General features: G+C 54.0%; 4 protein-coding genes and 1 pseudogene across 7 annotated transcripts; 3 read left to right on the plus strand and 2 right to left on the minus strand.

Annotated features, from left to right (window-relative positions):
- Positions 1–15,287: 15,287 nt before the first annotated feature.
- Positions 15,288–18,606, plus strand: SPHK1 (sphingosine kinase 1). 2 transcript variants are annotated; one of them, XM_045525745.1, is made up of 6 exons: positions 15,288–16,008; positions 16,313–16,516; positions 16,840–16,992; positions 17,070–17,164; positions 17,239–17,354; positions 17,573–18,606. In XM_045525745.1, exons 1-6 carry the CDS (start codon positions 15,945–15,947, stop codon positions 18,375–18,377), a joined length of 1,437 nt encoding a protein of 478 aa, XP_045381701.1. In that variant the 5' UTR covers positions 15,288–15,944; the 3' UTR covers positions 18,378–18,606. The 2 variants fall into 2 exon arrangements, with proteins under 2 accessions (XP_045381701.1, XP_045381702.1); XM_045525746.1 differs by having other exon boundaries at positions 15,294–15,660.
- Positions 18,607–19,535: 929 nt separating this feature from the next.
- Positions 19,536–72,981, minus strand: UBE2O (ubiquitin conjugating enzyme E2 O). Of its 2 annotated transcripts, none has more exons than XM_045525749.1 (18): positions 72,469–72,981; positions 32,991–33,050; positions 32,682–32,792; positions 30,872–30,969; positions 30,333–30,396; positions 29,552–29,695; positions 29,120–29,229; positions 28,902–28,977; positions 28,127–28,599; positions 27,535–27,689; positions 27,126–27,238; positions 26,908–27,036; positions 26,365–26,454; positions 24,707–25,403; positions 24,280–24,416; positions 22,076–22,279; positions 21,901–21,958; positions 19,536–21,760 (listed from the first exon to the last, which is right to left on the minus strand). In XM_045525749.1, exons 1-18 carry the CDS (start codon positions 72,883–72,885, stop codon positions 21,090–21,092), a joined length of 3,807 nt encoding a protein of 1,268 aa, XP_045381705.1. In that variant the 5' UTR covers positions 72,886–72,981; the 3' UTR covers positions 19,536–21,089. The 2 variants fall into 2 exon arrangements, with proteins under 2 accessions (XP_045381705.1, XP_045381704.1); XM_045525748.1 differs by having other exon boundaries at positions 28,827–28,977.
- Positions 72,982–75,248: 2,267 nt separating this feature from the next.
- On the plus strand, positions 75,249–75,340 carry LOC123621429 (annotated as a pseudogene).
- A 4,640-nt stretch (positions 75,341–79,980) lies between these two features.
- On the plus strand, positions 79,981–82,457 carry AANAT (aralkylamine N-acetyltransferase). The gene is made up of 4 exons (XM_045525751.1): positions 79,981–80,313; positions 81,188–81,387; positions 81,561–81,715; positions 82,062–82,457. Exons 2-4 carry the CDS (start codon positions 81,225–81,227, stop codon positions 82,365–82,367), a joined length of 624 nt encoding a protein of 207 aa, XP_045381707.1. The 5' UTR covers positions 79,981–80,313; positions 81,188–81,224; the 3' UTR covers positions 82,368–82,457.
- A 798-nt stretch (positions 82,458–83,255) lies between these two features.
- On the minus strand, positions 83,256–106,953 carry RHBDF2 (rhomboid 5 homolog 2). 2 transcript variants are annotated; one of them, XM_045525753.1, is made up of 20 exons: positions 106,868–106,953; positions 105,299–105,398; positions 95,253–95,425; positions 92,277–92,447; positions 91,349–91,476; positions 90,650–90,845; positions 90,362–90,565; positions 89,326–89,454; positions 88,841–88,959; positions 88,524–88,718; positions 87,524–87,635; positions 87,216–87,290; positions 86,884–87,045; positions 86,461–86,570; positions 86,285–86,348; positions 86,086–86,180; positions 85,756–85,831; positions 85,474–85,574; positions 85,147–85,300; positions 83,256–84,437 (listed from the first exon to the last, which is right to left on the minus strand). In XM_045525753.1, exons 4-20 carry the CDS (start codon positions 92,424–92,426, stop codon positions 84,018–84,020), a joined length of 2,490 nt encoding a protein of 829 aa, XP_045381709.1. In that variant the 5' UTR covers positions 92,427–92,447; positions 95,253–95,425; positions 105,299–105,398; positions 106,868–106,953; the 3' UTR covers positions 83,256–84,017. The 2 variants fall into 2 exon arrangements, with proteins under 2 accessions (XP_045381709.1, XP_045381708.1); XM_045525752.1 differs by lacking the exon at positions 105,299–105,398 and having other exon boundaries at positions 106,868–106,935.
- Positions 106,954–120,803: the final 13,850 nt, after the last annotated feature.

The raw sequence follows: 120,803 nt of genomic DNA on the forward strand, positions 1-120,803 counted from the left end.
GAAGTCACAAGGTTTTTGGCTCAAGTGTGCCAAATTTGTCGGGTTCAAGGGATCCATGTCCGTAACAGCTAAAACTCCAAACACCGCAAATGACCACGGATAGCCATGATCCATCCATAAACTGGAACACCACGTGGTCACTTACTGCCATCAGGGCCACTCCATGAAGCCGCAGGTGGAAAGGTCTCAGCGCTGCCTCTGGAGCCAGACTGCAGGAGCCCACGTGTGACCCGGGGCCAGCAGTGACGCGGCCTCGGCCTCAGACGGCTCCGCTGCAGAGGGAGACGTTGTGACACTAACTCCTGCCTCACGGGGCTGCGCGAGGGTCAGTGAGCCAGGCTGGTAGGCGAGGGGAGAGGGGAAATATTTACACTTATTTATTAGTCAGGAGCCAATCAAGAACACAGAAGCCACGCCCGTTATGTTCGCCAGTAATTCAGTACAGGGGACTGCGGTGCCGCAGGACGGAAGTGGCAGAGGGTGAGAGGGCGAGAGCGTAACAGCCGCGCCGCCGCCTGGGGCGGGGAGGACAGGGAGGAGGGGGTCGGGGTTATCATTAGAGACGCCCGGGGATGTCCTACGGGGCTGGGACTCAAACTCGGAGGAGGGGACACTGCCCAGCTGACGCCGGCAGCTGTGGGGCACAAGAGCCTGGTTCTGGGAGTGCAGGGAAGCTGGCACCAGATGTCCCCCATTGCCGGGACGCGCTCCGGAGACCCGCGAGCCCGCAGGAGCAGCGGGGCCTCTCGCCTCCTCCAGCCTCGCGCGTCCTTCTGGCGCCCCCTGTTGGCCGCGCCTGGCAGGGCGCAGCCGAGTCCCCGCCGCGTCGCAGGACCCGGCGTAAGGAAGAACAATCTTTTTCTCAGCGTTGACAGCTTTTTAGCTGGAAGGGCCCCTGTAACAGAAAGACAGATTAACAAGAGAAAAACAGACGTTTGTCGGCATGTACTTTTCCTAGGTACACAGGAGACACCCAGGGACAGCGTCTTTCTGAAAGAGGTGGCTTTGAATTCCAGCGTATGTCGCATCTTCAAAACGAACAGTAAACGTTTACAGAGGTCACAAGACAAAGGAAAAGGACTCTGAGTCTCCAGGGCAGCAGCTCAGGGGAAGGCAAATCGCTGGCAGATAAGGGCTGGTTAGGAAAGCTTGTCCGTGTGGACCCCTGTGGCACTGTCCCCAGGCCCTTAAAGATCCAAGTTGTCCCCAGTGGTGACCTCTGATCTCCCTGCTAGACAGGGGAGCAGGGAGGCCTCCTGCCTTTGTCAACTATGTCCCGATTTTAGACAAATACAGGGAGGGCAGAGCTTTCCTGTTCCTGCTGCTTCTTAATTGCCTTCAGCTCAACCATCCTTCATATTTTGGGTGGCACGTTCTGGGCTCCCAGAGTATGGTCTGCACTCTAGACGGTGTCCTCTTCCCTCACAGCTTCAGGACAGAGGATTGGAGCAGGAGCAGGACAGTGGGGTGTGCAGGGCCAGAGGAACGAGACCCTCAGAGTCGGTTTAAAGGCCAGGCCTTGGCCGGGCGCGGTGGCTCATGCCTGTAATTCCAGCACTCTGGGATGCCTAGACAGGAGGATAGCTTGAGCTCAAGAGTTCAAGACCAGCCTGAGCAAGAGTGAGACCCCCATCTCTACTAAAAATAGAAAAATTTGCCAGGCGTGGTGACACATGCCTGTAGTCCCAGCTACTCAGGAGGCTGAGGCAAGAGGATGTCTTGAGCCCAGGAGTTAGAGGTTGCTTTGAGCTAGGCTGATGCCACAGCACTCTAGCCTGGGCAAGAGTGAGACTGTGTCTAAAAAAAAAAAAAAAAAGAAAAGAAAAGCCAGGCCTGAATTACATTGGTGGCCAGAGAAAGGAGGAAACAGGACAGGCCCGAAAACTGGCGTTCAGCTTTTCAGAAGTGGTGTGGTGGTGCGGTCCTGCTGTGGCCACAAGAATGGGGGCTGAGGTCAGATGTGGAGAAAGACTGTCTAAATCGGGGACAGATGGTGGCAGGGGGCCAGCTCTCAGATACCAAGGTCCTACAAGTTCTCAGAGGGAGTTGTAGCCAAGAAGATTGTGATCCTGAGGCCAGAGACCTCAGCAGATGAGGAGTGGCGGGTGGCAGGAGGGAGGGTCCAGAGTGGTGGGGGCCCCACAGCAGGGGTGTCATAGTGGGGAAGGCTTCGAGGGAAGAAGCGTGGTGGTTTGGAGGCCTCATGGGGAGCTAATGGGATGTGGCTGCTCTGTCACTGGTGGGCACAGGCAGGACTCCCTGAGGGACAGCTCTGGAGCCAGAGACAGCTGGGCTCAGGCTGGGCTCTGAGGTTCACCTGGGGCAGGGACTGGGCCGCAGCCTCCTGGAGGGTTGCCGTGAGAACTAAATGAGAGGACGTATGTATGACAAGGTGGCGTGAGGTGCCCACTGGGATCTTTACTGTTTTCCAAGAATTGTCAGAGCCCACTGCCGAGAATACAATGCGCCCCACATTCTCAGTGAATCTCAGCCAGCTGGGGGGGGGTGGCCGGGAGATGCCTCTCAGCCCTGACACCACAAACCCTGTGTGTAACTAAGAATGTGCTGGCCTCCGTCCCCAGTTGCTGGAAGGTCACCTCTAAATCCTTGGAATTTCCTGAGTGATAGTTGTGTCTTTATTACTCAGAGGCCACCTGGCAGACCACACCTGATAGTTTATGCTAATGACTCAGGATGGTGGCTGGTCACACCAGAAAAAACAACCATGAGATTAGAGGGTTGGGGCTTTGAGCCACTGATAACAGCCTGACCTTGTGTCAGAAGTCCTTGCACCTGCCCTGAAAGAAAGAGGGAGGGTGGAGGGGAGAGAGGCCCCCTTTTGGGGAAAGCACGAGCCTGAGACAAAAGGCCTCACTCCTCCATGTGGATGTGACTGTTTTTTCTTGAAAGCAGATAAGAGGGGGTTGGAGACACAGTGGAACCATTGTCAAGTGTGTGGGAAGGTAGAGAAAAACACCTTGTGCCTCACGTGCCTGTCCCCGGGGTGATGCACTGGCTGATCTGCCCTGAGGCTCCTGAAGTTTCGCAAGTACCCAGAGAACCAAGGGCTGGGACCACCCATCCCCTCAGAAGATGGATCCTGCACCCCCGGGCCCCAGCGTCAGGATCTAGAGCATGGATGGAAGTGCAGATTCCAGGATTGGGGTTGGGGGATCCCCTCAGAGCAATACGGCATGAAGCCACCTCCTAGCGTCAGCAAGAATGTGTGACCCAGGGGAGCCCCGGGACACAGCCCTGCTCAGCAGGCCTGCGAGGCCCTCACTGTCCGCACCAGGTCTGTAGCCCAGTGGTTCTCAGTCAGCGGTAAGTTTGGCAGGGACATCTGGCAAGGTCTGGAGACATTTTTGGTTGTCACAACTTGGGGGCTGCTACTGGCATCTAGTGGGTAGAAGCCAGTAAGCACAGAACAGGCCCCCACAGAGGAGGATCCAGCCCCAAACGCCAGAGCTGCTGAGGCTGAGAAGCCCTGTCCTCAGGAATGAGCTACATCAGCAAGAGGACCCACAGCAAGGAAGCAGCAACGCCACTGCCGCCGCCCAGCCACCGCAGGAAGCACATCTGTTTTCCATTTCTCTCCTTCCTGCCTCAACCTCACAGAAGTCAGCACATAGGAGGGGCCAGCACTGAGATACAGACATATTGTGTCCCTTACTCCAGTGTCGGAGCCTCAGGCCTGGCCCCAGCTGGGAAAGGATGCGGTAATGTGAGACAGGTTGGACTTTCCTTTTCTTTTTTTTTCTTTTTTTTTTGAGACAGAGTCTCGCTGTGTTGCCCGGGCTAGAGTGAGTGCCGTGACATCAGCCTAGCTCACAGCAACCTCAAACTCCTGGGCTTAAACGATCCTACTGCCTCAGCCTTCCGAGTAGCTGGGACTATAGGCATGTGCCACCATGCCCGGCTAATTTTTTCTATATATATATTTTAGTTGGCTAGATAATTTCTTTCTATTTTTAGTAGAGACGGGGTCTCACTCTTGCTCAGGCTGGTCTCGAACTCCTGAGCTCAAGCAATCCACCTGCCTCGGCCTCCCAGAGTGCTAGGATTACAGGCGTGAGCCACCGCGCCCGGCCTCTTTTTTTTTTTTTGAGACAGGGTCTCTGCTACCCAGGTTGGAGTGCAGTGGTGTCATCATAGCTCACTGCAGCCTCAAACTCCTGGGCTTAAGCGATCCTCCTGCCTCAGCCTCCCAAGTACCTGGGACTACAGGTGCCACCATGATGCCCAGCTAATTTTTCTATTTCTTATAGAGACAAGGTCTCACTGTTGCCCACGCTAGTCCTGAACTCCTGGCCTCAAGCGATCCTCCCACTTCAGCCTCCCAAAATGCTGGGATTATAGGCATGAGTCACCACACTCAGCCAACAGCCTTGACTTTGTAAATGGACAAGTATTCAACACCTGAGTGAGGCCGCCTTAATAACTGAAAATGACTGGAAAGTGTGGAATCAGACTGACATGCCCTCGTTGGGAGCCTTCTGCCTGGTAGGAAACGGGGGTCTTGACCGAGCACAACTAGTGGTACTTACTGGAAAAAATGAAATCTCCTCCTAATGTGCACTTCAGTAGGACTCGCATCCTTCATGAAGCTGGCAACATACATGCACTGCTTAGCCCAGTGGGGCACAAAGCAAGAGCTCAACAAATGTCAGCCGCACGTGTCACACGCGTTATGAGGGAAGCGGAGGATCAGCAGCCTGCGGGGAGAGAGAGGGCTTAAGGAGAAATCTTGTCATGTAGGGACAGGCAGTTTCAGTTACAACACACGACAAAGCAGCTGGAGGATTGATCACCCAGGCCCCGGGGGTTCCTAAAACACATTTGAAGGAGTCTACTCTTCAGCTACAAACCAGTTCCCTAAAGTTGTCCCAATTCTTACTTCCTGAGGTAGAAATTCCAAAGGTGGCCACCAGGAATTCCTTCTCTCTGAATGCTATGTTTCTCCTTGCAAGGTGTGTGTGTGGGGGTGTCGAATTCCAATCCCTGGAATCTGGGCTGGTCTTAGTGACTTGCTTGACCATGGAGTGTGGCAGAGGTGATATCTGAGGCTAGGTAGGGCACAAGAAGTCTTGCCGCTTCAGCCTGGGTCTCTTGGAGTGACTGCTCATGGGACATTCCCTCTTTGAACCCAGCCTCCATGTCACACAAAAAGGACTCACCCTGGCTGATATCCAGCACCTAGTATGGCCATCTCAGATGTTCAGCCCCACTGACATTGCCGCTGCAGGAGACCCCAGGTGAGAACCACCCGGCTGAGCCCCGTCAACCCGCAGCCCACGGTAGGAGATGATAAATTATTGCTTCAGCCCACTACATGACTCAGAAACGGATAATCTGAACATGTCCCTAGGGAGTCAAGCACTTTCGGAAACATATGCTCCTTTCTTGGAAGAAAAATCGTCTTTCTAGTGATGATCCAGGAAGGGTTCACACAGGTGGAATATCAGGGCTAGCAGAAAGATACAAGTCAAATACCACTCTGAGCCCAAGTTCCAGTTTGCGCCTAGCACCAAGCCCCAAGCCAGGCAGGCCCTGAAAGGACAGCATCCCGGCCCCCAAGTCCCCTCTCCCACCTGCCCGTTCCTTCCTCCCTCCCATTTGCCTCTTCCCATTGATCCTCTCCCGTTTCTTCACAAATTTCAAATTTCTGTTCCAAAACAACCACCATAGAAACACGGTCAGGTTCTTAGAAATCTGACCCATATTGGGAAATACAGTGTGGAGAGAGGTGGAGGAGGGAGCGTGGAAGTTCAAGGCTAACAGCTTAGCCGGCCACCGCGGTGAGGTCTCTAAGTCCTCACGGTGGGAAGGTAAGTTCATCTTCATTTTACACACAAGGGAAAACAGAATCCCCTAGTAATTAAATACCAATTAGCCATTAAGAAAAAAAGCATTTCCAAAATTGTATTTCCATTCGACAGGGAAATAGGATTTAATTTAGCTTTTTTAATTCACAAGAGCTCCTGCTCTGACACCACCTAGTGGCAGCCACTGTGAGAACGGCAGAACCGGGCCTGGCCCCCCTTTTCTGGGGGCCTGGGTGGCAGCCAGCTTTGTCACCATTCCCACATCCCCATGCCAGCATCCGGGGGACGTGAGGAGAGATTGTAATAGCATGTGTCATTTCTGCTCTACGCCTGACTCATTTCCAGACACGAAATAGTCACCAGACCATCACAGTTCCCGATGCCCTTCAAGAAGTTTGCTGTGGCCATTACAGAAATCGCTGCAAGTCATTGTGTAGTTTGCCCACCCGCTTGGAAAACAGGCTTCCTTTGACGCTAAGTCAGTGGTTCCCAAACTTGTCTGCACATTAGAATCACTGAGGATCTTTGAAAAATTCCAGACCAGTTAAGTCACAGTCTCTGGCGGTAGGACCCAGACTCGGCAGGTGATTCCATGGGGCTGCCTGGTTTGGGAGCCACCATGCTAAATGACCCAGGCAGTGCCTAGCCAGGCACCTTGCACTGTCTCCTTGCGGGAGAGCAGCTTTCCTTAAGGGACAGCCCAAGGCCAAACTCACTTAGCGTCTGAGCCATTTGGTAAAACCTTCACAAAGAAAAAAGGCGTTTTAAAATTTCCATTTCTAATGCATTTTTACTTTGATTAACTTTTTATTTTTATTTCTGGAAGGAAGGAATGATTAACTTTTAATTCTTTTTTTCCCAACTACAATAATATGTCACATGAGTGGTTTCCCTTGGGGGAAGGAGGAGTAACTGGAACAGTGAGAGAGGTTTCTAGGATGCATTATTGTTCTTCATTATTATTATTACTAATGCAAGTGTGTTGGTTCATAAATGCAGAGTTTATGTTCTGTGTCCTTTTCTGTATGTACTTCAATAAAAAACCCAGACATTTTGTCTATCGGGGTAAATACAGGAAAGTAAAAGGAAGAAAACAACACTGACAGCACCAATCTGCTGTCTCTCTAAAGTTGCTTATTCTGGACATTTCACAAAAATGGACTCACACAATAGATGGACTCTTGCATCTGGAATCTTTCACTTAGCATAATGTTTTTGAGGTTTGTCCACGCTGTGGCATGTGTCAGGACTTCATCCCTTTTTATGGACCAATAATATTCCATTGTATGGAAATGCCACATGTGCTTCATCCATTCACCCTCTGATGGGCATTTGGATTGTTTCCACCTCTTGGCTATTGTCAATAAAGCTACTATGAATGTTTGTGTACAAGTTTTTGTGTGGACACGTTTTCATTGCTCTTGGGTACAGGCCAGACCTCGAAGAGGAATTGCTGGGTCATGTGGCAATTCTATGTTTAATTTTTTAAGGAACCTCAAGTCTTTCATTCTGAAAAACCTTGTTCTCAAGGGCAGGTTGGTAAGCCTAGCTTCATTTTCCACATGTCGAGACCATTTTCACGGTTGACATGCCAGCCTTTGTTGAGCACTCAAAACATGCAGGTTCTGGGTTTAGAATTAGAATTAGGCTCTTGCTGTCCCACGCGGGGTCCTAGGCTTATCCGACATGGCTGAGGCCCCAGACACAAGCGTGCCGCCTTCAGTGTCCTGGGCTCTGCCGTGGCTCCCCTAGGCAGTGTGGCTCCTGCACCACTGAAGGCTGCACAGTGAGCTGACAGATCCACTTGAGAGGACTCAGCACGCCTCTCCCAGTAGGAAGAACGCTGTGCCTGCCAAGCGCTGGGAGGAGGAAGATCCGATCCCGCGCTAATCATCCTTTGCAGTCACTGAGTGTTTTCTGTCCTTAGGAGCTCAAGGTTCTCAATCTGAAAAACAAGTAGTTGCAGATACTTGTCACATGGCAACCAGAACTCTGCCTAAAATGGTTTGTGCTTGTTCGAAACGCCAAGTTCTGATGCTATAGATTTTTCTAGGTCATGCAGAGTCAGGAAGGCTGATGTGTCTTTTTAACTCTACATCGGGACCATCTGTCCCTCCCGGGACACATCACGCTGCCATGCCCAGCCAGGAGGAGGCGGGGTGCCCTTCCTGGGCTCGCCATCTCTGCAGTGGCACCTGACGTCCAAGTGCAGCTCCTCCCCTGGGTGCTCTGCCGCACCTGCCAGAGGGACTCGGGTGGGTGAGGTCAGCCCGAGAGCCTTTCTTGGGGACTTTCGTGTGCAGAACTTGCTGACTGCAGTTCTAGGGAGGAAACAAAAAGAGAAAGGAAATGTTCTCCAGCTGCCTATACGCCCCTCACTGCTCAGGAGTGCTTTCCAGGTCTTCTCTGTTTTTTTTTTTTTGAGACAGAGTCTCACTTTGTTGCCCGGGCCAGAGTGAGTGCCGTGGCATCAGCCTAGCTCACAGCAACCTCAAACTCCTGGGCTTAAGCGATCCTACTGCCTCAGCCTCCCGAGTAGCTGGGACTACAGGCATGCGCCACCATGCCCAGCTAATTTTTTTTTTTTCTATATATATTTTAGTTGGCCAGATAATTTATTTCTATTTTTAGTAGAGACGGGGTCTCACTCAGGCTGGTCTCGAACTCCTGACCTCGAGCGATCCACCCGCCTCGGCCTCCCAGAGTGCTAGGATTACAGGCGTGAGCCACCGCGCCCGGCCTCTCTGTTTTGTTTTTTAAATAATTTCACTAATCAGTCTGTAAGCCTTGAAATACCAGACATTCAAAATCAAACTCTCCAGCACCTAGACAGGTTATCACTCAGTTACCCCTTCATATTTGAAACAGTGAACAGTGAGTTTCAGAGGCTGCTGGGATCATCTGATGGTGCCTTGAAGGAGAAATGACATCTTAACTCATTCTCAAGATGCTGGTCACGTTGAGGTGATCAGGACTTTAGGGCAATGAGCAAAGAGAACGAGGGACTCTGCCTCGGGAAACGGCTCTCCTGTAGGATCCGCCCAGCATCAGCCCTGCTGCCACACAAAGGCTCAGGGGCACCCAGGTGGAATTGGCGTCCCTTGGTCCACCCCGGCCCCAGCTGTCCAGCCCAAGCTGTATAATCATTACTTAAATTACCAGGGTTGTGTCTGGAAAGAATCGAAGGGTTTGACCTTCTGGAGATGCGCCTCCAGGGAAGGGGAATTTCTATTTTTGGCATGTGGATAATGAGCACAGGCAGCGGGCAAGCCCCGCTCCAGGCTCCGTGTCTTTCTCCAGCCTGATGAAATAGTACGTCCACACCCATCCTTTGCCCCTATGCCCCCCCACTAATTGGCTTCAATCAGGGGAGCCTGAGCGGCTGCTTGTTTGGGTAAAAGAGGAGAGGGGTGCACCCCTGGGCAGCCACCAGAGGCCGCAAGGCACCTCAACAGGGGTCCCCAAAGGCGTTTGTGCTTGTTTGGGACCAGGGTGAGAAGCGACTTCACCATCCCTCAGTGCAGATGAGTGTCCACCCGCAGGTGGGTGGAAACAGCCCCAGACCATCAGTGCAAACGCCTGGCTTGGGCCACGGCCAGGCCACTGTCTGTTTACTTTGGGAACGACCCAAGGACACATTTTAGCTTTAGAGAAATGTGAAAGTGGAAAACATTGCAAAACAAAAAGCCCCCGGAAAACTGTGCACACACCCATCCCCTCAGCCTGAAGCTCGGCTGCTAAGGGATAAAAGCAGCTCTGCTTTCCTGCTCCCTGATCGCAGAGGTGCCAGGTCCTGCTTCCTGGTTTCCCTTTTGGGAACTGGCCGAGGTGGTTTGGCACACAGCTGTTGGCTTCTCTTCCCTTGGATGGGAACATGTACCAGTTGCTGGGAGGTGTCTGAACCAGGACACACGAGCAAGTGTGCACACAGCAGAGCAGGTGGAGTGGGAGGCCGGCTGCAGCCTCAGCAGAAGGGGAACAGCGCTCCGCTCACAAGTATCCGGGATGTGGGACTGGATATTGGATTCCAGGCCAGAGCCCCCTCTGGGCCCAAGTGGGAGCTATGGAATGTTCCCAGTGAGCGGCTTTTCCCTCTGGCCTTGGTTTTCAGTGTGCCTGGCCTGGTCCAGCCTTGCCACAGAGGAGTAGAAGCAGCTGGACTGTCAGGTCACTTGACAGGAGCTGGGAGGGCCACACACTTCCGTTTGGTGCCCAGGGGGCCTGTGCTGGGTGGCAGGCCCTTCCTGCAAAGCAGTGTGGGTTACACTGCTGGCCAAAGATGGATGGGCTGGTCTGCTTCCACTCCCTTTCTCAGGTGCATAGTTGGGGTTTTGCAATCCTATAATTATTATGTTTTTAGCAAAGATGCCAATTTCTCCTTCTGGGGTAATTTTCAAAAATGGAAACCAATTTTCTTTGTATAGGCCCCTGATGGATGAGCCAAAGACCACAAAGTCTATAGAATCACATCTCCATCCCAGCAAGAGTGTGTTCAGCTCCACTCACAAAAGCAAGCTCTTGTTTGTGTGCACTTGGGAAGAGCTTAGGGCAGGAGGAGGAGTTGGAAAAGCAGGTTCTGGAGCCCAAAAGGACACCGTGCCCCGAAAACTTCCCTATTCATCTATGATTTGCAAAACAATGGCCCCTCAAAGATGTCCCTGGGAACCTGTGAAAGAATATTACCTTATATGGCAAAAGGGATTTTGCCGATGTGATTAAGGAATTTGAGAAGGGGAGATAATCCCGGGTCATCTGGGTGGGGCCAATGTAATCCTAGGGTCTTTATAGGAGGGAGGTAGGAAGTTCAGAGCTGGAGCAGGAGCGGTGACAACAGAAGCAGAGGTCACACAGAGGTAGATTTGGAGATGCTCTATTGCTGGCTTTGGAGGCAAAGGAAGGGGCCCTGAGCCAAGGATGCAGGTGGCCTCTAGGGACTAGAAAGTCCGAGGGAACACCACCCTACTGGTCTATTTTAGACTTCTGACCTCCAGAAATGTAAGGTAATAAATTTGTGTTGCTTTAAATTTGTGTAGCAATAGGAGCCTAATATACCATACAGCACAAAGCTTAGCTTTGTTCTTCCGAGGACTGGGGAAGAAACCCATCTGCTCAGGAAGCTGAAGATGCCATAAACCAAGGTGTAAGGTAACATCTGAAAGTCAAGGGAGCTGGAGCAGGGAGAGCCTGGGTATGTGAGGTCTGGCTGCCAGCAGACACAAACAACTCCTCCCAGCAGATCGCACCCTGGCTACGCTGGAGGGTAAGCCTGGCTGCCAGACACACCTTTCCTCCTACACCCACGGGAGCATGGACTAATTCTCTCTTTCAAGACACCTATTCATATTATTATTATTTAAAGATGGGGTCTTGTTCTGTTGCCCAGGGTGGTCTCGAACTCCTGGGCTCAAGCGATCCTCCTGCTCAGCCTCCTTAGTAGCTGGGACTACAAGTGTGCACCACCACACCTGGCTAGGATGCCTACTATTGGTACATCTTTTTATCTTATTTTATATTTTTATTCTTTTTTTGAGACAGAGTCTCGCTCTATTGCCCAGGCTAGAGTGCGTGGTGTCAGGCTAGCTCACAGAACCTCAGACTCCTGGGCTCCAGTGATCCTCCTGCCTCAGCCTGCCAGTAGCTTGGACTGCAGGTGTATGCCATGATGCCCAGCTAATTTTTCTATTTTTTGTAGAGACAGGGTGTCAGGCTGGTCTCAAACTCCTGAGCTCAAGTGATCTGCCTGCCTTGGCCTCCCAGAGTGCTAGGATTACAGGCATGAGCCACCGCGCCTGGCAGTATATCTTTTTTTTATTAAAAACATGAAACACTGCTTCATACTAAGGTCCTAATAACTTATTGGTTTTCAGAGTCATTAGCGTTTGAAGACACAGAAGATGCCAGCAAAACACCAGAAGCCAGGAGAGAGACCTGGGACAGTCTCTCTCAGCCTCAGGAGGAACCAACCCTGCCAGCACCTTGATCTCAGACATCTAGCCTCCAAAACTGAGAGACAGTGAATTTCTGTTTAAGTCTCCAGGAAACTAATACAGATGCCTCCAGTCGCTGGGCAGGCACAGAGCTGAGTGGAGGGGCATGGCCTGCAGGCCTCCGCATTGGTTGGGCTCTGGAAGCTAATTACCCTGAGTTGCAGCAGAGGGTAGCAGGCCTGAAGGTGAGGGCATGGGAGGCAGAGCCCAGAGGCCCAGAAGAGACCTGGCTCCCAGCCCCCACAAGGATGCCCACAAGGACAAGAAGACCCCAACCCCAAGGGGTAGACCGAGGGTCACTCCCACACACACCGAGGGCAGTCAAACCACTGGAGCGAGATAGAAACTCAGGCCAGGTGCACACTGCCTGCAAGCAGCCAAGAATCCTACATGACCGGTCAGCTCCAGATCCACGTGGGGCACCTGGCACACCCACCCCCGCCCCGATGCCTGGCATGCTTGACCTGGAAACAGCATCTAGGAAACTCTTAGAATGGAGAGCCACATCAGGGGCGGTCCTAGAACACATGGCTAACGCAGAGTTTGCAGAGCTGGACACCTCTGGTCCCCTGCCCTTGCAATCTCTCGGGGCAGTAAAGTGCTGTAAAAAGGGACAGAAGTTGAGGTCAAGGGAAGCCTCGAGGCCATGCAATTAGGGAGCTGAGATCCCCCAGGGAAAGTAGCTTCAGGAAAGGGTGAGATGGCAGAATCCTCTCCTCACAAAATCCAGTAATTTGCCATCTGTCAGCTCTGACCCCAGGTTTCTGGAGTGGCTGCTTTCTTTCTCTGAAAAAAGAAAAATGGGGGTTCTCAGGTGCGTCTCCCTGGGGAGGCTGCCCACAGGAGGGGAAACTAGGGGAGACAGAAAGACAGTCCCTTTCACCTATGAGACAGGTATTACCTGCAAACCAAGTTTGGTGATCAAGACTTTGCCAGCCCAAGCCTGGTCCCAGGCCCACGGTGGGCCTTGCTGGGCGCAGTGGCTGCCAAGCTCTCCCGGGCTTCATTAACCAGGACCTGGAGGGCTTGGAGTTGCTCCCTCTTGCTCGTGGAGGCTGAGCAGCTGTGTGTGGCAAGCAATCACCAGGCCAACAGACACCTACACTTCAGGGAGAAGCCTGGGCGCTCTGGGTGGACCTGGCCCCCCAGGCTGGGGGTCGGGGCTCCGGGGTTTGCTTCTCAGCTCCCTTGGGAACTGGTCTGGGGGCTTGGGCAAGATCCTTTACTTTTCAGGGTTTCGGTTCCTCCATCTGTCAAAAGGGGAACAGCGTCTTGCTCTTGCCTGATCCTGTCTCTTGGGCCAGGGACGCAGATGGGTGCGTTTGGGGAGAGAGGATAAAGTTCTTGAGAAAGTGAAAGGGGTCTGTTGAAAGGCCGCCCGCCGGTGGGGGGAGTTGAATGAGAAGAATGAGGGGGACAGAGCAGAGGCCGTGGAGGTGAGGGGGGGGCGGGGGTGCGGTGCCAGGGAGGACAGAGGAGCCATTATGCGGACTGGAACCGGGGCCAGAGGGCTCTGCCCTTCGCCTTCCTCCCACTGGGCCTCCCAGAGCGGGAGGGGGGCTGGCCCCCAGGCTGCGGTGGAGCCCAGCGGGCGGCCCGTCTCCCCTCGCCAACTCAGTTCCCAGCCAGCCCCGCCCCCGCCCGCCTCGCGGACTCCAGGGGCTCCAGTCTGGGGCCCCCGGGGGAAAAAGGGGGGCCGCGTGCCAGGCGGGCTTAATCGCCACCACGAACTCACACAGACAGGTCTTCCCTTCCCCGTGCCTCAGTTTCTCCCCTTTAGGCTCTAAGGCTTTTCAGGCCAGATGGAAATATCCTTCCGAGCGGGGGCGGGGGGCAGAGGGCGCAGCAGCCCGGCGGGTTTCCGCAGCCAGCCCCCCGCAGGGCTGAGATCTCCGGGGCACAGGCTCGGCCTCCCGTCTTCCAGGCGCCAAAGCCCGGACCTGGACCCTAGCCCTCTCTGGGAGGAGAAGAGGGAAAGAAGGAAGAGGAGCGGAGGGGCGGGCGGATCTGGCCTCGGGCTCCCGCGCTGAGCCCCCTCTTCTCGCCGGGGCTCGAGTTCCCGCAGCGCGTGACCGCGTCACTGCGGCTACCGCGCTGCCCTCCCCCGCCGGCGCCGGATTCCTGAGGATGGGGGTGGGGATGCGGTGGGAGGCCCGGAGGTGCGGGACCCGACCTCCGCCGCCCCGCTGGGAGTGGGGGGATGACGCCCCTGCTCCCTCCCCTCCTCGCGTTCCTGTTTCTCGACCCTTGAGCTCGTCGCTGAGTCACCTTCCCGGAACGCGCCCGGGACGCTCAGGACCCAGCCGGGGCTTCCCGGGGACTGCGCAGGGCGGAGGCGCACATCGCCGGACCGCGCGTGTCAGCCGCGCCCTCAGTCCAGCCCGGGGGCCCCGGGGGCCCGCCCGCCTGGCCCCCCAGAGTTGCGAAGCGGGGCCGAGCCGCCCCGGGCCTCCCGCGGAGAAGATACGCGGAGGCGTGCCCGAGTTCGGGGCGCCGCCCGGCTTACTGGTTCCGCGCTCCTCCCGGACCTGCCTCTTCTCCACTTTAAGAAGCGATAGAGAGAGGTGTGTGGGGTCGGGCGGGACAGGTGTGGGCGCTTGAGCCTCTGCTGCCAGGGCCTGGGCCCTCTCCGCCCCCTACACGGGCTTGGCTTTTTTCTAACTCTGGCCCTACCTGGTCAGGTCACCAAGTGGGCCTTGCCAACTTCTTCCTCCCAATCTCCGCAGTAACCCCGCAGGGACATAACTTGAGTTGGTCGCGGACACGTTCAGGTCACTTGACGTGATGTGTATATCACTCACACACTGACACACGCGTCCCCGCTGGCCTCGACTTAAGTGACAACTTCTGAGCGGGCTTGCTTCTTCTAGCTGAAGGGGGGCGGGGGTGCAGGGACACGCCCCCTTAATTGGCTCTCCAATCCCGACAGGGACCCTTAGCCCTGTCTACACCGGCAAGCCTCCTCGCCTGCTCCCTCCTCCCGGCGGCTTATCCCGGCTCGAAGCCCCCGTTCCAGTCGCCTGCTTTGCCCGGTGCGGCGTGCCAGCCTCGGGCTTGGTGGCTCGGTGGCCGAGCTGCCGCGTCAGGGAGTTAAAAATAACCCTCCGCTGGAGAGTGGGCGAGGGAAAAAGAGAAGCCGCAGGAGGCCCCCGAGGCGCCCCGGCCCGGAGGAGGGTCACCGGGAGAAGTCCGGACCTCAGATTCCGCGAGGGAGGGGGCGAGGGGCGCCCATCCCAGGCGCGGACGTCGCGGGCAGTCCTGCGGCCGCACCGGGCGGCGAGGGGCGGCGTCGAGGTGAAGCCAAGCGTGAAGAGGAAGCCGAGGTGAAGCCGCGGGCGCCTGGCGCCCGCCCCGACGTCGGGCACTGAGACGGGTGCGCGCCGAGCCCGCGCTGCGCGCTCACCTCCGCGCGCCCGGGACTCCGCGCCCCGCCGCCCGCCCCCGCCACGGGCGCCGCCTTCTCGCCGGTCACCTGGCATGAGTGGCGGTGGCGCGCGGCCACGGCCCGGGACCCAGCCAAAAGGCTGCGCGTGGCCGAGCCGTGGGCTCGGGCGATGGAGGAGGCGGCTCGGAGAGGCCGCGCGGGCCCGGGCTGGAGCCGCGACCCGCACAGGTTCCACCCCCGCGAGGCGGAGCGTGGCCGGGCCGGCGCCCAGGCTCAGTGCCCTCCCCGCGCCACCGCGCTGGGCTGTGAAGTTGAGCGAAAAGTTTGAGGCCGGAAGGAGGGAGGCCAGGGAGTCAACGCCAGCCCGGCTCTCCCGTTGTCCCGCAGACGCGGGGCAGAGCCTGGGACGAGCCGCGTCCCAGGGAACGGCGATGGCGCCTCCCCAGCAAACCGGACCGACTGGGTAGGGCGGTCCGTCCTGCCCTCTCGTCGCTTGCGGCTTCTCGGCAGCCCCCCTTCGCGGGGCTCTGGGGAACTGGGCCGCGCACCGCGCGGCCTTCGCACTCACTTGTCTCTCGTGCGAGGACAGGCCGCGTCTGGTGTCGGGCTCCAGCTCGGCGCTCACGCCCCGGGGCGCTGCTCCCACGAGCGCGGCGCGCGTCCCGGGGGACCGGGCCCTTGGAGGGGCACGCGACGGCTCCGGCCACTCTGGTGTTCGGGGCAGGGGACACAGCGATCCGGGTCGCGATGTCCGCTCAAGTTCTGGGATTTTTACGCGACCGGGCTCCCCTCTCCCTGGCAGCCCCGCGAGGTGAGGAGCTAGTCCGTCGGAGGGAGCCACGGGCTCTGACTCATGCCTCGGCCGGAACCCGGGCCTCAGAGAGGAAAGCCTCCCAGGAGGACACCCTTCTCCTGGGGGTGGGGTTCAGTCCCATGACAGGGGCGCCCTTGGTGGCATCGGACCTCGGCTCTCTGGACCTCCCGGAAAACTAGGTCCCAGACCCACGGACTTGCCCGATGCAGGAGCGCGCGGCTCCTCGCGCGTGGTCCCAGGATCTGGCTGATCGCCCCCGCCTGTCCTGGACTCCGTCAGCGCGGTCTCTTCCTCTCCATAGATCCGGCCGCCGCAGGGAATGACGCGGGTGCCCCCACTGCCCCGGCTCCGGGCGGGGAGGGTGAGCCCCACAGCCGGCCCCGCGACGCCCGCCTGGGCAGCACCGATAAGGAGCTCAAGGCAGGAGCCGCAGCCACGGGCAGCGCCCTGACCGCGCCGGGGACTCCCAGGGAGCGGGAGCCGCGGGTCGCGGTTATGGATCCAGGTTTGTGAGGGCCCTGCTGGGAAGGGCTGCAGGGGGATCCCTGGCCAGGAACGAGGGAACGCTCGCCGGGACGACAGAGAGGGTGGGGACGCTCGAGAAACACTCCGCCACGAGGCCAGAAGCCGCTGGGCCCGAGCACAGGCAGGGGGTGTCAGGGGCGCCCCCACCCCGGAGCGCTCCGTCCGGCCTATTCCTCTGGCCACGTTCTGTCGGGTCAATTACCCGGGTGTTGCAGGCACGTTCCCACTCCAGGGCCCCTGTCGCTGTCCTCAGCCCCCTAGTGGCCGGTTGGGGACGCGGCCTTTTTGGGTTTGTTTTCCCAGCGGGCGGCCCCGGGCGCCTGCTCCCGCGGCCCTGCCGCGTGCTGGTGCTGCTGAACCCGCGTGGCGGCAAGGGCAAGGCCCTGCAACTCTTCCGGAGCCACGTGCAGCCCCTTCTAGCGGAGGCCGAAATCTCCTTCATGCTGACGCTCACCGGTGAGTGTCGCCCGGAGGCGGTTGGGGAGCATACCCTGCCAGGGGACCCCAGCCTTAATAGCTGCGTCTCCTGGCAGAGCGGCAGAACCACGCGCGGGAGCTGGTGCGGTCGGAGGAGCTGGGCCGCTGGGACGCCCTGGTGATCATGTCTGGAGACGGGCTGATGCATGAGGTGAGGCCTGCACCGTGAGGCTGGCCGGGGCTTGGCGCCATCCTTTCCAGGCTGAGGCCACACTGCCCCAACAGGTGGTGAATGGACTCATGGAGCGGCCTGACTGGGAGACTGCCATCCAGAAGCCTCTGTGTAGCCTCCCAGCGGGCTCTGCCAACGCACTGGCAGCTTCCTTGAACCATTATGCCGGGTGAGATCCCAGGGCCAGAGTGGGCCTTCCATTCCCTCTTCTGCCTCAGTCCTGGGGCCCCCTCCTTGTGCCCCCAGCTGGCTGCCTCCACCTGCTCCATCTGTCACGGTTCATTCCAGCTCCCTAGGGACCACATGTGGCTTTGCCTGTCCCAGGAGGAGGAAGGGGAGGATGCATGGGGGCTCCTGCCCTGCCCTATCTGACCTTTTCCCCTGCAGCTATGAGCAGGTTACTAATGAAGACCTCCTGACCAACTGCACACTGCTGCTGTGCCGCCGGCTACTGTCACCCATGAACCTGCTGTCACTGCACACGGCCTCCGGGCAGCGCCTCTTCTCTGTGCTCAGCTTGGCCTGGGGCTTCATTGCTGACGTGGACCTGGAGAGTGAGAGGTATCGGCGTCTAGGGGCGATGCGCTTCACCGTGGGCACCTTCCTGCGCCTGGCCGCCCTGCGCATCTACCGGGGCCGACTGGCCTACCTCCCCATAGGAAGAGCCACCTCCAAGACACCCACCTCCCCTGCTCTGGTCCAGCAGGGCCCTGTGGATGTGCACCTAGTGCCCCTGGAGGAGCCAGTGCCCTCTCACTGGACGGTGGTGCCCGACCAGGACTTTGTGCTGGTGCTGGCACTGCTGCACTCGCACCTGGGCAGCGAGATGTTTGCAGCACCCATGGGCCGCTGTGCGGCTGGCGTTATGCATCTGTTCTATGTGCGGGCAGGCGTGTCCCGGGCTGCACTGCTGCGCCTCTTCCTGGCCATGGAGAAAGGCAGGCACATGGAGTACAACTGCCCCCACTTGGTGTATGTACCTGTGGTCGCCTTCCGCCTGGAGCCCATGGATAGAAGGGGTGTGTTTGCAGTGGATGGGGAGTTGATGGTCAGTGAGGCTGTTCAGGGCCAGGTGCACCCAAATTACTTACAGGTGGTCAGTGGTGCCATGGAGCCCCCGTCAGGCCAGGAGCCCCAGCAGACACCACCTCCGGAAGAGCCCCGTGACCCCTTGGGCCTTGCTGTGCCTTAGCCTTTTACTTGGTCTACACAGAGCCCAGGACCCTTCCTCTTTCCCTCAGGACTGGAGGGCCTGTGCATAGCTCATGTGGGGTGGAGGGGGACTCTTCTGGAGAAGGGTGGGAAGGTGGAGGCTTTGGGAGCCCAGCTGGCTGGGCCCAGCTGCCTGTGGAAGGTACTCCCATTTTGTTCCGAGACCGCCACACCATGAACTAAATCAAATAAAGTGACATTCCCAGCCAGCTGGTCCTGTCCTGGGGATTGGGGAGGGACAGTGGTCTTGCTCCAGCCGGGACTGCAGAATGTAATGTTAATGACAGCCAGTGGTACCCCCAGGCATAGCCATTTTGGTGGTAGGCCCAGAACCAGAGCTTGTGCAGCTTCTTGTGCTACGTGTGGGACTGCCACATTGACAAGTACACACCTTCAGCCTGAAGAAGTCTCAGAGCTTGGCCAACTACCTGACCACACACAGGGTAAGACTGAGGTTCCGAGCTGGTATGTCTTCTGTAGAGCCACGTGGCCAGCTAGTCTCAGCAAATCTGGATGGAGCCCCATGTGGATTTAACAGGCAAACAATGAGTTAAGGGCATTAGAAGATCGTCGAAAAGCAAGAGATTTTAGAAGTCAAAATGGCAAGCAAGTGTTCCTTTTTTAAGAGGAATCTTTTTATCCCCCTCGTGAGGGGATTAGAGTTCCCCAGGCTCAATCAGCTGTTTCTGCCTGTCCTCACCTGTCCTTGTAGAGACGAGTGCCAGGCAGGAATTAAAAAGCAGCAGCAGGGAGGGGCAGACACCAGTCTCACAAAGTGGGCAACCATTTGGCTTAAAGCCCAGGAGGGTGACACCTGCTTACCGCCAGGTGCTATGGCATCAGCTCCCCCAGAGTCTGGAAGGAGCTGAACTGGTCAATCTGGCCTCTGGGGAGCACAGCTGCTGGGAGGCAGACATGCTATGAGGTGGCTCTCGAGGAATAAATACACCACCAGCCAGGAAGAGGCAAGAAGACTGACCCTAGGACAGGAAACACAAAGGCATTCAAGCAGGCTGGGTGGGGGAAGGTGCTGTCTGCAGTGGTCCCCCATCTGGCCAGGGAAGCCAGGACCCACGGCCACACACCTTCCCTGGCAGCAGGGGTGCTCCAGAGAGGAAGGAAGGCAACAGAGCCCAGATGAATGGCAGAGGCAGGTTTAATGGTGTCACCTTGTCTTGTTAATGAGCCAACCAAAAAAAAAAAAAAAATGCAAGTAAAAAAATTTAATCACACAGCACTTTATACAGTATTGTAAGCAACAGGCATTCACATCTCCACATGAACGATGCACTGGGAAGCACAGCCCCGCCAGTCACTCCAGGTGTTGCTCAAACAAGATACCGACTCTGGGCTCCGAAGGCCGCCGCGTGTGGTCGGCTCCATCCTCGTCCTCCCTGCAGCTCTGCGGCTCGGTGTCATGGCACAGCAGTGTGGAGCCCACTTAAGGCTGACAAGACGCATCATGCTTTGGCTTTTTTTGTTTTTTTGTCTTTTTTTCTAATAAGAGTTAATATCTTTGTTTTTGAGACTTTTTTCCAACCTTAAATATTACATACATACACCAAAAATTACATAGCTGCAATGTGCTCAACAGCATCCTCTTAACCTGGAGCTTCACATTATCAAAAGCTTAGAAAACTTGTAAACCTCTGGGCCTGTCCTCTGGGCAGCAGGAGAGCCCCGCCAGCAGCCACCCCCTCTGGATTGAACCTGCAGTTTGTAAGCAAAGGGCTGACAGGAGGCCACGCTCTAGTGCAAGAGGGCTGCTCGCTCTGTGTTCAGTGAGCTGCACGCCACGTCCCAGTGTGGCCATGTGGTGGAGCAGAGGCCCTAGCACTTGCCCTGGCCTTGTGTTGCTGCTCCTGCCTTCTCGGGCCAGAGACGAGGCTGAACAGGGAGCAGACACCTGCTGCAGCCCACACAGGCAGGGCCTGAAAGCCAGAGCTGCCGATGTCCCCAGCAGCCTGACAGGAAGAACAAGGCACCTACAGCCCTTCCCGGCAGCTCCCTGGTCCTCAACTCCATGTGTGAGAGCCACCACCTCTCCTGGGTGTCACCCTGCACCTACCCTCTTCCCAGCCCTCTCTTAGCAAGTTCAACAGGCCTGAGGGCTAGAATGTGGTAAACAGGCCAGCGTAGAGCCGGGAGTCAGTGACAGCAGCTACAACTCCCAAAGGACAGTGTCGCTGGGGCAATAGGGAGGATCTGGTGGTGGTGGCAGCGGGAGGGTCTGGGACACGGGGAGGCTAAAATTGAACTGAAGGGGTTAACAGGGACCAGGGGAATTATTGGAGCAACCCACACTTCATGCAAGGCCACCTGCAGGGCACCTGGCCCAAAGAGAGCTCAGCATCAGGCCCTAGAATACCCACCTCTGACCTGAGAAGGGGACAGCAAGGGAGCAAGTGCCAGGACATTCTGTCTGGGGTGACAAGTGTAAAATCAGCAACAGGGGTCTGATTTTCTTCGACACAGGGGATCCGCCTATTGAAAGATCGCTTCGGAATAGAAATGGCAGCATCTCAAGACACTTCTTGCACTTCAGCATCAAACTCACCTTGGGGACAAGAGGGTAGTGAGGGGCTTGCATGGGGGGGATGGGAGGGATGGGAAGAGGGGAGATTCCAGGAGGGAGTGAGCAGGCAGCAGCTGGCCTCTCCCACTGTGATGCTCCTTCCTCAAGGGCTGGCGGCTACTTGTCCTCTGTGCTCTCAGGCATGCCCGCCTCTAGCAGGGCAGCCCGGAACTGCGTCAGGACACCCCGGATGCTCTTGATGAAACCCTTAGAAAGCGGGAAGAGGGGGAAGCCGATGTCAGGGTAGCCACTCTTCTCAGGCAAGAAGCTCCGGTAGCTCTTTCTCCGCTTCTTTGGTTTGACACTGGGTGGTACCGATGCGTCTGCCGCAGTCTCCGAAGTCTGGTCCGTGTGGTCCCTGCTGGCTGAGGCTGGGCCCTGGGCACCGCCCTCTGAGTCTGAGCCCTGGGAGGCCTCTCCAGGGGCCAGCCCTCCATCCTCAGGTTCTTGTCTGCTGGAGTCTGAGAGCTCGGCTGCAGCTGGTGGCTCCGGTGAGCTGCTAGTCTTGGGGACCCCATTGGGCAGTGCCTGGGTTCTCTCCAGCAAGGTGTGGGTTTCCAGCCAGGACTCGATGCGGTTCACCAGCCGCCAGCCACCGGTGCTGAAATGCTGCCGTATCTCCTGCTCGAAGACCTCGGGGGGCCGCCGCACCAGCTGGGTCATGGACTGCACCACGCGGATCAGCGCCATCTCGTTGTAGCAGCGACTGTTCTCATAGCCTTCCTGCAGGCCCCGGTCGCTGTCGAAGCCGGCTTCGTTGTAGTATGGTTCATTCACCAGGATCAGACCTGCGGGGGAGGGACGCCTTTCCTCAGTGGGTGGGAGAAGCCCATGGGACAGGCCTGCCCTCGAACCCCCACAGGGCAGCCGGTCACTGTGCCCTGCGGTGGCCTTCCCTGTCACCACCCCCACCCCAGCCCAACAGTACCTTGGATGGAGATGAGCACCTGGAGAAGGCTGGACTTGCTCGTCCACCTCTCTGTCCCCTGCAACACACACACACACACACACACACACACATGGCACCGTCAGCGCTGTCCCAGACAGCCCTCACTCCCGCTGGCTCTCCCTGCATCCTGACTGGGGGCCGGTGCCGTGCTCACCTTTCCAATCCAGGTGCCCAGCAGGCTGACGCACACCTTCCCATTGTCATAGAGGTTGGGGTTCAGGCGGCCACTGCACTGGGAGAGGTAGCAAAAGTGGGGGGGCACAGCTGGGTAGATGTTGGGGAGCTGGATGTCAAACAGGTAGAGGCCGTCCTCATAAGGGGTTCGAGTGGGGCCCTTGATGAGAGCTGAGAAGAGGTCCTAGAGAAGGGAAGGAGGGTTGAGGTTTGGGGTGGGGTGGGGGCTCCTACACCTGGTATCTGGCTTTGCTCTTCTCCAGGGCACCATGCGGATCACGCGGGAGAACATCTGGGACCCCTGACATGGCCAGCAATGAGAAGCTGAGTGCACATCTCTCTGTGCAGACCCTCTCTGCATCTTTGAACCCTGGCATAAGGGGGCTTTTCCAAACTGGTTTGTATCTTACCAGGTTTTTTCCCTCATAAATCATTACTTTAAGGTTGTATTTCTCTGAATACCTGCTCTGACCCCTACCCCTACCCCACAAAAGACAGGCAACAATAAGCAGTTAGAAACTGAAAGAAAGTTCCAGGGTGGCGAGGCTGCACTTGCTTTTGAGAGGCTGGGAAGGGGGATGGTCTCATAACCAGAGGACAGTGGGGTCTGAACCCAGGGGAAATGTTGGGAGACCACCAGAGAACTCAGGTCACTGAGTCCTGAGAGTCGACGCAGACATCTGGAACCTGTGTGGCAGTGGAAACTGAAACAGCCAGGGCAGGGCACCAGCCGGGGCCAGGAATCCTCCTGCGTGTGTCCTCTGCGGGCTGCCCTGGGAGCCTCAAGACAATGCACCACTCTCCTTCCCAAGTGAGATTTGAAAAAACAGCAACAAAACAAGATATGCTGTTCCCTTGTCCCCCCAACAGAGCTGAGATAGGCTGGAGTTTTCAAAAGGAATTTTACTAACACCCAAGGAAAGCGTTACTAAGAACCTCAAGCAGCACCAGCCCCTCCCTGCCCTGCTCTGGAGCTTGGCCCTGTGGGCCCATCTGAACAGCTCCCTCCTCTCTGTGGCTCTCAGGACCCCTGCTCTTTCTCTGCTCCTTCCTTCTGGGACAGGGCCGGGGCTGGGGCCTCAGACTCAGGGTAAGTGTCTAGCACAGTACATGGCTCACAGCAGAGGCCCAGAAAGGGTTTGCTGAGTAAGTGGCAGGCCATTGCTGGACACCACGGAGGTGCCCACACTGCCTCAAGTCAACGTGACTCTGCTGGGCCCCGTCCACGAATGGGGAGTGGGAAAATGAATGTAACGTGGCCACATGCACGATACTATTCTCTATGTAAAAAGGAACAAACTAGATCATCACGAATCAACACAGGTTGGTCTCAAGAATGACCCTGTTAAGCAAAGAAAGCAAATTACAAATGATGTGTACAATGACATGCCACCTGTGTTAACAAATATACAAAATACTATGTGCTTATGGCGATACAGGAGAACGTAAAAATGTGAGAAAACACTGTTCATCTGGAAGGAGATCTGCCAAACTTCTAACAAGTCAGGAGCTCTGGGAGTGGGAAGAGGCCCAGGTTCTGGGGGAAAGGGAAGTAAGAAATAAGGGTCGGGAAAAGGCAACTTTAGCTCTTTTTGTAATCATCTTCTTCTTTTTGAAGAGACAGGATCTCACTCTGTCACTCGGGATGGATTGCAGTGGCCAGACCATAGCTCACTGCAGCTTCAAACTCCTGCGCTCACACAATCTTCCTGCCTCAGCCTCTAGTTGTGCGCCACCACACCCAGCTAATTTTTGTGTTTTTTGTAGAGACAGAGTCTCGCTATGTTGCCCAGGCTGGTCTCAAACTCCTGGCCTCAAGCCATCCTCTTGCCTCAGCCTTCCAAAGTACTAGGATTACCGGCATGAGCCACCTCACCCAGCCTCCTTCTGTAATGTTCTAATTTTTCAAAAAGTAGAGTAGACTCTACGATTCTACTACTAGTAATATCATTAAGTCCAAATTAACTTTAAAAAGGAGGGAAGAAGGAACGAGCTATCTGGTCTGGACACACGTGCGGGGCTCCTGCCAGCCCTGTGGGCCATGTGGCTGCTCGGCTCTGAGCCAGCCCCTCACCGGACTGAGCCTGTGACCACACCTGTAAAAGGTGGGCGGTGTCTCGGGCACTGGGTGCCCACACAGCACATCTATATCTGCCCATGCCAAGCCCACACCAGCCTACTTGCCATTCTGTCCTCAAAAGTCTTAACCATGATGCCATCAGGCAGCGAGGTAGCCAGCAGCGCCATCTCCTTCCGCACTGTGCTGAAGAACTTCTTGGCTTCTGGAGGCTGGAACTCAATTTTCTTAAAAGAGTGATTTGCTAGAGGGAGAAAGAGAGCAGTCAGTCCCTAACAGAGAGGCCCTGGGAGCTCCATCTGCAAACCTGGCCCGGAGGGAGCAGCTGCTCGACGTGCGCCCCAGACAGGAGCACAGACCCACGGGCTTCCCACCCACTGCTCCCGGCCTCAGGAACATGACCACACCAGGGAACTGGTGTTGCCCGGGTGGCAGCAGGGGCCGGGGGCAATAACAATCTGGTCCCAGATCTAGTAACACAAACAGGAGCTCGAGCAGGCAGGGAAGGTGACGACCAGGTGAGGGGTGACTCACAAGGTGCAAACTCCAGCACTGAGAAGACCTCGCCCTTGGCGCTAGTGAAGGTGACGCCGGGCTTGCCACCACACTGCTGGCAGAGCACCGGGGTCTCGCTGGGCCATTCGGCCTTCACAGGTGACTGCCCCTCAGGCTTGTCCTCCTTACGCTCTGCATCTGGCATTGCCTCCATCTTCTCTTCCTCTGCGATGGCCACATTGTCCAGGGTCTTCTTGAGGTTTTCCTGCAGCTTCTTGATGTCATCTAGAAACTTCTTCTCCCGAGTCGGCTTTTCTGGCTCCACTGTGGGGGAGGTGGGCGAGCCCGTCAGCAGCTGCTCCACAGTCATGTTCTTGAGGCTCTCCAGGATCTTGATGGCCTCTTTCAACTCCCGGAAGCTTTTGGGGGGCCCATCCTTGCCAGCCTTCTCCATCAGCCCAGCCATGGGGGTGGCCATGGCCACAGCACCTTGGACAGCGGCTGTGGCAGCTTCTTCGCTGATCACCACCCCTTTATCTTCCTCGGGGGCTGGCGGCTGCTCAGCAGGTGGGATGGGGGGCTCCTCTATCTTGGGGTGCTCGTCCTCCACCAGCCCATTGTCCGTCTCCCAGCTGTCACTATCATCTTCCCACTCATCTGAGGACGCCCCACTGGTGCTGCCTTCTACTGAATCGTAGTCCGACTCCTCGATCTCAGACTCGATGTTGTACAAGTGCTGGGGGCAAAAGGGAAGCTCGAGGGTAATTCAGACCGGAAGTCACCTCTCCACTTCACTGCTGGTGGTGACTGGGCTCCCTGAGGAGGCAATCCCATTCCCCTCTTCCCCCTCCTGCTCTGGACTTTGCAGATTCAGCCTCCTTGTGCTAGCTAGTCCCTAGGTTTCTGGAAGAGGTCTTTCTCACGTCCTACCCCCAGCAGGACCCAAAGCCCCAGCCAATAGCTTGTTTCAGCCTCCCGTCCCCCTATGCATGTGGCCAGCATCTGCCCAATGGGCTGAGGGGAAACCTTGGCAAACCCAGCCCTACCCCTAGAGGACTCAGATCCGCACAGCCTATGTGGGTCTGCACTGGGAGCTGGGAACTCATGTAGGAGGGAGAGGAGTGGGAGAGCTGGCCCGTGTCATCCCTGCTGCCTTCCCTGGAATGGCCGTTGAGATGATGGGGCGAGCCCTTCCCTCCCCCGCCCCTGTGTGGGCACCAGGAGGAGGGCTGGGCCATGTGGATTGGCTCAAATCAGGCAGGAAGAGAACAGGAACCAGAACAGCCCTCTTGCTCAGAACCCCACAGCAGGGGCTGGACCCGGGCCAGTTCTCTTCTCTTCCTTATCTGGTAGAGGTTTCCTAGAAACGGTGGTGGGCAAGTCTTTATCTCCTTTTAGGAAAAAACTTGCATTTTCTTAGCACAGTGAGCTGAGAATCCAGAAAAATCCTGGAGTCTTGTGAAAATCTACAGGTACCTGGCAACTGATGAGGAAGGGCTGCCAGGGAGGTGAGACTGGTGGGCCAACGATGGGCTGCCCCCACCCCTTACCTCGGGGCTCTGCAGAGTACCCGCCCTTCCTCTAGGCTTTCTCAGAGACGAGCCCAGCTTCAGGCTCTCAGGAGCAGGACACAGGCCACAGCCCGGCCCAGGTGCCACATCACAAGCCGAGTGGCTGGGGTCTTGCTCGAGTCTCACCTGAGGCAGGATGATGGTCTTTGAGTTGTCAGCCCACACCACCTCCACCTTGCTGCTGACGTCCACGCGGGCCACCTGGCCTACTGATGGCTGCTGGGCAAAGGGGAGAGAGTCAGGGGGCGGCTCTCCAGGAGGGGCCTCCCTAATCCCCCTCCTACCTGCAGCATTCTGACTTCTCGGGGCTTCCTGCCTTGATACTTTTGTTCCTACTCGTCTCCTGCCTGGAATCAGTCCTGACCCCCACCCAATGTTCCCACCAGCCTCTCCTGCTCTGCAGCACTTGACGTCATGCTCACAGAGCTTAAATGGAGGAACTCAGCTCCTCTGGGAAATGTAACCTGCGGGGGCTCAGGAAGTCTCATCCCCGCAAGGAGACAGGTAGAAGAGTCCTCCTACAGATGCTAGGGCTGAGCACCAACTCTCCCCTGGGCAGCTGCCCTCCTGGGGACGCTGGGCCCACAAGACTTTCAGGTCTTGCCTCCTGGAGCCACCTGGTGGCATGGTCAGGGACCACAGCTGTAGCACAGGACATGAGGTCTGTACCTCACCCTCCTGGTGAGGAGCCCCGTCCTCAGCATTGCCAATGCGGATCACGATGTCAGTTGTGCGGAACCGAAAGTCAGGGTGGTCGGCAATGTCGTAAACACTCACGTCCTCCTCCTCGCCGATCAGCTGTGGCACAGGATGGGCTGTCATGAGCCAGGGGCCCCACACCCACCCCTAGAGCCCAGCAAGAAGGAAGCAGCAGGAGCTGCACGCACCTCCACGTCATCCCCACTCGGCCGCAGCTTGAACCACTTCACCATGCAGGTACGGCCGATGTGGTCCCCAGACTGCACCACTCCGTAGACAGCAGGGTCCGGGCAGCTCTGGACTAGGGAACCAGAGGCAGGGACACGACCAGCTGAGGCGTCCTGGTGGAGCCTGCCTGCCACCCACATCTCAAACCACAGCAGGGCACAGAACACAAACCTTCCCTGGCTTGGCCGGTGGAGGCCAGAACAGGCCTCGCCCAGTCATGGAAATGGCAAGACCCCTTCAAAGGGGCAGTCTCCGTCCTGACCTCATCTTAGCTCTGACCCCAAGACCGCTGCCCATTCTTCCCAAGCCCCTCCAAATGGCTCCCGTCAGCAACAGCCCCGCTGGCTGCCCTTCTGGAGCCAGCACTACCTCGCTTATCTACCACGAAGTCTCCGGGGCAGAACTCGTTGTTGTCCAGGTGGTGCACAGGAAAGAGGTCGTTGGAGCGGATGTTGCATTCCACGGAGCCATCCTGCCACATCACGTCGGCTGAGGTCATTGTGGTCACCACCTCCACCGCCACCCTGCCAGGTGCAGGCCAGTGAGCCAGGCTGTGCAAAAATGCTTCCCCAGGAAAAGGGCAGATCATCTTTCTGCCCCTTCACCTCCCTGTGGGTTTGGTAACCTGAAACTCCTAATCCCAGGTCTGCAGGATGAGAATTTTTGATGCACGTAAGGCTCACCTATAGTTCCAATGCTGTGCATTCTCCTCTGAGAACAGGACCCATTTGGGAGTACTCAGGCCAGTGTGGTCCCCAAAGCCAGGCTCAAGGCTGTTGCTACCATCCCACCCTCTGCACCACTCCCAGCCTACTCCGGGTACCGTATGTCGTCTCACATGGGCACCCCGAGCTGCTGCAAGGCTAGCAGATGGCGTGTCTGAGTGTGTGCACACATGTGTACCCAGGGAACGGGCTCTGCTTGGTTTCACACTGTGTGGGGAGGCATGCTCTAAGTTTACCTGTCCCCTGGCTTGAAGTCACGAGTGATTTTATTCTTCTTCCTCTTGTGTTTTCGCTTTAAGTTCTTGATGGACAAGGGGATGCTCTTTTTGCGACTTGTGCCGCTGCCACTCTGGGAGGACGTGGTGGAGCTGGCAGAGGAGGTCACTGAGCTGGTGTCATCTGTGTCGTCGGCGGCCTCGTCATCTGCATCCTGCTCTGCTGAGTGCAGCCTGTCGTCTCCACCGTCCTTCAGCAAAAAGGGGGGCAGCTGCTCACCAGCCTCATGGGGCTCCTCGGGGCCCTCATCCTGCATCTCCACGGGGCTGGCAGACCCCTCAGGTGTCTCCTCGGGGCTGGCGGACCCTGTTTCGCTCTTGACTTTAGCTTCTTCTTTCTTGTCTGGGTCCTCCATGGAATGGTCCCTGGAACGCTGGGTGTCTGGGGAGCATGACATGATCCGCACAACCTGCTTCTTCAACAGGCGCTTCACCTGCAAGGGAGGAGCAGGGGGAACAGGGCTATGGAGGGCAGCAGCCTGGCTGGCCCCGCCCCAGTGTCTTGGTCTGGGAGGACGACAGCTATACACACCTGAGTGGCCAGCAAAGGTCATCAGGGCTGCCCCCCAAGGCCTAAAGCACAGACTGTCCTTCCTCGCCATGAAAATGGCTCAAGGCCAGTTCCTCAAATGCCCACCAACCCCCAACCCCAAGGACATACCTTCTTGGCCATAGAGCCCTCCCCCTGGGCGCAGTTTTTTTCTGGACATTCCCAGGCAATCTTGGCCGGCTCTACCTTGGCTGGGAAGACATACAGACAGCGTTCCCCAAGCTGCCGCTGAGCATGGTCAAAGCATCCGAGACGCTTCACCCTGCAGGGGAGAAGCGGGGGTGGGCAGGACCGGACTTCTGAGAGGCCAGCAGTGCTCTCAGTCCTCCCCGTGCATCTGTGCAGGGCCCACAGAGCTGCCCCAGGCATGCCCCTGAGGTTTCTGGCACTGGGGGCATGCTCACCTGCCTAGGTTTTCCTGGGTGATGACAGAGGGTGGGGGGCTGACGCTGTCCGTGCCCCCTGGACAGAAACTCTTGGTAATCCATGTGACTTTCAGCTCCACAACCTGCACCTGGGTATGGCAGGTGGGACGTGCCAGTCAGGGCAGGCTCTGACGGCACCTCTTTAGCCAGCTGCACAGAGCAGGCTCTGACTGTAACCCCAGGGGTCAGTCGGGGCCACTCTCCCGCCTTGCTCAGCCTGTGTAAGTTAGGCTGGGGGCGGACATCTGTCTATCGGTCACTTTGTGACTGCAGCCTGGGTTCCCTTTATCCTCAAGGCCAGAGTCCAACTGCTGAGGAGCAGGGCTTAACCCACAGAGCAGGTGAGAAAGGGGCAGCAGCTCAGCTCCAGGCATGGAGGTCAAAGACCTGTCTCCCCGCCCCGGTCCCTACCTCTTCCACCACGACTCGGAACTTGCTCTTGGTGCTGAGCACGGGCTTGACACCCGACAGCCACTGGACACTGGAGAAGATCTTGGCGGGGCCGATGAGCACCTGGCCCGGGTAGAAGCCGTAGGAATCATCAAAGAAGAGACCCTGCAGGATTTGGCAAGTCAAGTCCCATGAGTGGTTAGCCTCTTTGGGTGACAAGTGTTCTCTGTGCCTGCCCCCTGCCTCCCCACCTGTGGAAACCTCCATACTCCCTAAAACAAATTCTACAGCTCGAGAGTGGCACTTCCCAAACCAAGGTGTGTACAAACCACCCAACAATCTTGTTAAAATGCAGATTATGACTCCTGTGTTTTTAACAGGCTCCCACGCAGTATGAATGTGTGAATGCCGTCGGTCAGGGGGCCACGGTCTGAGGAATAAAGCTCTAGAGGGCACTGGTCCCTCAACCTGTTGGATCATGCACCTCCTGTGTATTTACTTATTTACCAGTCGTGCCCATGTACTACTGCACTGATACAGTGCAGTGTATCTCAGGCACTTAAGTAGGCACTTAGGACAGAAAAATGGAGATGCAAATAAAAGTTCTAATACTTTCTGCCTGCACCCAAACTTTTAGACCCTCTGGTGCACACTTGCCCCCTTTTTAGGAAACCACTTTGTTTAGCCGGGGCCAGCCACTAGCTCTTTGCTAAGTCATCCTTCCTCCTGCGCAGCCAGAGGGCTGAGCACCAAGCGGATAGCGCCCGCCCCCAAGCAGCTGGCCTGGGCAGAGCACACCCACCGAGTCGCTGATGTGTGGGCAGACGTCGTAGAGCTTGGCACCATCTTCTGTGTTCATGGAGCACCTGAAACAGTGAACAGAGGCTTGGTCTCCAGCAGGGGGCACAATGAGCATCAAACAGTAGTGATTCAGAGGTGCCAATGCGTCCACATGCCCTATAACAGCACAGTTCATCTTCTGCCAACAACTCAGCCTCTGAGATGGTACAAGAAACTCTTTCTACAACGAATGGGACCCGGAGTAGCATCTGAGTGCTCACCATCATTAAAGCATCTAAAGTAAAGCATCAGTCCCTAGCAGATATCCTAAATGAAAATGTTTCTCCCCAGAAACTGAACAAGAGAATTAGGCCACAGCAGATAAGAAGACCAGCACAGGGTCAGGCCCTGAGACACAAGGCCCCGAATGCCTGCAACATCTGTCACTGCCTTCAATCAAACCTGTCATCACAGGCCCCGGGAGAAAACACTCTCCTCCTGTCCTCTTTCCAGTAAGCTGCCCTTCCCAAGCTGATGGCTCCTTCGTGGCGAGATGTCTACCTGGCACCATTGGATAGCTTCAGGATGATCTGGTTCTTCAAGTCGTAGACCTTCCCCAGCCAGCAGTCATAGGCAATGTAGTCCCCATACATGAAGGGCTGCAGACCAAGGGAACAAGCACAGAGAGAGAGAGAGAGAGAGAGAGAGAGAGCAGACAATGTTGATGCTTAGGGCACAAACTCCTCTTCGTCCCCCCCTCCCCCCACCGAGACAGGGACGAAGGATCTAGACAGCTTATTGTCTGGACTGGTTGGCTCCTAGATCTCAGTAACTGCTGCAGCAGGCCTCCCCCTGAGTTCTAGGCTGCACCCCAACTCCCCCTCCCAGTGAGGAGGAAGTGGTGTGGCGGGGGCTACCTGGTGGGGCTGGGGAGGCCTGACAACACCCATGGACACAGGACACTGGGCGAGAGTGTGCTACAGAAGTGGCAGGCAGAGGAGACAGGCACACAGTTGGGAGGTAACTGTGGACAAATACGTGCTTTGAGTAAATACATAAATATACTGAGGACATCAAGAGCCACATTTCTCATTGTTGGAGAAACACAGAGACGAGGAAGGAAAGAGCTGAGGGGCTGAAGTGGAACTGGAGGTATCAGGATGAACTCACATATTTTTAATACATAGAATAGGTGCTGATGCATTTAGATGTGTGTACATGCATACATGTATGCTTATTTTTCAGTGCTGTCTTAAAAGGGCCTAGTAGCAATTAGCACACCTAGCATACAGATCTTAGTTTTCCTTCCTCTGAAAGGAACTAGGCTCCTTGGAGAAATGGCTGATTGTAGGGCCAGGTCTGAAAAAATACAAGATGAACTCAGAACACCTCATGCCAGAAAGTAGGAAAATGCTTTAAAAAAAAAAAAAAGAAAGAAATATGGGGCCATTTGAAAAGGACACAAAAGTCAGCTTGAAAGGGCTCCCATTGGCCAAATCTGGGATCATTTAAGCAATAGAATAATGGTAGTGGCTGGGCGCGGTGGCTCACGCCTGTAATCCTAGCACTCTGGGAGGCCGAGGTGGGAGCCCAGGAATTGGAGGCTGCAGCGAGCTATGATGATGCTGTTGCACTCTTCCTGGGGTGACACAGTGAGACTTTGTCTCAAACAAAAGGAAACTGAACCCCCCCTCCTTACTCCCCTGCTATATATTAACAACAACAACAAAAAAAGGCGGCCGGGCGCGGTGACTCATGCCTGTAATCCTAGCCCTCTGGGAGGCCGAGGCGGGTGGATCGCTTGAGCTCAGGAGTTCGAGTCCAGCCTGAGCAACAGTGAGACCCCGTCTCTACTAAAAATAGAAAGAAATTATCTGGCCAACTAAAAAAATATATATATATAAAAATTAGCCGGGCATGGTGGCGCATGCCTGTAGTCCCAGCTACTCAGGAGGCTGAGGCAGTAGGATTGCTTAAGCCCAGGAGTTTGAGGTTGCTGTGAGCTAGGCTGACGCCACGGCACTCACTCTAGCCCGGGCAACAGAGTGAGACTCTGTCTCAAAAAAAAACAAGAAGAAAAGAAGAGGAAAAAAAAAAAGGAAATTTTAAAGGAGAAAGGAAAATAGGTAAAGACAACCACACCAGCAACCTATGCTGAGGCTGGAGGAGAGGGCGTGTCATGAACTCATGTCTAAATAGCTCACTTGCACGCAACAGCGAGGCTACAAGGAGCCAGCTGGCCACTAGCTTTGCTGTCTGACCTGGGGAGGCTGTGTTTGCAAGAGCACAGAGGAGGGGTGCGGCTCAGAGGTTGTGCTGCTGAGAGAACCTGAGCGCCCAGACAGGACTGTCAGAAGACAGGGCAGCTTACCCAGATGTGCTGGAGGTCCTTGCTGTTGACGGGGTAGATGATGCAGTTGGTGCCGATGAGCTTGACGGCGCAGTCAATGTTGACGTCTATCACGGTGCCACACTGGCTGTCCTAGGGGAAGGAGGAGGCATCCAGGCCGAGCAGGTGCAGCAGCCCTGGCCACCAGGGGAGACCCAGCCCAGACAAGCCCAAGGTGGCCTCCCACCAGAGCCTGCCAGCTCTCTCACTGCAGAGTGCAAGGTAAGCAGGCTCAAGTCCCCAAAGTGGCTGCCCTGAGGTCCAGGGCCGGGGTGGGGACAAAGGACTCACAGTGGATCGCATGTGCCGGACCACATCCCGGGGCACCACGGAACGGTCCTCTAGTTTTAGCTGTAGAAAAAAAAAAATGAGCGTGAGAGAATCGACTCTGAAGCTGCCACAGGATACACTTTCCTTCCAACTTCTTCTGAAGTGTAATATCCACACTGCTAAGCACACAAATCCTAAGGATTCGGCTGGAAGCGTTTTCACAGACTGCACACACCTCGAACCAGCACCCAGACCCAGAGACGAAACGTGTTCCGCCCACAAGCCTCCTGGTGTCCCCTCCAGTCACTATCTCCCCACCAAAGGCAAGCCCTGGGCTTGCTGTAGGTAATCGAGACCACGCTGAGCAGTGTGGTTAAATGACAGATCACACAAGGCCTTGCTTTAATTAAGGATTTAATAACCCGTTCTACAGAGAGCAAACACTTTGCTATGAGTTAAATCCTTTTCTATCTTCTGCAAGTGCCTGCCCTCTGACCTAGCTGATCGGTACTGAGAAGAGGTAGGCTGGGGGAGGGGCAGGACACCGGGCTTTGGTGGGTCACCCTGAAGCCCGCTATCACCGGACACCATGTTCTAATCTCGGTCATCCTCCTGACCAGCTGTAGCCTGCTCCTTATCTACCTCGCTGCGGAGCGCTGCGGGCTGCTGAGTGAGTCTCAGGGCAGCTGGCTTTCAGAGCCTGGCCAAGCACCTGACCCGGCCCTCCACCAACACCCAGCAGAGGCTGCCACCTCCTGCTGCAGATCCCCCTCCAACAGCCAGACAGGGCGCGGCTCTCTGCCAGCCCAGCCTGTCTCCTTTTTCGCAGGGCAGGTCCTCTGTGGCTCCTCACTGAGCCATGGCAATGGGTGGGTCTCTATGTCTGCTCACCTCCATGACCCCGAATGGGGCTGGAAGAGCTGTTCCATACAACACCCACTGGACATGCCTCAGCAGTGTCCTCTCTCAACCCCTGGGCACTGAAGGGTCACCACCAGGGAAGGAGAACCAAAGGGCTGAAAAAGGAAGATGCTGGTTCAAGGTTGCGGAAAGTTTGGCAACGGCTAAAGCAAACTCTGCTATGAGGATGCATAACTGACCATCAACCAGCAGTGGAGACATTCCCAGAGGGCATGAGCCGAAAGCCCAGAGGACCATGAGCCCAGTTGTAAAATTCAGGGTTCTTGAGTCAGATACTCAGAAAGCTCAGGCAAACCACTCCTTGTCTACTTGCATAATAAGGTGGGGTGACAGCAGCCATCTCAGAGTGGCTGGGACAGGATGAATAAGGCAACGAGAGCACAGACATCCTCATGGGGCAGGGCACACAGTAACAGCTGGCTGTGATCACTGCCCCTGCGAGGTGCAGGTTGAAGACCCCCAAAAGGCTAGGCTCTCCCCCCACCTCTGCTCCAAGCGCAGGGGCCCATGAGGGGTGTGCTGGCGAGAGGATGCCACTTTTCTGACTCAAAGAACAGTCTATGCTGTAACTCTCTATGCCCAAATATCCACTCTGGGACATGGTGTTTTTGTGCTTCCCCCCCAACCCCACCCATCTCAAAGCCCTGCTCCCATTTTAGACTCCAGAAAGCCACAACTGCGGGTCTTTCTAAGTTGCCACAGAAACCAGAGGCTGCAGTGCTGGGAAACCCAATAGGAGAGGGACCCTGCCATGTGGAGTATGAGTGCTGCCTCGCTGCTCAGGGGTCCCTGAGAAGAGACTCAAGATGGGAGTCTGCGTCCCCTGTGGCCTTTGCATCGGTGCTTAAGGGGGCAGCACAGACACAGACCTAAATCAAGCTCTTTGACGGGACGCTCTGTCCGGCCTAACCGTACCCCTGCGGGAACAGACGACATAGAGGCTCCAGCTCTGAGGCTGGCAGGGCAGGCGTGTCCAGTCCCAGGAGAGGAGGCTATACAGCAAGCACCGTCCTCTCCCTGCAGCTCTCGGGAAAAAGTGATTCCACTTCTCTGGGAAGCTGCCTTCAGGGAGCTCTTGTAACCTCTCCATGACAAGGAACTACATTTCTCCAAAGCCTCGACAGTGCTGGGAGCGGAGTGGGAGTGACAGGGAGAAGGAAGGGGTCAGAGGCTACCGGGGTGGCTACACTCCCTTCCCTTGGGAATTCCAGAAACCCAGACAAAGGTGTCTGGCAGGGCTCAGGATGACCTGGAGGCTCTCCACTGTCTTTCACGGCTTTCCCTCCTAAGTCCCTACGTCCCACCCGTCCTGGGCGCCGCCTTTCTCCAAATAAGCCCGTACTCTCCCACGCATGCCCTCTGCCGAGCAGGTCCTCCCAAGTGCCCGCCTTTCCTCTCTGTGCCCTGCATGTGCTGCCTGCTTCATGGAGCCTTTCAGCCGTTCAGCATCACCATTCCAGAGGGAGCTGCTGTGCTCCTGGGGAACTCCAGAGCTCTGGAGTCCCCTGCCTCACAGTAACAGCGCAACCGGGAACTTGCTACCTGTCAGTCTGCTTTCTAAGCACTTTACACGTTTTCACCTGTGAGATGCCCCAACACTCTATAAAGTATTATTACTGTCATTCCCATTTACAGACAAGTAAACTAAGACACAGAGAAAATAAGTAACTTGTGCAAGGTCACAAAGCTTATAAGTAGTGGAGCTGGGACTCGAACTCAGAAGTTTGGCTCCAGAGTAAATTCTCTTAACCACATAAAAAGCTCATCCCTCCCCCAGAGATAGGAACAGAGTAAAAGACATTTCTGCCAAGTTCACACATTCTATAATCAAAACTGATTGTTCTCCTGGTTATAAAAGTAATAAACCCTCTCTTCATTCCTGGGGCACATGTAAGCCGGTTGTGGTGGCCCTGACTGCAGATGTTTTCGGGGCCCTGAGCACCTGCTTGTCCCCCTCTCCCTTCCTCCCCCCAAAGATCAAGTACCCCAATCACAGGTGCCAGGTGGCCCTGCGAAGGCAGACGCTAGAGGATGCTGTGCCCGCTCTAGAAAGCACCAGGTCCTAATCTAGAACTATCTCTACTGTTAAGGTGGGCCCTGAGTATAGTTTTTAAAAAACTGTTCCTAGGAAGGAATGTGAGGTGGAGGGACAGATAGATTTCAGCTGTCCTTATAGGCTCTAAAATTCTGAACGACCTCAGAGTTGGCGAGCTATTTATTGTCTAACGTTTCTTGGACAGCTGTAGGTATCAGAGGTTTCTGAACAGAAAAAGGACAAGAAAGATAAGACACCAAAATGTTAACAGTGTCTCTACGCCAGGAGGGGTTTAAATGAACATGCATTACTTGGACACATGCACTAGGCATGCAGGGCTGTCTGGTGGAACCTCAAGACCCACGTCCTTTGTGGCCCCTCTGGAAACAAGAGCATCAGACGACACGACACGCCTGTCCTCTGTGAAGAGGGATCCTGGCCTGCGCTGTGGGAGGAGAGCCAGGCTTTAGATGCTTCTCTGGCTGAGAAACCCAACTCAGTTTTGGGGGGTGGGAATAGAGGAAACCTATTTCAGTAGAACTTTGCTGAAACCTAGGATCATGTTTTTTTAGTACTTCCTAAAGATTCAAAGATAGACAAGAATACAAACATAAATAAGGAATGTACATTGTCTTTAAAGATTTTATAAGACTCTAGCATAGAGATGGGGGGGCAGGCCCAGCTGCATTCATCCCTACTCTGCAAATGTTAATGCAATTTAGCGGCCTGAGAAGCTACTTGCACCAGATTGCAAGGTTTAATCTCAGCGTGGACTTCTGAAAAAGCTTTGGAAATCTTAGAATGAAATTGTCCCTAAAGTAGTGTTTTTTCAAACTGTGGGTTATGGAATCAATTTAATGGGTCATGGCCAACATTGGGGGGAAAGGGGGAAGAAAATGTCTAAGTACCATGTGGAGAAAACCTTTTCAGTTGCACATATAATACGTACGTGCCCTAGGTCACGATGTAAAATGTGTATCTTACTGTGGGTAACTGTCAAAAGCTGGAGAATCTTCACCCTACTGAAGTATCTGGCAGGTTCCATCACAGGGAAAGACATCATCTCTCACCAAACACAAGCAAGCAAACACACACAAAACCCAGGCCTGCACATTCACACTTAGGCATTTTTGGGGTGGGGAACTTTTAACTCTTTCTGACCTGACTTAAAATATCACTGAGTTGCTAGAACAGTGAAATTAGGAGTGGCAGAAAAATGGGGCCTCTCGCAAGAGCTGGGCTCCTCTTCTAGCTTCTTCCTAGGCCTGAGTTTCCAGTTCGGACTGGATTTGGGGACATGACTGGTCAGTGATTCCAGCGTGTGCCAATGTCAGGACTTTCTCAGAGCATTTGACCATCATGTGGCTGAGCCCCTGATAACCCAGCAATCAGCAGGCTGCCCACCTGAGGACAGAAGGTTTTACCAGCAAAGCACAAATGGCCAAAGGGCCTCACATGCTTGGGAGAGCGGGGGAGGACAGCAGAAATGGCTGGAAGTAAAAGAAAGGTTGGTGCCCCTAGCTAGAAAATTCTGTTAATCATGTGCTACCAGTTCAACAAAAGCTCTGCTAAGACTGAAGTCAGTCAATCCAATAGTTTTTGAGTGTTTTCTATACACTCAGGGTGAGACAAGAATACAAATATATAATTAAGAATGTGTATCGGCTTTCTAGAACTTACATTGAGATGAGGGAGGCAAAATGAAACTACACCTGTAAACATTTATCCACAAAGAAACGTGCTGCTGAGCTGGGCAGAGGGATGATGATTCCTGTTTGTGGACAGCAAGCTGGGGGCACGGGAGGAGCTGCACCGTAACTGCACAGCAGAGACACGACCAGACCGTCTCGCCCCCAGTACTCTCAATCCACCCCCCACCCCGGGGCAGTCGCTTCCTCAGGGACCCCTCTCTGATCTCTGCTCTCACACCACAGACTCGAGGCCTGCGATCAGGGCCAAGCCACGCAGCACAACTACACCACTGCTCGGAAACTGCAGCGGCAGCTCACCAGCTTGCTGGAATGGTCTGGAGGCACAGCCTGCCCGAGGGGACACAGACTGGGGACTGAGTCCAACTGCCTGCTAACTGAGGAGGAAGGACCAAGGAGCTGGGCCTGGCAGGAGCCCAGCGGGAGGCCCAGGCAGCAGGGCTGGTCTCTGCAGGTGCTGCAGTGTTTGATAAGCAGTAAGCGCACTGCACCCTCACCCAGGCTCTGGGCTTGTCAATCCTTAAAAACTGTAGCCTGGGCAGGAGAGCAAGACCGTGTCTCAAAACAACAAAAAAGACAAGAACAGCCCAGGACCCCTATGTTTGAAGGCAGGAGACAAATGGGCATCTTTAGAAGGCAGCCCCCTCCTCAAGAAGTATGAATAGAAGGTAGACAAGTGAATAGCAAGGTTCCACCCTCTGTTCCTGGCTGACTGCTCTGTTTACACACAACAGGCTGCTGTCCTGGGCTGCCCGGCACCCTGAGAGTAAGCAGGCGGTGGCCAACTGTCCAGCCATGGCGGGCTCACTGCCTGAATGCTGCCTTCCAGACACCCAGTATGTGTCTGATGCCATGTGAGTTCACGGAATGATGACCCAGGTGGTAATCATGGACCCAGCCTGACAGAGCTGGCACAATGAGGGGGAAGAACCCCATGTACTCTGCCTTTTCCAACTCCCAGGATCCTGAAAGGGAAGACACTGCTCTTGTTCTCACTCAACAGGAGGCTGGGTGGCCTGGAGGGTAAGTAAGCTGCCCAAGGTCACTGCTGTGCTAACCTGTCCTTCCTCATTTGACCTGTGTAGCCCTCCAGCACAGCCCTTGCTACCCCTGGGCAATTAGGGCAATGCTGCCACTCAAAGTGTGGTCCCTGGACCTGCAGCCCGGCATCTTCCCTGAGCTCACTGGAAATGCAGGCTCTCAGGCCCCGCTCAGACCTGCTGCCTGGGAATCTGCATGTTAACAAGGCTTCCAGGTGATCTGTGTACACATTAACAGAGCAGTGGCTCGCCCTCAGTGGGGTGAGCATCAGAGTGGGGGCGGGAGGCTGTTATGAGCCTACTGCAGGCTCACTGCTCAATCACAGTCCCCAGGGTGGATATTCTGAAAAGAGGCATTTTGAAAAAAGTTCCCAATGTGATTCTGATGCATATCCCCAAACCCTGGCTATTCTGATGGGCATTTTAAAGATAGCAAGGAAGGAGGAGAAGAAATAGCTAAAATATCCCTCTGAGCTGTTTCTGGGAAGATTCTAGTTTGAGGGAAACCCGTGTTGTGCTGTAGCTATGTTCTCTAGGAGAAGAGGGGCCCTGGAAGGGCTGTGTCTGAGTTCAGTGGGGCAGGGCTCTCAGCCATGGAGGACCCCACGTGCAAGAAACACAACCTCCCTGCACCGTCCAACCTCCGCTTGCTTCTCCAACACCCGCAGTTACTATTTCCAGGCAGATACAATGAATACATCTTAGGGTGCTGGCATCACTGGCACCACTGGCCTGGAGACCCGGGACTGACCAAAATGGCTCCTGGGGGTTGCTGTCACCTCTTGGTCAGATCATTAAGTCCTAAGAGCCTTGAGTGCCCACCCCTCCACTGGCATTTCTCCCAAAGTACACCAGTGACATGCAACTCATTTCCAGACAGTGAGCAAGAACTAAAATACTAAGAAAGTACAATCACAGAGACTGGGAGAAGATCTGTCCAATTGTATCGGTGCAGCAAGATCAGGCTGCACCAGCCATGTGGAGTGCACATGCCGCAGGAGACAGAGGTGAGGGTACCGGCTGTAGGGCACAACGAGAACTAAGTCCTGCAGAGGCCACAGAGTTGCCACTTCCCAGCTGTCTATGCTGAGGGAGTCCCATCACCTCCCTGGGTGCCAGGTTCCTCATCGGGGACAGGCAGCACTGGGCTGGATGAATTCCGAGCTTCCGGCTATGGCTCCAGAGCTGGTTCCCTGCAATGTTTCCAGGGCCCCGATTTCTACCTGCTTTGCACCTCTCCCTGCCTCAGTGCCAGATCTCTGCTCTACAGATGAGGGCAGTCCCTTTGGAGTGCGCATCCACAGAGCCTCAAAGCAGGCCAGCTGAAAAGAAGAGATGTCCCTGGTCAACGTGGCCTGAGGAAGTCCCCATAGACCAGAGCACCAGGGCAGGGCCTGAACAAGGCTCCGGGCAGTTTCTCTCTCAAGGAACTAACAGCTCAGCTGGAGAAGCCAAATGCAGATGAAATAACACTGATAAAAAATGGAACAAGGTATAAAAATCAATGTACAGGCGCATCAAGATTTAGATGTGTTAGTTGTGGTTTTTTGTTTGTTTGTTTGTTTGTTTTTTAGAGACAGGATCTCGTCCTATCACCTAAGCTCAGTGGAATGATCATAGCTCACTGCAGCCTTGAACTCCTGGGCTCAAGCGATACTCCTGCCTCAGCCTCCCAAGTAGCTGGGACTACAGGAGCAAGCCACCACGCCTGGCTACTTTTTAATTTTTTTGTAGAGATGGAGTCTTGCCATGTTGCCCAGGCTGTTCTCAAACTCCTGGCCTCAAGTGATCCTCCTGACTCAGCCTCCCAAAGTGCTGGGACTACACAGGTGTGAGCCACCCTGCCTTGCGTATTATTAAATTGAAGGGATTTTAGGTATACCAGGGGAGCTATCTAAAGAAAAACCGTAAGAAATCTTCACCACTCCCTTGTTTATATCATCAAAATTGTCTATCCCCCTCCTTTTTAGGAATGTGGACACGCCCACCCCAGTGATGAGGAGACAGGGACAGAGGCTGAATCAGAGTACTCGGGAGACTGAGCCGAGCTGGGTCCGTAGAGGATATCGCTAACACCACTCAGTGGAGAGTGCTATAAATGGCTTTTGACTACAGGAAGAAATAGCACCATGGAGGTCAAGACGCAGGAAATGGGTTACCTCAGGCCCAGAAGACAGTGGAGGGAGGGAAGAGGACCCCATTCAATGCTTCTAATCGCCTCAGGCAAAGCTCTTATCCCCATTTCAGGGACAGAAAATGATGAGCTGGGGGTTGGTCACAGAGCTGGGATGCACGGCAGCAAGCCTCACCCAGTCTCACTCAGGGACCGGAACAGCCTCAAGTGTGGTGCCCTGGGAGAGGGGACAAGCAGAGAATAAACACCAGCATGCAAGACCTGGGACCCTAGCCTTCTGATGGCTTTTCCTATATAATCATGCACAAAACTTCCTTCCTCTGTGAGCCCATAGCCTCCCAGAGGGCTCTCTAGGTCTCATTTTGTCACAGGCCTGAAAGAGGTACACATTTCCTCAGAGTAACAGATCAGAACTTGCTACTTACGGGTGCCATGTCTGACAAGGAGCAACTACAAGGTGGTGGTGTGGCCGACCACACACCGTGCTGGCCTTTGAAGGGCAACTGGGGGAAACCAATGATTGTAGGAAATCTAGATATTCGATTCAGCAATGCTGAGAAATAAAAAGATTATGAAGTCCTGAAAAATGGAGGCAGCCTCAACACATCCCTTGGAAGGAGAAATAGGTTTTAATGCCACTGTTTATTAACTTTAAAAACATAAGACTCCCAGTATTTTACCCCAAACCTATTGAGTGAATCTCTGGATGAAGTCGGAAATCTATTTCTTTCTTTCTTTCTTTTTTTCTTTGAGATAGGGTCTCACTCTGCTGCCCAGGCTACAGTGCAATGGCCTAATCACAGCTCATTGTAACCCTGAACTCCTGGGCTCAAGCGATCCTCCTGTCTCAGCCTCCTGAGGAGCTGGGACTACAGGTGCCTGCCACCATACCCAGCTAATTTTTCTTTTCTTTTCTTTTTTTTTTTTGTGGAGACAGGGTCTCACTATGTTGCCCAGGCTGTCTCGAAATCCTGGTCTTAAGTGAGCCTCCTGTCTCGGCCTCCCAAAGCACTGGGATTACAGGCACGTGCCACCATGCCCTGCTCATGAATCTATTTCTTAACATTCCCTAAGTAAGTCTGATAATCAGCCTGGTTAATAGAGTTCTACATTAACCAGCAATTTTCCCTTTCTTTTAAATCAAATATACTCTGACTTCTTAAGAATATTTGTTTTTAATTTTTAAGAATTTGAAAGATAGAAATCTAGGGATCAATATAAAAGCAAGGTGGCTCAAAATAATGAACAAAGTGAGAGTCAACTGATACCTCCTCAGTATTCCCTGACAAACTTTCCTGTGGTTCAGCCCTTGGGACAGATACACAGGCTTCAAGTCCTCAAACTGACGTGGCCCTGACCTTGACTGACCTCTGCTCAGGTGGTCCAGATCCCATTCTGGGCCAATTCCCATGCAGACGGCAAGAACAAAGCTCTGGGCTCTGGGACACCATCTAGCATGTGACCCCACTGACACAGAGAGAAGGGCCTGACCTAGGCCAGCTGCTGCCACAGTGGCAAAGAACAGATTCTGCCAGCTGTGGCCAAGAGAACCCCCGACTCTCAGAGCTGGGTTACTGGATGGGAGTGAGCTGCTATATAAAATGTGGCTGTACCCACATGTAAAACTCAGTCTGAGAGAGAAGTGTGCTGCAGAAGGACATACCCTGCCTGGCCTAAACCGTGGGCCATGGCCCTCAGGACCTCGGCTATAGGCACTCCCTTGCCCCTCTTTCTCCTTGCCCCCCCACCCACCACGAGCCCACAGAAACCTGACATAACCTTTGGGCAGTCTGGGCAGCGGAGAACTGCCACCTCACTCCTGCAGCACCTGGTGACAGGGAGCCTCACCCCTCCCAGCGAGCAGAGGCTGCCTTTGCTCCACACTCCCAGCGCCCAGCATTAGCTGCTAATCAATAGCCACACTCTCAGCAAAAGCATCCTACCTTCCAGGCAAACTCATTCTGGAAAGGATTCACTCAGCACTGCTATTTTTAAAAATGCAAATATGGTAGGAAAGGCAGTAAAAATAACACTCCAGAGCCCTGATCCAAGGCCAGATCCTTCCTCAGGGGGCAGGTTCTCTCTGAAGCGGGAGCAGGGCATATGGAGGACCAGGGTGGCTGATCTTCCTATGGCGATCCTGGTTGCCTGCACCACTTTGTTTTCCTAACACCTGTGATTTCAGATCAATCCCAGTGGCCAGAGATTATACAGACTCACCTGTACCTGCACCTAGACACATGGCAGAGCCACTCACCAGGAGACTCCACGGCAGAACAGGCAGGTTTCACGACCACCCTGAATGACTATGTCAAAACAGTGCTGGTTCTCCCCTTCCTGACAATGCTACAACTACATCTTTCCAAGACAAACTGGGCTGGGGTGCTGCAAACATCCTTCTTCATGGGGCAGGCAGCTTGAAAAAGATACAGGCAGCCACCAAGGAAGAGGAGATCCAAGACCCCAAGCTGGGGCCTATACCTGTCTTACAGCCTCCAAAGCAGGCCCAACACACACCGTTGATGTCCCTGGCCACAGAGAGCCCCACAGACAGGCTGACCCTGCCACTCAGCCTCCTGGACTCCTCAACACCAGCCCTGACAGTGTGTCTTCCCTTTCTTCAGCTCCCCATGTCAGTGGAATTAGGTCAGGACAGGATCAGGTAGCCTGCCTCCTAAGCCAAGACTTCCAACAAAATTAAACACAAATATGTAGTAGTGTGTACCTGGGCTGAGTTCATGGTAGCTGGCACGGACAGGAAAGTGGAAAGAATTCACCACCACAGCCGGGCGCGGTGGCTCACGCCTGTAATCCTAGCTCTGGGAGGCCGAGGCGGGTGGATTGCTCAAGGTCAGGAGTTCGAGACCAGCCTGAGCAAGAGTGAGACCCCGTCTCTACTAAAAGATAGAAAGAAATTATCTGGCCAACTAAAAATATATATACAAAAAATTAGCCGGGCATGGTGGCTCATGCCTGTAGTCCCAGCTACTCGGGAGGCTGAGGCAGTAGGATCGCTTAAGCCCAGGAGTCTGAGGTTGCTGTGAGCCAGGCTGATGCCACGGCACTCACTCTAGCCCGGGCAACAGAGTGAGACTCTGTCTCAAAAAAAAAAAAAAAAAAAAAAAAAAGAATTCACCACCACCCATTTGGAAAAAGGCGGGGAGGAAACACCCAGTGGTACTGCAGACTTCTTCTCTCAAACAGGCCTTTGCTCCTTCCCTGGCAGGAAACGGGAAAGTCACAGCTACAAGTTCCCTATAGCTGAGCCAAACCAGAGGAAAATACTGCAGAAAGAAGTGACAGTCTGCCGTCAGCATGTGGCTGATACCACATGGTCACCACCCTTCCAGACAATGAGACACTGGAGTCATCCACATAGAAGCCACCAGAGCACAGAACATGGTTTGAATATTTTCTATTCTCCCAAGGATGGAGTAATTCGCATCATTTGAGAGGCATTAGTGTATTACAATTGACTCGGGGGGCATTGGAACCCCTGGCTGAGAGGGACTGGCAGACTTTCTTTTACGGGAGTAAATGCCACCTGCTTTCCTCTCTCTCCTGTCCGGGCTGGCTCTACTTCCCCCAGTCCCTGGGTCCTAGGAGGCAGCGCACATTGCTGGACCAGGAGTCGGGAGCAGGTGGAAGCCCACTCCAGACTGTGTCTAAAGGACCCTCCATCTCCCGTGAGTCTGCAGCAACCTTCTCAAGGACCACAAATCCCAAATGGAGGAAGATGGGAAGGTCAGGACATCTCAAGGGCTCCACTGTGCCCTTCCTTTAAGGGACAACCAAGCCACAGGAGGGTGAAGGCAGGCCTGCAGTGACGGCTTTGAGACCTCTGCATGTGACAAGCCTGGGAAGCCCTGGGACGTGTGTGGCATGTGCCGAGTAGGCCAAAAGCCTTAGTGCTCATGGCCTTCCATGCTCCCCACCACCCCCGGCCCCCATGGTTCCCAACTATCTCCGAGTTACTCCTTCCCCCGGGTGTGAACTGTCCTGAAAGGGGAGATGATGTCCAGAAGCATGACCTTAACAACGGCACAGGGAGAGGGTGGCCGACCTTAACCTGGCTTTTCCCAGGCCGAGCTCCAGTCCCACCTCCCCTCCACCAGGGGCCTGGCAGGGACAGAGCCTGCCTTGTAATAAAACACCTGCCTCCTGCCATTTATTACACGCTGCTGACTTGATCTGCAGCGGACCATCCATCCATCCGGTCGGTCATTCACTCACTCAACAAACTAGATGTCTCCTGGGTTGGCAGCCCCTGTGCCAGATGCTAGTGAACCATCAGGAGACATGAGAGACAGCCCTTGCAGGGACAAGAGCAGGATGGGAGGACAGGGAGTTCAATCCGTAACTGCACACTGAGACACGCCAGGCCGGGGGAGTCATGGCTTTACACTTCCCTAGATGGCTGCAGTCAAGCCTTGCTCAGATGTCACCTCCTGAGAAAGGCTTCTCTGACCACCCTTTCTGGAATCACTCCTCCCTGTTCTCTACCCGCCTGGCTGTACTTTCCCCCACAGCTCTTACCATTCCCTGGCCTGCAGTTCCTGCATGTTACTGCCTGTCTGCCCCCGTGGGGCTAAAATGTGAACCCTAAGGAGTGGGCAATGCTCACTGCAGCCCCAACAAGTGCCTGGAACACAGAAGGATGCACTCGAGGAGGTGCTAGAGAAATGCCAGAGGAAAAGCCATGAGAATGGGGACAAGTGTCAAGAAAAGAATGGTCCAGTGCCCAATGCTGCCAAGAGATCGAGGGCCATGGGGAAACCAGCATCCCTGGTGACCCGGGCTCAGTGGTGCCAGTGGGTGGCGTGGGCAGAAGCCTCACTGGCAGGGCCTGGATAACAGCTGGCAGTGCAGGAAGTAGTGCTTGGAGGGTGGAACTTGTTCAGAACTATGGCTCAAGAGGAATGAGGAAGGGGCAGCTGAGGGGATGGATGTGCGCTGAGAAAAGGTCTCTTTTTAAGACATTAAAAATACGAACTCCCTGTAGAGGGAGTTTGCAGATTCAGGCCTGAGTGGTAACCAACGGAGGTTGCTCGGCACAGCATATGCGAAGGACCCAGAGCACAGGAGAGGGGACCTGCCCCCTCTGCACAAGGAGGCTCTCAGCTCAGAAACCCTGCTACTTCCAAAAGGCTGGGTTTTCCAATGGCAGCTGGAACTCTGTTGGTCAGGTAAGGCCACAGCGCGTCACACAGATATCCCCGCTGCTTTCTCCTGCTGACAGACAGCGCCGAAGGGCCTCTGTTGCTGCTCCGGCCCTGCACCTTGCCACAGCCCCACGCACTGGTGAGTGGCCAGTTCTCAGCAAAAGGCCTCATGCTGGCAGCTGCCTTTAGTATATGAGCTGCCCTCTCACCCAGATCACAGGCTGCTCAGGGGTGGGGTCATGTCACACTTAGTCTCTGATGGCTGGCACAGCGCTTGTACATAGTGGGCACACAGGTATTTGCATACCGCCTATGGTGAGGATCCCGGACCAATGGCTCAGCCCCCAAACCCCACCACTGGCAGCCTATTGGTCTAACAGTTGGTGACAGTGTTCATGGTGCAGGCACTGTGTATGGTGATGTGCTCTGAGCCACAGGTCTGTGCCTTCTCCAGGGTCTTGGAGGGGTGGGATTGAGGGCAGTGGGAAGGCTAGAGGATGGGGAGGCACCTGCTCTGCCTTGCCCACGGTCGCCCTGATGCGCTTCCTTCATTCCTAGCTCTAAGACTAGACCTACACACTGGTGGCTTTTAACTGGGTCTTTTGTGGAAGGGGTGGAAAATCTTTTGTTGAAAGGGAAAAGAAACAAGGAAAAGGAGCCATGTAGGGGGTTATTTCTTGTGTGTGTGTGTGTGTGTGTGTGTGTGTGTGTGTGTGTGTGTGTATCCCCTATGTGGACCATGACTTTCCTGATCCTCAGAGGTATAAAAAAAAAAAAAAGGGATAATTAAAAAAAAATGGAGAGGGTGGGGATCACCAATAGCTTTAAAACACAGAACAATGTTAGCACTCTTAAAAAAAACACAAAACTTCACAGCGCTCCATTGATTTAAATCTGAGGGTTGAGTTCTAGGATTCTAGGTAGAATTACAGTTTGAGAAACAGGCTTTAAAATATTAATACCCAATCATTACTCTTAACACTGCAAGCTCAACTTTATGCTTGCAAAAACCAAGGAAGCACCACTAGTTCTAGAGCCTTGAATATAGTTGAAAAAAATCTCAGGAGGTTCCTGTCTGCCTAGATGCTTTGGACACAACAAACATACCAGTCTAAGGCATGTGTATAGGTGAGGAGGTGTTTTATTTAACCAAGGGCTGAACACAAAGTGTGGGGACCGGTATTATGACGGAAGAGCAATAGAAATCAGTTTGAGGTAGGAAGTCCGGCATTTAAGAAAACAAGATTTCAAAGATTCAGTATGAAGAAAGTAAACTACCTCATTAAAATTCTTTACACTCATCACATGCTGAAATGATATCCTGGATATATACTGGGTTAAATAAAACATATTAAAATTAATTTTACCTATTTCTTTTGACTGTTTAACATAGCCACTAAAAATTTTTAAATTACATATGGAGCTCATATTACATTTCTATTGAACAGTGTTGGTTTAAACCAGCAAGTTCTTTAAAAAAAAAATTGCTGAATTTTATCAAAGTAATGCACAAGTTAAAAAAAAAAGATCAAAATGGCTTAATGAAATATAGTAGTCCCCTGTCTTACCCTCTCAGTTGTGCTCCTTGAGGCAATCACTTTGTAATTTCTTAGTTATTTGAGTATCTACCTCCGTATGTATACAAACAACCTTCTCGCCCCTCTAATTCCTAATTAATTATAGACATTATCTATTGACTTCCTGTTTCGACAGCTGACGACCTAACTCTTACCCTCCCCCCCAATCCCTTGCCTTCACCCCATCCTGCTAATGCTTCTACTGCATTAACCAAAAAATATCAATGTGCTGTGCTGGAGGAAATGTAGCTCACAGTGGGACCAAGTGGCGCTCACACAACCTATGCACATACTGATAATTCTGTCAAATACTCATTCATGACTTTTCTAAACATCATCAACATATCTATCAGGTATCTTTTAGTTTTGCCTCTTTTTTTCCCTAGAGCTCTCCCTCCTGCAGATTCCACCCTGCCTCTCGAATCTGGATTTCCTTTGCTGCTCACCTGCATCAGAGTCCTTGTTTCCTGGATCCCAGAAAAACTCCCTGGTTTTGGTGAAGAACAACCCCCCTCCCCAAGAAAGGGCATGGGAGACACTTTTTTTTTTTCAGTCCCTGTGTGTCTGAGAAGAATTGTTTTTCTACTCTAGTTGACTGGTAATTTGGCTGGATATGGATGTGGACTCAGAATGTTGAAGGATTTGCTCTGTTGTCTTCCGGTCTGAGAACGTGTGTCGTAACTGGCATATTTAATCTGTTTATATTCACTGTGATCCATGTGGATTTATTTCTGTTACCTTCAGGGCTTTCCATCTACCACACTTTCTCTTAGCTTTCTTTCTTCTAGACGAATGACCTAGTTTTTAAATTCCGTATATTTTCCCTCTGTGATTTTGAAAGCTTTAAATCCTGTTTCTATTCTTTTAGTGGTTACCCTTCAAATTTGAACAAGTCTACTTGACTCAGAAAGTCTAACGCCAATCAATATCCCTCCCACACTTCCCAAACGGTTCAAAGATTTTAGAATGTATTAATTCAAATCACCCCCTCTGTCATTTCCATGTATTGTCAGGATTTTAGTTTTTTATTCTTCCCAAATTAGTGCTGAGCACTGTTTTAAGTAAATGCTTAGATTTATCCGCACTTTCTGATGTCCTTGCATACCATTCCTTTCTGCATCAATCCTATCTCCTAAATTTAGTTTCGTCTTCCTGAAGTACAGTGATGGTCTATTAGTGAATATAGTTTTTTCTCTGTGTGAAAATGTCTTTATTTGTTCTCATTATTGAATGATAATTTAAGCTGGTTACTGAAAACTAAGCCAACAACTGATTTTCCTTAGCATGCTGAAGATTTTATTCCATTGTGGCCTCTACTGTTCTTAGACATTTACTGAGTTTCGCTGTTGACCCTTGGGGGTAATCTGTCTTTTTATCTCAAGTTGCTTTTAAAGAAGCTATTTTCTCCTTTGGGATCTTTCATTAGACCTGTTGGGCCTTCTTGTATTGCCCTCCGTATTCATAACTTCTCTTCCTCACATATCATCTCTTTCATCTCTGTGCAGAATTCTAGTTAACTTCTTCAGATCTATTTTCTGGTCCATATAATTCTCTCCAGAGAATTTATGCTACTTGCTATTTAACATTTCTACAGGGTTTTAAACTCAATGATTACAGTTTTCATTCTAGAGGTTTTATTTGGTTCTTTAAAAAATATCCCTTTTTAAATGTCTTACTCTTTCCTTTGATGTCTACCCTTTCTTTTAGCCCTTCAATGCCCTTAAACATTTCTATCATAATCTCTTCTATTATCTGAAATTTTCATCTTGGGAATCTTTCTATTTGTTGTCACCGTTGACTTATGCTTATAATTTCTACATGTTTGGCAATTTCCTAGAACAAGATGCGGGGATTGTGGGATTCCAAGTGGCCTGCACTGTCGAAGGGTCACTCTAGAGAAGTTTTGCCTTTGCTTCTGCAAGGAGCTTCAGGGACATTCTCAGCCTGCTGCTAGCTGGTGATAGCTTGGGGATTCCTGAAACTTGGGGGTACTACCAATACAGACTTTGAACCTGGATGTTTCTACTGCTCACAGAAGGCTTCCTCCAACACCATCCAGAGTGTGGGACAATGATAAACTCCCTTACCATTTCTCTGGCCCCATGGGGGAGATTTTCTTGCATCCCTTTTACCTGGGAATGGCCCCTTGAGGGGTTTTCTATTTCCATTCCATGTTTTTAATGTTCATTAAAAGCCAAACCTCTATTATTGTTAGGGCCAATTTGGGGGTTCAGCAAACAACCCCTAGAGCTGCCTACTCTGCTTTGGCTTTAAGTTTCTGCTTTGATTTTGGTTCTTTGTTGTCTCTTTTCTTTCTTATAATCTCAGCTACATATTTAAAGTCTTTGTTATATTTTATACAGCATTACCAAGTGAACACAGTAGGAGTGATTCTACTTTAGCTCAATCTACCATGTTACCAGAAGGGGAAATCCACTCCATGCCAGTCTGGCTTCTGATGAGGTTGAAAAATCCCCCCCATCTTGATCCCAGATCTTTTGTATGTGATCTTTTTCTCTCTTTGGAAGCTTTATCCCCAGTGTTCTGGAATCACACAATGTGCCACAGTTAGGATTTTTCCCATTCACCACTTTGGAACCTTATGACTGTCAATTCTGAAAACATCTGTTATTTCTTATTTCTCTCCTTCATTTTCCTTTCCTCTCTTTAGATCTTCTAGATGTTGGATGTTTTTGTTCTATTTCCTGGAAGTCTTCATCAACTCTTTGGGGAAAAAAATGGTTTTAATTTCCAAGAACTCTTGCTCTTGATTTTTATAGTATCCTGCTTTTATTTTATGGATAAAATATTAACTCTGATTTCTCTGAGTATATGTGATATGTGCTTTGAGGGTTTCTTTTGCTAGAATCAAGTCTGATTCCTCTGAGATATATTTTTCTCTTTGTTTTTTTCTGGCCTCTACCTTTCATGTTGTGAGCTTTCTGAATATATCCAGGGATCTTGGGCTGTCCATTCCTATTTAAAAGCGAGGCAACAGGAGATCTTCACGGTGATGGTGATGGAACAGTTCTGTGTCTTGACTGCTACGGTGGTTACATGAATCTACACATGTGATAAAAAGGCATAGAACCGTACACATACATTGTGTACCAATGTCAATTCCCTGGTCTTGGTACTTTCTACGATTATACAAGATGCAACCATCAGGGGAAACTGCAGGAAGGTGCAGGGGACCTCTCTGCTATTTTTGCAGCTTCCTGTGAATCTATAATTATTTTAAGATAAAAAGTTAAAAAAAGTTGAGGCAATAAAAAGATGATGGAAGCTTTGTGAATATGACGGAGGCTCTGTACTGGTTAGGACCACACTAGCTGGAGTAGAAAGACAGCTTTTGCCGTGAGGGACCACCAAATGCTAGCAACCTGGGCAGGTCTTGTCTCTGACATGCTCGTTTTTGTAGCAAGGAAATCCTCCAATGCTGTGCCTCATGTCTGGTCTCAGCACTCTGGGAGCTGGCAGGAGCTCTCTTTGGTGGGATTTGCTCCTTTAGTGTGCAGATGCTCTTGAATTCCTCCTTCAGTCCAGTGGTACTCTGCCCCATGCCACGCCTGCAGTACCTCAATCCAGGGCATGAGCCTCTGCTCCCTCACTCTCCGGTTTGCTGAGTTAGAGTGGTAACTTGAGAAGTTTAATTTCTCCCTATACTGACTCTCAACTAATTCTTCTGCTTTTAGGCCCAAACCTCACTCCCACCTTGAGTGACATCAAATGCCTCCAATTCCTGAGGCTTTCCAAAGTGCTCTGTCTCTCTCTGCAGCCACCAACATTCCAGCTTCCTCTGCTCTGCCTAGTCTTCTGTTCATCTTTTATCTTCCAAAAATTTGAAATCTTTTGCCTATTACTATTTTCTCTCCCAATCTTTGTCCTTGTGGATTCATACATTTAAAAAATTCTTTTGGCGGGGCACGGTGGCTCATGTCTGTAATCCTAGCACTCTGGGAGGCTGAGGCAGGTGGATCCTTTGAGCTCAGGAGTTCGAAACCAACCTGAGCAAGAGCGAGACCCCGTCTCTACTAAAAACAGAAAGAAATTATATGGACAACTAAAAATATATATAGAAAAATTAGCTGGGCATGGTGGCGCATGCCTGTAGTTCCAGCTACTCGGAAGGCTGAGGTAGGAGGATTGCTTGAGCCCAGGAGTTTGAGGTTGCTGTGAGCTAGGCTGATGCCATGGCACTCTAGCCTGGGCAACAGAGTGACACTGTCTCAAAAAAAAAAAAAAAAAAAAAATTCTTTTGCTGCTATTTTAGCAAGGTTTCTGGAGGAATTTGCTATAAATGAATGTGTTCAATATACCATGTTTTACTTGAAGTATGCCAACCAGGGATTTTTAATCTTAATTTTGCAAAGTACTTATATACAATCATAGGACATATTTGAAGACAAAGGAGAAGTGATAATAAGTCAACAAAAACTGGACATCGCAAATTCAAAAATTAGAAATCTTTTTTTTTTTTTTTTTTTGAGACAGAGTCTCACTCTGTTGCCCGGGCTAGAGTGCTGTGGCATCTGCCTAGCTCATAGCAATCTCAGACTCCTGGGCTCAAGCCATCCTCCTGCCTCAGCCTCCTGAGTAGCTAGGACTACTGGCATGCATGCACCACCATGCCCAGCTAATTTTTTCTATATATTTTTAGTTGTCTGGCTAATTTTTTTTTATTTTCAGTAGAGACGAGGTCTCGCTATTGCTCAGGCTGGTCTCGAACTCCTGAGCTCAAGTGATCCTCCCACCTTGGCCTCCCAGAGTGCTAGGATTGCAGGCGTGAGCCACCACGTCTGGCTAAAAATTAGAAATCTTTAGTTCAGATTTTCACCCACTCAATTGTAGAGACCAATTCATCTTTGATGGGCTCTTGCAGTGCTGCTACTCTGAGAAGTGAAATGGTGGGTAGGGAAAAGAAAGAATAATTCCATTAGAAACTCCCCCCAAACACCTGAGAGGGCCATCTAGCCTCTCCTAGAAATGCCTTTTTGTTTCAAATGTGAAACAAATTTACATTCCATAGTCTGCTGTCATTTAACCATGACAGAGCTGATCCAGGACAAAGTTGAACTCTGAGTAGAAAAGACTCGCTGTCAGTATCATGCAGCAGGCGTGGGTACCAACACTTTACACACTTACAAAATTAAATTAGATTCTTAAATGCTAAACTAAAAACAATCACTGAGAAAGTCACCAAACATAAATAGCAGCACATGTGCCCCTCAGCAGACAGCCACACTGCTTAAGGATGGAGGATCTGCGAGGCGACAGTAGCCAAGATCCTCTGGGGAAACTCAGGGCCTCCTATCACCAGGCTCACACACCAGACACCCTCTCATGTGTTTCAGCATAACCATGTCTTAAACCTGCCAAACAGCTACAGAAACGACTGTTACCAAAGTACATTCCTGTCAATCAACAAATATTTCATCATCCTACTGCCTAAGGAGTATTATAATTATACTACGAAAGAGACTCAAAAGAAATGGATGGTATGGTCTCTGCCTCTGAAACACTTACATTGTACCTGGCATACCCACAGTTCCTGTGACTGGTAAATATTGGAAAGCTTCCCCACTGACCTATTTAGCAACCTTTTCATCCTGGGGTGATTGTGGAGTCCAGATTTAAAACAATTAGAACTCTGTTCCTGGGAAGACTCAGGAAAGCCCTTTCCGTTCCCTGTTCCTAAGGGTCTCAAATCCCCCAGAGCACATTTAAATAGAAATGGGGGTTACATCCCAACATAATGCAAGACACCTGGCTCAGACTCCAGTGACACGGACAGGGCACCTATCTCAAAAGGTGGCCCACCTGCCAGACTCCATAGGACAGACAGAAGCTCCAAACGCAGGGTCTAACAAGCAAGTAAACAAACAACCCAATTCAAAAATGGGCAAAGGATTTATTTGAATAGACATTTCTCCAAAGGAGATATACAAACGGCCAATAAGCACATGAAAAGATGCTGATCATTAGTCATTAGGGAAATGCAAATCAAATCACAATGCGACACCACTTCCTACCCACTAAGAGGGCTATAAACAAAACGACTGACAATCACAAGTGATGGTGGGATATGGAGAAACTGGAACCCACCAACATGAGGTAAAAAAAAAAGAAGGACAGGCATTGGAAGCTACAACATTGCTGGTGGGAATGTAAAATGCTGCAGCCACTCTGGAAAGCAGTCTGGCAGTTGCTCAAAAGGTTAAACATAGACTTACCATATGACCCACCAATTCCTCTCCAGGGTATAATACCCAAGAGAAATGAAAATATATGTTAACATAAAAATGTCTGTATATAAATACTTATAGCAACATTATTCAGAATAGCCAAAAAGTAGAAACAATCCAAATGTCCATCGACTGATGAAATAAACAAAATGTAATATAACCACATAATGGAACATTTTTCAACAATTTTAAAAAGGAGGCTGGGCACAGCAGCTCACACCTATAATTCCAGCACTTTGGGATGCTGAGGTGGGAGGACTGTTTGAGCCCAGGAGTTTGAGACCAGCCTGGGCAACACAGCAAGATCCCCTCTACCAAAAAAATTCTTTAAATTAGATGGGCATGGTGGCTCATGCCTGTAGTCAGTCTTAGCTACTCAGGAGGCTGACACAGGAGGAAGATCACTTGAGCTCAAGAGTTCAAGGTTGCAGTGACTGAACTCCAGCCTGGGCAACAGAGCAAGACCTTGTCTTTTTTTTTTTTTTTTTTTTTGAGACAGAGTCTCGCTCTGTTGCCCTGAGTAGAGTGCCGTGGTGTCAGCCTAGCTCACAGCAACCTCAAACTCCTGGGCTCAAGCGATCCTCCTGCTTCAGCCTCTCAAGTAGTTGGGACTACAGGCATGTGCCACCATGCCTGGCTAATTTTTTCTATATGTATTTTTAGTTGTCCATATAATTTCTATTTTTTTAGTAGAGACAGGGTCTCGCTCTTGCTCAGGCTGGTCTCGAACTCCTGAGCTCAAATAATCCACCCGCCTCGCCCTCCCAGAGTGCTAAGATTACAGGCATGAGCCACCACACCTGGCCAAGACCCTGTCTCTTAAAAGCAAAAAAAAAAAGAAATTAAGTACTGATAACTGATACATGGATGAACTTTATGCTAAGTGAAAGAAGCCAGACACAAGGACATATGTTGTATGTTTCCATTTATATGAAATGTCCAGAAAAGGCAAACCCATAGACACAGAATGTGGTTACCAGGAGTTGGGAGGTAGGGAACAGGATATGACTAATAGGTATGGGGTTCTTTTTGGGGTGATGAAAATGTTCTAAATTTAGACAGTGGTGATGATTAACAACTCTGAATATACAAAAAAACACTTGAATTGTACATTTTAAAAGGGTGAATTTTATGGTATGTGAATTATCTCAAGAAATTTGTTATTTTATTAAAAAGGCAAGTTAGCCTGAGCTGCAATTACTGACTGCCTGGTCTTTAGTAGGAAGTTTTCTTGGATAAGTCTCCTGAGTCATAGTGTTCCCTGTAAACCCTCTGTGTTATAGATTCTACTTTTAAAGTCAAATACCAGAACCTGTCTCAGTTATAACTAGTCACCAGGAAACCAAAACTGGCGCTACTAATACCTTCTACTCTTAGAAATTAGGTGAGTGTCCTGTTGTGGACTTTTCTTTCCTAAGAAGGAAGCCTATTCTGTCTGTCGTGGTTTCCACCAACCTTAATTTCAACCACTTAGCCTCTTTGTGCCTTAGTATCTCAACTATAAAATAAGGGGATCCAACCAAATCACCCCTCGGATCCCCTCCAGCCCTACCACTATAGACTCAGACATACTTGGAAACCTAGCACACAGCCATAATATCTCAGGAGTTCAGGTGAGGACCCCACCTGTAATGAGCATTCAGTTGCTGAAAACTGCCTCCTACTCTGATGTCACCAGCACAGAAGCAGAAAGTCTGAGATGTAAGGGTCTATGGGAGAGATGGAGAGGATGGAAACCTCAAAGGGTAGGAAACGCACCCTTACTTTGAGAGTCACTGGGTCCATATGTTTTCCTGGAAACTGTAAAGGAAAGGGTGTGGATTCATAAACAAGAATCCTACTATGAGCTGTGTTATCTGAAAAACATCTCACTGGGGTCACACGGAAGAAACAGGGATCTAAGCATTAATTAGGATAACTCCTCCTGCTCGTCAGGGGCAGTGCCTCATGTGTATAATCCCAGCACTTTGGGAGGCCAAGGCAAGAGGATTGCTTGAGGCCAGGAGTTCGAGACCAGCCTAGGCAACATACTGAGATCCTGTCTCCACAAAAAATAAAAAAATTAGCTGGGAGCAGTGGTGGTAGTCCCAGCTACTCAGGAGGCTGAGGCAGGAGGATCGCTTGAGCCCAGGAGTTTGAGGTTGCAGTGAGCTATGATGCACCACTGCACTCTAGCAGAGGTGATGGAGCAAGACTGTCTCAAAATAAATAAATAAATAAAAATAAAAAAATTAGTCAGGCCTGGTGGTGTGGGCCTGTAGTCCTAGCTAATCAAGAGGCTGAAGCAGGAGGGTTACTTGAACCCAGGAATTCAAGGCTTCAGGGGGCCATGATCTCACCATTGCACTCCAGCCTGGGTGACAGAGTAAAACTCTGTCTCTGGGGAAAAAAATAAATAAATAACTCCTCATGGGGGGGGGCGGGGGGAGGAAATAGGACCCATTTCATGTGGCCTTGATTTGCCCTTGAGTTTTGCCTTTGCTTCTGCAAGGACCTCAGGGGTAGCCCCACCCTGAACGCTAACACCAAGTCAGCAATTCCAAGTGGGGCAAAATGCCAAGAGTGGAGTTAAAAGGCATTTGTGGATGTTTCTGGAAATACTTTTTCACTTGAGTTATTTTAAAAACCTTTTTTTCTGTCTTCACAGGGTCTTTTGATTCAAATATCTGAGTACCCCCCCTCTCCATCAGTGGCACTCTCTGGCTCCTGAGAAAACTCGGCCCTAACAGAGGGGCTCGGGAGCACCCCCCAAGGAACAAGGGATTCTTACACCGCCCCCCCAACAGCAGAGCTGGTCTTTCCCCGAAGCAGCACCAAACTGATCCAACTAACAGCCTTGCACGAAGGGCAACACTTCGGAGAGAGGAAAGAAGGGAAGTGACGTGTCCAGCACGATGCCAAGGGACGAGGCACACCAAGGCAGCTGTGGGCCACCACAAAGCAAATAAAGAGAAAGCTCAGAATCCAAACCCAGGATTGTCTAAGTCCAAAGCTGTGACCTGGCAAGTGCGAAGCAACTGTACAGAGAGCTACTATTTATGTAAAAAATTAAAATTAGAAAAAATTATACTCACACACAAATATGCACAGAATATATGTGGTCACAGTGGCTGTCTCTGGAGAGCAGAAATGGCAGGAGGGAGACAAATATTTCCCTACGTACTCTTTTAAACCTTTGAATGTTGTGCCGTTTGCATAAATTATGTATTTAAATATTTATAGATACACATACAAAGATTTAAGATTTATTTTAAAGTCAGCCCCAGGGGGCAGACAAGCTAATTAGCAATATTCCTCCTAAAACTTCAGTCATATTTACTGTGTCGGCTTCCAAACACGATGGGGAAACGGAAGCAGAGGTAAACTATCCCCCAAGTAGCAGTTACCAGTGGTCAAGGGCTACGCCAAGCACATCTCATGGCGATCTCATCCAGTCCCCAGCAACAGAACAAGATTCTATCTTTTCTAGTCATGGATACTGAGCAATCTCAGGTCTTCGTGCCCGCTCCAAGCCCCATGTCTGAGCCACCACCTGCCTCTCCTGGCTCACTTAATACCCCCTAGTCCAGCCCTCTGCTCAGGGGCCACATCCAGCCTCAAAGCCCAGGGACACTGCGGCACAGTGGCAGAAGACAGTCAAGTGTCCTGAGTTCCAGCCCTGTAGATGTTGCTGACTTGCTGGGGATCCTGAAGATGTCACAACAAATTTTCATCGTCATGCAGGGAAAACAAGTATTCTAAGATCAAAGGGTAAACTGGTACCACTTTTCAGGATGACAGGTAAAATGAATCAAAAGTCTTAAAAATGAGGCTGGGCGAGGTGGCTCAGGCCTGTAATCCTTGCACTCTGGGAGGCCAAGGTGGGAGGATTACTTGAGGTCAAGAGTTTGAGACCAGCCTGAGCAAGAGAGAGACCCTGTCTCTACTAAAAATAGAAAAATTAGCCAGGCATCGAGGCAGGCACCTGTAGTCCCAGCTATTTGGGAGGCTGAGGCAGGAGGATCGCTTGAGCTCAGGAGTCTGAGGTTGCTGTGAGCTAGGCTGACACCACGGCACTCTACTCAGGGCAACAGAGTGAGACTTTTTTTTTTTTTTGAGACAAAAGTCTTAAAAATGTACTCCTATCCCTTGACCCAGTAATTCCATTTAGGAATTTATCTGAAGAAACTTAAAGATGTAGAAAAATAATTAGCTGGGCGTGGTGGCACGTGCCTGTGGTCCCAGCTATGGAGAGGCTGAGGCAGGAGGATCACCCGGTACCAGGAGTTTGAGGTTGCAGTGAGCTGTGATGCACCACTGCACTCCAGCCCAGGCAACAGAGTGAGACCCTGTCTCATAAAAAACAAACTCCAAAAAAGATGTAGACAGAGATGTAAAAAAGTATAAAGTATAGTGATTTTGGTCCCATTTTCTCAAACTGTGAAAACAATCTGACTGGCCAAAAGGGAAGAAACTCTATCTGCTGGAATTATAGGCATTCATTAACAATTGGGTTGTCAAAAAAAATTTTTTTAAATGGGAAGAAAGTTTTATGACACAGAAATATCTCTACCTATGAACGTCCACTGAGGAACACTGCAGCCAAGACCAAAGCCAGGTTCCAGGGAAATAGCAGCGCCATGCACTCAACCTGTGTGTGCTTCACAAACATCAGCCCCACCACTTCAGAAAGAGCAAAGGCAGAGGGAACTAAAACTGCTGTTAAGGGAAGGAATTTGATGACGAAGGCCCCCAAAGTGTGAGTGATAACTGCAATGAAAAGAAAGCAGAAAGAACACGACGGACACTTGGAGAATACACAGGGTGAGGTGACCAACAGCAGCAGGACCCTGAAGGGCTGAGTGACTCCCTGCAGGTGTCCACAGTGCTGTGCAGGGTGGGATGCTCAGCAGGCAAGGCGGGTGACAAGCACTGCGTCAGTCCAACGTTTACTGCTGGCTTAGCAGGGGGCTCCGAATTGAGACCCTTGAGCCTAAGTAAGATAAAAGTGGTAAAGGAGTTCTTACTGTTGTTCTTTGTTTTTAAATACAATCCAGAAATGATTCCTTCGGTTTAAGCCTATGAGAATTAAGGTAAGATCAAGGTGAGGGAAGATGCCCAGCAGCTAGAGGGGAGTTTCCTGGGACACCTGCAGCAGTCATCCAGGAGGGATCACCTGCACCGCAACAACTCTGACGGGTTTCCAATGCGGGTGACATGGCCCATTTTGGGAAAGATGCCTTCTAGAACACTGATTAGCAAAGAGGAAAGACTGGTTTTAAAGCATCTACTGTCCAATAGAATATACATAGAGGTACTGCAAACTTGAACCCCTCCTGGACACGTGCAAACAGTCTTTTGGTATCTGACCCATTTATAAGTTTGTTAAGTGGGGAGGAAGGGGAAGGTTAGAGTTAACACAGTGTGTATTTTTATAAATAGAAATACTTACATGTTTATAAAAGACTAGACTAACCATCCACTGAAATAATAAAAAGCAGCTATCCCCGAGTGGTGGAATTACAGGTGACTTTTTTTTCCACTTTTGTATATTCTTGCATTTTTTTCTATTAAGTATATAAATAACTTAATAGAACTTAGCAATAAGAAAAAAAGCTATAAATCTAAGACAAATACGAGAATGATCCCAACAATTTTTCTTCAGTGTTGGATCCTCAGAGACTGAACAACAGACCATTAAACCTGAGACTTCCCCTCCTTGCCTGAGCCCAGCTCCCTAAGAGGTTAGTCGTCTCTCCCAGGCCCTGTCTTAAGCTACATTCTCTAGTCCACCCACTGTTGCTCTGGCTTCCAGCCGCCCCTTCTCTACTCAAAGTGCTGTCTGTGGTTACTCAGAACTCCCAAATTGCCTCTTCTTAGAAAGCATCTTACCTGACCCCTTCCTCTCTGGCATCGAAAGCTATTGGCCAGCACTCTCCTTCCTAAACAAAATTCTCCAAAAAAGGTAAGGGCAGAGTATGAAATGGGGATTAGACAAAGAGAAAGACAAAGATCAATTTAGAGGTTTTTTTCCTAATTCAAAAGGTAATTATGTTAAATGCAATGTAGTCTCCTGGAACAGAAAAATAGGACAACAGCAGAAAACTCATCCAAATACAAGTGTGTAGTTCAGATAATAGTATGGGGCCAATGTTAATTCTTACTTTTGACAAATATACCATGGTATGTAAGACGTTAACAGTAGGGGAGGCTGGGTGATGGGTATATGAGGACTTTCTGTATGATCTTTGCAATTTTTCTGTAAATTTAAAAAATGCAATTCTAAGGGCATGAAATAGAACAGCAATAAGAATTAAAGATGAAAGATGCAGGATGGACTGAATACACATTTCCAGGGTAGATACCTCTCTTCACATGCATGCCTCCAGGCATCTCACGCGCAAAAAAGGTCTAAAATGGCCTAAAATGGAATCTCCTCCCACCTCCCACCTCTCTATCCACAATGCTATTACCAGCAGGACCAGCCACCCGGCCACACACACGAGAAGCCGGATCTCTGCAATGTTTCCCCCTTCTCATTCCCTGTATGTAGGTGAACACGTGTCTACAGTGAACATCTATTACTTTTATAAAAGTTTTTCCTAAAAGCTATAGTGCCTATCCTAGCTATTCAGGAGGCTGAGGCAGGAGGATTGCTTGAGGCCAGGAGTCAGAGACCAGCCTGTGCAACATAGGGAGACCTTGTTTCAAAAATAAATAAATAAAAGCTATAAAATGGAATGGTTTGGGGAGTTATTGTTTAATGGGGATGGAGTTTTAGTGGTGGATGATGAAAACTTCTGGAGATGGATGGTAGTGATGGCTGCACAACAATGTGAATGTACTTAATGCCACTGAATTGTACACTTAAAAATGGTTACCATGAGCCGGGCATGGTGGTGCACGCCTGTGGTCCCAGCTACTCAGGAGGATCCTGAGGTGGGAGAATCGCTTGAGCCCAGGAGTTCCAGGCTACAGTGAGCTATAATGAAGCCACTGCACACCAGCCTGGGTGACAGAGGGAGGCCCGTCCCTTAAAAAATAAATAAATGGCTAAAATGACAAATTTTGTTATGTGTATTTTATCACAATTTTTTAAAAAAACTTACAGGCTCCTCATTGCTTTCCTGATCATCTGAAAGCCCCAGCACATGAAGGCTCCCGTCTCTGCCCTGCCTCCTGCTTCCCCCCATGCACCTGACTCAGCTACGTGCCAGGCAGTGGAACACATGCTCTAGCTGGTACTCCTCAAATGCCCTTCATACCTTTGCACCCCTCTGAGACGCCTTCCCCAACCACCCCATTGTCCTCTCTGTCCCACCACACTAATTCAAAGCTTTGTCACTGCTCTCTTAGATTCAATAGGGTCCTGATTTTACTGGGGGGTAAATTAAGCATTAGCAAAATTATCCTTGAAAAATTCCTTAACTCCATCAGTAAGTCCAACACAATCAGTCTGTTCTCTTGTGTTGGAACAGATCACTGTTTCTTCCACTGAATCATGGATGAAGTTGCTAGTCTACACTTACGGGCCACTTTGAAAAGTCAGTACTTTCAATATTCCCTGCCAAGAATGTACATGGGATGTCATGCAAATTAAGTACACAGAAGATATAACTCACGTACACTGTAAAAACCTCCTACCTAGACCCCAGGCTTCCCAGCTCCCCTAGTTAATCCACCTAACTGCGGCTGAGTCATCCATTGCAAACTCTGAAGTGGCTTCTCGATGTGTAAAGAAACAAACCCAAACTCCTGAGTCTGCCATCCACAGACCTGTGCCCTGCTCGGCAAGCACAGTGCCTCTCTGGCAGCTGGGGGAGCTGCTGGGTTTGACTTGAGCCCGTCCGCTCACTGCCCCAAGCTCTTATCTTTCAAGGGATAATCCAAAAGCTACCCCCAAGACAGCACTTCCTAATGCTCCCCACTACCCTTCCTCCAACTCCTAGCTGCACCCTTCACAAGGAACCTGGCTCTACCTTGTGTACATCAATTCATTCATCCATGGAACAAGTCTCACCGAGCAGGTACTCTGGGCCAGGCACTGAGGATACAGCAGTGAGCGAGACATTTCTGTGGTTCTCTTACCTTCCGGTTGGGGAGACGGTAAATGGGCCAGGTAGGGGTATAATCTCAATGCTAGGTGCTATGAGAAAAGATGGCTGAGTAAGGGATCCGAGGGAGGTTCTCTCCCCCACCAGACTGAGTTTCTGGAGCAGAGTTATCCAATACAATAGCCATGGTGGGTATTGTATCTCATTAATACTTTTCATATTGATTACATGTTGATAGAATATTTTAAATACACTGGGTTAAGTAAAACATATTAAACTTAACCTGTTTCTATTTGCTTTTTTCAGATGTAGCTCACATTATATTTCTCTTGATCAGGACTCTTTTAGAGCAGAGGTAGGCAAACTACACTGTGGGCCAGACATGGCCTATGCCAATTCTTTTAAATAAAATCTCACTGGAACACAGCCATGCCTGTTCATTTGCTTATTGTCTCTCTGACTGCTTTCACGCTACAATGGCAAAGATGAGTAGTTGTGAAAGAGACAGTGTCACCTGCAAAACCTAAAATATTTACCATCTGGCCCTTTCCAAAAAGTCTGCTGGTCCCCGATCTAGAAGATAGGGCCTGTGCTGGGGTATCTCCACTGGTGCAGGGGCAGCCATGTAGCCAGTGAAAAGAACCTGAGCTTTGGCAGCGCGAACAGGCCTAAGTTTGAATCTGGGGCTTGCCTGTCACTAGCTGTGTGGCGTTGGCAAGTTATAAGAACTCTCCGGGTTTCGGTCTCTCCCTGTCTACAATGGGGGGTGCTGGCCATGTTAGGGGGAGTGAAATGACACAGGTAAAGCATGGGTTAACAATGCCTGGCACACGACAGGAATCCCCTGACACTGGCTGGATAAAAGATAGCAGTTGCACTGAAATGCTGAATAATCATTTTCCTCTTGGACTGGTTGCATTGTACTCATAACAACTATCACAGTTTCATCCTAAAAAGAAATGAGATCCAATGAAACTTCTTAGCAAAGACTGTATATTAATAACTGTCAGCAAGCAATGGGGAGGGGAGAAAGAAGCAGGCCTTCCTACCCCCAACACTGGTGATACCAAAGCAGTCCCTGATTATTAAGTCACCTGATGAATTTCCTGCCCCTCCTGCAGCCCACCTTTTGGTAATTTCTGGTTCATTAACACTGGCAATGCAAGAACAAACAGAGGGGATACAAAAATCTCAAATCAATCACAGGCAAAAACCTGAGAGGTGGCTGTGGTGGCTCACATCTGTAACCTCAGCGACTCAGCCTCCTCAGTCGAGAGGATCACTTGAGCCTAGGAGTTCGAGATCAGCCTGGGCAACATAGCGGGACCCCACCTCTACAAAAAATTTTAAAAATTAGCTGGGTGTGGTGGCACATGCCTGCAGTCCCAGCTATTTGAGAAGCTGAGGCAGGAGGATCAGATCACTAGAGTCCAGGAGTTCGAGGCTGCAGTGAGCTATGACGGGGCCATTGTACTCCAGCCTGGGTGACAGAGGGAAACTCCGTGTCAAAACAAAACAAAACAAAACAATCTCAAGGCGGGGGTAAGAAACTGAAGCTACTGGTATCAACAGGGTCTTGAAGGACCTCTGTATCCGTGCGGCTCAGAGGACATTCCCAGCCAGCAGCATCAGCCACTCGAAGCTTATCAGACACGCAGATTCTCCAGTCCAAGGGAATCAGAATAACTGCATTACAAGAGTTGCCATACAACATTAGCCCTGGAGCAGTGCCAGTCTAGAATGCACTTATTCATGCACTCTTCACTCCCCCCCACCTCTGATAAACAGAGGTAGTTTTATTCATTTTTAATTGACGGTTCCTGATTCCTTCAAAGTAATAGGCCTGGCATAACCACTGCAACTCCAGGTCCCTCCCATCCCCTCGGGGTCTTGATGAAGGCAGTGCGCCTATATAGCCAACTTTGTTCCTGGTCCACATGCCGTTGGGTTGGCATTCTTTTCCAACAGAGGGGCCTCACAGCCATTCTAAGGTAAGGACTGGGTGCTGATCACCGCTGAGGAAACTCACACGTGTGTGAATCTGCCAAGTGCTTTCAGGGGGATTATCAAAGGGGAAATGCAGCCAGACACAGCTGCATTTCGACCACAGGCAAATGCTCTAGCTAGCTTTACCCTGGCCCACTGTGCAGGTACTCTGCCTGGAGAGTCTCACCACGGAAGTTGCTAAAATAGTAAACTACAATATGGTGTATCTGGAATAATCTGCTCTTCTAGTATTGGGACACCCCTATGTCCCAGTCCTGTAGTAATCATTCATTGTGCTCTCAAAAGAGCCCTGCTTGGGCAATAAATTACTGTACCGGGTCAATCTACACGGTACTGGGCAGGGTTGGGTGGAGTGTGCTCACAAGGGGCCCACATAGCTCCAGCACGGACCACGGGACATCTGGAAGAAGAATGAGAATACTCTTTGTAGGGAAGTGGGTGGGAGTAAACTCTGGTCATTCACTCAAATGTTTCCCAAGAATCTACATGTGAGCCGCAGGACAAAAGCTTTAGGATTTCCTGTCTTCATTTCTCAAGGAGCTTCCAAGCCAAGAGAGAGAACTCAGGTGTGCCATGGGGCATCAAAGGAAAGGAGTAGCACAGTGAATTGGGGAAATGCAGTCAGACTGGCTGGAGTCAACTGAAGAGGCAGGAGAGAAAGCAGGACCTGTGGGAGAAAGGCCTTGAAGGACAACCTAAAGCATGACAAGGGGCTGGGTCCTGACCCAGTCCAAGCAGTCACCTGGGAGGTCAGCCTGTGCGATGCTGCACGCTGTGCTGAAGGGACTAGAGACAGGGAGCGCAGGGAGAAGGCCATACCAGTCCAGGCACAAGGCACGCAGCAAGCAAACTGGTGTCGTAGAAAGGAAACGCAGGCACAAGATGCAAGAGGCATTTCAAACAAAGGTCTGATGACAAATGAGACTGGGAGCCAAAGAAGGTAAATTTAAAATCATCCCAAATGTTCTGATTTTTAGAAGATGCAAGCTAGTGTCAGGCGTAAAGTGGCATCATGTCTGCTCCTAACTTACAAATGGCTCAAGAGGAAATATATTTACACATACATACAGATAATACAAATATGGCAGAATGTTAACAACTGCTGACTCATGATGGTTGGTAATTAGTAATCACTGGTCTAGTCTTTCAACTTTTCCAAATGTTTAAAATTTTTTCATATTTAAAAGTTAGGTCCTGGGTTTTGGCACCAAAACAAAAAAAAAACAAAAAAAAAGTTGGGGAAAATTTTTTTTTAATTTCACAGACTTGGAGACAGAGAGGGTAGTCACAATCACAAGATTTTATACCCACAGTCTAGAAGGCATGATGGAGCTATCAAGTAGCAGCTGGGAATGTGATGTAAATGTGGAAGTCATCTAAATGCAGCTATAGGGATGGAGATCACTCCAAAAAAACACGGAGGGAAAGATGAGGCGAGGACAGATCTTTGGAAAAGTGTCACATCTAGGGGTAAGAGGAAGATGACAAAAGGCAAAAAAGAGAAAAATCCAGTACAGTCTGATATAATGGAACCCCAGGGAAGGAAGTTTCCATTAAGAGGGCATGAGCTAGGCTTGGTGGTGCCTGGAGGACAAGGCGGGAGAATGGCTTGAGCCCAGGAGTTGGAGGTCAGCCTGGGCAACACAGCGAGACACTGTTTCTGGAGGGGAAAAAAGAGGGCATAGTCGACCATATTATTAATAAATAAGGCTGACAGGTCAAAAGGAGGACAAGGACTGAGAAAATGTCAGCAAATGTAGTAACCACGAATTCACTGGTCAATTGTGACCTTCAGGGGAGCCACCACACCCAGCAGTGTGACAGGCCAGACAGAAAAGGCTTACAGGGTAAGCAGTCATGAGGAAATGGAGACAGGATCCATTCCACCAGCAGGGTGCTGGGTTGCCCAAAAAGCACGCCAGAGGTCGGGAGAGATGCTTTCTTCCCCGGCTTGAAGATGATGTCATCAACCTTCAGGGCCCTCAAAATCCCTTAAGTAATTAAACAGAGCAGACAAACATCAGGATGCTTTCAGCACTGCATGTGTCAAGTCCTGATGCTCCTGAAGCCACCAAGAGACACGTATTTGTGTCGATGCACTTTCGACCTGCACTTAAGGGGTTAGCAAATATAGTCCAGTGGCTGAGCCTGTCAAGGTAGCTTCGCCAGCCCTCATCCCAGCAGCAGCTCCCACAACAAGGATCAGAACTAAAACCAGGAAGAAGAACCCTCAGAACTGCTGAGTGTGGAGAGACCAGCTCTCTCTTGCAGGATGCAAATGAAGGACACTCTTTTTAAGGGTTCCTGCAGGAAATCTCTCTGTCAGTGCTAGCTGGGAGTTTTCATCTTACGGTTGGGTAGGATTGTCTTTTTTTTTTTTTGTCCCCAAGCATGACTCAGTATCTTAATTTTTTTAAACTTCAAGTTGTCATAGTCAGACTGTTTCCCATATAGAGCTATGCTATCAATTTAAAGCAAAAGTGACCTGCCAAATGTTTTACTCCTCTGACCTAGCTGCAGAATAGTAAATGCTGCTGCAGTCTCTCAAAATATGCAAACAAACTGAAAATCCCCCAACCAAGTATCAACCAGATTTAACCTCAAAAGGACATTCACTCCAATACTTACTGTCAGCTGAATACTGCTGAGTGGTTTGCCTGCAATGTTTAAATCATAAAAATTTGCTTTTCACCACCCTGCTTCAGAAGAATACAGTATACCTGTGGCGGGGGGGTAGGGGGGGGACCTCTGAGTGAGGTGGACAAAGCTGACCCAAGGATCCATTCAACACAGTCAGCTGGGTAGAAGGACATTAATTCTCAACCGCAGAGTGTAGCCAATGAACAAAACAAGGGCAAATAACCTTCGAGTACATAAGTTCAGAGGTTATCCATTAACACAATTCAATTTTACTCCGAACTACAAAAAATTCCAGTAAGCATTTTGCTCTTCCCTGTCTGTAACCATGCATATATAAGGTGGTTCCTAACAGAGACCCCCGAGGCTTGCTGAAATGTCAGAAACAGAAGCAGCTCTGAATGGGCACTACTGCTCAGTAAGAGCTGCAAATGCGGATGCAACAGCACTAAAACTACGGCCTTCTCTGGGCCTGGCATCCATGCACTGGGCAAGTGGAGCCTCAGGAAGGAGCCTCAGTTAAAAATATCAAAATCCTATTAAGATAAGTGATAGCATCTTGTAAGCTGGAAAGCACTCTATAAATGTTCCTGGTTATTACTTTTCCCCTTTTGATTATCACTTTAAGTTAGCAACTCCCACCCCCACCCAGAAGCAGGCTAAGCACTGGGCATTGAGGAAACTCCGAAAACTTCCATGAGAATAGGAGCTCGGATCACGCCCCCCAAACCCTCCCGTCACAGAAAAAGTCCCTGACTCCAACTGAGGGACCACCAGGGGCAGCTGACAGTGGTCATGTGCCAGCACTGTTGTGATGACAATTCATGTCACACACAATAACTGCATCCCTTTTTAAGTACCGGCCCTGAGCAGGTTCCATTGGATTCCATGAGGTCCAATAGTGGGTAAAAGAGAAAAAAAGTTCCTTTTCATAGACCAGGAAAATGAAAAAGAGAGAAGGGAGAACAGTGAAGTAGGATTGGGGAAGGTACAAAAAGACCTTTAATGTTCCAAAGCAAAAATACACGGAGAACTCAGTACAGGGAAACTGGAGGGAGAGGAAACCAGCCTCTCTCCAAGGAATCCTTCCTGAACCTGTCTCATGACTCAGCATTCCCAGCCAGAGGATGACAACAGCAGAAGAGGGGACAGGAGGTCAAGCTGGAGTTCCTAACACTGACCATTTCTAAGACAACACAGAAACGCCAGTGGAGTGTTTGCACACTTGTTTTGCTCCAGGACGTGGAGGTGGGGAACAAAGCCAGTGTCAGAATGAATCAGACTACAGAGGTTGCTTTCATTCAACATTGAGGGGCATTCAAAGGTTCTCTAGAAATGTGTTTTTGACAGTTATTTTGAGAATGACTGAGGGGTCAGGGAATGAAAAGTGTGCAAAAGCAGCGGCACACCACCAGTGCAGCACACCACCAGCACCGTAGTATTCCTCCCATCCTGCTCCCTCCCTCCTGCCCACAGGTACAACTTCCCCCCATGCCAACATCCTGCGCCTTCCTCCTCCTTGCTACCTCCTGTTACACTAAGACTTTCAACTGTTTAAAGACAAGATGATTAATGCCAACCACAGGGTTTGTGATTCATGTTTGATTACAGTACTCAGAGTAATAATCTATGAATTCTGAACTTAAATATTCTCAGGTAAGAACAAAGTACATTTACTTCAATTTGTATTCAGGTTCATCCACCTTAGCAGTGTCAGATTCGGCAATTCACTTAACCTCTCTCTTCCTCAGTTTCCTCCTCTGGAATATGGGGCTAATAATAGTACTTAATTCACAGGGTTGTTGTGAGCATTAAGTAAATTATATAAAGCACTGAGAGTACCTGGCTCTTAGTAAACAGTGTACTGTCTTATTATTTTAAAATACAAAAGCAATACTCCACCATCCTTGTAATTTATAATCTCATTATGTGTCTCTTGGGAATTTCAAAACATGTCTTCCAGACTCTGGAAAGCACAGATACATACATACATATATATATTAATGCCACACCTCCCCAGGTTGGTAGGTGTTACTTTAAATGTGCATTACTGAATTTCTTACAAATCAGTAATAGAGGTGAAGTTCATGAGTATTTCTATAAGAGGCTTAATAAACTCAAATCTATAATCCATCTGGTCACTAGCAACAACACGATCAATCAGGAATCCCTACACCACTGAAACAAACCCCCCTGGTGCACCTTTTGCTTCCCAAGGTGCCCCTTTGGTGCAGCACCACCCTGTGACGCACGGAAGTGATCTCCTGAAGGGACAGGGCTGGTTCTGTCTGGCAAACATCAGAATGGTGTCTGCTAATAACCAAGTGGCTGTCCCAGGCATGACCCCGCTATACTTTTGGTTATTCCATCTGTGCAGGCTCATTGCAGGGGTTACAAAGACAGACCTTGTATTTCATTGCAGAGAGAGAAAATGAGGCAATGACTTAACCAAGGTCATTCAGAGTAGGTGCCAGCTAGGAAGAGTACCCAAGGGTTTCGGCTTCCAATCACAGTAGAAAACACCCACCCCTCATCTGGGGAAAGTGCCCTTGAGTCAGGCAGCAACTAGAGGCACCATCAAGGTGTTGAGGCCCAAGAGTTAGAAGGGACAGAGAATAAAATCACAGAACAGCTGTTAGAGTCTATACGTGCTGAGATCCTATCTGAATAAAATGTAATTTAGATGGACTTAGTCCTTCATCTTGATTAACCTTATATGACTTCTTCCTATTACACCACAAAGAACAATTGCTCTTAATGGGCCCGGCACCTGGACAAGACAAACTGCATGTGCTGTGAAGCTACACCTAAATAGCTTTCCCCACAGAAATGCTGGCCTGAGTAGGAGCCAAAAATAAAGTGAAAAGCCAGTTCCTGAGGGACCTGTCATCAGGATGCTTCTCTCACTCATGCTCACTCTCTCTCTCACACACACCCCTCAAAGCAGTGTGATCACAGGCAGCTCTAATTTAGAGGTATTATATCTCAAACCTGGTGAGGCCCGGAATGTTGTGGCAACCTTAAAGACAGTGCACAAGAGATGGGAAAACAGAAGAAAGCTAAAGCATAAACAGGTCGCCTCCAAAAGGGAAGGTGAACTTGAAGTGACAGACGACAGTCCGGCTCTCTTCCTTGCAGGGGCCATTCTGTCCAACCATGACAGGTGGAGACCAGAAGGACCCACCGTGTCTAGTGCTCAAGAAGTGGCATTTGGCTTTATTCCAAAATTCTCTCAAAGGATGACCAGTGGTGGGAAGTGGCCCCTCCGAGGAGATCCGTGGTCCAGGAGGAAGAGTTCAAGTGGATAACCCAGCTACCATGCTGAAGGGGTCAGGGACTGGGAAAGGAAGGAACATATAAGAGGCACTGGCCGCTGGCTTCGTTTAAGTCCTTAAGAAGCTTATTTTTGGCTGCTGGAAGCCTCAGAACATGAACATAAATTCATGGAGGTGGCAGAGAAAGGGTAGGACTTGCTGCTCAGTCTCTTCATCTCTCTTTGTAAATTTGTTTGCTAAAAACTTATATTAAAAGACTCTTCAGACTTTACTCAGTGCCTTCCAACTTAGCATAAAAACTACAAAAATATTCCATAGCCTTAGAAACACTCCACCTTAAATGGAACTATTTAAAAAGTTCCAATAGGTAGCAGATTTAAAATATAAGTTTCTCAAAACCATCAATCACTACATTATAAAATCAATAACTAGGTTCTCAAATCTCATAACTAGATTAGTGATGGAGGAGAAGACAATCTAAATGCTCAGTTTTGGTCTAATGGTCTTTCCTTTACATCACACTGTCACTTCAATGGACTCTGACAGGAGAAAGGGGTGAAAAAGAAAATCTTCCTAAATCACAGTGCTGCATGGTCCCAGGACCACCCTGCTACCCTGGTCAGTGGCCAGGAGCAAAGCAGGAGACCAGGGTCATCTGTGCCTATAGCTCATGGCAACAGAGAGCTACCTATCAGGTATAACACCTCCACCCTGCTCAAAACAAATCTATCCTCAATTCTAAAAGAACTGGATCTTGCCACCCATAAAGGGGCACTACTTTCCACCACTTCCTTGGAATTTCTATGCTGCTTGGCTTTTGCTAAGCCTAGTAGCTACAGCAATTACAATGACAAAGAAAACACCACTACCAGAGCCACAAAACAGATTTGAAGCAAGTCATAAGAGGCCGGCGTCAAAAATCTATCCAAGTTGGTGCCTTAAAGTTGTTTTTTATTTAACTCTGAAATATGTATTTTAAGTCCAAATTTGTATAATTACACTTGGTGGGAGAGGCAGACAGAACGTAACTGTAAACAAAGTTAACCACCAAAGTCAAGATGGACAGGAACAACAACTGATAAACATGGCAGCTCCCAGTCGTGAGCTGCGTCTGCCTCCCTGAGTCCCAGGGCAGGAGGCCATGACACACAGGATGCTGGAGTCGAATGAGCAGCATTCCAAAAGTCACAAACCTCTAGAAAAGACGGGAGGTGAAAACATTTTGGAAAACTCACAGAAAGACACCAGCAACCATCTGATGTCACACAGTATACAGAGCAATACCCTTTTTTCCTGACACAACAATACTGGTGGTAATTTTAAACAAGCATTTTGCTGTAAAAAGTAGTATTTTCCAAATATTTTTGCAAACGAACTTACAATTTTCTTTTCAGTCAGAAAGCAGTTGCCTGATCTACATCTCTCTGAGGGGAAGGTGGGTCCCGTGTGAGGATCTGTGTCTGTGGATGTGTGTGCATTAGCAAGAAAAAGACCCTGCTGCTACCAGCAGTCACTTCTGCCACTAGGAAATGGATCACACAGGAGTGGGGCCTTTTTCCTGCCCAAGCTGTCATCACAGACCCCTTTTGTAGTATGGCATGAAGCCCTATTCCTCCGTTGCCTTTGTCTCCCACTGTGTGAGAAACCCAGATTAACTTCTAACCTGCCCTCCCCAGAAATCAGACCTCAACCTCCCAGGGACTAAAACAGCGCAGGCCTGATTCCTGCTTAGAAATGTTTTCTTGAAGGGGAGGGGAAGGAGGAGAAGAAGAAGGGTGTGAGACACAGGGATGTGTGTGTGTGTGAATCACTGATAGGAACTCATACTCAGGAAAACAAGCCACCAAACCAACCCTGGTTCAAGGTTTCAGGTTTATGGTAATAAACCTCTTTGTTTTGTAAAATTGCTATATTCACCAGCATCATCCCAATACAGGTCAAGAAAAACCCTTTAGGTTTCCAAATTGGTGACTCTCCTCTATCCATAGTTCTATAACATTTTTTTTTCCCCAAGAAGTCCAAATGCACTTAGGAGTCATCAATCCCAGTCGCAGCTGTCAGAATCTACCCCAGTACTATTAATATCATGGCTCTGATTGTTAATGATTCTACTCACAAAGTTCCCCGCAGCAATTAAAATGAGGCAGCAAGGTATAACAAAAAGAGGTTGGGTTGCTTCACCACATGCATTCTGTAATCTAGTTAACTTCTCGGGTTTTTACATCGGCTAGGATCTTCACCTCTACCTTTGTTTTGGAATGCCCACAACCCTTCCCTGCACGGACCGGCCACGGCCTTCCTTTCTGGATGCACAATGCAGCACGGAGCTCCTAGGGGGTCAGCAAAACGCCGCACTGGTGTAATGCCGAACGCGCCTCAGAGCCTGAGGAGGTCCCTACGGGAGGGAGTCGGTCCACATCTTTAATCTTGAGGCTGACACCACAGCATAACATGGCGTGGAAGTCCCCTCAAGTCAGGAAGCCCAGGGCCAGGTCCCGAGCCAGCAGTGCCCAGCTCGTGTGTGCGTCCAGCGCTGGTGCAATGACTTTGCACGGAGCGTACGCTCTGCTGAGGCTGTCCTCCCAGCTCGGCCACTGCAGTGGCTCGGCTCTGGCAGTGCCCTGCACGCCGCCCCTCCCCGGCCCAGGGCTCCGGCCGCCGACCCCCTCCTCCCCAACAGGCAGCCGGGGTCCCCGGGCCCGCCCGGCCCCCAGCCCGCCGCACCTTGGTCTCCTTCACATGCTGCTTGACGCCCTCCGGGTACCACTGGACGCGCACGTAGCCGCGGCGCAGAGGGCTGGCCCGGCCCTCCTCGTGGCCCGCACCCCCGGCCTCGGAGCAGCCCGAGCTGCCGCGGCCCTCCTCCTCGCCCTCCGAGTCCGAGTCCTCGCCGTGGATGAGGCGCACCAGCCCGAAGTGCACCGAGCCGCGGTAACGGCCCGACACCAGGTCGTGAGAGAACAGCAGGCGCTGCGAGCCGGCTTCGGGGCCGGAGTCCGAGGACGGCCCGGAGGCCGAGTCTGGGGCGGGCGCCGGCGCCGGGGCGGTGGATGCGGCCGGGGCTGGGGCCGCCTCCCGGGCTGGGGCCGGGGCCTGGGCGGGAGTGGGAGCTGCGGGCGTGGGGGCTGCGGGATCCGCCATAACTGCTCTGCGCGAGTCTCGGGCGGCGGCGGCGGCGGCAGCGGCGGCGGCCGAGGCACGGGGAGGCGGGGCCAGCGGGCGCTGGGGGCGGGGCCACAACGCGCTGACGTGGCCTTACGTGCCGCCGTCGTCAGGGAACCGGGATGCGGTTGCTAGGAGCCGCCGCCTCGTCGCTAGGGGACGCTGAAGATGCTGCAAGAGGGTGGGGGGAGGATGGAATCCACGAAGGAGGGGTGAGGCCGGAGAGGATAAAGCTGAAGGGCGCGGGAAGGGGCGGGGACGCAGGAGGAGGAAATGGAGTGGTCGCCCAGGAAAAGGGGAGTGGCCCGGGTCGGGCGGAGGATGATGGAGAGGCTGTAAACAACTTTTAACGAGCTCGCTTGGCGTCCCAGCCTAGTCCTAGGCACTGCGAAGGTTACAGAAAGAGAAGGAGACTATCCCTGTCCTCTAATGTGTTTGCAGTCTAGATGAGTAGACAAAACAAATACACATTAAATAGTTAAAAAGCAACTCTAAGGCAGCTTGCAAGCAAGGCTATAACAGATACGTATAGAGTGTATGCAGAGTGCATTGTATTGGAATTCCAAGCAAAGCTTGGAAGGTCATGACCCCTTAGGGATTGGTCCCGGGACTTGTGAAGGAGGCCCAGAGAAAGATAAGAAAGAAAAGCAAGTATCAATATCCCCAGTGGTTTGGCTTTAAACTCATTGAGATGAGTTCAAAGCTTCGAGAAGACAGGCATGTATGGCAAGAGGCAGCATAGCAAGAGTGGGAGCCATGGATTCCAATTTTTGGCACTGCCACTTACTAATATATAAAGGTAGGCAAACTGGTTAACTTATTTTCACCTTAGTTTTCTCATCTGTAAAATAGGGGTGATAATAGTACCTGCATCATTGGGCAATTAGGGGGATTAAATGAAGTAGAACAGGGCCTAGCATATAGCTTCCTCCATAAAGCTTAATCATTATTATAGTATTTCAAAAACCCTGCCTAAACTGAATTCCAGACCAGCAGAATTGTTATAGTCTGGTCCATATTGCCATTTTAAAATATAAAAAGTAATTCTAATTTTTTTTAAGAGATCGGGTTTCCCTACATTGCTCAGGCTGATCTCAAACTTCTGGCCTCAAGCAATCCTCCTGCCTCAGCCTCCCAAGTAGCTGGAAGTACAGGCTCACACCACTGTACCCAGATAAGTAATTCTAATTTACTTATCTGTCACCTAGGTAAGTTCCAAAAGAGTTAGATACATTCTCAGATGATAGATTTATAATGGGCTGTGAAAGGGAAATTAAGAATACTCAAGATCTGGCCCTAACTCTTTTCAGTCAAAATCATTTTTTTCCACATTTTTCTGCAAAACCACCACCAACAGATTAGTAAGATGGCTCGATATTACAGTATGTAGGTTCTTCAAAAAAGGCAGTATCCCAGCTACTTGGGTTGATTACAGGCTGCTGAAGATACAGAACTGTACTGATGGAAAAGTTCGAAGAACTGAGTATATAAGATGCCCTAAGCCAAGTGCTGATAATGTAATGAGGTAATATTGAGCTTAGGGTGATTGTCAATGGACCCAATCTTAGAAAATTTATGTACTAATATATAGAGAAAACTGGGGCTGAATGAGCTGGAAGGGTGTTAGAACACAATTTCAGGGCAAAGCTGGGTATTCAAATCATGGCCTTCCCATCCCAGATCACAGTGTAGAATGGCCATCTGGAATCGTTGCTGTAAGGACACAGGTCTCCACTCCCTCCCCTGTAAAGACCTAGGAGTTTTAACAGCAGTAATATAGTAGCTTCTGTTCTACCTCCTATGCCCCTTCAACCCGGTCTCCTTGGCCACTGGTAACCAAGTATTTATTAAGCACATATCATTGACCAAGCATTGTGCCAGACACTTTCACACACACCTTGTCTGTTATCACAGTATTGGATATAGGCATTGTTAACCTCATTTTACCAATGAGGAAACAGGAATTTGGTACCTAAGGTCACAGTAACCAGTGGACTCTCCCAACTCCAAGTTCAGGGGTTTTTCTAGTTCCACTATTTCTCCAGACTTCCCTCTGAAGAGCTCCTGATTGCAGAGGTGAGTCTGTGTGTCCACGTGTCCCACTGAGGGGATGGGATACGGGGGACAGGGGGTGAGCAAGTGGGCTGAAGGGGCAGGGCAAGGCAGGCCCAAAATCTGTGTTTGATGTCAAAAATCCAAGTGGAGTTGCGCATGGTGATATGTGCCTATAGTCCCAGCTACTCGGGAGTTTGAGGCAGGAGGTTACTTGAGGCCAGGAGTTCAAGACCAACCTGGGCAACATAGTGAGACCCTGGCTCTAAAATAAAAACCTGCAAAGGATGATTCTTTTCTAGTTCACAAGCATAAGGACTGGGTTTTCAAGATGTGCCTCCCTCAAACCTTGTTATGACATGGGCATGTTACCTGTCTGATGTGAAAAAAAAAATCCAAGTGAATTTGCATTCTACTCCAGCTTATACCTGTTTTTTGTTTTAATATAAAAAAGAATGTCCTTTCCTCTCTAATCGTTGAGTATAATTGGCACTCAGGAAGATATGCTATGTTTATTCTGTGGCTTCTTGTAATAATGGCTAATAATAGCTACCATTTATCGAGCTGTAACTGCATGCCAGGTACTATACTAAGTGCTTTACATAGATTATCAGGAACCTGCTGGGCTGTAGGTAAGAGTCCTTGATTTCAGATGCTGGGCTCTCCCTCACTGGACTAAACTGAGCATGTGGATCATGTCGTATTTGTGTGTGTAACCCTGGTGTCTAGTACGGTGCCTGGCATAGCACTGGAGCTCAATCGTGTGTCATATTGGTGGGTGTCAAAGGCCTGAGATTCCTGTACCTCCATTCAGTCAGTTTCCCATCCTCCCCCCACCCCCCTGTGCACCAATGAGTTGAAGAAGGTGGAAGTAGAGCAGTACTCTTTGGCCCTTTCCTGCCTATGCAATCTCTGAACCCTTTCAGTTGCCCCCAATTTGAGCTGCATCTGAGCCATTTTAGAGATAGAATCTCAGTAAATTCCTCCCCACCTCACGGTGTCTTCCAGTGACTTCAGTCAGTTCTGAGCTGCTCTGGACAAAGTTTGAGGCTTGACTTCTTCCCAGACCCTGAAACCCCAGCCACAGTCTCAGTACACTCCGGCTGACTAGTGGGGTGAGCGTGGATGGAAGCAGCTGCTTAGTTTTTATTTTCACAATTGTAGAGGTTAAGGAAGGAGAAATGAACTTCATTCCCTCATGGAAAAACCCTCTCCTCTTGTGGCCCCAACACCCAGCCCTACGTGTGGAATAGAGATGCTTCTCTAGGGAGAATCTCGCTTATTTTCAAATATGCCTGCCAGAAACTGAACCAGTCTGTCAATCCCATTGCTAAGAGAGTGTGTGTGTGTGTGTGTGTGTGTGTGTGTGTGTGTGTGTGTGTGCGCGCGCGCGCATGCGCGCGCCCGTGTCTGCGTGCACAGGAGACCGCAGAGCCAGCAGCAAAGTGAACTGATCTCCAGGAAGCAGGCCCTGTCTCACCCCTATCTTAACCAGCCACCGAGGCACCTCTCCAGATCCACAAACTGTGCTCAGGCCTCACACTGCCCCATGGGAGAGCCCCGGCCTGCTTGGCCTCTCCATGCCACCTTGTGTAAGCAAATCCAGGCTGGCCCAAAGAGCTCCTTCCACCCTGGAGCGAGGGTTTGAGGGCTTTAAGGGCCCCAGGTGGGAGGTGATCTGCTTCCAGGCGACCTCCCACACTCCTGCAGTGGCTGGCTGGGGAAACGCCTCTGCCTGAGGCTCCTGCTGAAGGTCAGTCTGCTGCACAGTCAGGATCGGGACCCAGACCAGCCAGCCCTCGGCGGTGCTCACTCTTGCTCTGGAGACAGGTTGTGATCCATTGGGCAAAACACTTTGTGCTGGGGACAAGAGTGAAAAGGTGGTGCAATAAAAGAGAGCCCAGGACTGCCAGGCTCATACTTATTCCCTCTTTCCTGAAGACGGTCAGCAAAGCCAGTGAGTCCACTGGACCAGCTTGAACAACAACAGGGCATCATGTACACTGTAGGGCTTGGAGGCCAAGGGGCTCGGGCCGGGCCCACGGCTCAGCACCCCTCTCCCCTGAGCCGTGATGCTGCCCAGGGTTCTTCCTGGTGTCCTCACCACCCTTTCCCAGACCTCGCAAATAGGGTTGCCACATAAAATACAGGCTGCCTGGTGAAATCTGACTTTTGGATAATTCTTTAGTCTCAGTGTGTTGCAAACATTGCATGAATATACTTACAGAAAAAATTGTTCATTGTTTGAAATTCAAATTTCACTGGTTGTCCTGTCCTTTCACTTGCTGAATCTGGTGACCCTACTCACAAAGTCCATTTCTGGAGGCCACTCTATTGGTCAGGTGAATTTGAGGACACCCCGGAGCTGGGAGGCGGTTGGGTGTTCTGAGATGCCTTATAGGATCATCTCCACATGGCTGGACTAGAAATGACACTGTCACTCTTGATATGTAGCCATGTTTTTGATTTTTCTCTTCATTTCATTTTAGAGGTACCCCTGTCTTTGCACCCATCACCCCTCGGGCCCCTCACTTTCCTTCTCAGTGTCAGTGTGTGTTGTTTTCTTCCTGTTGACTGACCAGGAAATCGTCCTAGCGATCATCCTCCCCTCCACTGCCCCATGGGGTTTGACTCCTCAGTTTAACCAAGTGTAATACACCACCTCATCTTGTTCTCTGAGGTTCCAGGCGGTTAGAAGTGTTTTCCGGAAAGAATAGGACCAGGTCGGAGTCATTGCTGCCCCAAGGCAGCGCCAAGCGGTTATGATTGGCCACCAGGGGGTGCAATGGAGCCACAGAGTCTGCGTTGGAAGAGAGAAGGCCTTTTTGGGGACACTGGACAGCCGAGGTCCTGGTGTTCCATGTCCCCCCCACCAGGCCCAAAGGCCAAGCCTGAGGAGGTCTTCTGGTCGGTCCTGAGTGGTCTGTTGGGGGTTCCCTGAAAGGGTAAGATGGGGAGCTGCCTGGGGCAGGCGGATGAGGCAGCCTGGTGATCCCTGGGGGTTCTGGCAGGCCTCAGACAGCAGAGAGGGTCCCTGGGAGAAGGGGACCCCACAGACAGGAGGAGGGGTGCATGCGGTGGTGGGTGGAGGTGTCTGGACTGGTCCTGGCCACTCCAAGTTCAGGGGGTCAGGGCTGGCCATCGGTCTCTCCCCAGAGGGTCACGGGGAAGAGCAGGTGTTCCCTCTGCGTGCACAGTGGGAGTGCGCCTGCAGGATGGGAGCTCTGGGGACCTCAGGAGCCCGAGGTGAGCCGGGGTCCACTGCTGTGCGGGGTGTAGAGGCCAGGCACAGACAGGGCAGGGACGTGTGCTGTGGGAGGATGGGCAGGTGCTGGCAAGAGACGAGCCAGGAGGCGCAGGACGGGGTGTGAGCTGGAGGGGAGGGGTGCAAGGGCGGGCTGAGGGACAGAGACGGGGTCCTGGACCCAGAGGGAAAGCTGGCACCAGGTGCTGATGGGGCTCCGGGGCAGCCAAGGTCAATGGCAGTCTTTGCAGTTGAGATATTGGGTAGAGCAAACTCCTGAATATTTAGGTAAACTTTAAGCAGAACATAGAGACAGTAAAGTGCCCAGACTGGCACCAGGTGCTGATGGGGCTCCGGGGCAGCCAAGGTCAATGGCAGTCTTTGCAGTTGAGATATTGGGTAGAGCAAACTCCTGAATATTTAGGTAAACTTTAAGCAGAACATAGAGACAGTAAAGTGCCCAGATTGGCAGCTTGGAGAATTTCCACCACCTCCCCAAAATAAGCATTCAATTTAAGAAATGAATGTTACATTACCAGCACCCCAAAAGCCCCCCGGGCAGCCACTCTCTTGATCCTAACATGTAAATCAGAATCCAATCCCTGGAATCACACGGTACCACTCTTGTTTTCCGGCTTTTTCCGTTCAACATTGTGTTGGAGAGCGTCACTCCTGATGCTGCGTGCCGTCTAGGTTGGTTTGTTCTCATTGCCATGTGCTATTCCATCCTATGTCTGTTCCATAATCCCTCCGACAGGGCATGGTCATTTGGGGTGTGTTGCTGGGAACATTTCTGCTCTTTCAGCATTTAGTACGCAAAGGACTGGGAGTGTGGGTCCCTGGGTATGGTTACGTCCAGCTTTTGTGGGTCCTGCCGAAGTCTTTGGTGGCTGTATCGCCTCCTGGCTATGTAAGTACCTTAGGGCGATGGCAGGCCCTGGAGACAGGCAGGGTGGAGCAGGAAGGGAGGAGGCCTGAGTCTCTGAGGACGTTTGCTCATTTGGATTGGTTTTGGCAGTGGATGGATGAGCGACTACCGAAGTGATGCCGGAGAGCGAGTAAGATGGGGATTGACTCCCGCTTCTGGATTTGGGGATTTTCCCCAGAAGAGGTACACTTTGGGGAACCAGACTTTGATTATGTATGTAATGGAGAAGGTCATTTATGAGGAGGATAGGACAGAAAGTGTCATCCAAGAATCAGGCCGATTCAGCGGTTTGCCATTGTCTACGCAGCAAGGCCCAGTGCTGGGGCCACACCCCACACCCATACCTGCACAGTCTAGCCGCCCGCTCCAGAGTCGTCAACTTCAACTGCATGTCCTGGGGCCGGATTTGGGCATTTCTTCCCAAGGCTGATGCCTGTCGCTGCTGGAGACCCTGACTTGAGGACACTGACAATAGCAGGAGAACCGAGAGGATGTGAACCAGCCGTCCACCACCAACACAGTGACAGTGGGTGATGGGAGGCTGGCCAGGGCTTGCCTCTCCCGCTTCACGTACCTTCTGGGAGGCTCTGAGCAGGTTATTTAACCTCTCTCTTGCTTCCTCTGTGAGATGGGTTAATACTCACCTGGCACGGCGGTTGTGTGGATTAAAGAGATGCTTACCCTGGGCTCAGCATGTAGCAAGTGCTATAAATGGCAGCACTCACAGACTGCCAGGACAGGAAGGACCCTCGGGAGTGTGCCCGTCCAAGCCTCCGAGGGACAGAGGGCGAATTGCCGGTGCCTAGCCAGTTGGTGACAGAACAGGGATTAGAGCCGGAGCCCTGAGGCTTAGCCCTTTGCTCTTTTCCCCAAACCCTGGGCCCTCAGCCAGCCGCTGGTAATCCCTCCGCGTCCAGCGCACCAGCACTGACGTTTGACCTCCGCAGGGCAGGGACAGGGCATGGAGCTGGCATCATCCTGCCTGGTGTAAAGCAGGAGGCAGGGTGGCAGGGATTAGAAATCTCTGAGAACAACATCACATGCTCCCCGGGTGACACCTGCTACAATAGCCTTGCAGCCAGGAGTTCCAGATTTTCCTGGTCCCTGCACCTGTAGACGGGCCCCCAGGGTGACGGTGACTGGCTCTGTGGAGGGAACATTGGGGCCCCTCCTTGCAGGCCAGGTAAGTGAGACCCCCGGCCCTGGCTCTCAGCCTTTGGGAATAGGAGCTGCCCTGCTTGGAGCTTCTAGACATGGGGGGAAAGGTGGACGCCATGGGGCTTTTGAAGTGTGTTTGAAGGCAAAGGGAGGGACGCCTCCTCTAAGAACTGCAAATCTGCAGGGTGTCGCGCAGAGAGACAAGGGGGCCCCATGAGCTGGGCACATGGGGCGGGGGGTGTCTTGTGCACCCTCTGTGTCTGCTCCTTCCCACCCTCCCCCAGACCTGCCGCAGCCCTGACTCCATCTAGCCTCCCCCCGCCGAATCCTGGGTGTGCGTGGCCCAGTTTTGGTAAGTGTGGAGTCCCCTAAGGGCCCCCTTTCACTAAGGGGCTTTTTCCCAGGACCGAGGGCCGAGACTTCCAAAAAAGCTCCCAGCCACCCCGTCTAGCACCCAGAGGACAAGATGCTTCCCTCTGGGAGGTAAGACAAACCACCCGATGGCAGTGGGGGGGCCCAGGTGCCCGCCCACCAGTTGCTTTAGAAGTGGTCAGTGGAAGTTCGTGCCCTCCCTCCCCTCCCTCTGCCGGCACCAGTGTTGGGGTGTCCTGCCCATGACCCCCACTGTCTCTGGGCTCAGCTGCACCCGGAGACCGTGAGACAGAGTCTGAAGGTTTGTAGGGGCTGCTCCATGTGTCCTTCCAGCTTCCAGGGAAATGTGAGAGAGGCCCACGTTTGCCATCCCTGGAAACTGCCTCGGGGGCCAGGCATATGGGGAATGTCCCTATCGCTTTGGGGGCTGGCCCCACCCCAGTTCCTGCTACAAGAGGCCAGATGCAGCACGTCTGTGGCTGCCTCCGCGGAGACTAGGCCCACATCTGCCCCTCGCTCTTCCCCAGCAGGTGCTTCCGCAGCCGGGGCACCCCGACGGCCAGGATGTCCACCCAGAGCGTCCACCCCCTGAAACCCGAGGCCCTGCGCCTGCCGCCTGGGATTCCCGAGTCCCCAGGCTGCCAGCGGCGCCACACGCTCCCTGCCAGCGAGTTTCGCTGCCTCACCCTGGAGGACGCCGTAAGCGTGTTTGAGATCGAGCGTGAAGGTGAGCAGCCCATGTGGGGGCGGGGAAGAGGCTCCACTCTGGTCCGGCTGTCCTTGGAGGCTGGCTCCCAGACTGTGCGTGTGTGTTCACGGAGGTGGGAGGACTCAGCTGCAGGCTCGGTGGGCCAGGCAGCAGTGACCTGAGTCACCCCTCCCCCGTGCCTCCTGCCGCAGCCTTCGTCTCTGTCTCGGGCCTCTGCCCCCTGTACCTGGACGAGATCCGGCACTTCCTGACCCTGTGTCCCGAGCTATCTCTGGGCTGGTTTGAGGAGGGCCGCCTTGTGGCCTTCATCATCGGCTCACTTTGGGACAAGGAGAGACTCACTCAGGTGAGGATGAGGTGGGCACCCTAGTTCCTGGAAGGCCTCTGAAGAGAGGGGCCCACCAGATGGGGGGAAGGGGGCCCAGGGGTTGGGATTTCTTCCTCCAGAACCAGAGAAGGGTTCAGGCCACAGGTCCCCTCCCAGGGCAAGATGCCCGCCCCTTCCGGGTCTTTAAGAGGTTTCCTCCACGGGGCTGGAAGTACAGCTGCCAGTTTGGGGCCCTCCTTGGATGGGAAGGGGGCCGTGACTGGAGGCACTCAGGGGACACCTGCTCTTGGCCCAGGCCGCGTGGTTTGGGGGGAGCATGTGTCGGCAGAGGGGACCTGGACTCATGGCCCTCACTTGCCTCCAGGAGTCGCTGACGCTGCACAGGCCTGGGGGCCACACAGCCCACCTGCACGTGCTGGCCGTGCACCGCACCTTCAGGCAGCAGGGCAGGGGCTCCGTCCTGCTGTGGCGCTACCTGCACCATTTGGGCGGCCGGCCGGCCGTGCGCCGGGCCGTGCTCATGTGCGAGGACGCGCTCGTGCCCTTCTACGAGAAGCTTGGCTTCCACGCCGTGGGCCCGTGCGATGTCACCGTGGGCCCCCTCACCTTCACAGAGCTCCAGTGCTCCCTGCGGGCCCAGGCCTTCCTGCGCAGGAACAGCGGCTGCTGAACCTGCTGTCCACCTGGCCGTGGGAGACGCGGGAGACACGGGCGGGCCGTCTCTGTCTCCGCCCTGGGCTCCCGGCACAGCTGAGCACGAGGGGGGACTGCCCGTGGGCGAGTGGGGACGGGAGGGGCAAATAAAGCCCAGCCTCGGTGCTCAGAGCAGAGCACGTGTCCTGCCTGTCCTCGGGAGGCGCTCTGCACCGCCTGCATTCCCCAGGCTGGGCTGGTACACGGGGACACTGGGAGGCGTTCTCAGGTCCCTGCCTCATTTCCTCCCCTGGGCAGGAAGCTCAGCAGCAAGGCTGCACCTCAAAGGAGCCTGGTGCTCGGGACACCCCTGGAGGAGGGTGGCTGGGAGCAGGACAGGGAGATGGCCTGTGAGATGGCGGCAGCGTTGGGCAGGGAAGTAAGTGCAGGGGCCACTTCTCTGCCCACCCCGGGGCACCTGCTCTGGCCCACCTGCCTCCCCTGGCCCACTCTCCCCTCCTGCTGCCCCGAAGCCAGGCACTGGCTCCGCTGCCCACAGCAATGAAGCGGTTCGCCTGCTGCCTCCCTGGCGGCTCCCCACTGTGCTGAGGAGGGTTGTGGGGGAGGTTCAGGCGCAGGGAGGGCCTGGCCCGGCCGGAGTGGGGGACAGGAGCTGAGCTGCTCCCCAGCGCCCTCTCCAAGGCCCAGTCAGCCCCCTCCCTGCCCCGGAACAAAGGTGGGGTGGGACCCCTGAGGTCTTCCACGTGACCCCAAGGCAGTTTCTGGACCAGCTAAATCCCTGAGAAGCCCCACAAGTTTTCCACTGTTACCTGGGCCAAACCACTGGCCCTGAGCTCCCAGAGCTACCCTTTGCCCCCCAAAATCCCAGCTTCATTCTACCTGAGGTCTCCAGTGAAGATAATACTTCCATAAAGAATATCATTTAATACACTTGAGACACCATCCATACAAAGTTAGCGTTACTTTTTAAAAATTAGGACCATAATATAAACTGGTCGACAATGGGCCTGACTGAGCCTCAAGCACCCTGAGGTGCAGGTCCGCCCTGCCCCAGAGCAAGCTGTGAGGCGGACGCTGGTACGAAGGGAGGGCTGGTGTGGGTAGGGACACAGCCTCTGGATGCCAAGAACAAGCAAAGCTCTCGGCATCCATCTAGTGTGTCCCTGTGTGTTCTCTGCCCTGAGACTGTGACCGAAGCCTCTTCCATGGTGTCCCATCTGGGAGCCCTATGGGTGGCCTCAGAGCAGAGGGACAAGGAGAAACAGGAAGGGGCCATAGTGGGCATCCAGCCTGGGCACAACCGAGGAGCAGCCTTGCCCCTGGCAAGGACACGCTCCAGTCACAGTGGGAGGAAGGCACCAGCTGTGAGGACCCCGGGAAGAAAGGAAACCCGCCCCCAGGACATGTGTCCGGCAGGGGGACGGGGCTAGAAGTCAGGGCCTGGGAACCCACAGACCTCACTCCCCAAGGATCCCGCTTTTATCGGCCATCTCACGCGGAATCCGCCTTGCTTGGCAGGAGGACACCCGGGCCCAGAGCCCAGGCCCCGGTCTGTGGGCCTTTGGTGTGTGGGGCAGGGGGCTCTGCGGGCGGCGGCCGGGGCAGGCACAGACCCCGCGTTGTCAGTGCTCTAGGGGAGGCAGCCGGGCCCGGGCCCGGCCGGCGGTCAGTGCAGCACCTGGTCCAGCTCGTACTTCTCGCAGAAGCGGCTGGTGAAGGGGAAGCAGGTGAGGAACTCGACCCAGGGCCAGTTAATCGGGTAGATGTAGAGCCAGAGCACCAGGGAGGCGAAGAGGCCGGCGAAGGCCAGCAGGGACACCAGGATGAGGGCTCGCTTGCGGTACTTGTCGCTGGTGCCGAAGGTGATGTAGGGCAGGAAGGCGAAGGCCAGCAGCAGGCCGCTGAGGAAGCCGAAGATGTGGGCGATGTTGTCGATCCAGGGCAGGAGCCCGCAGACGAACAGGAAGAGCACGATGCCCGAGAGGTTGAGGAAGGCTTTCCAGGGCCGCTCCAGCAGCTGCCAGCTCTGGAAGAGCTCCACGAAGAGGCAGGCGAGGAGACCGAACTGCGAGCCGGCCGGGCCCACCTGCGGCGGGAGGGGAGACAAGGCGCCTCGGGGTACCTGGCGGGCCGGGCCTGGGTCACCCACCTATAAGCCCTCCTGGCAGGGGTGGGGACCCCGAAGCTGAGGGGTCAAGGGCCAGCTGAAACTGCCAGACCAAAGCTGGGCCTGCTCCGCCCACCCTTTCAGCAAATGCTGAGCGCCTACTGTGTACGTGCCCGGTGTGGATCAGACACAGTAAGCACGACAGACAAGCCTGCCTGGTGGCACAGTGGGGAAGGGACGGATACTGAACAAGGTGACAAAGACTCAGGTTGAACTGATCTAGAGACTGCCACTTGCATAGGTCAAGGACGGCCACACGCGGGCAGTTTCGTACTGCTCGAGCTATAGGTATGGAGCGTGCTGCCAGGTGGGGGCAGGGTTATGAAGAGAAACAAGGCGGAGAAGACTGGCCTGGGAAGGTCTCGTCTCTCTGGAGGTGACCCTGAGCATGGAGAGGTCAGGGATTTCTGGGGACTCAACAGCATCATTGTTCCCTGTCACTAGTATTAAGGCTGGCCAATAAGTCCCCGGCTTAGCCGACCATCCGCTGCTGAGCCCGGCAGGGGAGGGGCCCCGTGTCCCTCTGGCAGATCCGGGTGGGTGGAGCAGGAGCCGCAGGGCTGGCTCTCCCCACACGCCACAAGCCTTCAGGCCATGGAGGGTCCTTTCCCATCCCCTGTGTCCCTACCTCTGCCCGGTACGGGAGGAAGATGGCACTGGCGAGGTTGCCAGTGATGCCGCTGAGGATGAAGATGATGGCGATACGGTGCCAGCCGGCCAGCTTCTCCAGGTCCCGCAGGATGGTCATTTGAAAGACCACGGACACAAAGCAGTGCACCACGCTGGGGGTGGCGGACACAGCAGGTGTTGGACTTCTCACACCTGCCCACAGCCACCAGCCAGGCACTTCAGGAGCAGTGGGGCCTGGCTGGCGGCCCCGGCCCAGGAGCCCTTCCTCTGGGGATCCAGGTGGGTGGCCATCACAGGGGCCTGGGGTCAGTGGGGAGACTCCTACCCAGCGTGCAGGAACAGAGAGAGCCAGAGCCTGTAGAACTGATCAGGAACCTCGGGGTTGAGGAAGGGCAGCAGCCCACACACTTTGTCCAAGCAGTGCACCTGGAAGGGGGGTGGCGGGGAGCGTGGTGGGCAGCACCCCAGGGAACAGGCTGGGTCTGGGGCCCCAGTGTGGGAGGGAACTCGTGAGCCCCGGTCCCAGTGAGCTGCCATGCTCAGCTTCCTCTGCCTGAGCCGAAAACCCTCGCTCCCCACCCAAGGCGCCCGCCGGGCCTCGCCTCACCTGGGAGCAGAGTGTTGCTTCCTCATGGAAATAGCCATGCATGAACTCACAGTATTCCCGGGTGGTGATCTCACAGCTAGAGGGGTGGTGAGGCCAGGGGGCGTCAGGGCCCTGGGGAACCCCTGCCCACCTTGCCTGGAGCCCCGCACCTGGCTGCAGCAGGCATCGCTGGCAGGCAGGGGCTGCTCTTCTGCAGAGACCGCGGCTCTGGACGGTTAGCAGAGGACGTTGGCCCAGGTGGTGGGGTGGGGGCAGACGGCCCACAAGGAGCCGCGGCTCTGGGGAGGCGGCAGGACGGGCTGAGGCCGGCAGGTGCCCCCAGTGGCTCACCTGCCCTTGGTGCCGATGCAGCAGGGGCGGCCCTTGATCTCGCAGTCTATGTGCAGGAAGCCCGTGTGGTTGCTCTTGGCCTGCTCCGTGCAGATCTGCCGGGGGGGGGGGGGGCACCATCGGGGGTGGGCCTGTGTGACGGGTGGACCCGCATCCCCGCCCTTCCCAGGCCATCCTCTGCCAGGGGGCATGCAATCACCGGCCACTTGGTGATGTCATCGGGCCAGATGTGGGCACCACTGGAGGCGGGCTCCTCACAGGTCCTGCAGGCCAAGGTCAGATTAGGCTGTAGCTCCCCCGCCTGCCTCATCCCCTCAACCCCAGGCAGCCCAGCCGTGGGCCACCCTGAGACCCCAGAGCAGCTCCAGGCTGTACCTGGGGTCCTGGTGGCACACAGCCCCCGATGTCCGCTTCTGGCCCAGATCGGACTTGTCCATGGGGGGCCCGGTATCATCCTGCCACTTAACGAAAGTGGCCAAAGTCTCCTGGAGGGTGGAGGAGGCTGGTCATGCGGGGCAAAGTCATCCCTGTTGGAGTGGGCAGGGGCCCCTCGAGGACAGGGGCTTTTCCCATTTCCCCAGGGATCAGGCCCATCTCTAGACCCCCACCCCACCTGCCCCTCCCGAAATCAGCCTTCACCCCTCTGGGGCTGGGGAGGTCAGCTGCCATTCAGCAGCTGGGTCTGCATGGGGGGCAGGCAGGGAGGAAGGGGGGACACAGTCACTGCCCTCCAAGGGCCCCTCCCCTGGCCAGGGCAGGTGCAAGAGCAGAGTCGGCAGGGCTGGAGGCCACCCCCACCGAGCAGTCCTTGTGCTGGGTCTGGATGCAGCCCGAGTGGTCGTTCTGGACACAGCAGCCCGAGTCCCGCTCCAAGTCTTGCTCCCGAAGCACCAGCTGCTCGATCTGCTGGTCCTTCCGGATGCAGGGCGAGAACTTGGCTCCCAGGTGGATCAGGTCAATCTGGGGCAGGGCGGGGAGAGTGAGCTCAGGCCCCAGACCCGGGAGGGGCCCGGCACTCCACCTCTGCTCCGCTGAGGGGGCCACTGAGCAGGCGAGCAGCCCACCTGCCCATCTGGGGGCGGCAGGGCACAGGGCTCCCGGCTCAGATGTCCCCCAGCCCTGGCCCTCACCGAGCTGGGGCCGACCCAGAAGTTCTCCTGCTGGATGTACTTCACACTCTCGTACACGCCTTTGTTCCTCAGCACCTGTCGCAGAGGCCGTGCAAGGGAGGGCGTCAGAGTGGTGGGGTCCCTGGGCGTGGTGGGGTAGGGGGCGAGGGGTGGGATGGCTGTCCCCAGGGTGGAGCCCTCAGGAAGGGGCCCAGCTGTGGTGAGCCCCGAGCACGCTCCCGCTTGGGCCAGACTGTTGTGGTGGGAGGTATCCACAATGCTGAAGCCTCCTGCGGGGGCTGGGATACCCAGGGGTCTAGCAGACTCACCAGCTGGGTGGTGACATGCTGGGCAAAGCCCACGGGTGCGATGCCATAGGTGCAAATCACCAGCAGCGTGATGATGATGTGGACGAAGGTGAGCCAGTAGGTGAAGTAGGGCCTGGGACGGAGCCTCGCGTCAGCCAAGCCCAGCTCTCATCACGACCCTCAGTCCCGGCCACAGGGCCACACCTGGCCCCAGCCCATCGGGCTCCCCGGCCCCTGTTCTCCACTTCCACTTTCCTCCAACTCAGCCCACGCCAGAGCCAGTTCTAAGGTGCACCTGCAAGCGTCTCTCTCCTGGCTTGAAACCCTCGGATGGCTTTCTGCTGCCCTTGGGATAAGTTCCCAAAGCAGAGCCTTGCTGCACCTGCCCACTCTCCAGCCTCTTTGCATTTCCGGGAACAGGCCACGCTCCCTGCAGCCCCAGGGCCTTAGCACATGACATAACCCTGTTCACCTGACTGTACCGCTCCCCACAGCTGTTCACCCTCACTCTTGCCCTCCTCCAGGCCACTCCCCGCACCTGTCATTGCTTGTTTTTTTGTAATTTGGGGTCCATGTCTATTGGGTCACTGCCAATCTTACACTCTGCAAAAATTGCCCCTCCCAGCTGGCCTCCCCAATGTTTCCATGCATGGCCTCCTCCCTCCCCCACAGGCCCAGCTTCTCTCTGACCCACCCTTTCCTCCCTGCTCCATCCTCTTGGGGCTCCACCGCGGGGCCTGGGTATGGTCATTCAGTGAATGTTTGTTGACTGATTGCCGTCTGGGAGCCGGGCTCAAGACACAGGCCCAGGAAGTGGGGGGTGGAGGAGAGGCAGCAAGCACCCAAGGGCCCTTCCTGGGGCATGGGCATGCTCCCCCAGGACAGGCTGCGCCTTCGAGCTTGTACTACACTTCTGACCCACAGGAGGTGCTCCTGAAATGCTGGCTGTATGAATAAGGGGCGCTTTGGGGGAGGGCCCAAGCGTTCCCAGACGCTCCCGGGGCTCGAGGGCAGTGCTCACCGGTGGCTGTCGAAGCTCTCCAGCTGGCGCTGCACGGTGCTGCTGATGCTGCGGCGGTAGCTGCGGTTCAGCCAGTTGCCCACCACGCCCAGGCCGTAGTGCCGCTTCTTGCGGTCAAAGGCAAAGTGCTTCACTGTGGAGGCGATGCGCTTGCCGCGCCTGGTTGCAGGCACCGAGGCTCGGCCACACTCCTTCCTAGAGGGAACGGTGGGGTGGCTCTCAGCCAGGGGGCTCAGGGCTTAGGGCCAGGGGGGGCCATGGGGACGCCCCGAGTCTGGGTGGCTGGGCTGGAGGAGGGACCCTGCCCCAGAACTCACAGAGGGACTTGCACCCCATCGGGGGAGACAGGGGAGGCTGAGTGGGGAATCCCTCGGAAGTAGCTGGCGGAGAGTGGCGGAGACTCGAACACGTCATCAGGCATGGAGCTCATTTCTTCCTAGGGTGGGGACACAAGAAGACAGTATAAGGAGTCACTGTTCCAAATACTGCCCCCAACCCCGATTCAAGAGCAGGACAAGGCTGGACAGACAGGCTCTTCAGGATGGAGGGGAAAGCCACATGCCTGTCAGCCAAGATGGTGACTTTCCCAGCTGGTGCCCCGTGTCCCACCCCAGGTCCCCACTCTGCCCGACAGAAAGATGGGGGCCCAGTAGCTCCATGCATGGCCACACACCCTCCCACCAATGGGCCTCTGGATCTTTCAGGGGCTCCTGGCACAGCATGATCAAGACCAAGTTCACCTCTCCCAGCTCCCAGGCCACCCCATCCCTGCTGTCCCCAAGGGCCCACACCCCATGCTTGCCTTACTAAAAAATGAGGAGTCAAATGTGTCTGCCCCATCGACCGCGTCCTCCTCCAGGAAGCTGGGGTAGGCGAAGCTGCGTTTGATCACCCGGCACCGCTGTCCGGTGGCATCCAGCACCGAGCGCCCCTGGGCATGGGGCAGAGACACAGGCATCAGCACCAGGGTCCAGCCACCCTTGCAGGTGAAAGGAACTCCTGAGAGGAGAAGGGTGGGGAAAGGGGCCCCAAGCATGCCACCCTCACCCTGGTTTGGAGTTATCTCCTCCCTGGAGACCTCCTGCCCCTCTGGCTTGGGCAGCTGGCCTGCGACCCTCAAAGCAACCCACAATCTATATATCCTATACCCTCACCCCCAGGGCTCGGGACATATCCCTCAATCCCACTTCTTGGTACCTTTCTGACCCCATCTGCTCCCATAACCCCCCCTCACTAAAACCACATCAAACCCCCTGCTGCTCCCTCAAAGCACCACACTTCCTCCTACCTCCAGGCCCCTGCATAGGCCATTCCCTCGGCTGAGAATGCTGTTCCCTCGCTTCCTTCCCTGGTGAATGTTTCCTTATTTTTCTAGGCTCAGCTCAATGTCTTCCCTGACACCAGCCCCTCTCCTGAACTGACCACCCTGAATGATGACCTCTGCCCCTCACCCTGGGCTGGGAGCTCAGCCAGGGCGGTGACTCTGGCTCTGTACCCCCCGTGCCCAACCCACAACAGGGGCTCAGTGTGGGCGGGTGAGTGGCACGTGCACACCCGGCTGCCTGCCCCCCAGCACAGGAGCCCGTGCAGAAACCAGCTCCAAACCGAGGCAGCAGCGGGGTGCGTGCAGGAGGGAACGGGGCTGGAAGGATGCAGGCCTGGCTGCTGGGCTTTGGGGTCCCTCTCTCTGCTCTGGGGGCCCAGGACACCCACTGCCCTTGGCACAGGAGGCAGACCCCAGGGTGAGCTTTAGGGGGTGCTACGAGGAGTGGGAGGGAGGGATGACAGAGGACATGGGCAGAGGCAGTGGGGGGCAGCCTGCAGGAGGGGACCCTCACTTTGAGGAGGGCAGCGGCAGCTTGAAAGCTCATGTGGGCCACAGATATCCTCTTGCGGCGCGGCAGGTGGGAGTAGCCGGAGCGGACGCTGGTGAAGGAGGTGAGCGACAGGACCCCGGGGGTCAGCGGCGGGTGCGGGGCGTGGGGCCGGTCCACCTCGTCCGGGTGGCGGAACGCCCGGCCCCGGGCCAGCGGGTCCACAATCTGGAAGGGGGGGAGGTGGTGAGCGGAACTGATCGGGCCCTGGGGGAAGCCGCCCACCGCCCCTCCCCCACCCATGGAGCCCACCTTGGGCATCTTGCAGGGCTTGGGGGACTCGGTGCCCTGGAAGGACGGCACCTCCTGGCTGAGCAGCTCCAGGTCCCTCTGGCACGAGGCCTTCAGGCGGCCGTAGCGCACGCTGCAGTGGTGCAGGCTGCGGCGCTGCCAGTGCTGCCGCTTCCCCTCCCAGTCGCCGCTGACCCCGAACCACTGGGCTGCGCCCCTGCGGGGCGGAGGGGGACAGGGCAAGTGGGTGCATGCTCGTGCACACCTGTGCACAGGGTGTGTGCAGGAAGGGTGGCAGCGCGTGTGTGCCCAAGTGTGCAGGGGAAGAGGCGTGAGGGATGGCCACATGCGTGCGCCCGAGGGCCTGCAGGGGAGGTGGGTGCAGACCGGCTGCCTCCAGCCCCCCAGTCCCGGGGTCGGAGCCCAGTGACCACATGAGCAGGAGCGGAGTGAAGACTGGGCGTGAGGAGCTGGGCTGGGAGGGCCCCGGAAGCCCCCTGGCGGGGCAGTGGTCCACCTCCAGCTCCTTGAACCCCCTCAGCCTCTGCACTGCAACTTCCTGCGAGGCCTCAGTTTCCCCATCTATGCCATGATATCAGGTTCTGCAGAGTAGCTCACTAATGCCTGTCTACTCCTCCCGAAGAGGGGACACAAGGTGCAGGCCCAGCTAATGTCCAGGTGCCAGGTTGCTGGGGGTGGCCAGGAGGGTGGGGGGCTCACTTGCGGATGCTCTGGGACACGGAGGCCTGGCGGCGGAAGCCGGGGTGCTTCTCTGAGCTGCTCTCCTGCCATCGCGTCCGCGGCTCCTGGAGGCTGATGCTCTTCAAGTAGGCTGGGTTCCTGGGCCTCTGGGGGGTGGAGAGGGAGGGCAGCTTGTGACGTGTGGAGCCCAGGTCGCCGGCTGGCTCTTCTTTGGCCTCCCAACATGAAAACCCTGAGACAAACCTCAACCCAAATTTATAGCTCTCAGGTGCTTTCATTCTGAACTAAAATCACCATTTTCTCATGGTTTTCAGCCAAACCCAGCATGCATTTCCCTAGCTGCTCATCCAGTGCTTCCCACTACACGAGATGCCCGCGCCCGCTTCTGCACACTCTGCAGAGCGCTGGGGGCAGGCGGGCGGCACGAACATCACTCCCTTTATGTCCAGGCCGTGCGGGAAGCCCCCGCTGTTAGGAGCCTGTTTTCAATGAGCTCTTTGTGGGGCAAGAGTCCAGACTGTCGGAAATGTTGATTTGTTTTCATCTTCCCAGGGGAACCAGGTGCAGCAAAGGCAGGCTGCCGATGCGGCAAGACACTGTCCCCATTCACCTGAGGCACAGACGGCCCCGTCCCGCAGCAGGGACAGCGGAGTTGGGCCTGGGAGATGGGATGAAAACTGCCAGGGCCCAGGTTCACCAGCAAGCCCTCTCTGGAGACCCGCACTGCCTCTGTCCCCTCAGCCACCGCGAGACGCGCCCCTGCATTCGGGGCCTCACTCCCTGTGATATTTCGGGCCCACGAGGGAGGGGTGAGGCCTGAGTCGGCTGCACAGCCAGCTGCAGCTCAGGAAGGCATCTCTCTGGGAAGTGAAACTGTCTGAAAGGAGTCACGTGCACACATCTGTGACTTGTGGCCGGGCTGTGAGTCCCCAGGCCGCCCCCTTACCTCGGGCAGCATGCTGTCCTGCTCGCCGGGGGCCTGGGCCTCTTTCTCAGGTGGCGGGATGGTAATGGACAGGTTGGGTGGCTTCCGGCTCTGCAGGCGGCTGCTGGACACAGAGGAGAGGCTCCCGCCATTCTTGTCAGCCGAGGCCATGGTGGGCGGGAAGCAGGAGGGCTGGATGGAGACAGGGAGAGGGGCAGAGGGCGTGGGCGTGGGCGGCAGGACCACAGGAGGGTCGGGACTCTGGTGACAAGGCAGGCAGCTGAGACTAAGAACCAACCTGCCCAAAGCTGGTTCAAACCTACCTCCGGGGACTAGACACAGACTGAACCTGGGGAGGGTGGAGTGTTGTGAGGCCTCTTTCTGACCCTCATTTGCATCCCTGACCCGCAGGGCCCGGGAGGTCCTCAACACCCCACCTCCTTCCATTTCTGGTCTCTCTGCTCCAGGCAAGAACCGAACCAGAACCATCGGAGGAGCACGAAGATGAAAGCTGGAGCTGCAGTGACCTTGGCTGCCTAGTTGGGGTAGGCCGGGGGCCACAGGGCAGCTTCCTGCGGACAAAGGGCCCTGCCTGTGTCCCGGGGGCAGGGCTCAGGGGAGGACAAGGAGAAGGCTCCCGGACAACCTGGAACACCTAGCCACGGACAAGGTGCCCACAGCTGCTCCGCTGGGCAGGTGCCTGGTGCAGCCGCACCTGTGCAGGGAGAGGAGGTTCTCAGAGGAGGGTCCCTGAGCCTTGCAGCAGGAAGTGGCGGCTCAGCCGAACTCCCCGAGACGAGAGCTCCCATGCTGGTGCCTGTCCCCCATGGCTACCCAGCTTGTTTTTCAAAGATAAGTGAAACTGCCACCTGTTTGGTGCTTGTTTTTTCACAGTAGGAAAAGAGATTATTTTAACAATAGAGATGATATACACTCATTGCAAAAAAAAAAGAGAAAAAAAATACTCAGAGGTCCATAGAGGTGAGAGCACAGCCTGCCTGCCCCCTCCTCTGGGGGCGGCTCTCTGCACCTGGAAACAACACAGGTACTTAAAAATTTCACACAAACTCAGACGTTTTCATCTGCAGTGTGGACATCTTTCCCCATCAACACAGCAGACAGACCTGCCCAGCTCTTCTGACGACTGCAAAGATTTCACTGAGTGGAAGGCACCAGGGTTTATTTAATTTCCAATTAACGGTTACTTAGAATGTTTCTGCCCGATGTTGCAACAAACACCCTTGCCTATGCTGTATGTGCTTGTTCAAGTATTATTACAAGACAGTTCTAGAAGCAGAATGGCTGGGTTGAAGGGTAAATGCATCCCGAATTTCAGTGGATCTTGCCAAATACCCCACAAAGAGGAGGTGGCAATTTACCTGATCTGGGGCTCTTCTGTGTGTGTCCCCAGTCCCCAGTTCCCCTCTGTGCCCACCGGAACTCACACCCTCTGCCTGTTTCACTCTCTTCGTTTCAGCTCTTGCTCTGACCCATGACCTTTTCTTGCTAACCCCCAGCTGTTTTCTCTCCCCTATGTCCCAAGGTTCCCAGGGCAGGTTTGGTTTTTCTTCCCCTTGTACAAGGCCAGTGACTCCGTCGCCATTTTCTGATGTAGGTCCCAACCTGGGTGTGCAGGGACTGGGGGAGGCTCAACTGGGAACCCTTTTGCCACTGGGGTGTGTGGGGCTAAAGCGTGGGGCACGCAGGCAGGCAGGGCAGAGGGTTTATTCTGTGGCCACCCCGCCTCCACCAGAGCCACCATCCTCTCCCCTGCAGGACCACACCAGTCCCCCAGTTCCTCTGCCTGCTGCCAATCCGACCCCCTGATACGGGCTTCTCCACATGGCAGTTGGGGTCGGCTTCCAAAAGCAAGAGTCACACCACGTCACACCCTCCTTAACACTGCCAGGGACTGCCTGCTCTCACTTAAAGTCCAAACTTGTCGCTGTGTTTCCAGGCGCTCTCTGCACCTCCTCCCGCTGTCCTGCTTCCCCTGACCCAGCCACTCTGGGCCCCTCTCTCAAACTTGCTGAGCTCTGCTGGGAGGCGGGGCGGTGGTGTTTCCCGGTGGAAAGGACCGCGTGGTCTGGCACTTGCTGTCGGGGAGGGTCAGCCAAGCCCCTGCCCGTACGATGCGGGGAATAACCGTCCCTCCCTCCCTCGGAGAGGGGCTTGAGGATCCAATAAGCAAACGCACGACCAACACTCAAGCAGTGCGTCCACTCTACCCTGAACACGCCTGGTCTCGTCTGATCTCGGAAGAAACGCAGGGACGCTCACAGTGGCGCCACGCGTCAGAGCCAAAAGGTGGAACAACCCAAACGCCTGTCAGCAGAAGCACGGACAGACACAACGCGGCAGAGCCATGCAACGGAGTATCATGACACCCTGACACAGGCTACGATGTGGATGAGCAGAAGGAGCCGGTCACAGAAGGCCACCTGCTGTGACTCCATTCATATGAAAGCCCACAGTGGGGACGTCTAGAGACAGGAGTAGATTAGTGGTTGCTTAGGACTGAGGAAGGGGGCCTGGGGGTGACAGCTAAAGGGTGCAGGATTGCTTTGGGGTGATGAAAATGTTCTAAAATTGGCTGTGGTGATGGCTGCACAACTTTGTGAATACACTAAAAGCAACTGAACTGTACACTGTAAACGAGCGAACTGAATGGCGTGTGAATTATGTCCCAATGAAGCTGTTACGCAGGCGCTCTGCAAACGCTGGGCCTCGGTCTGAGCCAGTCACTCCTCCCCCAGCCCCCACCGTCGCACAGAGAGGACGGCTCCTCCTCATCCTCTCTGGTCCTCAGGGCAGCACCCGCACCCCTACCCTCCTCCCCTCCCCTCCACCCCACAATCGCCCTCCTTTCCCCAGCATTCATGGCTGTAGGGCCGGGAGAACGCCAGCTGCCCCAGGAAGCATCAGTATCTGCAGAAAAAACAGACGGCTGTAGCAGCCAGTGCCCCGGGTCCAGCCACCCGGCCCCCAGCTTGCTACCTTCAAGGTCTGGGCTCGGCCCACGGATTCCCGGTCTTGTCTCGAAGGTCTTCAGAGCATGTTCTCGTCCTCTCCTCGCTGTACAGACGCTACAGGGTCCAACTCTGTGGACAGGTGGACGGACGGACAGACGGCTCCGGGTCAAGCAGGGCAGCTTCCTGGGCACTCTCCACCTGCAGGGAAGGGAGGGCAGGCTCCAGGGGGCAGGCCGACCGTTGGGCCTTTTAATCCTCCTGGCCTCAGTCTCCCCATCTATGAACTGGGCATAATCCTCCTGCCCTTCCTTCCCTTGGGAGGGAGAAATGAAAAGTGGAGCAAGGGCCCTGTGGCCAGGCAGCCAGGTAACGGCTCATAAAAACACCGCTCTGGTCTGGGAACCTGCCTGGAGCTGGATGTTCAAGTCAAGATGGTTCCTGTGTTGTTTTCCTGTTTCAGTATTACTTGGATAGAAACATTTAACTTAAAAAATCTAGGAATTGTTGGCTGCCTTCTGATTCAGATTTATTTTCGACTCGAGGCAGCCAGATATTTAAGGCAGTGTTCAAACGATCTGCAAGTGCTTTGCTGTTGTTTTATTAATAACTAATTGAAGTGAAATGCACACCCCATAAAATTAACCATCTTAAAGCGAACAACTCAGCAGCCTCCTGCCTGTCTTTAAGAAGCCCAAGCGGGGCGCGCTCCGCTGGACAGCAGGGGACACAGCAGATCCTCCTTTGAGCGGGACCCCAAGAAGGGCCGAGAAGCGCTAGAGGCCAGGCAGGTTAAGTCCCCGCGTGCGCCAGCCTTGCCTGGCCTTTATGAGCACCATTCCACTGTGTCCCCAAATCGCCCAGCGAGGCAGACGTCACCACCACCTCCACTTCCCAGAGGGGGAACGGCGGCTCAGAGGGGTTCAGCAACTTGCCTGGGCTCACACAGCCACGAGGGGTGCAGCTGGGGCTCCAGACGTCTGGCTCCAGGGCCTGAGGTTTCCTCAGGGGTCAGGGACATCCTTCCCTAAAGCTGGGGGACACTAGGGGCTGAAAGACCCCCTTGCATGAAGCCAGAACAGAGCGCAGCCTGGGGGAACTCGGCCTAGCATGTCAGTGCTTTTCAAACCACGCTCCTCATGGGCCCAGGGCTGCCCGGAGGTGCCCAAGGGGCTGCAGTGGGACAAACCAAGACTCTGGGACGGGCCCAGGCCCTCCTCTGACTCCATCGGGCAGTGCCCTTTGCGCTTTGCGTACCAGACAGGGGACTTTGGCTGCCGGAGCCCTTATGGTACAGTTGGCAGAATGCTCGGCGCACGTGGGGCACTAAGAATACATCTTGAGGCAGAGCTGTGGGCCTGGGACGTTTTCTGCTTCTTTAAGCCTAGACCAACAGCATCAGCTGCGCTTCCTTCCATCGCAAAGTGCCAGGGAGGCCTGACCCCGCAGCCCGGAGCAGACTGTCCAGCCGTGTACAATGAGGCCCTGATTGCGGGCGCTGAGCCAGGTTGGCTCCGAGGAGCCCAGGCAGCTACACGAGGACACCGCTCGGGTGAAGCCGTGGCCAGCGCCCCGAGTCCCGCGCCCACTCTGGGGACAGCTCCAAGCAACAGTCTCACCTGGGGCCTCTGCACGGAAAGCTCCCCAGCTGGACCTCCCCCGGGAGCAGGGTGCAGTGACAGGGCACTCGGAGGGCTCTGCCCTGGGAAACTGCACCAAGGGGGAAGGGAGGCAGCCCCGGAAGGAGGCTGGGGTGGGGGTGGGGGCACCAGGCTGCAGTTAAGGCCACCAAGGAGGCAGGATCTTTCTGGAACCCAGAGCTGATCACACCTCCCCGGAGTCAGCACTTCAGGCCTCCCCAACACCCTTCCAGACAAACCGCGTCCTCCTGGGGCTCCCCAAGTTCCCATCTCCTGTCACCTGAGGCCTTGCACCTGGCACTCCAGGCGCTGCCTTGCCTGCCTGGCCAAGCCCTACTGCTCCTTTGAGGAAGGTAAAATGTCACCTCCTCCAGGAAGCCTGCCCTGTCACCACCAGACAGAATCAACCACTTTCTCATCTGCTCTCTCACAGCGTCCTGCAGATCTGCCTACATATAGGTGTCCCCTACTCGACACTGGGTAGTACAAAGCCCAGCACTTTGTTGGCCCAATTAACGGCTAATTGGGCAGGAGGCTGGTGGGAGGGCATGGGTGGCTGGGGATGGTCAGTCCACATCGGCCCCAGACAGCAGCTGTCCCCCTAGTCCTGCAGCTAGCCCTGGAAACAGGCCCCGGCTCTATGCCCACTGCAGGGCCAGGATGGAGGAAGCTAGATGCTGTCCTAGGATGAGTCCCCAGTGGAAGCCCCCTCAACACAGCCCAGACTCCCCATCTAGCTCCTTCTGGGGTGCTGCCCAGCCAGCCTCCCCCTCCTGAGGCCAGGCCATCCCAGCCGGGACTCCCCACCCAGGACCTGCTGTGCCACTGGCATCTATGCCAACCTCCTGCTGGGAGGGGCAGACCCAACCCCAGGCTGAAGGAGGGGGAGACTCAACCACCCCAGGGCACTCCTGGGGGAGGGGTCCCCAAGAGAAGTGGCCTGACCCTGGAGAGTAGGGGTGGGGCTGGTGGGGCGCATTTTCCTGGGAGGCAGCAGTGCGTCTGGGAGAGCTGTCTCAAGCACAGAGCACACCAAGAGTCCTGGGCTGTAGCCTGTGAGCAGCTTCACACCCTGGGCCTCCGTTTCCTTCTCTGTTAAGCAAGGGAGTGGGACAAGGTGCTGGCCCAGCTTTGACACCCAGGAAGTCCGCAGAGTATAAAACACCAACTTTGCCCCAGCCCCTCTCCACCATGGAGGGGGGGGGCCTGTTCCTGAGACTACCTGTCCCCAGCTTGTGTAAAAGTTGGGTGGCCAGGAGCCCAGCCCCTTCCTCAGGGCTCAGGACTGTCAGACCCACTCTTGAACCAAGTCCAGGGTGTGGAGGAGCTCACGGCAGGGACCAGGCAGAAGAAAGTGCTGGAGCCTTGGAGCTGCCCCACCCAACACTCATCATCTCCTGTCCCCAGAAATGCTTGCTCACTGAAGAGGAAATGGTGACATCCTGGGACCAGGCTTCCTCCTGGCCCGCGGTCACATCCGCCACTCTTGCTAAGATCCCAGGCTTGCCACTGCTACCTGCCCATGGAGGGTCCTGGCTTCCTTGGGGCCATGTGCCCCAGCCCCAGAGTAGCTGGGAGGCTCTAAGGGGCACTGGAGCTCGGGGGTCGGGGGAAGGGGGAGTCAGGATGGGCCAGACTGTATTTCCTCCTCCTTTGGGTCGGGCCCAGCATGAGGCTGTGGACGGCAGATCCAGAGAAAATGTGAAGTGCAGAGTTCAGATCACCGCAGGGTTCCCATGGGTTGGGGCCTCTGCTTCCCACCCTGCCTGGGGTCAGGGCCACCCCCACTCCAGACAGCTTTCAAAATAGCATAACCCAGGTGGCAACAGCCAAGATCTGGCACATATGACTGAAATGCAGACTCAGAAACCACTGGAGGCTGCTGCCCAGAGAATCCGGTTTCCCCACAAAGGGTGGGGCTGGGCGCTCCCAGCCAAGCCCTGTCCCACACAGCCAGTGCAAGCAGGGGCTGGGGGTGGGGTGGGGACCCCCTCCCCACCAGGAGGCCTGCTGGATCCTGTACTCCTCCCTCTGGCTCAGCTGTAGCCCATTCCCCGCCGCCCCCCCAAACACACAAGCCCCCAGCTGCAGTTCCACCTGTGCTGAGGTATCTGGCTCGAGTCCCCTTTCTTCCTTTCCACCTGCCTCCCACCAGTCCCCCCGTCTAGCAGGTGTCTGTGGCCTTGCTAATGGTGGATGCATTCCCCACAGCCCCTGGGCTCTGCCGACTTTATGGGCCAGGGCAGGGCGAGAGCATCACCTACAGCCCTGGACAGAGACAGGCAGAAGCTAGACAGGAGGGCCACGCAAAATGGGGACAGAAGGGAGAGAGGGGCCCTAGGACAAGGAGTGGGCAGCCTGCTCCCCTCCAGAGAGGAAAGAGGGAGACCACCCATAACCAGTAGATGTGGCCAGGCAATTTAGGGGACCCCTTGTGCAGAGGGGCTGAAGTCCCCTTTGCAGAGGAAGTGAGGAAACCACCACCTGGCCCCCAGAAGCCACTTCCAGCCTGGCTGGGGCTCTAGAGCTGTGGGGAGACCACCTGGTGTCCCCGAGAGTGGTGGTCAGGACAGAAGGGGGGCGCAGCACGGCCTGGACCGCGTCTTCTCCCCAGCTTCTCTGCCACAGAAACCGAAACTCGATCTTCCCTCCCTGTGGCTCTGCTGGGAACCATGGCATTTTTAGAAAGCTGCAAAGAGGAAGCTGTGCCCTCACCACTGTGCAATCCCCAGCAGAAACCCTGGTTCTGCTGACCTCGGGGAGTTCTCCAGCAGCGCAGCAGCCCGGAAGGACAACTTACGGAAAAGCTGCCCTCTCACCCCACGTCTCCCCAACACGTCCCCAAGCTGGCCCCCGCAGAGCCAGTGACTCAGCCCTGCACACTCCTTGCCCTGGCAAGAGGTGATAGGGACCAGGGCAAAAGGCAGAGAGTGAAAAGAAGGCTGGCCCAGGGGCCGGGGTGGTCATGGAAGTCAGGAGACACAAAAGGTAGGGGCCTTAGCAGCAGCAGCGTGTTCCCCCCAGATTCCACCAGCAGACTTAGAGGGGACAGGGCAAGGGGGCTCCCGGGCTAGGGGCCCAGCTGTCGGTCTCCAGAAGCCAACCAGGGGCCTGCGCGCCTTCCCTCCCAGCACCGCTTCCCCAGAGGCTGGGGCTGGTGGCAAGTGGGTGCAGACACGCACTTAACCCACTGGTAGGCGCTTGTGCCCGGCAGCGCCGCGCCGACAGAGGAAGAGCAAACCGCCTGTGGCTTCCCCAGATGAACAGCGGGCCTTGCCCAGACAGCCCTCTACTTCTAGCTCCCTCTCGCCCTCCGAGGGCTTGCCCCAAACTCGATTCAGAAGATCAAGAACTGGAGGTTCGGGGCTTACCCCTGTCGGACCCCGAGCTCCGGGCTGCCCTCGACCCAGCTGCACGGGCTCGGGCGGCCAGGCTGACCACAGACACGGGAAGCGGGTGCTGGGCTCCGAGAGCCGAGGAGAGCAGAGTGTGAGGGTGTGAGCCCGCGTGCGTATTTGGTAAGAGGGACACATCATGACCTTAGAGCAGCACAGACCCTGAAATCCATCCGGGCTTTCTCAGAATCGGTCACCAGCAGGGCTGGCAGAGGTGTGAATGTCCCCCTCCTCTGCTGGGGTCCCTGGTCCAGGAGGCTGGCTGAGCTGGGGACACCCAACCCCTGTGTTCCTAAAGCCCATGATGCGGCGGCGGCTGCTGGCAACATGCAAGGGTGGGGGCACCACGGGCAGTGGGAGGGCAGCCAGGCCCACCCAACACGCCCCTCTGGAAATCTCTGGATCCCAGAAACTGCTGGTTGGGGCAGGATACAGATGTCCTTCCACACCCCAGGCAAGCAGCAGCAGCTCCCAGAGCCTGGGGGTCGACTGCAGGTTGGGGGACAGCAGAGGGGAGCGGGCACAGTAGCCAGATCCCAGGGTGCTCTGCACAGGGCCTGCCACGCCAGGAAGGCTGCACATGGCGCCCCAGTTCTGCTGCTCCTTCAGCACGCGGTGAAGGGGGAGATGTCAGAAGTGGCCCCCAAGAGGCCCAGAAGGCCCCATGCATTCAGGGTCAGATGCCAGGACACCGGAGGGTTCCTGGAGAGGGTGTAGGTACACGTGGGGAACCACACCCACACAGGCTTGCATGAACCGCACTTTGCTCCAAACACTCATGAACAGGTGCCTCTCGGGGTCCCGGGAGCTGCGTTCTCAAGGGTCCTCGCAAGCGGAGCGGTAGGGTCCAGCACATGCTCAGTGGTTGCAGGGTAGGGGGGAAACCCACTTCACTTCTGCTGGTGGCTCCTTGACACCAAGGTGTGACCGGGCCATTTCCAAACAACGGACCCATAAAGACGGGCTCCGTCCTGGGCTTGCAAGGTGAGCCCACCCACTTCCACCTGCTTTCTCATGGTCTGGCTGCAGAGAGTGAAAACACTGCCCAATGGGGGGACACGGGGCATAGGCCCAGCCCCCACTGCTGTGTGATCCTGGGCAAGCCACTTAATGTCTCTGAGCCTCAGTCTGTTTATGTATAAGAGATAAGACCTAGGTGGCTTTGTCACCATTAACTGGGCCCAGCCCAGGAGCATGTTAGGCTGAAGGACAGAGTCTCCCCCTATTTTACAGAGAGGCAAACACCTCGCCCAGCATCACCCATCCAGAAACAGGGCCCTGGGCTGGCCGGGCATGAGCCCAGGGAGCTGATGGCTGCCCTGGGTCCCCAGCTGGATGTTCAGAACAGGGCACTGGGTGTCCTCACTTCTGGAGCCCCCCAGCAGGGAGGGAACATGGCAGGCAAACATTTCAGCTTGTAAACAGTCATTAAGGAGCTAATAAACCTGATTTCCCAGAACCTTGCCCCGGGGCTCCCTGCTTCCCCGGGAGGAGGCTGGGCCTAGTCCCAGTGGCTGCCAGGGCTCAGGGCACTTGGACAGCAGCCCATCCAGGCTGCTCACCCCAGGTGGGCTGGCCAAGCCACCTGTGCAGGGCCCCCACCTCACTCGGAGGCAGCGTGGGGCCCTCTTGTTGAGGAACGAAGAGGGCTGGGGGGCAGAGACAGGACTCAAACCTGCCCTGGCCATCGACCTGCTGGGAGACTTTGGGCGGGCTGGCACTGCTGAGCCTGTCTCCTCTGCTGTGAAAGGGGCTGACACCCCACTCAGAGGCAGCAGTAGAGATGACAGGAGATCGTGAACGTACAGCGCCTGGCACATAAGCAAGGCTCAGCTGTAGCTCCTTTTATTTCTGGCTGAGTTCTACCACCGACGCTCACTTGGTCTCTACGTCTAGCCTCAGAGGTGACAGATCTCTATTTGACAGGTGGAGAAACTGAGGCTCAGAGAGACTAAGTCACCTGTCTAAGGTCTCACAGTTGGGGAGAGGTGGGGCCACAATCCCAGCCAGGGTCCTGCGGTCTTAACCCCCGAATTTTGAAGCGTCCTGTCACCCTGAACCATGAGGCGCAGTGGCAAAGGAACAGGCCAGGGGTGGGGACTTGGAGTTGTCCGGATGCCGGGTGCCCGCTCTGGGTGTGCGGCCTTTGACTCATGGACCTCTCCCACCCCCCAAGCACAAGTGACAACACCTAACCGCTTGGGTAGCACTTCTCAGCTTACTGAAGGGCTTTTACAAACATTATCTCACTTAATTGAGGCTGAGGGTGAGAGGCGGATGTCATTATCCTCCCCAGCTAACAAGGTCATAAAGGGCTCAGGCAGGTGTTCGGTTCCAAGTCCTACCCCCACCCCAAACCCACGGCAGACCCCCAGCCCTTTTCTCCCTGGCCTTCTTGTAGCCACATGGGGTGATTAATGGGGAGAGGGAAAAGGTGTCCCTTGCCGGGGACCTGGGGCAGGAAGCCCGCCCTGCACCACCTGAGGATGCTGCCGGCGCAGGCTCGGGGGCCACCCGTGGGAGGCAGCTTACCCCACTCCTGGCCCCACGAGCCTCAGCCAGAGAAGGCACAGCTGAGGGTCATCATCTCCGTGACCTGCCCCCCAATACCATCAGTGACACACGCGGTGGCAGGCAGGGAAAACCCCTGGGCAGGGTCAGCAGTGCACGCCCAGATGGAAACCCTCCCTCATTTCCCTTGGCCGCCAAGGCACTGCGGTCTCCCCATCCCAGACACAGCCACTTCTACAGAATGATAACAGTAACACTGTTGCTCTGCATGTGTGTCCTTGCCTAGTCTCCCAACAGCCCGTGAGATAGGGCCTCTACCATCGCCAAGTCTGTGCCATGGGCAGGTGGCTGCACCCCTAACAGAAGCGGCCCCAATACCATTATCATGATGGCCCCCTGGTGCTCCTACCAGGGCTGGGCACTGGGCTGAAGGCTGCACATGAATCACCACCTCATACAGTAGAGTATAGTTCACCACCCTCCCAAATAGACTACTGTTACCCCACTCTACAGCTGTGGAAACTGAGGCATGAACTTTTTTTTAAGATAGAGTCTAGCTCTGTTGCCCGGGCTAGTGTGCAGTGGCATCATCATAGCTCACTGCAACCTCAAACACCTGGGCTCAAGTGATCCTCCTGCCTCAGCCTCTCAAAATGCTAGGATTACAGGTGCAAGCCACCAAGCTTGGCCAGCATGGACTATTTAAGTGACCCCACGCTACTGAGCACATCTGTAGACCAGAGCCTGCCGGCCCCTGGACCTTGACACTTGGTTCCCCAAGCTTGGAATCACCCCCATTCCCTCTGCCAATCACAACACTCCCCCGACACTCCAGGCCTGTGTCCCTGATCAGACGACTACCGGCACTGCCCACTTGGCTCACACCACTTTCCTAGAGGGGACCAGGGTGGCACTGGGCCTGGAACTGCTTTTTGGCAGCTTTTGAGCCACACAAACAACTCATGTCTGGGACCCCAGCTAAGTTTACTGAAGGAGGGAAGGTGGACACAGAGGCTCTCTGCACTTCCCTAAAGATAGGAAGAAATGAGTTTTTTGATACCTGCTTAGTTCTCAGAGGGAAGCAACTGCAGCTTTACAGGCAGCCTGGGGAAAGCCCTTGCTCCTCCTGCGAGGAGCCCTGTGTCCTGAGAGCTGCCCTAGCCTGGCCGCCACTCCGCGAGGTCAGCCTGCACTCAGCGGGCAGGCGCTGACGTCCTCGCCACCCCTCCCCCGGCCTGGCTCAGCTGGATAGGAAACTGGGAGCCGCTTCCAGCGACAGTGCAGATGGTGCAGATGTGTGAGCTCACTCTGGAAACCCCCTGGGGGGGCCGGGCAGCGCCAAGGCCGGCTCCAAAGTGTGTGGCACAGAGATCCGAGGAGACGTGTGTGTGTCTGGGGAGCCAGGAGAATACACACATGTCCCCTGTGCCACACCAGGGCCAGGCGAGGGGCAGGTGGCTCATCCGAGCCACTCCGGCACTAACAGATCCTCACACGTACACGCACATACAGCCCCTGACGTCTCCTGCTCCCATCTGACATCTGTCTGGGGCAGAGTTTACACAGCACATAGAACAGGAACCTCAGCAGAGAGGCCACAGAAGTATCCAGAGCTCAGGCCACAGGAAAGACATCAATCACTACTGACCCCAGAGGCACTCTCCAACCTCCAAGGCATTTGTGGGGTGATTTATTTATTTCTCCTCTTATAGGAACAGAAGTCCCCCTCCTGGGCAGGAGAGAGAGAGAGACAGAGAGAGAGAGGACACACACATACAAACAATGTGTGTGTGTGCACAGTTATAGCAGGTGTAGCTGGGTAGAAGTCACCCTGTGGTTTGTTAACCAGGCTTTCAGGCTGGGCCTGGGGGTGGACAGCTGGGGTTCAAACCTAGACTCCACTGCTCACTTCCTGAACAACTTTGTACAAGTCTCGGCCTTGGGCCTCAGGAGGCACGTAGCAATGCGGCCACTATTACTGGTGTTTGTTCAGCTGAAAAGGTGGGAGTCTCACTTCAGCCTTTTACAGTTAAAAGACCAAAAAAATCCCCAAACCCAATCTCAAACCAGAAATGGCCACCTGCTCCCTTGCTCTACCTGGGTTCCCAGGCAAGGAGGCTGGTCCAGAAGTGAACAGGGTGGGGCAATGGCTCTGCAAGGAAATGGGAGGGGAGGCCAGCAGGGTGGTCCAGGCTCCCGGGCATGGACATAGCTGCTTCACCTGACCCTCTTCCATCACGCCAGCCACCCATCCTCATCCCCAGAAAACTGGGAGTACATTCCTTGAGCCCAAGTCAAATGATTCTGAGTCATCTCTACTGGGGTCCATCTGGCCTGTAGCTCCGATGTCTTCCATCCCTCCCTATTGCCCAGCTAATGCCACGGGCAGAGGGTGCCCTGCCCTACCAGCAACTGGGCCCAGCCTGGGCTTCTCCTCTAACCTAGGGTTCCCTCTTTATTACAAGATGGAGGAAGACTGGGGAGCCACCAGGGATTAGGATCCCTGTTACTCCTTGGATGTTATTTACCTGGTGTAGTTTCCTGGTGTGAGTTCAGAAGGGAAACTTGCAGCAGGTCACATGGTATCAAGCACCCATGCCAGCCTCAGCAATCCAGGTTTGGGAAAATCTACAAGAACAGAGATCACTCTCTGCCCCTCCTCCACCCCCAGGGACATCTGAGCTCAAGGGCTGCCCCAGCTCAAGCTTCAGGGGAGGCTGCCCTTGGGCGAAGCACTCCAGGCCTGCACTGTAAGGGGGCCCCGTTCCCAGCCCCTCCTACACGGCACACAGACCTGCTTCCTGCAGGGCCCATGGTGAGCAGGAAAGAGGGCAGCTTAGGGCACCAAAGGAGGACTCTTGCTGGGGAGTAACTGCTCTCACACCTCCTAACCTCTTATCTCATGTAGGTTTATTTCAACTTGTCCCCTAACCACTGGGGAAACTGAGGTAGGGAGGAGAAATTAATGAGAAGCAACCAGGTGCTGTGGCATAGCACTATGAGCTGTTGCTGGATAATTCTCCCTTGTGGGGGTCTGTCCTGTGCACTGTAGGGTGTTTACTCGTATCCCACTACATGCCAGTAGCAACACCACTCACTCCCCTCCCAAGTGTGTGACACCAACATGTGTCCAGACATTGCCGAACACTCCAGTGGCAGGCAAAGTCATCCCCTCTAAAACAAGCCTCAGTTCCCAGCCTGCCCTACAAAGTGACAGTAGCATAGGACAGATGCTGGGCTTATTATCTCACCCCAATGTCACACACAGTGGGGTCCTAAAGCTAGCCATTTGGGCAGCAGCAGCCACTCCACATGTAGGGTCACCTCCTCAAGCCTTCTGCTCTCCAGACACAACCCACATCCACCTGTAGCCCCGACCCTTTCTCCCTGAGTCTTCAAGCTGGGCAGGGGCTGAGACATGGGTTCCTCCTCTGCCCTGGGTGGTGGTGGGAGGTCTGTACCCTAGGAGACCTAGCCCTCTCTAACCTGTAACCCAAAGCCCTGCAGCAGCATCCACGGGGGCCAGCCTTCCCAAGCCCCTCAGTCCAGAAGTCAGGACTACGTGGTCCAGTCTCTGAGCTCCGGTCCAGCCTTGCTGTGTGAGGCCCCTCCTCCATTCCCCGCCCCCCACACCTGTTTCCACCTTGGCTAGGCTCCAGGCACAAACTTCGCCCGGTGCCCACCCGGGAGGAAGGGGAGGGCAGAGGAGGGTCTGGTATACAGGCACTTCTGGGACCAAGGCGGGACTGCCCGGTAGTGCCCTGGGGCAGTCCCCTCTCTTCCTTCCGGGGCTTTAAACTTCTGCCCAATGTCCATGCCCGCACATCTGCCGACTCGCGGCCCAGGGATCCCTTGGGCGTCCTGTCCGAGCTGAGTCCCAGGGCCGGCAGACGCGGTCCAGCGGCCCCGCGGGCGCCGTCCGAGTCCGCTCCGGCCTCCGGCCGGGGCCACGTGAGCCCTGGGCGCGCCGCAGCGCGGGCGCCCTCCCCAGCCGCGCGCCGCCGCCCCGGGGCAGGCTCGGGCACAACCCCGGGACCCCTGCGGCGCCCGCGGCCCGGCCGCCGCGAGCCCTGCCCCGCCCGTCTCCCCGCGCTCACCTCCCTGCGGCCCCGCGGCCCCGGGACGCAGCTCCGAGCGGCGCCGGCGAGCGGCTGGGCGGTGGCTCCTCGGGGGCGGGGCGCCGGGGCCCCGCCTCTTCCCTACCTGCGCGCGGGCGGCCTGGGGGGCGGGGCCGGGCTCCGGGGGCGGGGCCGGGCTCCGGGGGCGGGGCTCGGACGCAGCCGTCGCCTCTGCCTGCTCCCCCGCCTCGCCCCTCCGCGCTCGGCCCAGCGGGGTCTCCGCCTGGACAAAGCCCCGTTTTCCGCCCCAGCTGGTCCCTTCCTGGAGCCGACCTCTCCCTCCCGGCTTCCTCTCTCCTCCCCGACAAAGCGCTTAATCTGGGTGTGAATTGTCATCATGTCACCCCTACCAATCCCCCCGTTCCCCTCCCTCCAGCGCCCTCATCCTCAGGCCAACTGGGCCAGCTCTGGAACCTTTTAGTCCGGAGCCTTCACCCTAATCCTTCGCATGAAACACATTTGGAGCATCTCGACTGCTCCAAATCCTGCTGCAGCCCCTGCCTCCGGGAAGCCTTCCCTGATTGCCTGCAGCCTCTGCCTGTGCTCCCAACGTGCCTTCTCCGCAGCCTCTGGGCTTGCGTTTGGGGCTCCTTCCTGGGCTGAGGCCGGGTCTTGCTAACCTCCCCCCATGAAACCCAGAGCAGGCAGAGACGATGACTAAAGTGTGCAGAGAGTTTGCCACTTGGAAAAGCCCATGCAGACCCCATAAAAGCCCACGTTGCTTCTGGTCTGATGGGCAGTGAACACAGGAAGGCACTCAGAGTCTAGGAGATTGGGCTGCAGGGTCTGCCCTCCGGGACCGTGGGTGGCCTCGGCCCGGGCCCTGGCCTGTCTGACCTATTCTTAATTCGCAAAGTAGCAACATCTGTCTGGCCTTCCCACCTGGCTGATGGTGGGAACGCAATAAACCATAAGAGGGTGTCAGCTGATGGGGTTATCAGACGGTGGGGGCTCTAAAGCCAGAGGGCCTGGCACTGCCACTTACTACCTGTGTGGCCTTAGACAAGTTCCTCAACCTCCCTGGGCCTTGGCTTCCTTCTCTATCAAGCAGGAGTAATAATGGGCTCTACCTGGCCGGCTTTTGTAAGAAGCCCCTTGAGGCGCACTTGCTGATAACTGTTAGCGCTGCTACTATGTTGCCATTGCTAGCAGTATTACGGGAGGACTCCACCACTCCACTCAATTTTGAACCAAAGGCTTTTGCCCTCTAAGCCCCCTCTTTCATCGCATTAGGCCCAGAGAAGCAAGGCTCTGATTCCGCAGCTCCCTCCTGGACACTGACGCCTCTCCCCTACCTCTGCATTGCTCCCTCCTCCACCGCCAGAGCCCACCCTGCAGGGTCACCTCCACATCTGCCCTGCCTGGTGGCTAGGGCCAAAATTCATGAACAACCCCCCTTCTTTCCGTACCTGGGCATTGACAGGTCCCGTTCTGCTGCTGGGTTGGTGTCAAGAGCGGGCTTCCTGCTGAGATGCGGCTGGAGCCAGACTGGAGGTGGGGGCAGGGTTACACCTGGCCCCTTGGCTTGGGCCTGTCTGCCAAGGTGGGTCCTTCTCCCTTCCCTGGATTCCAAGGGCCTGGCCTGGCCTCCCCCTTTGGCCCAGACATACAAAACCGTGGGGCCAGGGGAGCTGGCACCCAGCTCCAAGGCCCAGCCACAAGAAGCCGAGGGAGTCTGAAGAGAGACTCAGGCCTGGAGAGGTGGGGGTGCTGGTCTCAGGGGCAAGCCAAGACCCCAGCCCCTCAGAGAGCTCCTGACTCACCTGACCCCAGCCCAAGCACTCTGGCCTTTCTCACTGGCCTGGGTTACCCGGACAGATGCATCTCTCCTCCTTCCCAGCCCTGGGGCCGTGAAGAGGGCACAGGCTGAAGGGGGATTGGGCCAAAACTAGGGGGCTGCTCCTCAGTCACAAATGTGGGGCCCATCTATTGTTTTTCCTCTCTGCACAGAACCCCACCCCAGGTCCTGTGCAGAGAGGAACAGAACCAGGGCCTGCCCGCCAAGTGCTGGCTCTCTCTAGGGTGGGTGCGGGAACAAAATGCTATAGCAGGAAGCGTGAGGGCAGCCCGCCCTTCCAGGTGCTGTAGTCTATCTCATTTAATCCGCGCTGCTGTTCCATGAAGTGGGTACCATTATCACCACTCTGACTTTAAGAACGAGAACTGAGGCAGAGGAGGAAGCAAGTGCAGCAGCTGGGGCTGGAACCCTGCCACAACCTGGCTTTAGACTCAACAAATGGTGCCGCAAACACCTGAGCTCTGTCCTCAGCTCTGGAGCTCCATGGAAAGCTCTGTGGTAGCTCCCAGGAGGGGAGGGACCCATGGCGGCATTTAAGCTGATTTGTCCCGTGGAAACACGGCACCCTGCCCAGCCACGCAGGTGCAGGGATGCTGATCACAGCCTTGGCGGCAAAACAGACACCTGTCCGGCCGGGCGGGGGAAGAGTGCTGCATAGACCAGGGGCATGATTTGTGGGAATGTCGCACAGCTGTTAAAAGCAATGAAGCAGCGCTCTGTGTGCTGACATGGAATTATCTCCGACATACATTACGCGAAAAAAGCAAGGTGCGTGTTCAGTATAATCCCATTTAACTGAATTTAAATAGAACAGACACGTATATGTTGGTAGATCCACAGAAACTTTCTGGAAGGATATTTGTGAAGTAACTCTGTCTGGGTGGGCACTTGCTTTTCATTTTATATCATGTGCATATATTGCTTTTATAACATAAAGAAAAACACTTTAAACGTTTTTGTTTTAGTGGACCTAAAGGTGTAGGGAGATCTTGACGGGTCAGGATGAGGAGAGGGGTTCCAGGTGGAAGAGAACGAAGCCCCCGCACGGCAACTCTGGCTGTGGGAGGGAAGCTTCTGGAGCTGTGGCCCCGCTGCTTCACAGGACGCTAGGAGGAGGCTGCGGGGGAGGCAGGGTGGCCTTGGGGCGGAGGCCCCTGTGTGGGGGGCTAAGGGATTTTCCTTCATCCTGTAAACCGGGGGAGCTGTGGGGCATTTTCACCCGGAAATTGCACCCTGAGATTTTACACGTGTGTCGCCCTCTTTGAAAAGTGCTTTCACAGACACCAGTTCATTTTTTCATCTTGACAACACTTCTAGGGGGCAGGCAGGTCGGGCGTTACAGACGAGGAAACAGGCTGCTGTTTGGACCAGAGACTCGGAGCTTTAGAATGACAAGTCTCAGCCCTTTGCAGGTGCTGCCCTGCAGGAAGGCGGGAGAAAGCTCCCCAGCTAGGGACCTGGGCAGCCACACACCCTGAGACCCCCCCTCAAGACTGGGCTTGTGACCCTGGGAAGAAGAGGGTAAAGGGACCTTGACGTCATAACTTAGCAAACTCAAAAAAGCTCCGATCACGTGCCTTTGAAGGACATCCTGGTGTTTGTCCACAGGAGTAAAATATGAGGGGGTCTCTTGGTTGGCTGAGATATTTTCATTTTTAGAATGCGTCGTGAGTTCTGTTGAGTGAGGAGATGCTGGCTTCCTTGTCAAGGTTCAGAGAAGTTTCTGGCCGTGCCTGAAGCTGCACAGCTGGCGGAGCGCAGAGCTGGGCGCTGGACCCAAGGCCACACTCTTTCCAGCCGGGACGGCAGACCACACCCATGTTTCCGAAGGGTCATTCCCGCTGTGCTCAGGACACGCTGGTTTGGGTGAAGGTGCCAGGAGAGCCAGGGGAGGGGCAGTAAAGGCATCCCCTCTTTCCAGAATTTGGCCGACACAGGCCCTCAGACTTCTTCTCCATGTATGCCCTGGATTTATCTCTCCAGGGGACAAAGTCAGGGGGAGTCGCCCGGGTGGGATGAATTGAGGAACCCCAGAGAAGGGAACTGAGTGAGATCTTGTTGGGCTCCGGCAGCTGGAATTGATGATGCAGAGTCTCCATCTCGTGGCAATAATGGGTACTGCACCAAGGAACCCCACTTGGTCCTGGGAACCGGAGGAAGAAGCCACATCCTTGCTCCCTCTACCTGCTCTCTCCCCAGAAATTCTGGAAGTCCAGCCTGAAGGCTAAGGGCACAGGGGCATGGGCTCACTCTTAAGGGGCTTATCAGCGGTTAGTAAGATGCCAAAGCCTCTGTAATTCCTCTCCCTTGCCACCCTGCCTGCCTTTCAGGACATCTTGCTGGGAAGGACACCAGTGACCCCCTATCTGCTCATGTGCTTCAAGACCCCAGGCACCTGGGAGCTGCCTGCCACCCAAGGAGAAAGCTGGGGCAGGTGGCATCACAGGGGGCTGGGGAGGAGGTTGATGTGGTTAGATTCCCCAGGCCCAGGGATACTTCTCCGCTGTCTCCTCCTGGTGCCCACCCCCCATGGTGACCTTGACCTCCATGTCCACCTCCCTCCCAGCAGGATGCTCCTCACACACGCTGTTCTCACCCTTCCCCCCTTATCCTCCCTCCTCTGGGTCATCCTAGTCTCCACCAAGGCTGTCATTCCAACTGGCCTTTGGGAATAGATGTGGATGTTATTCCAGAGGCCATGCCACCTCCTCCATGCCAGCTGGGCTCATCCTTTAGACCCCAGATCACTGCTGCACCTTTCTTACCCTCTGGGAGGGCAGTGTGGCCTGGCAGAAGGGCACTGGTCTTGGCGGCACACAAACGCCTGGGTACCCCCAGCTCACCACTATCTTGTGATGTTGCGCAAGTTACCTAACCTTGGGGTGCTGAGGCCTGCCTAGAAAGACACGCCACCCTGAAGCTCTAAACCACAAGAATGACAGATTTGGTGACATAAACGCTGCATCCTTCTGTGCCACCAAAAGCATTCTAATTTTTTTTTTTTTTTTTTTTGGAGACAGAGTCTTGCCCTATTGCCCAGGCTAGAGTGCTGTGGCGTAGCCTAGCTCACAGCGACCTCAAACCCCTGGGCTCAAGCGATTCTCCTGTCCCAGCCTCCCGAGTAGCTGGGACTACAACCATGCGCCACCATGCCCGGCTAATGACCCAAATCATTCTAGACAATGTTAAAAGCCGAGCAAGTGGGAGAAACCATTCCCAGTGAATGTAACTGATAAAGGATCAATATCTAGAAACTAAAAATGAGATCCTAATGATCCATTTAAAAAGTACAAAATAATCTAATAGAAAATTGCAGAAAGGATAGGAACAGACTATTCACAGAAGAAGGAGTGAAAGTGGGCGATGAATGTAGAAGGCGCCCAAGCTCACTAGTGATCAGGGAGATGCGCAGGAAAACGGTGAGCGCCGCAGCCCCCAGGTCTCAGCGTCTGCAGAGCGGGAGCCCCTGAAGCAAGCAGGGCTCCCTGGAAGAGCGGCTGGCTCCAGGGCTGGCGCAGGGCAAGTGCATGGGGAGCCTGGGACATCTCGTCTGAAGCCGAGAGCAAGGAAGCTTTCAAAGATTAATGGGGTCATGTCAGAAGGACTCAGGAACCAGCTGGAAGGAACTCCCACTGGCCAAGTTGTAGCAATTTGAACATCAAAGAAAAAATATGATTGTTCATGACCAGGATACATTGGACTTATGAAAATTCATGTGTTCCTGAGAAACTCAAACCGGAGAAATCAGAGAAACTCTTGGGACACCATAAAGACATTTATTAAACCAATATCTTACTTTGAAAATCGATGAATCAAGGAAAGAACTAAGCACTTATCCTGCCTTTGCAGTAGGGACTGTATTTCAAAAGTTACCAAGTAGCCCTAGTTGAGGAAGAAAAGCTCTGCTTTGCAGGAGAATGCCAGCCAATTGGGTATTTATGGCAGCAAAACAAATTACCCCAACACTTAGCAGCTTAAAACAACACACACTTATTATCTCACAGCTCCTGTGGGTCAGGAATCTGGGCCTGGCTCAGCCGGGTCCTTAGTCAAGGTCTCTCAGGCTGTAATGGAGGTGTCAGCTGAGCCCTCAGGCATCTCAAGGCTCCACTGGTGACAATCCATTCCAAGCTCATTGACATGGTGGCAGGATTCAAGTCCCTGCTGGCTGTGGGACTGAGGCTTCTGTTCCCCACAGGCTGTTGTGCAGAGGCAAGCCCGGCTTCATAGGTGCCACTTGGGCAGTAGCTCAGGGCCCACGCTCAGAAGGGCTCTGCGCTTGGTTTAATGCTCTACTGTCTCCATGTTGAAATTCTTAATAATTCGATCTTTGAACTTGTGTGTTGTAGCTAAGCCCAGTGGGACAGCGGAGCGTGCACATGAGCGGAGGAGATGGGCACCACATACGTGTCCGTCATTGTTCCTTGCCACCCCACTCATGTTCGGAGGCCCCCGGGCACAGTGGTCTGGTGCACCCACACTGTGTGGAGTCCAGTGAAACTCAAGGTGAGAACAAGGTAAGCACGTCGGGGAAGCCACTGGCTTCCACAGCGCTGGTAGAATCAAGAAGTAAAACAGGCTGAGTGTGGTGGCTCATGCCTGTAATCCAAGCACTTTGGGAGGCCAAGGCGGTATGATATCTTGAGGCCAGGAATATGAGGTTGCAGTGACACAGCACAACCTTGTCTCTACAAAAAATGGAAAAATTAGCAGGGCATGCTGGCACAGGCCTGTGGTCCCAGCTACTCGGGAGGCTGAGGCAGGAGGATTCCTTGAGCCCAGGAGTTTGAGGTTGCAGTGAGCTGTGATGAAGCCAGAGCACTCCAGCCCAGGCAACAGAGGAAGATCCTGTCTAAAAAAAAAAGCAACAAAAACAGTTGAGTTGCTTTTGTGCAGTTTCACTGTTCTGCTAAGAACAACACACGCTGTAGACACGTACAAGCTATTGATGTGCAAATTGTGCAATTTTGCTGATTCTCCATGAGCTCAATGCTCTTCTATTTGCATGTGAAAACTGACATTGCACAATATAAAGATCAACAGCAAAATTCATACTAATAATTAAAATTTTTATTTTAAAGTGAGTGATATTAATAAATGACATTAAGTAGCAAATAAAAAACACCACGACAAGTCACGTGAGGCCATGGAAGAAAGGAAGACGCTTGATATTTTAGTATCTTTAAAGGACACTTTCCCTGCTTGTTGAACAAGAGTATCCACGTTTTCATTTGCTTTGGTCCCTGGGAATTGTAGCAGCCCTGGCAGAAGCTCCCTCCGTCCCCTGCTAGGTGGGCCTTCCGCAGGGGACAGCCAGAGAGCTGAGAGCCCGCTTTTGCAACTTCACTTTGTCCTGCTGTGTTATATTTGTTAGAGTCAAGTCACTAGGTCCACACGCTCAGTGAAAGAAGCTAGGCACAAAAGGCCACATATTGCACAATTCCATTTAGGCAAAGTAGCCAGAGTAAGTACATCCACAGAGATGGAAAGTAGAATAGTGGGTGTCAGGGGCCGGGCAGAGGGACAACGGGGAGAAAGTGATTAATGGGGGTGGACTTTTCCTTTGAGGTGGTGAAAGTATTCTGGATCTAGATGGGCTGGCGGTTGTGCAACATTGTGAATATACCACTGAATTGTTCAATTTAAAATGGTTAATTTTATGTTATGTGAATTTAACTCAATAAAAAAAATCACTAGGTCCGGCCCACACTCAGGGGAAGGACATTATGGAAGGGCACTGTTACGGGTTGAACCGTGTCCCCTCCAAATCGTATGTTGACGTCCAAACCCCCAGAATGAGATTTTGTTTGGAAATAGGATGTTGCAGAGGCAATTCCTTAAGTAGGGTGGGCCCCTAATCCAGTGTGACTGGTGTCCTATAAAAAGGGGAATTTGAACACAGAGGCTGACACACACAGGCAGAGGCCGCGTGGAGACTGGGGTTCCGCTACTGCAGCCGAGGAGCTTCCGGCAGCTCGGAGGGAAGCCTGGAACAGACCCTTCCCTAGGGCCTTCAGAGACAGCATGGCCTGCTGTCACCTTGATCTCGGGCTTCTGTGAACGGTGAGACAGTGAGTCACCAGTTTGTGGAACTTTGTTAGGGCAGCCCTAGCAGACTAACACAGGCATAAATACCAGGAGGTGGGAGTCGCTGGAGGCCACCTTCCAAGCTGCCCACCACACCAGCTACCGCATGGGCAGGAGCGATAAATGCAGAACTCGTCATTTTGTATCACCGAGTCAGGCAAGGACTGTCACTTACATTAAAATCATCAGGTGAATGGGCGATGGAGAGAGAGACGTTCATTGGTGACAAAGCAAAACCACAAGGATTCCTTTCTGCGTTCACATGGGGGGATGAGGCTGCCACTGGCCTGTTCCGGGGTCGACCTCAAGGAGGGACACCCAGATCCTTGTGTCTCCCGACCGGATGCAGTAGGAAGCGCACAGCTTCCCTTTCAGTGATTTCTGGCCAACAATGATTGAATTAGCTCAGACGTTTGTTCTAACTTCCAGTTCACAGGAGATTCCACAGGTAACGGTAAAGCCGTCGGAGCCCAGCAGTGGGACTTCGACAACAGGCTCACGCAGTGACAAGGAGGCTGTGGCAGATACACGGAAACTCAGGAACAGAGCAACCTGGTGTGACCTGCAGTCCTGGACTAGACCCTGGTTTGGATAATCTAGCTACAAAAATATTTTGAGGCAATTAGGGAATTTTTAAAATGGATACTTAGGTGATACTAAGGAATTGTTACTTATTTTATTGACTGTGAAAATGTTATTAATATTTTAGCTATGTTTTTAAAAATGAAACCATTTTTAAAAATATACATATTAAAATTGTAAAAAATTATGATAATCCTTTATAACTACTGCTTGGCACTTCCCTGGGTTATTTCAAACTAAACTGAGGACTAGCCAGAAAGCCCTGGGAGCCCATCAGACACACATGTGCTGCCACTGCTGTCATCGTCCCCGCATGACCCGAACGCAAGCCCACTTGCTTGCAGGTCTAACGTGTGTGTGCACAGGGAAAGGCTGCAAGTACTTGCACCAAAGCGCTGGCAGTGACTGTCTCTGGTTGGAGGGATCACAGGTGACTCTTACTGTCACGGCCTTGACATCTGCTGTGCTTCAGGCTGCAGCCTCCCGCTGCTCCCTGGACACTTCCCTTTGAACTTTCCTTTTCCCCCAGATTTCCTGCAACGATCATATATTGCCTTTGTAATCATACAAAATCCCTACGAATGCCATTTGAAAAACTGTGTCTAAAAATTGTAAGCATCATAAAATTTTTAATGGGTACAAAAGACATCCAGGAGATTGGGGGAGGGGGGTGGATTATTTTCTGAAATGCAGTTAAGGAAAAAAATTTTTTTACGTAACAAAATTGTTATTGTTGTTTTTTAACAATGAACAGTATTGCACATTCTGTCTTTGGACTTAAACAAGTCAAGGACTCACTTCCCTGCCCCACTGCCCTGGGAGAGCCCTTCCCTTCCCCCTAACCCTTTGCCCCCCCCCCCACATGCCCCCCACCCTACTGCAGAAAAGGGCTGGGGCAGCCAGGGCTCAGGCACAGGGTCCTCAGGTCCCTGGTTGGGATTCTACTTTCCCACAGAAGGATGTAGAATGTCATGTTGCAGTTAAACAAGGAGATTGGAGACTCAGACACGCCCACTGTGGCGGGACAGTGCTCCGGGCAGTGGGTGAGCTGTTCACCCACCCACCTTGTGAGACCTAATTACTCAGAGTGTCCCAGCCCTCGGGGAACTCTCTGCTCCCCAAGAAAGGCCCTGGGGCTGCCGTCCTGGCCTCCAGTTCACGGGGCGCATCTCAGTGACCACACACCCTTCCCTAGACCGTCTGCACCTTCCACAGGAAACCCACAGTCTCTGCCCAGGCTTCAGGGCCGAGGGCTGCAGGGCCTTGACCTCACCCCTCTTCTCTTCTCATGTTCTCTCCACGGTGGGCTCCTTCCATTCCAGATTTACGTCTCAGCCCTGACATCTCTGTCCTGCTTCAGACTTGAGCATCCAACACTCATGTTTAGCGTGGAGGAAGCAGAACTCCTACCCAAACCTGCCGTCCCCTGGTTATTTCCCCTCAGAACATGGTGACTGCCTTTGTCAAGGGGAGCAGGACAACAGCCAAGTCATCCCCACTGTCCTCTCCCTCACCCCCCACATCCCATGCTCTAGTAATCACGTTAAGCTGTGTGTGACGGCTGGTGATGGCTGCAGTCCCAGCCCTTTGAGAGGCTGAGGTGGGAGGATCGCTTGAGCCCAGGAGTCTGAGACCAGCCTGGGCATCACAGCGAGACCCCATGTCTAAAAACACATACGTACATACATAAATATTGTGTGGACTAACTTCAAAATTAAATCTTAAATCTATCACCTCCTGCCACCTCCACTGCTAACCCCACCCAGGCCTCCACCCTCTGTCACCTGGACTGACAGAGCCACCCAGCAGGCCCCGCCGTGTCTCCGCCCTCCTGCAGTGAGCACCCATGCAGACACCGAGCGACACCTAAGTCAGGTCGTGTTTCTCCTCCGCTCAGTCCCCTCCCAGGCAGGGGAGGGCGGTTGTGCTCACGGCGTGGGCCCCACCGCGCTTCTGTGGGCAGGTGCTCGCAGCACGCAGAGGAGGGGGCTTGCCCATTGGGGCATCTGGGAAGGTTCTGGAAGGGGGAGGCCTAGAGCAGCCCTAGGCTCCTTGAGGAGGGGGTGGAGACGCCAGGGGCAGGGGCTGTGCGGTGGGGCGGGTGAGCAAAGACCCGAAGCTGGAGAAAATCCAGTTTACGATGGAGAGTGACTAGCAAGCAGTTTGCATTTGCCGGGGAGGACCAGGGAAGAGTGCTGGTGCTGGATTGTGGGGTCCTCGACGGCTGAGGAGCTCAGACTGTCTTTGTGAGGTCACCTGGAACCAGCAGAGAGTCTTGCACAGGAGCAGTGCCAGACACGGAGCCGGCAGCCGCGTGGCCGGTGGCTGGGGAAGGCAGGGAGGCTGTGCTGGGGCTTAGGCCTGCAGACTGCAGAGACAGACCGACGGTCAGGTGTGGGCGGAACGGGCCAATAGGACTTGTCACCTGGTTGCTGCGTGGCCGGGTTGTGGTGGGTGTCAGAGAGAACCTATGATTAAGAAGTTAAAACTGACAGGAAGTCGTCTGGGGAGGGTGTCTCTGTCCTGTGCCAGGAAATCCTGACACTGGCCCTGGTGCTGGCACAGTGGCAGTAGCCAGCTTCTGTACCACGTGGCCAGGGCGGATCGGACGGCAGGCGGGCCCCTCACCCAGGGCAGCTGGTGGCTCCCAGGCAGCCTGGAATCAGAGCTTTGCCCACCCCCAGACACGGAGAATGGCTGGGTCAGACAGCGCTTCTCTGCTGAGGGGACTGAGAGATGGTTACTCAGCGGTGGGCGGAGGGGAGGGTGAGAAGCCCTCCCGGGGGGACGGGCGCCCCAGGGACTTCAGGCTGCAGTGGGGCCTCAGGAGCCTGGGGGGCCTGCAATTGCCCTCTCCCGGCCAGCTGTCCAGTTCCCAGGCTCCCGGGCAGCTGCACTGGTCTCTGCTTCCAGCGAGGCTTGACGGTGCAGTTTTCCCGACCTCCGGACGCCTGACTTCCTCGTTTCCAGGCATATTCTTACTGTACAGCCGCTCGCCTCGGCAGCCGGAATGGGCTCCTGTTCCAAACCACCAAAAGCTCCTTGAGCCAGTGTCTCCACCCCGAGGGACTGCCAAGTCTGCACTCGCACCTCGCTGCGATAAATTCTCTTACCAAAGGTGTCCAGCGAACAACTATGAAACCTGTGGCCCTGTGGGTCTGTGGGGGGACTTTCTTGAGGTCAAAAATGAGTGTTTTTCAGCTGGGGTCCCCCAAACAGTATACACTAAGGTAGAGCCTAGAAAAGGGTGAGGCACTTGCCTGGGGCCCAAAATTTAAGGGGACGGTAATCAAGAGAAATGATATTTAAATACAATATTTTATTATAAAAATCAATATTAAAACAAAAACATCCACGATGAAGAAAAACTCAAAACTTTAACCAAAGCGGGCATTGTTGTTGTTTGTGGGGTTAATGACCCTGCTTGGCTGCTGCGTTCCCACCAGGGTCTCGCTGTCACCCAGGCTGGAGTGCAGTGGCACAATCATAGCTCACTGCAGCCTCGAACTCCTGGGCTCGAGAGATCCTCCTGCCTCACCCTCCTGAGTAGCTGGGACTACAGGTGTGGTCACCATACTTAGCTAATTAAAAAAATTTTTTTTGTGCCTACGGGGTCTCGCTATGTTGCCCAGGCTGGTCTCCAACTCCTGCCTCAAGCGATCCTCCCACATCAGCCTCCCAAAGGGCCACTTTTCCTACTTCGTTCAAACTATGGGAGGATATTTCCCTACGTGTGTGCAGGGCTGCGCAGGGGCCTCCTTCCGGAGGACGAGCCGGGGTTTGCCTCGGCTTCCTTAGCCTCAGGCTCCCACGCGGCGGCACCTTCCTCAGGTGAGCGGGAAGCGGCGACCCCAGAGGACGGTCCAGAGCGGCGGCGTCCCCGGCGACGTCCCCCCACGGCCAGCAGGGGGCGCTGTGGGGCCGCGCCGCCGGGCCGAGTTGTCGGGGAGGAGCCGCAGCCTCCGCGCACCGCGGTTCCGGCTCCGCCGCTCGCCGCTCGCGGGCCGGGCTCGCCGGGGGAGCTGACCCAGTTGCTCAGGCCTTGGGCGGGGTGGCTCGCTGGGCGCGTGGAGAAGCAGCCAACCCCCCGCCGGTGCTGGCTACCCGCGACCCCCCAGCCAGGGGCCCACCGCGGGCACGGGCCTGCCCGACCTGGCCTGCGCTTGGCTCCCGCCTGTCCGGCTCTGCCCGGGTTTGGGCTGGTTCCCTAATGGCCTCTGCCTAGCCGGTGGGGAGTGGGGAGAACCTTCCCGAAGGGCAAGCCTCTCCCCAACTCTCATGCCAACCAAAGTGAGATGGGGAAGGGGCCTTTCTTCCCAGACACTGTCCCCTCCCCTGACCTCGGAAGCCCCTCTCCTCTCGCCAGCCCTGGGGCCGTATGGTCTGTGGCCCGTGTCCTGCTCTGGCCCCAGCTCTGCCCGAGCCCACCAGGCACCTGGGTGGCTTCCACCTCCCTGTCCTTTGCCCTCAGCCTCCCGACATTGCCCCTGTGGCCTGGCAGTCACTGTCCTGAGTGTCCCTAGCACCGTGCTAAGCCCCTGGCAGACATCCTCCTCCTCCTCCTGGTACCCACCTTGCAGGGCAGGCTCTGTGTTCACTCCTATTTTAAATTAGAGGTGACTGCGGCTCAGAAAGGCTGAGTGACTTGCCCAAGGTCACACGGTGCCAAGAGGCTGAGTCTGAGCCCGTGACCTCTGTCTTCCAGCGCTGCCTCCCTGGGAAGGCCTGGCCCGCGCCATCTTCTGCTCTCTGCACCCCGTTTCAGCTCACACAGCTCACGCCGTGTACTTGTCTTGCTTTCTAAGAGTGGAATTCGTTTATTCTTTGGATTTCTACCGAGTGCCTCCACTGTGCCAGGCCCGGCAGAGGAAGGCGCAGCCGGCATCCAAGGAGTTCGCGGTCTGGGAGACGAGGCGTTTCCTGTGTGTCAGCTGAGTCTTCCCAGGCAGCCTGCAGCCCTCCCAAGGGGCCGGGGCTGTTTCCTGCTTCTCCTGCAGCCCACCCCAGGGTGGTGACCTCCTGGTCCCTTCTCAGGGAGCTGATGCTGCTGTTGCCTCCTCTGCAGGGTGGGGGCTGGGCAGGCCTGGCCCGGCAGGCTGTGGGGTGCAGGACAGAGGGCTTGGGAAGAGGTCTAGGGGCCGAGAGCTCAGGGAAGGTGTTGCGGGGTTCAGGCTGATGAGAGCAGGTTTCCTTCTCAAGCACCCAAGGGCTGACCCACCACATGTGACTCGAGCCACAGGCCTGGGTACTCAGCCCTCCGACGTCCAATGTTCGGGTCTACAAGGTCAAGGTTTGATCCTCGGCTTTATAGCTAGAGTGCTTGGATAAAGGGGACCCTCTGAAAATCCCTCCCTGAATCTTCATCACTGATCCTATCCTGGCCAAGAGATTTCCAGAACAAAATCTTAAAAGGCCCCTGACTTTTTAACAAGTATAGACACCCCCACC

This window comes from Lemur catta, chromosome 15 (assembly GCF_020740605.2).
Source record: "Lemur catta isolate mLemCat1 chromosome 15, mLemCat1.pri, whole genome shotgun sequence".
In the NCBI taxonomy this organism is placed as follows: domain Eukaryota; kingdom Metazoa; phylum Chordata; class Mammalia; order Primates; family Lemuridae; genus Lemur; species Lemur catta.

Coding starts and splice junctions, on each gene's coding strand:
- AANAT (XM_045525751.1), top strand. CDS start 81,225: ATGTCCACCCAGAGCGTCCACCCCCTGAAACCCGAGGCCCTGCGCCTG. Junction 81,388..81,560: donor GTTTGAGATCGAGCGTGAAG/GTGAGCAGCCCA, acceptor CTCCTGCCGCAG/CCTTCGTCTCTGTCTCGGGC. Junction 81,716..82,061: donor ACAAGGAGAGACTCACTCAG/GTGAGGATGAGG, acceptor ACTTGCCTCCAG/GAGTCGCTGACGCTGCACAG.
- UBE2O (XM_045525748.1), bottom strand. CDS start 72,885: ATGGCGGATCCCGCAGCCCCCACGCCCGCAGCTCCCACTCCCGCCCAG. Junction 26,455..26,907: donor CTCCTCACCAGGAGGGTGAG/GTACAGACCTCA, acceptor TTTGCCCAGCAG/CCATCAGTAGGCCAGGTGGC. Junction 21,761..21,900: donor GGTGCTCATCTCCATCCAAG/GTACTGTTGGGC, acceptor CCTCCCCCGCAG/GTCTGATCCTGGTGAATGAA.
- SPHK1 (XM_045525745.1), top strand. CDS start 15,945: ATGTCCGCTCAAGTTCTGGGATTTTTACGCGACCGGGCTCCCCTCTCC. Junction 16,993..17,069: donor CTTCATGCTGACGCTCACCG/GTGAGTGTCGCC, acceptor GTCTCCTGGCAG/AGCGGCAGAACCACGCGCGG. Junction 17,165..17,238: donor GAGACGGGCTGATGCATGAG/GTGAGGCCTGCA, acceptor CTGCCCCAACAG/GTGGTGAATGGACTCATGGA.
- RHBDF2 (XM_045525753.1), bottom strand. CDS start 92,426: ATGGCCTCGGCTGACAAGAATGGCGGGAGCCTCTCCTCTGTGTCCAGC. Junction 86,349..86,460: donor GTGTGCCACCAGGACCCCAG/GTACAGCCTGGA, acceptor CTTGGCCTGCAG/GACCTGTGAGGAGCCCGCCT. Junction 85,301..85,473: donor TCTCTGTTCCTGCACGCTGG/GTAGGAGTCTCC, acceptor CGCCACCCCCAG/CGTGGTGCACTGCTTTGTGT.